Source organism: Melospiza melodia, chromosome 14 (genome assembly GCF_035770615.1).
Source record: "Melospiza melodia melodia isolate bMelMel2 chromosome 14, bMelMel2.pri, whole genome shotgun sequence".
In the NCBI taxonomy this organism is placed as follows: Eukaryota; Metazoa; Chordata; class Aves; order Passeriformes; family Passerellidae; genus Melospiza; species Melospiza melodia.
The window spans coordinates 13,220,565-13,342,460 of NC_086207.1; the positions used below are offsets into that span (position 1 = coordinate 13,220,565).

At 44.8% G+C, this 121,896-nt stretch overlaps 2 protein-coding genes across 9 annotated transcripts; both read right to left on the bottom strand.

Moving 5' to 3' along the window:
• Positions 1-34,382: 34,382 nt before the first annotated feature.
• CLK4 (CDC like kinase 4) lies at positions 34,383-44,890 on the bottom strand. 4 transcript variants are annotated; one of them, XM_063168761.1, is made up of 14 exons: positions 44,759-44,890; positions 42,844-42,903; positions 42,069-42,226; positions 40,801-41,026; positions 39,538-39,628; positions 39,081-39,147; positions 37,723-37,839; positions 37,461-37,627; positions 37,262-37,356; positions 36,779-36,908; positions 36,395-36,477; positions 35,836-35,915; positions 34,818-34,905; positions 34,383-34,737 (listed from the first exon to the last, which is right to left on the bottom strand). In XM_063168761.1, exons 2-14 carry the CDS (start codon positions 42,895-42,897, stop codon positions 34,600-34,602), a joined length of 1,494 nt encoding a protein of 497 aa, XP_063024831.1. In that variant the 5' UTR covers positions 42,898-42,903; positions 44,759-44,890; the 3' UTR covers positions 34,383-34,599. The 4 variants fall into 4 exon arrangements, with proteins under 4 accessions (XP_063024831.1, XP_063024830.1, XP_063024834.1 ...); XM_063168760.1 differs by having other exon boundaries at positions 44,766-44,883; XM_063168764.1 differs by lacking the exon at positions 42,844-42,903 and having other exon boundaries at positions 44,766-44,883.
• Positions 44,891-50,029: 5,139 nt separating this feature from the next.
• On the bottom strand, positions 50,030-121,655 carry RASGEF1C (RasGEF domain family member 1C). Of its 5 annotated transcripts, none has more exons than XM_063168766.1 (15): positions 121,533-121,655; positions 119,502-119,643; positions 81,799-81,981; positions 80,063-80,185; positions 77,461-77,598; positions 72,967-73,179; positions 70,756-70,830; positions 67,378-67,473; positions 66,246-66,348; positions 66,066-66,145; positions 65,330-65,425; positions 60,392-60,487; positions 60,119-60,242; positions 58,052-58,124; positions 50,030-57,652 (listed from the first exon to the last, which is right to left on the bottom strand). In XM_063168766.1, the coding sequence occupies exons 3-15, from the start codon at positions 81,973-81,975 to the stop codon at positions 57,628-57,630; spliced, it is 1,419 nt and encodes a 472-aa protein (XP_063024836.1). In that variant the 5' UTR covers positions 81,976-81,981; positions 119,502-119,643; positions 121,533-121,655; the 3' UTR covers positions 50,030-57,627. The 5 variants fall into 5 exon arrangements, with proteins under 5 accessions (XP_063024836.1, XP_063024837.1, XP_063024838.1 ...); XM_063168767.1 differs by lacking the exon at positions 121,533-121,655 and adding an exon at positions 121,204-121,219; XM_063168768.1 differs by lacking the exon at positions 119,502-119,643.
• Between the last annotated feature and the right edge of the window lie 241 nt (positions 121,656-121,896).

A 121,896-nucleotide genomic window follows, 5' to 3' on the forward strand; every position in this document is an offset into this window, starting at 1 on the left:
AAAAACCTACTGAGTTGTTCATATCAGCAAGGCTTTAGAAGTGCATGAAGAGGAAATACTTAAAGCTTATCTGGGGGTTTGACTCAATTTCAGAGTTATAGATATCAAGAAAAAAGTGGTTCAGGTCCCAATCCTCCAGGATCACCCCAAGGCTGAGAAGCCAAGTTAGGTCCTTCCTACAGGCTAGAAAAACCCTGCTAATGGTACACGACCCCAAGAAAAATGAAATTTTAAAAAATCTGTCTTGCACTTAACACAGTTCACCTATTGTACTCGAGGAGACCATTATGTCAACCAATTCTTAAAAAATATTTATTTAAAAAATTCATATTACTCAAATATATCTGCTTTCACCTTAAATTATGTGAGGTAGGGTAGGGTTCAGCAAGACACCCCAAGCACATGTGAAAATCATACTGTTATATTTTCTCAAAGAAAAATGTGAGGCAAAAAAAATTTTTTTTCCAAAATACATATAAAATAGGATATAAAAGTGTAAGAGACAGAGCTAAAAGCATGCATTTTGTGCATTTCATTGATTTCTATATCTTGCAATCACCACAGCACAATTTCCTGCATGGTTCACAACTTTTCACAACTAGAGTGGAGAAGTACTGAGACTGAAGAAACATCAGAATTCACTGTGCTTTAAAAATCCATTTTTTTACTTAATCCCGTGTGTAGCATCCTTATTTCTTTCTAGACATTGGGCTAAAGCTGAGCTTTTGGAAATGGATTTTAACTTTACAAATTTGATAGACATAGTGAGAAACAAAGGAGAAGGAGCCAGGGCAGCAGGAGGTGCAGCCCAGCCCTGCAGCACACACCTTCTAAATGAGACCCAGATGGATTTCCCTCCCTGCCCTCCACCCAGGCCAGACTGTCAGAGAACAAGAAGAGCTAAACATCTTGTTCTTCCACACAAGGAGACTGAACTAAAATGTGCATGCTCAGAACAGACAGGATTGAAACACCCACACGTGTGCCTGACAGATCTCATTATCCTCTTCCACCCTTTATGGCAGAAATGAATTTGTCAAGTGCTTTCTGTATTGCTGTGTCACACAACCAAAAATGTCAGGAAGTATTACTCACAAAAATTTTTTTTTACCTGCCTCAGTAACAGCCAGGTGAGTTACAAGCCCTCAGGGCACTTCATTTCCAGGCTGTGGATAATGATGGTCCTTAATTGAGGTTTCTGGGTGCTGTATACATATCACTACATGTGCAAGAACTGCTAGCGAAGAAATAACAATGCATACCTTGCCTCTCCCCAAACACACACCCACACTACAGAAAAATGCCAGGGCTTCAGGATAATTCACTCCAATTACTGATCTCACAGAAAGCTTCAGCAACAGTTAAAATTACTCCGTTGTCTTTTTCTTCAGGTTCAGAAGCATCCCAGTGAGCTGTGAGTGCTTCTGCATTTCTGCATTCAGCCACAGCAGCCCAGCCCATCAAACCAAGGCCAGGAGGTTGGCAGAGAAATCATTCTATGCGACTTGTTTCTATTTTCCCTTTATTCCTTCCCACTACCCCTCCAGAGCTGAGGTTTAAGTGCCTCATGAGCGATCTTGGGACATCCCTCGAGCTCTCTAACCTCCAATCCCATGGGCAGGTTTTGCTGAGCACTCCCATGTTAATGTATCACACAGCCAAGCTAAAAATGTGTCTGGAAAGTTTCTCACTGGAAGTGAAGCAGGCAGAGGCATGGATGTGCTCTGCAAATGGGAGCCAGTTGGTACCATGCTGCAAAAATGTTCTGTGCTCATCAGAAAAGAGGGTCATGCCAGAGGAAATGGACCTGTGATCTCATCCATGTTTTACAGTTGACCTGGATATTTTCCTACCAGGAAAATGGTACTAGTTAGGAAACATCTTCCCCTGCTAAAGATTATTAATGTTTTTTGTTCAGCAACATTAGAGACGGGAGGGGAAAAAGCCATAAACAAAGATACAACCAAAATTTTTATATTGCTCAAAAGAAGATAATAATAGTTACCTGGAACTGGTAGTAAATCTTGCCATCAAGTCAAAACAAAAAATACGTAAAAATATACAGAAAAATCACTATCTATTTGAAAATACAATATCTTCTCTGGTTTGAAATAGAGCTCCAGGGGAGGATGAAGGAGGGACACACAGATAAAAGTCATTGCAACCTGCCAGAAACTCAGGTAACTGCTGATTGGGTGCAGCATACCAACAGGCCTCACCCCTAAATGAAGATTTCAGTGTGGTATCTGCTGCTTGCAAAGTGCTTTGTCTTACCCCAGTCCCCAAGGCTCAAGGTGTTCCCACACCGAACGGAAGAATTTCGAGATGTGCATTCACTGATTATCCACGTTCAAACCTGTGTTTGCAAGGCAAACTAACCCAACTTGAGCATCACATTTCTGGTGCAGATGATGATGATGCTGGGTTTCAGAGCAGCCAAATCGACATCACTTGTCAAGCCATCAAAAAAAACTTGAAGAATAACCACACAAATCAAAGTCAAATACTTTTGACTGAGAACAGATTTTTAGATGTTAATCTATATAAAGATCTGATCTTTCCATTCACATGGATGCCTGCTAATTGCACTGCTAAAAAAGCTATAAACCTGTTAATGAGCAGCCAGACTACACATATTAGAAATAAAGTCCTCCTATTTTCTAAATTGACAGCTTCTAAAAGGAACCACAGAGATAACTGCATTAAAAAAATAATATCAAAACCAAAACCTGGCCAGAGGTTTAAAAACAAAAAAAGCTGATTTTTTAATCATGTTGGTTTTTCCATGTATAACTCAATTAGGATGGAAACCTGTAAGAAAACCACATCCTGATGTTTGTTGGCTGCAAGAGCATAAAATCACTTATGCAGATTCCAAGGTGCTCTGGTCGGCAGAGCTGTCTGTCATTTATTTCCTAAGTGCATGGCATTCTGGCACAGCACAGGGCAAGGGGTTTTAAGACATCTGATTTACTTCAAGGGTACCTTGAAGAGTCAACTTAGCATGAAAACACATCCACATTTCATAAAGGTCATTCTAAAGTAACATCTGCTATTGATTCAGCCTGAAAACTCACAACTAATCACCATAAACAGTTACTTAAACAATCTGCTCTTCAGTAAAAATTATTCAAAAGGAGTAGTCCCTTTTCATGCATTAAATAATTGCGTTATTCATTTTTTAATTACAGAAATACAGGGAGAAAAGGGACTCTGGTTGGAGAATTACACTGGTGTCATCAATACAATCAGGGCAAGCAGAGCCCTCACTTCACGCTTGGAAAATTTCAGTTCAGGTGGACAAATTCAAGGCAAACGTGTGATGGTGACACTTCCCAGCTCCTTTTCCAATCCTCCCAGGGAGGAGGAGAAGGAGGGTTTTGGAGTCCAGATAAGTCTCCTGCTTTCCAAATTTACAGTGACCACTGTGGGACCGAGGAACATTTACGGCAGTGAATTCCCGGTGATCAAAGGCGCTTTGTGCATTTGAAACATCTCCTGCTCTGCAGCTGGGTGTGTGAGAGCTCCCCAAGGGGCTCTGGGAGCGAGATGTTAACCCCTGGCAGGAGCTGAGCTCAGCTGTTTCCAGCCCAGCCTGGAGGCCCCAGCAGCACCGAGCTCTGCCACTGCTCCAGGTGTGCTGCTGGGACACAGGGATGCTCCTCTGACCACACCATCATGCCTTCCAGCAAGAAATTCAGGGATGTCTTTTGTTCCAATAGGTAAAAGCCTGAATTTTAATTTCCATTTAATGCCCAAAGTGCCTCTCTAGCTCTGCACTTCCTAAGGAAAAAGAGCAAGGGGCTGGGGAAAGAGCTGTGATAATGTGAACAGAGTTGTTTTCAGGCTGAAACTATTCAGGCCATTTAGAGCTTTCCAAATAACCCCAAACCTTTTTCGACCTGATTTTCCTCATGGCTAAGCAACAGACACACACATTAATTAAAGCACTCATTTAACCCGGGTCAGAATTAGTTGAAGGCCTTGTGGTTGCTCAGAGGAAAGAGAAAACTGGAAACCATCCTAAGCAGAGGAATTATTCAGTCACTGGATTTCCCACTGCCTGTTGCTTCCTGGGGATAACTGCTCATAAACAGTCTGAGGCTCACACATCTTGGCTGGGTTCTGCTCTCCCCATAACAGGCCAGGTCACTGCTTTTTCCTCCAGTGAGATTGCCACATGCCCAGAGATCCCAACACAGCAAACTCCTCCTGCCCACAGACCTTCAGTGCCCTCCCAAACCCAGCATGCACACAGCTCACCCTGGGCTTGGGACTTGATATTCACACAGATATTTGAGATCATTTGGTCTCTTCCCCTCAGTTACAAATACCAATATATACCAGCTCCTAAAGCAGTCCAGTCTGAAATATTTGGGAGTATTTCATATTAAGACACAGCACACCTGGATGCTTACACGTTGCATTTCCAGGGTATTGCATAAAAGAGAAAATAAGGCAGTACAGAAGCAGGATCCTCCTGCTGAGTTTATCTCACTATTAAAACACACTCCTCATGCACCTACCCAGGTATGGGCTCTCCCATTTTTGAAATAGCCTGACTCAAGCAGCACCCTCTCAAGAGGGAAAAGCATGTATTTCTTATTTTTTCATATGGCTACACACACATATATTCTCACACATGTGCAGTACACATCATACATACCCCATTCAAAGGCAATTCTATGCAAAGAGTTGTGAGGAGAAGAAGAAACTGCATTTTAAAGGCAGAGAAATCAGTCCAGGCTAAAAAGCACTGTAACAGAGAAGGTATTTACAGCAGAAATGCTCATGGTGTCTACAAACATCAGTGAGAAAGTCAGTCTGGCACAACTGTTTATGCTCAAAAGCACAATAAACAATTGGTTTTACAAATTTTAGGTATGTGAAAGCACATTAATATGTCTGCCAGAAAGATCCCAGGGACAGCCATAAACACTGCTGGCATGATAAACTCAATTAGTTCAGTAAACAAATCACTGATATATTCACTTAGAAGACCTTCAGTGGCACATTATCAGGTTTTGAGTCACATATCCTACATTAACAAACAAAGATGTTTTTGCATGTAACGATTCACACCCTCCTCCTTAACCCCACAGCTATCCAGAATTCCTCTGCAGCAAATCCCATGCTCTTGGGACAACTTAATAATTAAGCCTGTGGAGCAGAGAGAGCCCAGAGCCTGCTCAGCAAGCAGAACTTCACAGGAACATTCATTTCAATGGTTATTTCCAATCCCTGCTCCCAGCGGGGCCCTGCCTTTGGCTCTCATGGAGCTGCCCCTGGGGGCTGCTGGCTGTGTGTGAGCAGCCACAGCCCCACCGGCCAGGGCTCTGGGCCTTTATTCAGCTTTATTCAACTCCACTGAGCTTGCTGGAGTGGGGAAACACCCCATCGTGCCCAGCTCTGCTCTCTGGTTTTTCCAAGAGTTGCACTGCTGCCACATGGAAGGTGCACCACAGTTTGCTATTGCTGCTTTCAGTAATCAAAATAAACCTCTGGGAGCATAAAACTTCAATAAACACACCCTAATTTTGTCAAATTCTCACTGACCTCAGTGATTTTTTTTTTTTTTTTAAATTTTAAATACCAGCAGTGCTGGTGAATTTCTCAGCAGAGCATCCTCTCTGCAGACCAGAGCAGGAGCTGCACAAGAGGCTTTGAGAGGTTTCTGTGCTGGTGGTGAAGGAGGTTGGGCATCCCTGAAACATAACCCACACGATCAGAGCCAAAGCACACACTCCCCAAGCCGCAGTTCAGTGCCAACACAAAAATCTCCTTTTTGTGAAATCCAGAATGGAATTTTATTAGGCCTAAACTACCTGTGTGAAATGCAGCCATCAGGAAGCAGAATTTAATCCTCTCCTCCCAGCAAGTGTAATAGCTGATGTTTTCCTTGGCAAGTCAGGTCTATTTCAGAAACACATTAGGAAAACCACAGTGGGATAGAGGTGAAAAGGTGCATTTTCAGTGCAGATCCTCTGCAGTAAGGACGAAGTTTGTTTTATTGAAATGGAAAAACTCGTGCCATCTTCCACTTTTCAAGAAATTAAAAGCTTGATACAACAACAATTTTAGATTTAGTCATCCAGGAATTGTTATATTGATTGAAAATAGCCTTGGAAATTCAGACCTGGGAAGGCAAATGTTCTCCTGCTCCCAAAACACAATTTCCCTCTTGCAGGAGCCACCACACACTGACACCCAGAGCATCTCAAATCCTGATTTACCAGAGCATGACTCACCAAGTTAACTAATTTCAACTAAAGCAAGCATGCACCTTCACAGCTGAAGTCAACACTAAATTCATCTCAAAGTGTCCCAGCACATCCCCACTCAAGGTGCTGCTCCCTGAGGACATTTGTGCCCCTTCCTACAGCCTCTCACTTCATGGAAAAAGGGAAATTGTGTCCTCTGGGGGAAATGTATCCAAACTGGCAAAGAAACCACCCCTTCCCTGAGAAAATGAGCCCAGACAATGCAGCCCAGGCAGACACGAAGCTGTGCGAGTTTCTCAGCAAGGGGATGGGTTTGTGCACACACAGCCAGGGCCTGATGTCACCCAGGGCAGTTTCAGAGCCGTTTCTTTTTTTTGGCCTTTCTCAAGGCATACAATGAATATAACAACAATTAAAAAAAAAAAAAAAAAAAGAACAGAAATATTTTTACTCCCTGGTTTAGACGCTGGCTGCTAAAATGAATACTTGTCTCAGTTCAGGGCATGGAAAGTTTGATTTTAACAGGAATTAATCTGTTTACCACAGACTGTATTAATTAGAGTTTATTGCAGAACTGTATTCTGTGCTAGAAAAACACCACCACACATTTATCAAATTTTAACCATGATTATTGTGTTTTATTGTTTCATAAACTTTCAAAATGTCATGTCATGATCTATTTAATCTCAGACTTTCCTTTCCATCTAGAAACCATTACATATGCTCCAAGGAGAAGCCAACCCAGCTGCACATGTATGTACTGCATGGTCTTGTTTGCAATGAAAATTATCTGCAATTGATTCTCATGGAGACCAATCTTCACAGGCATTCTGTGAAGCCAGAGCTAAATAACAAACAGTGTTTGTAAAAACCATACATTTTCCTGCAGGCAAAAAGAAAAATAATAAAGGCTGGGGGGAAATACAATTAGTGCACTAACAGCAATTCCAAGCTAATGAAATTCTGAGACATCAGCAAAGCTCCAGAGACAGCCTTGCTGTAATTTCAGATGTTGGACCTTTGTGGAAGAGCCCAGCAGCCACAAAAAACCCACCAAAATTTAGAAAAATTCTTTACTGGCATCAAAGGCAAACCACATGGTATAGAGCAGAGACAGACAAGCCAAAGGGCACTGCTGGTGCTTCTGCCTCCATAAATAGTGCTGCTGGCCCAAGGGACGTGATGAGCTCCAGAGTGACCGTGGAGAGCCAGCATGAGGGGCTGCCATGGAGATCTGACAACCCCAACTCATCCCTGCTCTCTCTCCCTGCTGCAGAGCTCTGAACTCCCAGAAATGTTTCCTTGCTTCAGTAATTGAGCCCTCACAAGCTCCAGACCCCCTCACCTACAGCAGTGGCCATGTGTGCACCAAGCCTCCCTGCCAGCTTATCCCAGGACTCACATTCCCACATGGGAATTTAATTTACAGCCCCTCTGTGCTCACCCATCCCTCCCCTGCAGGCTCAATTAATTACTCAATTAATTCATCAGTTCAGGCTCTGTGTGATAAGGGGGAGATGTCTGGGTGAGGCTGGGATCCTCTCTGAGCCCAGCTGCAAGGGTTCCACGCTCTCTGTGATGGTTTCCATGGCACAGGGGAGACACTTGGGCAACAGAGGCTCAGCCTGTGGACGCCCAGGATTCCCCCAGGAGCTGCTGAACTGATCTGACCCAGCACTCAAAGGCCTCACGCTGCAGGCAGAGCCTTGCTTGGCTCAGCCCAGCACAAGGTCCCCCTCCAGAGACAGGGAAGGCCATCCCCAGGCTCCTGTAATCACGACTGAGCCCCTAATTAATGAGCCCTTTGGGGATGGAGGCAGGCTCTGGAGCAGGGGCTGCTCTCATCCAGCACCCAGGGGTGGCTGCAGGAGCTGCCAAGGGACAGGGCTGGGCCCCAGGAGCAGAGGGAGGTGGGAGATGCAGCTATGGATGCTGGACTGACCCTCAGGAGCAGAGGAAGGCTGGAGATGCAGGCTATGGATGCTGTGGGAGATGCAGGTTATGGATGCTGGGCTGAGCCCCAGGAGCAGAGGAAGGTGAGAAATTCAGGCTATGGATGCAGGGCTGACCCTCAGGAGCAGAGGGAGGTGGGAGATGCAGGCTATGGATGCTGTGGGAGATGCAGGCTATGGATGCTGTGGGAGATGCAGGCTATGGATGCTGGGCTGGCAGAGCCACCTCCTCCAGCACCACAGTCCTGCCCTGCCCACCCAGTGACCCCAAAGGTGCACAGATCAGCCCCTGCTCACTGCCAGATGGAACCTCTGCCCCTCCATCCCACCAGGGACAGCAGCCCCTGCCTCAAAGCCTTCAGTGCCAAAAGCATCCAGCCCAGAAACTGGCAAAACCCATCCATGAAATGCATTAAAAGTCCATTTTCATCTCCCAGATCAGAGGCCTCTGGCGAGGGAAGGGCTCCCCATGCACACACAGGGTCAGGACTCTGCTTTAAGGGAAGAAGAAGCTGCAGGAGCTGCCTCCACCTCCCCAGACATGCCCCAGACACAAGGAGGAGAGCTCTGGGGCTGTCCTGGCCCCTCTCAAGGAGCTCGTTCATTACAGCAGACAGACTCAAAAGAATCCCCAAACCCTACATAATTGATTTTATGCATATTCTGTAGATTTTATGCATATTTCCTATCTTTCCTGGCAGCAGAGTGGATACAAAAGGAATCAGGTCCAGGATTACTTGCTGAACAGATGGGAAAAGTCTGTCCCCTGCAAGAAAGTACCACTGAATAAAATTCAAAGCAGCAGTGCTAAACCCATAACATCTAGGCCAGTATTGAGCACCAAGGACTGGATCCCTGCCTCCCTCTGATCTTACAAAAACCAAACAAATGTCAAAAGCTTCCCAGCTCCTCAGCACCAAATACACCACTCCATGCTCACCAAGTGCTTCCATCACATCTCCTTCACACCATCACTTGCAATATTTTTATCCTGATTTTTATAAAGCCTGGAGAGGTCAATATTACCTCATAAATTCTGAAACAATAGGGTTTACAAGTGCAAGAAACAATTTTTCCCCCCCTTTTTAACTTTTCTGGTTGAAGAAGTTTGCTGGGATTCCTGCCAGGACCTGGTGGAAAGTTTTCACATCTGTGCTGTACAATTAAAATGTCAAAGCTGGAGATTATTTAGGGTATTAAGAGTAAATCTAAAGAAAAGACACACATTTTTAAGAGTCATTTTTTGTCTGAATTATGCCAAGACTATCTCCTCATTCAGCATGAGCTGATATTTCATGTACTGTTACAACCATTACCAGGATCCAGCCAGTTTTTAAACCCTTTTAGCCACTTTGGCCCCTTCCCACCTCAGATTTCTTCCTCTACCTCTAGAATCCCCTAGCATGACACACAGTGCGACAAGAACACACCTTTGGCTTTGCTGGGCGAGAAATTTGGGTTCAGGAGGCGAATCCCTGCGGGAAGTCTGGTGTCTGAGGTCTGACATCAGCTGGAGAAGTGCTCTTTGTCACTCACACTCGGGTCACAGAGACTGTGTTTCTTGAGCTCTCAGGAACAATTTTAGATCAGAGTTACTGCCACAAAACCAAGTTCAGCTGTTGAGTGCAGCAGCTTCCCACCCTCATTTTGCAGCTCTGCACTGCAGCCTTGCAGCAGGATGCTGGCAGCATCAGGATAATGCATGCAGAGCCAAAGAAAGTGAATGCTCAAGCTGGGACGGGGGGAGAGGGCTGTTTTGTGCATAGTATAATTGGGTTTTTTTAAATATATCAATCAGCCACAGGGACTCCGTGACAGTGATCACAGGGGTTCTTGAATGAGGGGAGAGACGAGAATGTTGACTCTATGTTCAGAAGGTTTGGTTTATTATTTCATGATATATATATTACCTTATAACTAACTAAAAAGAAATAGAAGGAAAGATTTCCTCAGAAGGCTAGCTAAGCTAAGAATAGGAAAGAATGAATAATAAAGGTTTGTGGCTCAGACAGAGAGTCTAAGCTATCAGGTCTGTGGTTGGCCATTAATTGTAAACATTCAAGATGGCCCAAACACAGACACACCTGATGCATTCTACAGCAGCAGATAACAATTGTTTACATTTTGTTTGTGAGGCTTCAAGTCCTCAGAAGAAGAAAAAATCCTAAGAAAGGATTTTTAGTGAAAAGATGTCTGTGACATGGCACCTTAGATCCCAGCAGCTCCTGGCTCCCCAGGCTCTCCTATGAGCTCCAGAGGAGGTGCACTCTCAGGTCACAGCAGCAGCATCTCTGCTCCAGGGCTGGGACTCAGTGACCTGCAAGGCCAGGAGAGCCCAGAGCAGGCTGGGATCCTGCAGGACCACTGCTCATTTTGGCTGTGTTTGTATGAAGCAAGAATAGGGGAGTGATGAACTCAAGCTCAAGAAATTGAAAATGTCGATGTTTGAAAAACTTCTACATTTTCAATTAGAATTTTTATCCAGTTTGGGAAAACCCAAAAGAAACATTTATTTCACACACCTCGATTTCTACCAAATGCAATCAATTTATTTCCTCCCGAAAAGCAATGATTTGGTTTTCAGGAGGAAATAAATGTCCCACACTGGACAGGGACACAGCAGATGCTCTCCAGCCCCCCAGAAGGACAAGCAGTGACAGCCAGCACCATTGCAGCTCCTTAGAGAGGATTCACAGGCTGCCCTGGCTTTGTCTCTGTGGGCATTATATCCCAAGCTCTCCAGCACACGTTGCTGTAGTTCAAATAAAATCAAAATAATTTTAAAACTACACTAATTTCTAACTGATGGGACTTGTTCAATCCCATCATGTGTCTCATTTTGCCAGTACTTTGCCCCAGGCTGAGTAAATAATCACGAGTTTCACTCAGCCTTAGTGAGGGCCAGATTTGGACAGCAGCATCCTTACCAAGAACTGGAACTAACGGCTCTGCAATTCGATAATGTGAACCAGAGTAAGGAGGAAATCATTTTGGCAGAATTGAGCAGAACTGAAACTGAAAGGTCAATCTATTTCAGGACTGGTACCACAACACTACAGAATCTACAGTTGTTGAACCACCTGCAGGAAATATGATCATCTTCTGGATGATCTGTTTGGAACATTGGGCAAATCAATGCGTACACGAGCCTAATAAAAATCTCTATGTCCTAATAAAAACCTTTCAATCATAATAAAGAGAAAAGAAATCTGTTAACATTAACCAAAATAATACTGACCAGCAAAAACTAGAACTGTGACTGACTGCAACCCAAGGATTTAAAGTTATATTCCCTTTAAGAGCTAATTTAAAATTACAACTGTCTTTTTGCATACAGCAGAGAGACCAGAGATTCACTCAGCAGTGTGGGGTAAGGGCTCAGCAGGCAGGGGCTGCACTGGGGGCTGTGGGAGGAGGATGGGCTTGATGACTAAATTAATGTCCTCGAGAAACCTGCTGCAAAAATATGTATTCCTGTCTAATTTAATCATTATGGTTCCCTCCTGCTCTTTTGAGAGAGGATTCAAGGAAGGGCAGCAGAGCATTGAGCAAGAGAGGGTGAGATGGAAGCAAGGCAGGAGCTGAGAGGAGCAAGTTCCCTTTCATGCACAGGTATGTCATTTGTGATGTTTCAATTACAGGCTACAGCAGTCATCTGTCCCCAAAAATCGTGTCTAACCCAATGTGAAAGACATTTATGATGGGAATTTGCCTCCTTTTGTTTTTAATTATTCATATGCAAATCATTTTGGGAGTGGGGGGGAAGACCACGAAGGAAATGACATGTCAAGATACATAAACTGGTAAGGAAGACAAGTAAACCAAGGAGGGCTTCTCCAAGAATATCTGCAAACAAATAAAGCCATTTTGCTATTCTGAATATCAGATGAATTATTCACAGATGAGAGCTGAAGAGTTGCATGTGAAGAGAAATTAGAGACTTAAATGATAACACATTAGTGATGTTGATATTCTAGGCAGGTCCCTAAGAAAGATGCAGATGGAGATCATGTTCATCACTGATGTGTTTTCACCTGGCTGAGCTGAGAGGAGCAAGCTGTGGCTGCAGCTGTCCAGCTGATCAGAGCTGTGTGGGATGCTTGGCACTGGAAAGCTTCAGCTCAGTCCCTTTTTGTACCACTCAGACTCTAAACAGCAATTCAGTGTTGCTTAAAAAAACTTTTTAAGATGGAAAACAAAACGAAACAAACAAAAAAAACGACAGCTTCCTCAAACATCAAGTGAAGTTTAGCTCTTTAAGCTGCCAGGCAGGACCCTTTCCCTGCTGCAGTCCCACAGAGGTGTTCCAAACACAGAGCTCCCATTTTCCCCCCTCTGGAAATGACAGCCTCGATTAGGACTTGGCTGCACAAACCCGATGAAGTGAAACAAAAACATTTCACAGCCCACAGCATTCCTGGCTCCCCATCAAAATGCTGCCACTTGGGAGAGGCAAATCGAACCCTCTGGTCCCGGGCTGAGCCTCTGTCCCTTCATCTTCCTCCTTGCAGCTTTCCCACCTCAGGCCATCAGATAAGAACAAATTGCCTGTAACAGGCGTTGTTATTCAGCATCCCAGGTGCTATCAGGGATGTCCTAAGAGAGAAACCAGCTGCAGTCAGGGGCCTTGATGAGAGGGATTCTTCTCCCCCCACCCAAATGAAGCTGTAACTCAGCTGCCCCCTCTCCCCAGGTTGTTGGTGGCTCCTTGGCCAGGGCACAGCCCCAAGCAGGGGAGATGAATGGCTCCAACCCAGGGCCCCACTCCACACTGAGCCAGGCTATTGCTAAATTCTACCAAGCACTGAGATCTAAAAGCAGAATGTGGCAACAACCCCACAAAAGCTGGGGCCCATCAGCCTCCCCCAGCTCCACCAAGAGCCACCAGCTCAGCTTCTGAGTGTGCCTGAGCAGCAGAACCATCAGCAGCACTGGCCAGATCAGAGTGAGATCCCTCTTCAAATCAGGGCTTGCTTGGAGGAATCTTGGGGTTCCTCTCATTTTGCATTCTGCAACTTCTACCCAAGAAAATGTTTCCTTCACGCATGAAGGTCTGCCTCCACCCTCCTCCAACAGAGGCATTCCCCAAAAATAAACAAAACAAACACACCGCAGGGAAAAAAGCACTAAAACAATAGTGCAGTCACAGAACTGAGCTGGGAAGACTCCTACAGACAGAAGCCAATTGGTGTCATTACTGATCTTACCTCCACTGCCTGATTAATCTTTTCACCTCTAGGAGTCACCTTTTTGGGGTTATATCCCAGAATGTCACCTGCCATTGCCCCACAACCCCACACTGGTGTCTCACCAGGGCCAGCAACCAGGCTCAGCCCCTGCTGCCCTTCAATTGCACTGGGATAGCTGCACAGTCTGTGTGTAAAAGCAGTACTTTATGCAAGAAAAGCACTAAAAATAACAGCCAGAAAGGTGAGGACCCCTCAAAGCACCCTGTGATTTAACATCTTGAAGCTGGGCCACTTCACCCTTCTGCACAGGATTTCTCCTTGAGGTGCACATTTCCCACCTTCACCAGTCACAGCATGGCCAAGCAGACATCCAGTTCCAGGGCAGGTGAGTTAAAAACCAATTTCAAAATCACACACTTGTGCCCCTGGTCAGAGCAGAAGGCCCCCTGCACCTCCTGCAACAAAGACTGCACAGAGAGTTCTGCTACAGCCCCACATCTCCAACAACAAAATCATAAAGGAATTCTCAATAGGGCACCCACAGCCAGGCAGACCTGGCACAAGCTCCCACACACACACGTGTGCATAAATACACACACACCTCTGCCTGTCTGCTTCACTCCAGTGCCCCTCAATTCAAAAGGGGAATTTTGATGTTTTCAGGCCACCTGCACATAGCTCTGATCACCAGGCTGACCAGCAATCCCAGCTCCCAGCAGAATAAACATGCTCCCAAATTGTCTCTTTGCTGCACCTTGCAGAGAATTGAGAAAGAGGGAAGAGCACAAGACTTACCCCAGCCACAGAGAGAGCACAGAGCTGCATCCCCCAGCCTGGAGCCCCACGCGTGCTGCCAAGGCTCAGTGAGAGCCTCAGAGCAGCCCCTGAGCAGGCTGATTGGGAGGGAGGAGCCCCCAGAGGCACAGCTGTGCTGAGCGGGGCAGCAGGAGCAGAGCTGCGCCCACTCACCTGCAAGGGCACCTGTACAGACAGAGAGCCTGACCAAGCAAGGCTCCCCTCTGCAAAATGAGGGAACAGCCCCACTGCCTTTTCTGCTCCCCTCCCTGGGATATTCAGAACAGGGAGAGATGTTCCTCATATCCTTCCTGGCTCCTCCTTGCAGTTTGGGGGTCACTGCTGGGGGCACAGGGGATGTGGTTGAGGGTGGAATCTGCCTCCCCAGGTTCATTGTTATGGTTTCAGCCTCTCGAGGCTGCAGTGCCATGAACAACCTCCCTGAGGAGCCCAGCAGAGAAGAGTTTCTGTAGAATCACAGAATGGTTTGGGTTGGAAGACAACCTAAAACTCATCTTGCTTCAACCCTCTGCCATGGGCAGGGACATTTTCCACTGTCCCAGGTTGCTCCAAGCCCTGTCCAGCCTGGCCTCGGCCACTCCCAGGGATGGGGCAGCTGCTCTGGGCACCCTGTGCCGGGGCCTCTCAGACGAGCTGTCACATCTTAAGTGACACAGCTTCAGTGTGTGTGCTCCCTCTGCCTTCGCTGCACAGTTTTATAGCCAGGAGAAAGGAGACATTTTCAGCATTTGGTGGCAAAGGCCAGTCTCCTCAGGGCATCAGTGCAAGGTTTGGCATCACCAGTTCTGCACAGGGGAATTCCTGCCAGCAGTGAATTCACTCTGTGGAGGGGCTGGAATTCAGGGTAGTAATGGAATATAGACACGCATCAGTGGAACAGCTGTAAGGAACCCCCAACTACAGCAAGGAAATCTTCCAAATTGAGGCATTAAATAAATTTAAAAGCAAAACAGTTCAACAAACGGCTGGGTTCAAGCAACACATAATTACCATGTTAAACCAAACCAGGATGAAGCCACCTAATTTCACCCATTCCCACCAGTGGAATCCCCTGGGATGAGCTCTCAGCACTGAGCTGGCAGTCAGGGCCAGTCTGGAGCAAAGAGGAGCTAAAACCTGCAATCAGCAAAGCCCAGAATAAACCCCAGCGAGAGAGGGTGGGCATTCAGTTACCAAGGAGAAGGAATGTTGCATTTTGCTTTGCCACTTAACAAGCATTAAATATAAATATTTATGGGATTCTATATGGGAAGGGATATATTTATATGTATATATATATAGAGGGGAGGGAGATGTATTTCTATAAAACTCCTTCTTCCTTATAAACACCACCATGGGGCTGAAGAGGAAGAATGTTCCCAGCGAGGGGTCTGGAAATGTCCACTGACCTGACAGGGTGGGAGAGATGGAGAAGGGTGCAACTTCAGACTCCCTTGTTAATCCAGAAAGAAGTGGAGGTTTGGGTTTTCTTTTCTTGCTAAATCCCAAGTCCCCACTTTTAACAAAACCCAGCCACCTCTCCTCTGCTGTTTTTCTGGGTTTTTTTGTTTGTGTTTGCAAAAAGCAGCCAAGCCTGGCTTTTATCAAATGTGTCTTTGTGCCACCACAAGCAAAGGGAAGCAGACAGGGGGTGGCTGTGCTGCTGCTGCTCACAGAGCAGAGCTCACGGGTCTGATCATCCCCAGCACAGCCCAGGGATGCTGCCAGGCACCAACGCACTCTGACCTCACCTCTCTGTGAAGGAATGGTTTAAAGACTGGGAACCTTGTCACTCTGAAAATGAAGCAGAGCTCCTTGAAGTCTGGCTTAATTGACATTAAAGCAACCCTCGAGGAGCTCAAATACAGAGCTTTTATCCTTGGAGTCAACTGGTCTGCGTAAGCTCCCAAGTGGAGTTGAACAGGACTTCTTGGAGAATTTAACCATATCTTTGGAATTTAAAAAAAAACACTTTTATACAGTCCTGATCTACAAAATAGATGGATCCAAAAAAATAAAACAAAAAAATAGAAAATGCAGGAGCTCAAATACAGAGCTTTTATCCTTAAAGTCAACTGGTCTGGGTAAGCTCCCAAGTGGAGTTGAACAGGACTTCTTGGAGAATTTAACTGTATTTTTGGGATTTATAAAAACCACTTTTATTCAGTCCTGATCTACCAAATGGATAGATTCAAAAAAATAAAACAAAAAAAAAAAAAAAAAGAGAAAATCCAGCAGAAAAGTATGTGCAACTTCTGGCCCGGTTCAGGGCATCAGTGATGAGGGATGGGGCAGACCCACATGCAGTGATCACCCCAGAAATGAGGCAGAGAAGCTCGGGTTGAGGATGCAAAGTTTAGGAGAAAATAGAAGAAAGAATCAAATGAACACAAGGAGTCCCTGCTCCCATGGCACAGATGAGCAGTACTGCCCACACCAGCAGCACCCCATCCTCCAGCAACAGCTGTCAGCAGCCAAAAAGCCAGGATTTCTTTTAAGAAATGGGAACATACATTCCCAATTCCCTATCAAGGCCCATTTTTGCCATCAGCCATGCCCTGGAGTCCCTCTGGGATGGCGTATTGGTCTCTTGACAGGGCTTCTGCGCAACACGGTTGAATATATTTAAATGTTTGCACAATAGGGCCCCAGAAGCATCATTAGTTGGTAGTAGTTACTGCCAAGACTTCCCAAAATATGAAGCAGATCATATCAATACCAACTGTTCTCATCCTCCAGACAGATCTGCTGGGGGAAAAGAAAAAAAAAGAAAAAGAAAAAGAAAAATCTGTTTGACATCTCCTCCAAGTTCTCCAATGGCTCTGAGCAGTGAAGCAGCACAAACCTGCTCGAGCCTCCTGCACCAAGTGGGCTGGAATAGCACAAATGGGGACAGCCCAGAGACAGCACAGAATGGGGAGAAGACCCAGACAAACTAGAGCAGAAAGAAACATTTCCAGATGCACTGCACTGACAGATCTCATCTCCACCAGTATTTTTTAGAAGTCTGACAACAAGCACACAGATGGTTGGCAACATCATGGAACCTATTTAATGTTTTTTTCTTTGTGAATTTTTCTCTTTCCACCATGTCACCCTTGCTGGGAAGCCACCCAGGAGCCTGGGACATGAAGGATAAAATTTTTATGTGGTGCACAGGATTTAATAGGTGCACCCAGGGACACATGGCCTCTCTCTGCTGCTTGTACAGCCAATATCCACAGCTGTGCCACTGAGAGCCAGAAACAAAAGGAGAAATGTGGGATTTCTTGCAATGTACAGGGAACATCACACATGGGCTGGAGCCAAGTCCCTCACTGGAGCTGTCTTGGCATAAATGTCCCAGCAAACCTGCACTGAAGGACCTTCAGGTGAAGAAAGTCCCAAAGTCAGTGGCTCTTGCCATAGGGTTGCTCAAGTGGGTTAAAAAGTAACTTCTGTCACACAGCCAGCCTCAGGTAAAGACTGGCTTTTCTTGGCCTTCATGCCTTGCCACGATTGCAATCATGGTGAAAAAATAAACCATCAAGGGCAGCCTCCACTCAGCAGAAGCCAAGTTCTTTTAATGCCTTCAATATGTAATTACATAAATGGCCCAAATTTAAAAGTGAGCCAGAAACATGAACAACAGCTTCAACTGCAACCAACACAGCCCCACATCCCTACCCCAACCAAGATTCTGTATGGGGTACAAGATGAACGGGAGGTCTTTCACAAACACATCCCCAGCTCAAATCTGTAGAAAAAAGTGAATTCCTGCCCCCAAATCAGCATTCAAGGCAGTGGTGGGCTCTCCACAGCCCTGTTCTGTCAGTCCTCTGGCTACACTCTATTCCTCCAGCACATGCAGCTTTTTCTCCTTCTTGCCACACATGGTCACATTTTAAAAAGCGAACAAGCACAAGCTGGGGGGCACTGGGGATCTGTCATTCCTGCATTTCCAGCAGCTCTGTGCCTCACTCCTACACAAGGCCACGAGCTCTCTCCATCTGCTGCAGGGATGAAACCCAAGAAGCACATTGTGCTGCACAGGCTGCCAAAGCCACGTGTTCGGGGCATCCTGGCACCAGAACCTCTTCTGCCACACGATAAAACTGACTGATGGTGACAACAAAGAGCAGGTGGAGGCTTAATTAGGTCATTAACCACGTGAGTGTGTCCTGTGTAGCTGCATTAACCCCAGTGCTCATACCCATCAGTCCAAGCTGGGTGGGCAGGCTCGGCCTGCAGAGCCATTGCTGCCCCCAGGCTGGCTGCTGGCTGGGATTACCCTGGGCTCATGCTGGGAAGTGATGAGAATTGCTGCCTGCTGGGTCTGAGGCAGAAAGAAATCCAGCCTTTTCAGGGTCTAGTTTATCATGGTGGGACAGGTGCAGCGCAAAAAAGATCAGCAACTGGCTGTGTCTCCTCAAGCTGCTTCTCCTTGCAGTGTCACCACGAGGACCTGCCACTCACACTGGTGTACCTTGGGTTCATTACATGGTTCCTGCACATCCAGCACATCCCCAGCCAGGTACAGCCACCAGGTGCATCCCTGCCACCCCACCCAGCACCCCCAGGCCAAGGGAGCCAGCACAGCAGGGCAGCAGTGCTGCTTCCAGACCCCTCACAACCATGCATGCACAAACCTGCGGCCAAATTCCTCACTCTGGCTGCTTTTAAAGTAGCTCAGTAAAGGAGCTATTTTCTACAGCCAGCTTGGCTTCATGAAAAACGAGGTGCAGGAGTACCCCATCACAGTGTCAGAACTGCCTGTCCCTTAGCACATGTGGGGACAAACCTGCTGGTGTCACAGCACCTTCACCTGGAACAAGGTGCTCTCTGTGTCAGACTTGATAAATAATTTTACTGCTGATCTGAACAGACAGCTACTGCAATAAAGGAGAATAACAGACAAAAGTTTCCTGCTCTCTCTCTGTTTTCTGTCTGAAATGACACCTGGAGTCCTAAGTGTGCTCACAGCTGGTGTGATCAGTGCTTGGCTTGTGCTGTTTGGGTGGCAGTGGAAGGGTGAGTGATCCACGCTTGTGGCTGCTGTTTGGATTCACACCCTGCCCTCTGTAATCCAGGCAAGCCACACTCCTCAGTGAGCAACTGCTACAGCATAATTACTGCTTAAAATCCTGTTAGGACTCCCAGCTGCAGCCAGCTATGGGTGTCACTCCCCTGTTCCCCTTCCACCCTCCCATGACAATGTGGTGGTCAAAGCATGAGCACATTTGCAGTGCAAACACAGCACTGCTCAGGGGCCGGAGCTCACAACACCTTCCTTTAAGAAAACTCTATTTAACAAGTGCTGAAAGGGACTGTCTAACCCAGAAGTTTGTAAAATAACCCAAAAAAGGTACTGATAGATTTGCTCATGTTTTGGCCCCAGCTGGCAGCTAAGCACCACTCAGCCCTTTGCTGCTCCAGCCTTTATTGGAGTGTCAGGAGTGATGGAGTTATATTTGGATCCTTTAAAGGACACCACACCTACTGCCCCTGCAGCCCACAAAGTCACACAAATGAAATGTCCATGTCTGGGAGCAACAAAACAGAAGCAAACCAACAGCACCAGGGAAAGAAGTGTTTCTGGTCATGGAAATCAGGAGACACCAGTTGTGTAGAGAGTCTAGGATTTCTCAAGTGGGAAGCCAAGGGAAGAAGCTGCTGAGGCAGATGGGGCTATTTGTCCAGCCTCTGTCTGGGCTGGCCAGAGGGAAGGGTAATTAATGGAACCTGTTGGTGAATGATGTGGCACCTACCCAGTGCAGCAAGAGCAGAATAAAAACTTTTATACAGCCCCTCTGCTCAAGTTTGGTTTTGGTCGCTGTCACCTACCTGCCCACAGCCATAGGTGATGCTGATTCCTGTGCAATGTGAGTCATGAAATGTCATTCTGGAGCTTCTTCTACCAGAGAAATAAGTTGGCTCTTGCTTCAGGAGTACACCACTGGTAGCTCACTGTCCCAGAAGATTTCTGTGCTAAAACCTGCTTCTATCAACACTGCATGACTGAAAAACTCAAGCTAAAGCATGCTAGGGTGAGACACATTCCCACCCTGTTCCACCCAGGGTGGGCAGGAGATGACAGCGCTGCTGATTGATGAGAGGGATGGAGGTACAGCAGGTTCCCTGCCAGCACTGTCTATTTTCAATAATCAGCCCTGCACAGCCCAGTCACTGCTCACTTGCATGACATTGATCCATCATTTGAACAAGAAAGAGGAGGAAAACAACTTGAAACTAACAGGAGCTTCCCAGGTGAGTCAGTCCATGAACAATGAACCAACCTGCTCCAGAGTGTCTCCCTGGAAAGGCAGCACTGAAGGGGTTGGCAGCAAAAAATATCTGTGCCTGGGTAAATGACTTCATATGTCGAGACAAAGATAAAGTTACACAGAGCCTCTTGTGGAGGACATGGTCATCAGATTTATTTTTGTAGTTTTCATTACACTCAAAATAACTTTGGCAGACTCAGAAAAAATAAATTTTCAAAGCCTTCTCCTATTGATGTCACCAGTTTTAATTATTTTTTGCCGAAGTGGTCTAAAGGCAAATGTTGCTGGGGGCTGCTGCAGGCCTTGGTGTTCAAATGCAGCACCAGGAGGAATCCTGCCCCAGCCTCCCTGAAGATGCCTCCAGCCCATTTCCCTGCCTCAGTGGTTTTGAGGCCAGACTGCCTCCAGCTCGTGCTCTGCCTGTGTGTCAGAGGCGCCGTCAGCTCTGGGAATAGCCCTGATCCTGTGCTATTTCCTGCCTCAGAGAGCCCTGGCCACATGCAGCACTTAGAGCCACCTCGGCAGGACGTGAAATGTCACTGCTGGCTGCCACAGCAGCTCATGAGGGGTGGTGCTGTTTGGGTGGCTGTGGGACAGAGGACGTGCCCTCCCTCACACGCCAGCACACGGGGGGAACCCAGTTTGAGAGCAGTGCCCAAACTCCCGGAGCCAAACCTGCCCTTTGCTGGGTCAGTTTGGGAGCAGTCCCCAAATTCCCAAACCTGCCCTTTGCTGGGTCAGTTTGAGAGCAGGACCCAAATTCCTGGAGTCAAACCTCCCCTTTGCTGGGTCAGTTTGAGAGCAGGACCCAAATTCCCAAACCTCCCCTTTGCTGGGTCAGTTTGAGAGCAGGACCCAAATTCCCAAACGTCCCCTTTGCTGGGTCAGTTTGGGAGCAGTGCCCAAATTCCTCCCCTTTGCTGCACACCTGGCTGTCACCTCCTGCTCCCACCACCACGAGCTCCTCAGCAGGGCTATGGAACAGTGCCAAAACTGTGAGCAGAGCCCCCCATGACACACCTGGCTGCTGTCACCACTCCAGCAGCCCCCTCGGAGCACTCAGCCACCCACAGGACCACCAGAGAGCTGTTCCTCTTGCCAGGGGGACTTTGGGCTCCTTTCCCTGCTGCTGGCTGGCACCCACATGGCTGGGAGGAGATGCCAAACCAAGCAAAACTCCTTCTCCTTAATTTATATCCATCTATTGCAACCACTCGAGAAAACAACCCCTGACCTCAAGGTTTTCATGAATCCTGATGCCAAAGCTTTGAGGTCCCAGGGATGAGGTGGGGACCCATCACTCCGTGGCAGCTGCTCTCCAGCAGTGAGATGATGGAAGGGGGCAGTGCCCATCCCAGGTAGCTCCTGGGACAAGGAACTGGCAGCCCCTGCACATGTGGCGTGCAGACACAGCTCCAGATGTCCCTGGGGCCTTCCACAAATATCCAAAAGGGACTGGGGAATGGTCGCCAGGAAGGAGCTGATGGAAGGTAGCCAGCAGTCATTTCTGTGCACAAAGAGCATTTTTTCCAAAAGTTGCTAAGGTCTGCAGATTGGATTTTTGAAGGAGTAAGATTTGAAAGCACGTGAAACAGAAAGAAATTGCCTGCATTTAAATGGCACCATTTGCCACAAGTCCTTCCCAGCCAGTTGTTCTTTGTTATTTAGATGCTTTAACACTTGGCTTCTGGCTCATTTTTTGAAATCCTGGCACAGCCTTTTCTGTGCAGGAGAGAATTCTGATTGCATTTGTAAGTTTAGTACAAAAAAAAATCCTGTTTACACTAATCCATAATTCCAATGTCCCAGCCTCCTGTGGGCAAAGGCAGATGGAGAAAGCAAACCCTGCTGAAGTGAAGAGACTGGCAGGGTACAGAAAACCGAGGCAAAGGGGGATTCAGAAGACATTTTAAAACTGGAATATTTTGTAAAGCTCTTTGTCTCACTCTATATAATAGAAATTACAGAAAAATACTGAGTTTTCATGACTTCAGTAAGCAGAAAAGGGTATCTTAGGTAAGTGTAAGGAATACCTCAGAGGTTTAAGGTCAGTAGAAGCAAAGCAACCCAGAAAAGCAGAGATCACCGCTAATTTAAGAAAAAATAATTAATACTTGTTTATAATTGATATTTTTCAGTATCTGTTGAACTACCTTGAAGGGCTCAGAAATGTGGCACTACAGGCCCAGACCCTGAAGATGCAATAACAGAGCTGCTATCATGGAGAGAACAAAACAAAGAGCCAGAATTAGCAGGGCTGGGTGCATCCCATTTGGCCTCCTGGAAAACATCTGCCATTTGTCAGGACTACAAAGGCAGGAGAGCCCTCTCCCCCTTGATCTGCAGCAATTAGGGAAATTCTGTTGTGCTAATTACCTGGGGAGACAACACTGGGAGAAGGCTGATAGTGAGTGACACTTGAAGGCAACATTTACACCAGCAAAAATCAGATATTTCAAGTCACTGGAAATCACAAAAAATGCCACACCAGCCTCCCAGGACAACCTGGAGAACGCTGATCTCTGGGTATAAAGTCAGGGTAAATATTAAAAAATTAATAATAAAAAATGTTTAAATTCTATAAACAATCTAAGCAAGAGAGCCTGCGGAGCTGCTGAGTCTGCAGAGGTGGAGAGGGTTTGAAATGCTCGGCTCCCCCAGTACAGATGGTTTGAATTGCAGAGAAATGGAGCAATCCACGTCCTGCCGGCTGCAGCACCACTGCACTCCTGCTGCTGCCAAGCCATTATTGGGAAATATTTGTCACATATTAGCTGGAACATCAGATTACTACACTGAACATTTAACGCTGTTTTGTAATAAATCCATACGTTCAAAAGCATACGACACCGTCCCAGCGGGAACTCGAGATGAAAACAGGGAAATGCATCAGGAGATTTGGAGTTAAGGCTCCAGAGGTGCTGTTAAACAAAAAGGCACATGGAAACACAATGCATACGTAGAAATACACAGTGCAAGAGCCAACCAGCAGAGCTGGAGCTCTTTACACCCTCAGTCCACAATTCAGCAAGGACCAGCTGCTGGGTAAGGCATGCACTGTGGGCTGGGGCTGGTTTAAGCCCTTTTTTGCTGGATTTAAGGAAAAATTTGCTCTCAGGCTCTAGCATGATGCATCCAGCACCTTGAGCTCTCGAGGGACCTGTTGCCACAGAGCTCGAAGACTTTTAGCACAGCAAATACCACCTTTAACAAGAGTCTTTGGCACTTGATGTTTTAAAGGACTGTCAAAATCACAAGGTGGGAAAAATAAAAAATAATCCTTAAAAAAAAATATATGAGAAGGCAGCCAGAGCCCACACAACTGATAAACAAATTGCTTACCAGTGTGAAGCTTCAGTCCTGCCTTCAACCCACCTCCCATCAGCAGGGCTGTCCCAAATGCCATCTACACCAGTGCTCCTGCACCTGCTGCGTTTCATCCTGCAGCAAAGGCTTTGTGAGGATCCCACCAGAGAAAGAGCTGAACACAAGGGGACAAGGGGCCTCTCTGCAAAGCATTACGGGCCTGGCTTAGGGAATGACAATAACACAATATTAAGCTGCTGTTTCCCTGCAGGACAACATATGGGGACAGGCTGTCCTGGCCCTGCCCAGTGCCCGCAGCATCCAACCGCTGCCACCCCGTCCCGAATAGCTGAGGGGACTCAAGGGCCATGTCTGGCCCCGGAGTGGGGTCACCAGGCTGTCACAGCCTTCCCGAGCCTGACCCACACTCGGTCCAGCTGCCTCAACCCCCTCAAGGATGCTCTCCTCTCCCTCAGTCACAAAAATGCCCAAACCACAAAGGGCTCAAAGTGACACCAAGTTGTTGTCATCCTCCCCCGCATCGCCTTGCTCGAATGAATAATGCAAAACAAGTCAACTCAGAGCAGTGCACAGATGCTCAGAGCAACTGCAGAGGCAACTTTTTACAGCATGCTCAGCGCTGGAGACAGAATTTTTTTTTTTAAAGCTTAAAAAATATATTCTTTTAATTATTTTTTTTCCCCCAAATTGTTATTACTCCCAAGTTCAGGCTGGATAGGGATCCAAGAAACCTGATCTAGCTGGAGATGTCCCTGCTCACTGCAGGGCAGTTGGGCTGGATGGTTTTTAGTCTTTCTATGGTTTCTTTCGCCGATCGCGATCTCTCCGAGGCCCTGGTGAAACAGCCGGGCCCCCTCTGCCGGCCAGCGGCCCCCGCAGCCGCGGAAAGCCCCAGGGTCCCGTCCCAAAGCCAACCCAGATGCGCCCTACAGCCAAACAGGGGACCTCCAACAGGAGCACAAAGCACACAACGGGTCCGTTTGGGTCGCGGGTTCTTCCAGGAGGGAACGGTGTTTGTCTTTAGTCTTGGTTTTACAAGCAGCGATTTAGGATTTTGCTGTAGTTAGAATAACTTGACCCTCATTTAACTTTTAAGTGGGTCGTTGTCATCTCGCTCCAAAACTGCTCTGAATGTGTAGCGAGTCAATTGTATCAAAACAGTGCCCTAAAAACAACCGCCACCCCCTCAAGTGCAAACAAACCCCAAATTGACTCGTTTCTAGGAAATTTCAGGGCTTGTTTAAAGCGAGCCCAGCTGGCACGGCCAGCCCTGAGCCTGTGCTGGCTCCTGCGCTGCCCACGGTGGCACAGCCGGTGCTGTGGTTTTTATAAAGAGATACTGAAGGAGGGGACACGCCTGCGTGGCAATCACAGAGCATCCTCCTGACGCTCTCCCTCCCCAGCTGGCTCTAAACCCAGCCCTGATGAGGAATTCCCAAGCCTAGCAGGGTTATTGGCAGAGGAGAGCCGCCCAGCCCAGGTATTCAGGGTACCCACCAGCTGCCCATGGGAAGCAGGAGTGGGGCTGGCAGCATCTCCCCATCCCCTCCACAAGGAAATTTTCCTTTCACCTGGGGCTGCTTTTTCAGTGCAGAGGCAAATTGAAGCTCAGCTGTTGGTTTGCAGCCTGGTGTAGCTCAGCAGTGAACGCCAGTGAGGGCCACAGGCTCTCAGGTGTTTCCAGGCCAAGCTCTTTAACTACAGAGCAGAAGGCAATTCAGCCTTTGTCAGGAGAAAAAGAACGAAACACGGCTGAAGATGTCTTTGATTTGCTCAAAACCAGCCAAAAGTCTTCAGGACCGTCCGGCAGCACATCCCCAGCCAGCTCCCTGCAGTGGTGGCCAGGAGCAGCCACCGATGGGACCTTTCCTACCCACCAGGAACCACCGCTCCTTCCCTCGGCTCACAAATCGCTTTGTCTCGTTCCTAATGACTGTAACGAGCATCTCAGCAGCACGTGGGAAATCCTTCCCCTTCCTCTCTCCCCCCATCTCCCAAACACAGCAACCAGCAGCTCAGTGACCCGGAACAGAACTGGGACTTTCCTGGACAAAAGGAGCCTCTTCAATCCCAATTGCTTTCCGAGGAGCAAAGGAAAAGCCTCTTGACCACTTAAGCACACCAGCAGCGCCCTGTTTGTCCAGACCACAGAAAGACACAGCCACAGAGCCCCATGAGGCTGGTGGACTTGTTGGGTCTGTGCACCACAAGAGAGAAACCTGATTTGACCACTTTGCAAAGAGCTGAAAATAAGCAGGATTTGTTTCTCAGCTGGTGGGTTTTGTTACCAGGCAGTGAGGCACACAGGGAGCCTTCCACCAGAAAAGCAGCGAGTACATTTAAGAGCATCGTTAGTGAAATGTTTCTGAGATTAAACATAATCTCACAGGAAAAAAAAAAAAAAAAAAAAAAAAAAGGTTTTTTTTTTTTTTTTTTGGTTTTTTTTTTTTTTTTTTTTTTTTTTTTTTTTGTCCTGCGAGTATGGACTAACACTGTGTCTTTTGGTAGGACTTGTACCCAGGGTGGCAGGGAAAATTGACCCTGCCCCTTTGCCTATTCTGCCATCCCCGTGTAGCATTTACTGTTTATTTTATTTAAAACTAGAATGGAACTCTCTGCTGCTTGCAAGTCCTTGTAACACTGTGAATTCTCCCGCATCAAAGCACCGCACATCTTTCACCCATCTTTCATTACTTTTGTGAAAAGAAAAAAGAAAATAAAGGCTCGAAGCGCCCCAGCTCAGAGCCACTCGCACCCTTCAGTGTGACAGCAGAGCACTTCACAGAACATTTCTGTAAATGAAGTTCCTTTACAAACTAATCTAAGCTGTTTATTGTTTCCAAGGAGCATGCACTTCCACAGCAGAACAGGAAGTTTTGACGGTTTTAGAAGTTCATTAAACTCTGGGAGGAAATTTAAACAATCGGTGACAGCTTTCCTACAGCACAAGAAATCCTGCCCTCCGAAAAGGCAGAGAGGCTGCAGCTTTTAATTATCACACTTGCATTAAGTCCCAGCGATTTTGTTACTACTTCTAAATTGTTTTGGCCCAACACCCAGGGCTCACAACCCAGTCAAGTTCTTCCCTCTTTTATTCTTATAGCCAAACATCGTTTTTGTCCAAACCTCAAACTCCTTGATCTGTAAACAGGCCAAAGCAAGGCACTGGGAGACGCTGGAGCGCTTTGGCTGGGGAAAAACACTTATTAACACATTTCCCTCCGTGGAAGGAGTGTGTAAAACAGGAGAGAGGGGCTCAGGGAGAGGGTGGCCCCGGGCCGGGCTGTACCTGCACCTACCTGGGGGGCACACGCAGTCCGGGGGCGCCTCCCGCGCCGTGCGCAGCTTCGCCAGGCCCTCGCCGAGTTTCTGTTTGGAGGGGATGAAAAGAGCCCTTTAGAGAGAGCATCACACCTGAGCGCTGTGCATGCATGCCAACACCCAAACCAGCCAGGGAGGGCAAGGGTTTAATGTCCCATGCCACAGTAGCACGGAAATATGAAATGTTTCTGAGCAGCCTACAGCTCCACAGAAAGCAGGCAGACACTCCCCCTGCACATCCCAAAGTCCCTTGAGCAAAGCTCCATTGGGAGGATTCATCCCGAGCTCCTCTACAAGTCCTATGTTCAAACTTGACCTGATTTGGTTGATTTTGCACTCAAAATTCATGCTCTGTGGAGTGTTAGAGGTTTCTTTAGCAGAGGGATGAGGTAAAGGATAGTCAAGACTGGAGTGCTCACCCACCTTCAGGCCTAACCAAAGCCCAGTGTTTCCATCCCCAAAGTGAAAATCTCATCAATGGGGTAACTAGAACACATAAAAATTCATGAAACTAGAGCAGCGTCTACGTGGCATATTGCAGGCAGATGTGTGCTCACTCTGGCTGCTCCCTAAGCCAGCCAGACTGTTCGTGCCTGCATTTAGCCCACTGCCAAGCCCAAGTTAATGAGCCTGATGACAGGTACACTGCATTAGCTCAGGCATACTCCCTGCCTGGGACGGCCCAGCAAGGGTGGGAACAGCTCATCTTCACCCACAATCTTCACTCTCTCAGTCCTCCAGGAATGCCCTGTCCTACCTAAAGTACTTGCCAAAAGATAAACCAATAATCTGATAACTGGAGTCCCTACATTTCAAAGACAGAAAATTTAAAGTACTTATTCAGTTCAGGGTGTTAAGACTTGATATTGTACAACTGATGACCCAGTCTCTTTTCAAATATTTGAACACTGTGGACTATTCAGGTATTAGGCTACCTGTGAATTAGATTATTTTCTTTTTATTCTGAGGATTAAATAGTTTTATCTGTTGTTGAAATCCTATGCTTCCTCTATCTGCTTGGATGTGACACTAAGAGGTCCTAAAAGTATCAACACGGTTTCATAGCACCTGACAGAGAAGTTGTCCTAAGGGAAGTATAAATACCAGAACAATCCAGCTGCCTTCTGCAAAACACTTTCCTTGAGAAAATGTGGCAAAAAAAAAACATCGAAGGAGATTTTTCTGACAGCCACCTGCAGTCTAAATGTTACAGAGTTGCTCAAGTTCTATCTGATTACTTTCAAAGTAATTTGGATGATGAAGATGCTCGAGGAAATGAAAACAAGCTCTCCCACATTTTTGGTTCAGCAGGCATCACTGGGAGCAGCAGAGATCTGAATCCTGGAGCGAGTCCTCTGTTCTCCCATTGAATTGTTGTTGTCATGAAACTGATTAATCTGGACACTGCGGACAATAAATCTTTTGTGAACAAAATGGTTCAGCTTTGTTTACAACAACTGGATGTTTCCATAATCCTCCTGTTAATATTTTCCCTCCAGTGTGAAAACGACACACTTGGAGCTGGGGCTTTTGACACAGAGCAAGTGGAGATGCTGCCACGCCTGGACCGTGCTGTTGGCAATGTTTCAGAGGGCATCAAAGCAGGAGCCTGCAGCACATCCCACTAACGGGACGAGCCAAGGGCAGGGCAAGGTCCTGCCACAGCCAAATCAGCAATTTCTCCAGAGTTACATGGATGCCTGTTACAGAGCCAGAAACTAAATCCTTCTTGTCCAAATTGGCTTACGTTACCTTAACTACACACCTACCCTTCCTATATTATTTCCTATTCTCTTCTACTTGCCAAACATTTAAACAGCACTGAAAGGAGCAGAGCCAGTGTGTTGGTGTTCTATTTGCTGCTCTCTCTACACAGCTCTGCCATAAATTATGCCAGCAAACCCCTCCTGTGGTACATGGATGAAGCTTTTTGGGTTGTGGCAGAGAACAAAGGATGCTGGGTCATGCACAGAGAGTGTATGGAGCTTTGGTTTCACTTCTGAAATACTGTGGTAAACTTCAAAGGAGGACCAACACAGAATTTAACAAAAAACTGACCCCAGGCATCAGTTGATGTTCATGATGATGGAAATACTCTCTCATTCTCCAGAAACTCTCAAGCACAGAAAGGGCAGCAGTTGCTTGACAAGTGAGTGGTCTTATGTAGCAGAGTTTGGGCAAGAAACACTTTCTGAAACTTTACCATAAATTAAGAGGTCCATTTAAAATGACCATTAATAGATAGTGCAATTACTACTATGGATGCTTCAAATTTGTTGCTTGATTCAAAATTTGCTTTAGCATTGACAAGAGTTTGGTCATACTAAATGTTTCAACAAGCTCACTCTTCCATTAGAAACCCAATTATGTGGTTTTGCTTTATTTTCCCCTGTACAAACTCCATCTGAGTATTCCCAGTACAAAACAAGCTTTCCACACTTAACTAAATCTCAGCAAGAGGTTGCACATGATCTTAGGCAGTGCCACAGAAACCATTCCCATTGCTAAGCACATTTATTGGGGTAATTGGAACAGAACCACTGCCACAACCGGCAGGCTAATTCCTGCCTGGAGAACAGACATTAACTAGAGGCTGTGACTACGCCTCACAGGCACCCCCCCCTGCTCTGGTATTCAGGGTTTTCACAAAAATATTTTAACATTTCACTTTTATCGAGGCACATCAATGCAACCAAGTTTCCAGGCAAAAGAACATGCTGTGGTGGTGCCAGCAATAGCCTCACCCTAGCTCCAACAGCAACACACAGCATGAGGAATTGTCTCCCCATGCCCCCAGCACTGCCTCCATCCCTGCTCACAGCCCCAGAGCTTTCACAGAGCTCCACATACAAACACATTTTTGCGTGATTGAGGCTTCATGGCTGTCATGATTTTAACGCATGTTTTGCACCGCAGTCAGGCCATTAATAAAATCCCAGTGTAAAACCTTCCCCAGATGTCAGAACTGATCACTCAGGGGTGCCCTTCAGCAGCCCCACAAGCCGTGTTGAATCTTGCTGAACTTTACGAACTACTGTTTATACAAATCCAGCAAACCAACAGCGGGATCTTCAAGCACATTCTATGAGTGATGGAGCCCTTCACGTCCCCCTTGCCTGTAAAAAGCCCCAAACCTAAACATCAGAATCGGGAAAAAGATAACCCTGGGATAAAGTGTAACTTCTCCCAGAGATTTGGTTCAGTTAGGCACTGAGAAGGGCATCAATGTGGACAATATTTCTCCGTGTAGGCGGATTTGTCCAGCACAGAAATATTTATTGAATAATTTCAGAAAACCCCAGGACTGAAAGTGAAGTAACAAGTGGCGGGTCTCCTCTGCCCGCCATAAATCAGTTCTGCACTGCCAGACCACAATAGTCTGTGACAGAGAGTCCAGATAGTGGGGATCATGTTCATAATTTCTAACAAGGAAATTATGGTCCGTTAAATCCCAAGACAAATAGTTAAAGCACTCGGGTTACCTGTGTCAGTGAATAGAATAAGGGGGAAAGTCACATGTCCTCTAACCTTCGACTGCCGGCCCTTCACCTGGGGCTAATCAACGTGGGATCTGCCACGCCTCGCCCTACGCCTGATTCATAGGAACGGCAGCAAAAAGCGGAAAGTTTGGTAGAAGGGAGTAAGTTTTCTCATAGAGTATGAGGAGCCGGTGACGCAGGGAGCGAACCCCGCGGCGGAGCGGGACCGGAGCGCCTTCCCCGACCCTCACACGGAGCGAACCCCGCGGCGGAGCGGAGCCGCCCCTCACTCACCTCGCGGAACAGCTGCTCCACGCGGGGCTGCAGCGCGTCCAGCAGCGGCCCGTGCCCGGCGGCGCCCCGCTCCTCCAGCGCGGCCAGCCGGCCCTGCAGCTCGGCCGTCTTGGCGCCCAGCAGCAGGCACACGGCCACGGCGGTGAGCGAGAGCAGCAGGCACAGCGCGGAGGTGGCGGTGCCCGCCGCGCCGGCGGCGCCGCTGCCGCTGCCCGCGCTCATCGCGCCGCGCTCCGCGCCGCTGCGCGGGGTCCCGCTCGGCTGCCGCCCGCCTCCCGCCGCCGGCGCATCCAGCGCCGCCCCGTGCGCGCCGCGGGCGTGGGGCCGGAGCTGCGGAGCGGCCGCTCTCCTGCGCTCGCCCCGCCAGCCCGGGTCTTAAACGGAGGAAGCGGGGGGTGGCGGCTCCCCCGCCGCCTCCCCCCGCGCTGGGGAAGGGGGGATGCTCCGAGCGCGGCCCGCCGCCCCCCGTGGGGCATTACGCGGAGCAGATCCCACCCCCGCTGCCCGGCCCCCCGCGGGGACCGCTCCCCCGGCCCCATCCCCGCGCCCCTCGGGGTCCCGGCCGCGCTGCACGGGCGGGGCGGGGCGCTGCGAGAGCCGCTCCGGAGCGCAGGCTGCCGGCGGGCCGGCCCCGCTCCGCTCCGCTCCCCGCTCCGGGGCCGGTAGCGGCGCTGCCCGCGGCGGGGGCGGCGGGCGCGGGCCGGGCGCCCTCCAGCGGGTTCTCCCCGCCGGGAGAGCGGGCGGGCGGCGGCTGCGCCCGGCCCCGGCTGCCCTGGAGCGTGCGACTGGCGAGAGGTGTCACCCGGCCGGGAGCTTTGTGCCTTCTGCCCTACAGCCCGTCTGCACCGCGATCTGCTCTAGAGGAACACACTATGCACTGTAACTCACTGTTATCTCAGTGGAGTGTTCCATGCTTTTGAACTAGAGAAAACTTCTCACACATAAGCTCCGAGCATCCACATTGTCATCCCTCCTCCTTGCTCTTACACAGAGCATCACAACCCACCTATAAAACATCCTTCTGCAACTTAATGCTTGCCCATATTCTAAGCACATGGTATAAAAACTCCAGTGTACCCTCTGGACACAGACATCGGCCCTTCGAGGAGTAATTCTTAATTCTAGAATAGATAATTGAAACCTAGGACAGAGTTAGGAAATGCTACAACGTCAGTAACATTACCAACGTCAGATTCTAATTAAGTTTGTTAATAAAACACACACAGAGAAGGATACAGGCTTCTTGTAGCTATTTCCAAAGCTGTTAAAGCAGGTAAATCCATAGCATGTGCTGACAACCAGTTCCTGCTTTCTTACAGGTCCTGAAGATAAAGGAAAACTCCATGTTTCTGTGAGACCCTCTTTCTTACCTCCTTTTCCCCCTCTCCTTTGTATGAGCATGCCAAGACTTTCCTTACAAGCTCCATGAGAGCAGTAGAACACACACAGTGCCATCATTTTGGGGAGATGCTCGGGTGCAAAGCATCTTGTCCTGTGTGAGCTGAGCCCTCAAGGCAGCCCTGATAGCCGCTGAAGGAACAGGCAGGGCTGATCACTCCTGCAGCAGATGAGCTCCTGCCCCAGGAATCCACTCCTTTCCCATGCAGTTTAGCCCTGAGCTCAACTCTTCCCTCAGCTTCTGGGGCCCTAGATTCCACACTCTGCACTTCAGTGATGAAGCCTGGGCTGTCCACTTAAAATTTTACTCTTTCTTGTCCTCTTTGTTTAGTGCACTATGGAAATGCACACTGTTAATCTGGTCTGCCTGGCTGACCCAGTCACAGAACATATTTTGAAGGTACAATACCTGGAAATCTGAAGTGCAGAAATAGATGGGAATGCTCTTCTATTTATTTAACAGCTATAGCTGATCCAAATATGCAAAGATTGCCAACTTCAAGTATGAAGATGACAAAGGGGTGTGGTGGTGTGTGCATATAAAAATCCATCCCCTACTAAAGACAGAAGTACCGAGGGCAGCCCTGCAGCACCAGACCCTGCCCCGGGTGCTGCCCAGAGCCCCACACAGCTTCCCTGGGGAGCCCAGGTGCTGTGGCTCGTGTGTGTGCCTGCAAAGTAACACTTGTGTACATGCTGCAAGGTCTGCAAAAGCCCTTGGCACCTTGCTGCAGGTGTCACATTAATCCTGACAGTGCTTTTAAATTTACTGGAAGAAGAAAAGTCAATTTAAAGATGGCTTTATGATAGAGCTAAGCTGTATCTCCTTTACCAAGCACAACAAATTTCAGTACCTACATCAACAGCTAGAAGCACTCTGTAAGCAAGAGCACACCATCTTTCCCTAATTTCCATAGAACTGTTTTATGGTTACAGTTTTATTGTTATAGCAGCATATAAACTTTTCTCCCCCCATCTGCCTTTGATTTGCATTGCTCAGCTGATACACTCAGCCAAGTCCTTGCTTTGCCTCTGTGGCTGTGGGATGGAAAGTACTGTGGGAAGAAGAGAAGGAATTTACTCTTGTCCTGCTCAGCCCTACCGAGCTGACCTGCATGGCACAGACTGTTAAATTTTCTGTCATGCCAAGCAGAAACAATGTCATCAACACCAACATCCAAGGAAAGGAGGTGGCTGTGATGAGCTGTAATCAAGCCCAGGAGGTGGCACTAGTAACAGAAGATAAGCTTTCAAAGCCTGGCCTAGCTCTATTCTACTCCCAGCTCAGATATGCACGTCTGGAGCCTCTTGCAAATGAAGCTTCCTCGACATCAGTTGAAAACCTGACTGTGTATTAGGGCTAACTCAGCAAGCACAAAACCTGGAGTCGGGCTCCTGTGGAGCCAAAACAATTTAGCTTCCTTCCTTTGAAGAAAGGCTTGTGCATAAAGTCAAGATTAAAATAAATAGCCAAAACTTGCTTATTACAGTCAGAATGAACTTTTCCACAGAAGGCTCCCTTCCTACTACTCAGCAAGCCACCCACAGAGTGTCAAATGGATTAAGGGAGTCGGAGTAAAAACCATCATCTCATAGATGTGGAAACTGCAAAACTACCAGAGTATATTAATGGCTCTTGGAAAGTTGCACCATTTTCCTCTCAACTCAGTACCAGAGTTCAGGAACCACAACTGAGAACCCGGCCACCTCCATCCTGTACAGCCTCAATATACAGTCTAAAAACTTATGAAGATGTTCATCTTTAATCACTAGGAACAATATTGAAAATAGGAAATTTTCAATATCACTTTACAGATCTTAACTAAAAGGATTAGCCACGAATACTTGAAACTGAAGGCATCAGACAAGTTTCCAAGAGTTAATTAGCTGGCACACCATGTAACAGAAAATCTGGGAAAAAGGTGACCCACAAAAGCCACCTACTTAGGATATACACTGTTTCCAAGCATGTTTCAACATGCCATTGATCTGTTACATACAGAATAACTAGGTGGATCTTTCCTTCAAGACTAACAAAAGGAGGTTTTAGGGAATGTTTCCAGAACTCTTTCAGCTAGCTCAGACTCCTCACCTACGGTCAGAGGGTGCACTAGCATAATCTGTAAAAGGAGAGGTGCAGGCCTTCAAAAATGAAAATTACTTTTATTTTTCACTTTGATACTCATAAGACTACAACTGCTCAACAAGGTAAACATAACAGTTATACAAAACATATGTAATTATTTACAGACTTAACTGTACAAAATAATTTAAAGCTTACAAAAGTTTCATGCAACCTCTGCTGACTGACTGACACAGTCTAGGAAATCTCCTTGAAGAAGCATAGAAGATCTTTGAATTTATTTATTTAATGGATCAAAAAAAGGATGCTGCAAGGCTTCATCAAGAGTAATTCTTTTGGCTGGGTCATATTCCAGCATTCTGCGAACAAGGTCAAACAGACTTTGATGATCTGTGTCTTGGCAATGCATGAATTCCTGAAAGAAAAAGCAGGAGGTATTTTAGAGAGAGCTTTCCCAACTGCAGTCTAGCAGAGCAATAAAAATGCTGCTCCTACCTTCAGAGGCTTACAGCGTCTCCTGACGTACCGGCCCGCAGAGCTGTGCTCATCCCAGTCCAACTGGTCATGGTGAAAGTAATGTTTTCTGCAGGACAAGGGGAGTAACAGCAAGTTGGTGTCACTGCACACAGCAAGCAGATGCTTTTACAAGAAGCTTTAAAACACCATTAAGTGCTCCTGCATGTATCTCTGCATCTGGGAGCTAACATTTTTTATAGAGTGCATTTACTCACAGAGATCTGCTGGGTTTTTTATTACTGCTGCCACAATAATTAGAACACAGTAACTATTTTTTTAATTACTTGAATCTATTGCAAGTGCTGCTTTCCAAGCTGTTTCCTGGTTTTCAAAATGCACTATAATCAACTGGACAATCTTAACAAACACATACATTATCCAACCCAGAATTATTGGAATTCTACTCCAACATGAGTTACAGAATTATCTACATGAGCTGGCAAGAGGACAGCTTATGTAAGAAAGAAAATGAACCATCAAATCCCAGGACCTCTAAACTTTGGACATAGAGGGGTCAGGGGAGAACCCTGTGCTGGCTCCTTCTCTTTGCCCTGGAAGTGAGAAACTCCTGCTACAAGGAGTTATCTCTGAGGAAGAGAGAAAGATCACTGCAGCACATGTCTGAGGATGTGGAGGGGCAGTAAAAGAGAATGACAGCTATATGGGCAAGCAAGGACCCTCTTCTTCCTCGCAATAATTATTGTGACAACAACATGTTCTTCATTCTGAGAGTTTAAAGAAAAAATTTATGTCTAATACTGTTGTGGTGACCATGCCAAACTTAGCTTTTAAGAGTTAGAAACATCCATACCCAAGTTATAGTTCAAGAGGCTGACAATTCATACCAAAATGAGAAAAGAGGACTACTGTCAAATAATTAAGGTTGCCTATGCATCTCTGTTGATCTGCAAGAACTCACAGCTTACAACAGCAACTTCGCAATTTCTCTTGTAAGAAAAAAATATCAGGCAACTCAGCACTTGTACAATGAACATACCTGGATTTCTTGATCATGTGAGTGGGCAGAGGCCCCAGTATTCTTTCCATCATTGCCAGGTGTTCTTTACTATCATGAGTCTGTGTGGAAAAAGCAATGAAAGCACTTAGCACATTTTTCTCCTCTGAGCCACTTAGTAACAACAAACTGCAATTGAGTTTTTGCCAGAGCACTGTCACAATATCTTTAAACTTTGCCACTTTCAATTATTAAAAACAGATTATGCAATGTAGATTATATAACACTTTCCACAGTGAGGATGACCCTTGAACAAAGGTTCATCAACCAAGTATTGTACAAGTGTTTTCTTTACTCTTAATTCCAGCAGTACCATGACAGTCTTCTTCACTCAAAATGCCAGGAAAGATCATCTTAGATACTCTGAAGGAGATACCAAAGATGTAACATTTTCCTGTATGGATGCTGGTTTTCCAATCTCACCTATATAATCCTTAAAAGCCCACGGGGTTCTGCCTTCTACACAGTTAAGTGCATGTCATTAAAAGATTAAAATCAGTAGACTGTAACAAACACGTTCTATTTAAGCTCACATACACACCTGAAACACTGTAAATCCCAGGTAATACTCAATCAGAATACAACCAATACTCCACACATCACACGGCTGAGACCATCCCAGTGCTGCAAAAAAGGCAAAGTTTGTTTTACTTTTTAGTATATTCTCAAAATGTGTAACCCACAAAGCACATGTCCATTTCCACACATTTACTGATGTCCAACTCACTCCCCATGCCCTCCTCAAACCTGCTGCTCGTTTCTGGTTTTAGACTATTTCTTTTACTGTTTACTCTCAGTAATTTTACCCCCACCACCTGAGAGGTGACTGATTACCAGAACCACGGACAACTACTCCAGTTTATAAAGTAAAGACATCTGAATGAACTGCAATCAACTTTCAGAAGGTTCAAGAGTTTTTACTGACCTAAAATAACCTCAGGAGCTCTATAATGTCTTGTAGACACCAATGTGCTGTGATGCTCATCATCAAAAGTCGCACTTCCAAAATCAACAACTTTGATGTCGGTGTTTTTTAAAGTGCGCTCATCTCGTTTCTGCAAGAAACCAAAGTGCTGTTAATACTTTTCAAAAGCATGCTTAGGCAAAAGGCATTATCACATTATCCTCAAAGTACCAGCCAGCATAGAATGTGTAACAAAACACTTCCTCCAAATACTTTAATTCCTGTGCAGCTCAATGCTCCAAGAAAGAAGAGTGGGTAACAAAGTGATTTAATCTCAATACCCAAAACAGTTGAGCAAAGACCATTCACAGTAACAAGAATTCTTTTCCTCTTTTGTTAACCTTAAGTTAACTTCAGTCACTTGTTATTTCTTTTTTTAAGAGAAGTTTCAATGAAGACAGAAGTAGTGCAACTCAAATTGGGTGAAACAAAGAACAAACTTACCATTTTGGCATTGTACTTCACTATGTAATCAGACTCCACAAACAAGATATTTTCAGGCTTTAAATCTGTGTGAGTTAGTTTATTATGGTGTAGAACTACAAGAAAAAAAAGAGAACCATATTCCATAATTTACACATTAAATTCAAGGAGAAACCAAAACACACCCATATATTTGAAAGGAGTATTGAAATTTACTTACAGTTTATAGACTGGCAAATCTGATAGGCCATGTTTCTGATGTCATTAATATGAAATGGCAGAAAGCTGTTTTCCTTAATAAAGTCATAAGTACTGAGCCCCAGTAGCTCAAAAACAATACAGACATGGCCATGGTGATCAAACCACTCCAGCATCTGGACACAGCGGCTTAAAAGAGAAAAAAAGAAAACAAATGAAAATCTATTAAATAAATCACCTTCCTCAAACCCTTGGTATGCTGACTACTCAAATTTCATACTTACAAATTGCTGCTTGGATCCATGTTGTTCAAGTGTTCCAACACCTGTATTTCTGAACGGGCTGCCTCCCGGTACCGACCAACATTTTTCACTATTTTAACTGCTACATGCATTCCTCTCCTTGGAAAGAAAGTAAAGCATAGCAAGCTGAATCACTTGTTGTTAAATACCCACAACCCCAAAGCAGCTTGATTTTAATAAAAGGAACACAGGAAGATTAAAGGTCATGGAGAATTATGAGCTGGATTAGGGGAATTTGATTTAAGCATGCTGCACTCAACCAGAACAGGTTTTATAAAAAAAAAAAAAAAAAAAAGTAATCCTGATCTTTCCTTTCTCAAATACTTATAGTACATGTTTTATTAATGACTTCTCAGTGTTATCATCTCATCTGAAGAATAAACATTAGGTATCTGCCAGCAGAATGATTAAAAAATTAACAAAGTTTTCATTTGAACAAAAATTTGATGGCTTTTTTTTCCCTGCAACTTGCTCAACTTGTGCTGGCTCTTTTCCAGTGTTCTTATGGAATCAGGGGAATTGAGTAATTCTGAAGTTTGGATTATGAGCAGTTTATACCAGTGAAAACTGCCCTGCACTGAATGCCTGCATGCATTCAGACTGTAGGGCTGTTACTTGAATGGAACACAGACACAGCTCCTTCTGTCCCATTCACTCTTAGACAACTTTTGTCTCTGCAGAGCTCTTTCAATTCTAACTCCAGAACACTCTCTGCCCTCACAACACGACCTCAAACTCCAGAGCAGACTTCACTTATGAAATGACAGAACGAACAAATCAAAGGTTGAGAAAAAAGTATTAAAACTATGTCATAAAACTGATGATATAAAACATACATTTAAAATAGTCTGAGTTCTACAACTGCTAGAACATCCAGAATTAATGGAAATACAGTTAAGTTTCTTCTCCTTCACCAGACATGCCACTTACATGGAGGCAATAATTTAATTTAAAAAGTACTCCATACTAGGTTACTGTTGAGTCAAAAAAACTTTAAAGGATAATTTTGATTATGAAAACTGATAATAGCAATTTAGAGCTCAAGCAACTCCAAGCAACTGCTTTCCAGAAACTGCTTCCACTAAGAGCCAGAACTACTTTCTCAATATGTCACCTTTGTAAGTCTCCCAAACTAGTTCTGCACTCCTCAGCTGCTCTCACATTCTCCAGTTACAGCAGCAGTACTTAATTGAAACATAAAAATGAAACAAAATAGAGTTCTCAATCATTAAAAAGTGCATTTGGGCTGCAACCTTCTCTTAAAACACCCTCGAGCTTTAATTTCTGATCTAAGTATCTTTTATCATGAGATCCACTGATAAAGATAACCCAACACTTACATATCATGATCAATGCACTCCACTACTTTTCCAAAAGCTCCTTCTCCTAAAGTCGCAACAATTTCATCTAAAAAGAACAAACATAAGTTAGAATTATACAACTACTTGAAGGAGAATGAACATATTAATGTAGATTTTAAAATGTGCCATTACAAAAGCATAATTACTTTAAATTTCAGCATCAGAATGCATTATTTTATTGGACAGGAGTCATGAAAACAGTTAGCCAAAAAAAACTATCTCTTGTTCTAATCTCAAGTTCATTTACTAATTGGAACTTTTTGAACACAGTATTTAAATTCTACAGAAAAGAAGATATGCAAAAAAACAAAAAAGCACAAAAAAAAACAGAACAAAAAGAGCAATGAGATTTCTTTAGCCCCCCTCCTCTGACATACTATTCTAAACAGATTTTTTTCTGAAAAGTTTTTTAAAAGTGTTGAAAAATGTTCTATACATCTTGCTCTTAGAACGTCTCCACTTTCACAGATCAGGTGACCCTCCTCATCATCCTCTACACTCCTGGATCTTTTCCTTCGGTGACTCTTCTGGGAACGGCACCAAGATCGTCCAGCCAATCAATATATCAGAGTGAATTCAGGGCAGAATACGCAATTCATTCAGCGGGGAGATATTCAGGCATTCAGTTACACACCAGGCCACGAACAGTTGGCAGGAGCAATTTCAAATTCAGTCCCCAGAAATTCACAGGGCACAGTTTATGTTACAGAAGAAAAACATGGCAAGGAACAGATTTTCAGATAAATACTTAAAGTGATACAAGCAACAGAAAAAAAAAACAACACAATTTTGTCTCTCAAACAGTGGCTTAATTGAAGACAGATTAAGACTGCAACACTGCTATTTCTAATTCTTTGCTAGCAAATAGCAGAAACCAGTATTTATGTACATACCTAAGCATTCAGTCAGGTGAAATGTTTCTATTCCTAAAACATCCACTCATGTAAACAATTTAACTTCCCCCATGTTTAGAGAGGGGAGAAAAATTTCTCTGAAGTCCTTAATTTGCAGTATATAATTTAATACAGCTTGCAGTTCTACTGCAGAAAAGTGGTATAAAACACCTGGAACTGTAGATGCATCAGTGGGCATCATGGCAATCATGAGAAATTCTGAGAGCACCTTCAAAGAAGGCAAGCAGCAAACTTATCCCATCCCCTAAGACATTAGGTGCCATTAGCTGGGCACAGGGCTTATCAAAGCTTTCTGGAATTAGGTGTAAAATTGTTCACATCCATTTACCAGACATGCACATTCATACTTTCAATTCATGTTAAAAAGGCATGTCATCTCATTCATTTTTAGCAATAGGGTGGATAGCATCTCAGAATCTACCTGAAAAAACAGAGTTCACTATGCTGCAAAGCTAAGTGACAACTGTACTTTAAAAGAGGACAGCTGCCTGTCTTCAATTTCAAGGTAACATTTTTCAGATCAACCCCAGTGATTGTGACTACCAACCACCTACATTCCCAGTGTACAGCTAGTACTGATGGTCCCACCCCCCTCCCAACAACGATCCAAGAACCTCAACTAACAACATATTCACATGCTCCACAAACAGACTCAAATAAATACAAATCCTTTTTTAATAATGTCTTTCTTAAAGTACCGTGGATCAGGAATTGCAGCTCTAGCACTCATTTAAGAAGTCTATTACCACTAATTCATGAATAATAAAGTTAAAAGTTACTCATACCGAATGCGATTGGTGACTGGAGCAATGATGTCTCTTATGCTTCCTTTTATGACTACTTTTCCTGCTCCGACCAGAGGATTTGCTATAGTGATGATGGTGACTCTTTTCATAGTCTCTGTGATAATGCCTGTGGTCATACACTTCACAGAAGTCATTTCTGTATTCCTCAACATATCTCCGGTCATGATGGTCTCTTTCATTTATGGCTCTATCGTCCAAATAATGACTGAAAATATATTTTAAGTGAATGTTCTCCACTTCAAAAACTTGAGGTTCCAACAAGATAAGTGACCTGAGCTGAGTTACACAGTATCTGTCTTTACAGCATAAATCTTTTTTAATTGACTCCCTCCCCAAAAATAGTGGAGCTTTTGATGTTACTTTATTGGGAATTTAACAACATTGTCAGTCTCAAATACATGGCAGCCATCCACATGAACAATGTATGATCTGACCACAGTTTGCATAGTAAGAAACTCAGACTTAAAAAGGAGAAACACTTCCTAAAATATACTGAGCAACTTCATTACAACCTTAGAAGTCACATGACAAACCACCTTCAATACAAAAATCATCCCTTCTATGCTTTCAAAGCTCCAGGTTTAAATAAAACCTGGAGACTGAGAGAAGCAGCATCATTCTAAGTGCTCTGCAACCAACATTAAAACCTCAGAGGATCTGGAACAAGGATCTTTTGCACAGAAAACAGACCATTAAGAAAGCTGCTGAGGCACAGAGTTCCCTGACTACTGTACGCCTACTCCTTCCAGCATTTTAATAAGCATGGGTATGAGCTTTTAAAAGAATTACATTGGATCTTTTCAAGGGAAAAAAAAAAACCAAGACAAAACAGAAAATACATCTTTCCAGTGAAAGCAGTGTGGGAGAAAACACAAATCACTTGCAAATTAGTAAGAGAGATTCATACTTACCACTGTATTAAATGATTAAACAAACCTTCTCCTCCTCCTTTTGTTCACATTAAATTAAAAGACATCCTTTTCACTTGAAATTTAATACTGATTGTATTCAATATCAATGTTTAACTGACATCACTGAGACAAACTAGTGACATTTACTTGATTTTATCCAACAATTTCTATTTAATGGTTCAGGTGCTGTGTTAACAACTACCTATCAGGCTTGTCTTAAGTGAGCCAAGCCAAAAGGAACTGACAACTCTGGGCATTCAGAAACTCCTACCCTGAAAACATATTTATTTAGACATGGTAAGAAACATTTGCACTACTCAGTTCAGAGTGTTATACCTTTCTGAAACCCGACTGGGTTTATAGTGCTTGCTCTCCTGGCCACTGCTGTGGGACCTCTTCCTGCGCTTGCGGCTGCTGCTGTGCTTCCTCTGGTCCCAGCTCCTCCTGTCGTCCCACTCAGGACAATGGGACTGCTTTGAATGCCTCATCTCCCACTGCAAAATACAATAACAATAATAATAATAATTTAAAAAATCAACAAGCACCCATGTAGGTACAAGTTAACAATGGTGGTTTGATCAAGTATGACAGAACTAAAAAGGGCCATTTGTCCTCAGCTCCCTCCCCCCATTATCTGGGTTTGGCGAGCAGACCCAGCTCCCTCATCCCAACACTAACGCTGTTATGAAACACAAATCAAGACTAAATAGGCCAACTCATCCTCATTTAATAGCTTCAAACATGTCATTAAAGCCTGTTTGAAATAAACTCTCAAGTGACTAAGCACAACAGTATCCTTAAAGAGCCTCCTGTTGGAAGAAACCTTCCTCTCCAAACATCCTCTAACAAGAAAACCTGGATTTAGGTCTTCCTACTGAATTGTAAAGTTACTACAGAAAATCAAGAATGCACAATCAGTTTAAAAACTTCTCTCACTAAGCTATTTACACAACACCAGGACACAGTCACTTTTAGCATCCACCACTGTGAACTGTGATGGATTAACACAACTTTGGAGCACCCGGAGCCAAGTCACAACTTCTGCACCCTATCAGCATGCAGGACTGTGGGTGTGCTACAGTTCAGGTGACGTGCCAAAGACAAAACCCACCAGCTTCTCTTGCTGGATGTTAGGTGCAGGAATTCTTTGTTCAAACAGGTACATGCACAACTGGAAAAAAAAAAAAAAGGCAAAGTAAATCACGGCTGTAGAATTAAAGAATGTAACAAAACCGACTGTTATTTTTTAATCCATCTGCAGCAGGAGTTTTTTGAAAGTAAGAATAACTTTCTATATCTATTCCAGTATAGTCCAAAGAATGAATTAATATAAGATAATAAAAAGTTTCTGCAGTAAGCAGTGACAGTGAGAACAGCAGTTTAGGGACAATGACAGCAATCGAGTAGAAAAAATCATGACTGTAAATCATGCGTAAATTGTGCAAATCTGTGTAAATTTACAGAGAACGATGTCTCTGTACAAACAGAAGGCATTAAGTAGGAAACTCCCAGAACATGCAAATAACAGGCCTATTCTGAAAAAAAGGGGCTTTTTTGGTATTTTCAGAAGATCAGTGAGAGACTGGTAATTGAAAAAAACCTCATAAAACGACAGACATCTGCAACAATGTTTTAAAAATCAAAAACATATTAATAAACTATACAAAATAAGTGCCTTGTACACATTTTGGGTGAGGCATGATTCACAAAAATCTTATTCACTTGCGAGATTCTAAAAAAACCAAAAAATACTAATGTAGCAAATGACTAACAAAACCACCTGAAAAATTTAAACCGACTTGGTGTTTCATTCACGTGCTTTAATTTCCCCTGTTCTTGCACAGCTCCAAAGCTATTTTCCTGTATTTTCATCTTACATAACTCAGGTTCTGAAGCACACTCAGGTTGCAGTTACTCTTGAGGTGCAGAGCTCTGAGCAGATATACTCAGTTACAGGTGAACTGAAAATTCTGCTTTTGGTTGCTGGAGAATTTTTTCCCCCTACTTGGAGGAAGGCAGGCTGCACTAAAGCTCTGTAATTAACATCCAAATAAAATCACCATTAAATCGTCCTGCAGAGCAGGGCTTGGGGCAGGGATGGATATTTGACACGGGAAGCTGGAGAAAATGCTTGAAGACTAACTGCTGCTTAACTACAATCAAATGCACATAGCTTTAGTGAAATTAAAACAAAAATTACAAATTTTGTCCCTAAAGGAGCTAAGTACATTTAAATGAGGAGGAAATTGCCAGAATCGGTCTGAGTCCATTTTACGCTAGAAGCCACCTTAAAATTTTCTAACTACGGTGCTCTATCTGATTTTATGCGCCGAAGAACTTCACTTATGTAATACTGACAGCTGCCACGAACATATGCATTCTGTAGCATGTGGAACTAATCCATATCGCAGGCAGTTTTCACTCCCACATTTTGCCATACGGCTGCTCAGGCAGGAGCCATTCCCCTCTGGAACAGACCCATGCACACGAGGGCCACGAAAGCCCCGCCGTAAGGTAAGCTGCCTACACAGCACTTTCCAAATGCCTCTCCTCAAAATCTTGGCAGGCGGAAGAGGTCAAAGACTTAATTCCTTCGGGATGGCCAAAGTCCGATAGTGCAGATCCTGGAGGGGACACCCGCCACCCCAAGCCAGGGCACCGAGCCCGTTTCCAGGCCGCCTTTCCCCGGAGGTCCCCGGGGCCGGCGGGGGAGGAAGGGCCGGGCCCCGCCGCCACCTGGGCGGGCGCCAGGCACGGCCAGGCCGGGAGAGCCCAGCTCCGCCCGCCCCAGCCCTCCGCACCGACCCCGGCAGAGCTGCTGTGCCGAGAATCCTCCTCCCCCCTCAACCCTCCTGAAGCAGCGCCCGATGCGCCCCGCGCCGCGGAGACAACGCAAGCAGCTCTCCCACCCCACCCCCCACTCCGCCTCCCCTCCGTTTTCCCCGCTGCTTCGCCCCACCCTGGAAACAGAAAGGACAGAGGAAAAAAGCGAAGGTGAAAAGAGAACGAAGAAGGGCGGCCCTCACCACTTACAACTGGAACAGAATGCGAGCGAGCTCCGTGTCCGCCCTGCGCGCACAGACAAAATGGCGGCTGCGATCGCGGAGAGGCAGCTTCCTCCTTCTCCCTCGTTCTCGCGGCGTCTGTGCGCTCTGACGTCAGACGCACGGCGTAAGGGCTGGCAGGGCGGGAGACCCAGGAGCGGCTCCGCCCCCGCGCCTCGCCCCTGAGGCGGTGCCGCCGCCATGGCGGCAGCCGTGAGGGGAGCGGGGCGGTGTTCGTGTTGCCTTGTGCCGCCCCATCCCACACTGGGCATCTTTGCCCAAATCTTCACGGCTTTGTAAGCCAACCTCATGGAGGAGTTCAAGCATGGAGGTCGAGTTCACAGGCAACTCCAGATCTCCTCTCCTCAGCAAACGCGTGTAGTAGTGCAGAAATAACCAGTTAGCCCCAACCGCCAATTAATTCCTTCTAATGAACTCCCCAAACGGCTTAAACTCCCCAAAGCGGCGTTTAAGCAGTTTGGTGATCCCGGAGTTAGGCCTGGCTTCAAGCTCACAGTCCTCTGTGTGAGCCGTTTGTGTGTAAAACTAGTAAAAAAACAGTAAAATATTTTATGTGCTGGAGCCTGCAGGCCGGCAGTGCCCCCTCGGCCGTGACTCAGTGTGGGATGTGGGATGGCGGATCCGGCTGACTCATGGCCGGGCAGGGCAAACCCCGCGTCCCGGGCCTGAGGGAGCGCGGGGATAGCGCTGGACTGCTCCGGGAAACTCGGCATCACCAGCCCCTCCTGCCCTCATCCTGCGGAACTCAATAAACCCAAAGAGATTGTTGCAAAGTAAAGAAAAGCACACCCCAAAACAGGGAAAAGTCGAACTGAAACGCAAGCTTCAGATTTAGGAGCTCACCATGGGGGAAAGTAGCAATTTTGCAGTGAACTGAAAATTCTACTTATGGCTGCTTGGGATTTTTTTTTCTTTTCCTACTTGGAGGAAAATAGCAGTCTGGGGAAAATAGCAATCTCTGAAGGTGAATGGGTAAATTGAAAAATTCCTGGATTTATTGGCACTTCCCCAGAATAATTTTAGCTAGTGTTACCTCTAATACAGCAAGGTTTTGCAGCTGAAGCAAAATCAAGAATAGCTAAGGTATAATGTACTTAGAATTTAAGGAGTGCCATTGTCCTTTTAATGTTAGTCCCAAATAACATTAGTAAATTGTTCTAAAATTAGAGAATTTGTGGTTTTAAAATTGTCATTAAAATTCATTTGCCAACAAGAGTAAGATAACCCTTTAAACCTGGTTTGCACTAGAGTGGAAACCTGCTCCTCTTCTTGGGTTTTTTTTCTTGTTTCTTTCTTTTTTTTGAAGAAGAGAAACTAAGATACAGAGCATTGACACCTGTTTGTTGCCCTCTGTATTTTTAAAACTCTTTTAACCTCATAATTCATGTTGTATACCAAATCTGTTATTGCCAAGTATGGCTTTGGTGCCATTGCTTCACTGTTTCTCATTTAGCACCTAAATGATTGGTTATTATTTATAAAAAAACTAGTAATATCTGCCAAGCATTAAGAATTTACCTAACATCCACTGATACTGTCTGAGGAATTCTCTCAGACTGCAAGCAGCAGAAAAAAAACAAGTATGAAGTTAAATTTACAGAGAGTGAACCAGCATCTGTGAAGAGGCAGAAACTATCCATGTACCTGATATTAACCAACTGTACCACATAATTACAATCTTTCTCTAATTTCTTAATCCAAGAGGTGTGTCTAGGAAGAACATCTGGATTTTATGGAAAGTTTCTTGCTGGAAGGCTGATGACAAACCTGTGGCTGGTATTCTTGGCAGGCAGAGAAGATGGCATGTGACAGGATCTGCTTTTCTTGCCTTGCTGCCTCTTCTAAGTTTTTACTGGGTTTTACCTTAGCTAATTTCCTCTCCCCTTATAAATGAATGACAGGGCCTCTAACACAGTACAGCAGTTCAGGGACAATTTTGGGAAATCACATTTAGTGGGAAAAAAGGAAATTAATGCAGAAGAGACTCTCAGAACTGACTACCTTTGGAAGGAGGAAAATTTTGGTTCTAGGATAGTTTGGTTCTCTCCTGTTAGGAATAAGGATCTTCAGCTGGGAATAGAAAATGCAGAAATAACTATTGTGCATTGTGAAAACAGAATGAATGGGAGCTGTAAAAATTTACTGGTTTCAGTCAGAGGCTTTCAGCTGACAGTTGAAAGAGGAATAAACCCATCAGAAGTGAATAATTGGATCTTTTTGAAGAAGAAAAGCAGTGTATAAACATTAAACCACCTTCATATCAGATATACATAAAGAAATTTCCCTCTGAAGTAAAAGCCTTACAATGGATTTATAGAATGTAGCCTCCCTAGACAGATTGCAAAGCAGTTTCAGCTCCTGCTCTGTGTGCTGAACAAAGCACTTTCAAAACCACCTCTGCAGACATTCAAAAGAAAAGCAGGATTGCAAGAAGTTAATTTTCCTTCCTGTTCAGGAGGTGGCAGTGGAGACACAGCACTGGAGGAATGTCAGCTGGAGTTTAGGTGGTGTCTCAGAGAAGCATAAAGCCAGGAGAAATTTGCTGCCCATGACCAGGCTAGGTAGCACAAAGTGACAGTCCCTCTAGAAATGGCCATTTTTAAGTCAGGGATGAGGTGAAGAACAATGAAGAATCAAACTAGAGAAATTCAGTCTTTACAAAACTCAGGAAATTCATCTGAGTGCCGTTACAGCCACTTGTGCTGTCAGCCCTTATGGTATTTACTTTTGTTTATGTGAGAGATATCCTTCTTTAATTAGACTTGCAATGCCAAATGTGTGCACAGCTTGTGGAGTGAGCAACACACAATGCAGCTATGTTGTAGATTGCTCTGTACAGCAGAGTGCATTACAATTCAGTGTTACTGTGCTGCTGGGACACATTTGTGGGTGTATGAAAAGATACATTCAAACCATTTGCTTCAAAATGCAATTTTGTAAGGTTCCTCTTTCAAATGTCTTGCCACAGGAGGTGATCCATCCTCACAGCAGCTCTTCAGGAGATATAGATCTTATTGAGTTTTCTCATTGTTTGGGTACAAAATGTAAAGCAAGGGTTGTCTCTGCCTTCCCCAAAGCCTCAGAAAAACTCAGAGGCAGAGCCAAAAATTCCTGACTTTCAGTACTTCCAGTGCTGTGCTTGCTTTCTTTTAATTAGAGATGTATTTGTTTTGTTTTTCCTCCCTCTGGTGTCAGAGGGTGGCTGATTACCATTTGTGCTTTTTTTTTAGTTGTTTATGGATTTCTGCAGTTCCGTGTTTGTTTTTTACACTGACAGAGAGATTTTCTTAGGTTCCCCCAATTGTGTGGGAGTAGCTGTGTCTTTGCTTGGGAGCTCAGGGACATAGTAATGACAATACTGTCTCTTTGTAAGGGACTGAACTGAATGGGGATAGAAAAACCACTACAAGAATTTCGAAGATACATCAGGCAAAAATATATTATTCATTTCACAAATCACTGTAACTACTGATCAAGGGAGCCAGTGTCCCAGATTGTTGTGGCATATGTAAATTCAAAGAGATAATAGGAGCTTGGATGTGTGGATCAGCAGAAAGGCAAAGTGAGAACCCACTGACAGTTGCATTTCCGTTCCATGAGAGTTTATTTTTATAAAGGAAAATTTTAAAATAGATTTCTTTTTTTTAGATTACTCAGTAGAACAGAAAAAATGCAAATATACTCAGCCAGGTAAAAAAAGAACAAGGTATGGTTATGGCTTAAGGACACATTTTCCCTCTTTAGGAGTTACTAGAATTTTTCTTAGAAAGGCAGTGACCCAGAAACTTTGTGTAAGCCTGGGCACTTGTGTTCATTCCCTGGTGGGGAGAAGCTGTGGCCAGGTAATACCTGAGCTGTGGCTGGTGGCAGACTGGAACAGGCTGTGCTGCCCTGAGAGTGTCGTGAGCTGAGGACAATGGGGACACCGAGCCCTGGCAGCTCACCCCGAGCAGGGAGGGTTCCCTGCACTGGGCAGACTGGGTTTCTCTGAGCAGGGAGGGTTTCACTGAGCAGGGAGGGTTCCCTGCACGGGGCAGGTTGGGATTCACTGAGCAGGGAGGGTTCCCTGCACTGGGCAGGCTGGGTTTCTCTGAGCAGGGAGGGTTCCCTGCACTGGGCAGGCTGGGTTTCTCTGAGCAGGGAGGGTTCCCTGCACTGGGCAGGCTGGGTTTCACTGAGCAGGGAAGGTTTCACTGAGCAGGGAGCATTCCCTGCACTGGGCAGGCCGGGTTTCACTTTGGTGACACAGGAACCAGCTGGGCTTACCTTAGGCTGAGCTGAGCTGATCACTCCCTTTAACTGAAAAGCTCCCAGGGGTGGGTGAAACTTGCACTTCTCTCACTCTCTGTGGCACAGCTGGGCCTCCTGAGGATTGAAATGTTTTAGCCTAATAGAGAATCGGGGGCTTCACATGGGGAAGGCTGGATAAGCCACAGTTTACAGGAAATTCAGCCAGATGACTCAACAGTTCCTTTTGGCAGGAGGAGCTCTAGCACTGTGAGTAGGAACACTGCTGAGGAAGGAGGTTGCACATCCACTTCTGCAGCTTTGGAGCCAGTGCCACCACTCTTATCCAGCCATTCTCCCTTGGTGACAGCAGGCAGGACAGCTGTGCTGAACAGCAGTTACTCACAGAACCATCATGGTGCAGGTGCCAAATGTGACATCAAGGGAACTCCACCACTTCTGTCTACACAAGTTTTACCTCTAAGCCTCTTTCTTCTTTATTTAAAAGAATTTTAAGCAATGTAGAGCAAGATGTCTCTTGCTCTACATTGTTACCGAAATGGGCCCCTCATTTCAGTAGCACCTCTCAGTTTATTATTTGTATTACCATCAGCAAAACAAATATTAAAAAGAATACATTTAAACATCAGTTTTACCACAGAGTTTTATAGAAACAAACTAAAACACTCAGACCCAGTCTCAGCTTTTTTCTCCTATTATTATGAAGTTTCTATTCTACAATTCCTGTTTGGGAAAATACTTTGTTATGGGAACTGTGAATCTGTCTCCTTTCCTTGCAGTGCACATGCTTGAATTTCATGTGTGAGGACAGAGAGAGAAGCAGTAAAGTGGAAATGAGAAAGAGCAGAAACTACACGTTTCTTCCTACACACATATTCATTAATTGTTGTGCAGAGTCAGGGACATCTCCTTCAAAGCAATGTGAGTTCCTTCACAGCCTATCCTGTAGAAATCCTTACTGTGTATAAAACCAAAGAAAAAAAATCCACACAGACAAACCTTTTTTTTTAATTATTATTCTTATTTGACACTCACATTACAAAATTTAGAAACCATAGACAGTTCAGGCAAACTGTTAAAACACAGTATAAATTAGGGGGGTTTAATATATAAATTCTATACATAGGTAAGTTAGCTGGAACATGACTGACAAAAGGATTTCATAACAATCTTACCACAACTGTATAAAAAGGCATGGGAGTAGGATGGGCACTATCAGCATGAATGCAGGTTAAGACATTTTCCACAACAGCTATAAAGCGTAACAATGACCATGCTATTCTCGCAGTGTTTATGTGGGCTACAGGATGCATATTACCAATAACATTTTGCAAGATCTATGTACAGTCACAAAATCATAACAGCCACTTTCAAGTAACTTTACTGTTTCCTGCCTGTGCAATTAATAAAGTGTTGGTACTCTGGGAATTTCTAACAAAGCTACATGGTTTGAGTATTATGGATGGGTTAAAAGTTGGACTCGGTGATCTTAAAGGTCCTTTCCTTTAAGGTAAATTAGAACCTAAATGATTCTAATTTTGTGATTCTATGGTAGAGAGATTTAAATTTGACCTGAAAATGCTGATCACAACATGAATTTTAATTTAATGAAAAAGATACAGGAAAAGCACAGTTCCTCGTTGCTATCACTCACATGATTAATACATACCACTCTTTTAAGTCATATTTATTTCTTAGCTTGATAATTTTTAAAACCTAAAGTGATAATTTAGTTCCCATTTATCTAAGCACAGCTGTAAAAAAGATTAACACCAGAAGAAATGTAAAACTAAAATTTTGGTATCTTTTTGGGTAGGACATGCTTCCCAGGTAGCCCTGGGCCTGTCCTGCAACCTTTGAATTTCTCAGTCTGAAAATAAAGATAGTTCTGCTTACCCATTTTTACTCTGTGCTTTTAGGTCTGTGACTAAATAGTATCATTCTAATAGTTTAAAAATACTATGTTCTTGGAGTTTAGTTTAAATAGTTGATAGTCACTCTTAAAATCCGATCTTTCACCTTCATAAGCTGATGAATGCTAAGAGTTCTGGAAGCCAGAGGATAATTTGTTTTCTATCTATGTTGTCTACTAGTAATGATGTTTTTACAGACAAACCCCCAAGGGAAGCACTTGTACCTTTGTAAGAATCAGACTTTGAAACACTTGAATTTAATAGCTCTGCATGTGCATCTTTCACTGAGTTTTAATAATTTGGACAATTATATTGGAACAACTCCTAGTTCAAGGCAAGGACAGACAGTAAGTGATAACCCAGCTTGGGCTGCTAAAGAAACACAGATGATGTCAACAGCCTAAACTACAGCCCCCATTTTCTCTATTCTGTTTGCCCACAGACCAATCATCAAAAACCCATCATATATTCATTTCAAAAAGACTGGAATTTTAGAAGCATAATTCAATAATGAAAGTGGTGATATAGTACTGACCAGTAATAGCTTACTGAGGAAGTTATGTTGCTCTGAAAGGTAGCTGGACTATTTTCTGTTCAAAATTCCATCAGATGGAGCTTTGCACCTTTTAGAAGGAAGGTTCCTTTACAAACATTTAACATTTAACTTGTAGGACTCCTGAGCTCTGAACTCCTAAATATTCTGCATTCTAGGAGGCCTGGGAACATTGCTACACTGCAATATTAATCTGGGTTGGCAGTTTTAAGGCCATGGGGATGAAAAGAGAGAAGGATTCTTATTCTGTTATGACAGATGTGGAGTATGAATACAGAGCCTTTGTATGGCAGAGAGCTAGAAAAATGTTCCTTTGGCATTTTGCAAGAGCTGTTTATGGAGCAAAATACCACTTCTGTGGAGGGAAAGGCATCAAGGGAGGAGTGAGCAGTGCAAGCCACTCTGAATTTACAGCACTCCAGCCTGTGCTGGCCACGGAGCAGGGCAGGGAGCTCGGCACAGTGACTCTTTCTCAGCTTCTTTCTGCAGCTGAGGCTGCTGCCTGACTTTCAGTGTCTTGCACCCGTGCAGAGTGTATGAAATACCAGCCATACGAGCTATCTGCTCCCTAGCTACACTGGCATAATGTAACAATGCAGGATGTGATGCCTGGTATGGGCATTAGGTTTAGTGTACTTAGTATTTTTTGCTTGTCTGAAAATATGCAGAAAGAATTGTAAAAGAAATTAATACAAGCCAGATTAAACTTCAGATCTGTTCCATCTAACAAGGTAACTAGTTCAGCTGTTTCACAGAGCAGGGGGCAGTGGTTTCAGGGGAAGGGACACACTCTAGCCAATATTAAACCAAAATTATTAGTAACATTTTCTGCACCAGTATTTCACTATTCTCTCCTGCCTTTGCCTGCCTAGCTGCCATTGGTATTAATAGAAGATATTTAGTTCCACTTTGCCACCATGCAGTGAAATATGAAAGTTAATAACCATCTAAGTATTTATCATAATTTTTAAATAGTTATTTTCTTAGACCTTAAAATCTCTGTCAACTAAGTAACAAACTCTTCACTGTTTTAAGTCCACTACAGAAAACTTCTTTTAGTTCAAAGAATTTTCTTGTAATCATTCTGTTGGGTGGGTAAGGAAGGCTTTGCCTCAGGTGAACTTCCAAGAACTTTCTCTCCTTCAAAAGGGCTGTGTCCCAGAAAAGCAGAGTGCAGGCTCAGCTGTGGATGTGCACTGAGCTTTGAGATCATCCCCTGGTGGTGCCCGTGCTGCCATGCCAAGCTGGGTGCCCACACTTCAGGAATGCCCTGCACCACCTACAGAGGGAATTCCACTCCACAGGTGGTGTTACAAAGGACAAAAGAAAGGACAGCTTTGGCCCACAGTAACAAAGGGGCTCTTCCTTGTTTCCTTGTCACTCCCTAACCCCATTCTGCAACTACAACAATGGAGATAATCAGTTCACAATCAAAGAGGGTTTAATTTCCAGCGAGAGAGTAATTTGAGACATTATGGCTAATTTCTACCAGTATAAAAAGAGAAAAAGGTTCTTAAAGCCAGAAAGTGAAATTTTGCACTCAGACATGAATTAATTCATTGGATCAGATTTAGTCCTTGAATTTGCTGTTGAAAGTTCAACAATGTCAAAGAAAACTTTTGCTAAGGCTGGACTTTGACTATTAAGTGCATCTCCCCTCTGAGAGTTGCACCTGGCACAGAGACTACACCAGCTGGTAATACAGTTTAATACCTATGAATAACTAAAAACTCCAGTTAATAATTGCAGGACTGCTCCAAAGCCCATCAAAATTAATTGGAGTTTTTCCTCTGGCACATTGCTGTGCTTGGAATCAGTCTCATTCCATGGAACACAGTCATTGCTAGGCCAGAGACTGTTAACTCTGTAACATTTTTACATTGATATACATAACTATTTTTTCTACTAACATTTCTTTTCAGTTGATAATTCCAATTACATATTCAGTGATCTGAGCTCTGTTCTAAACTGGATTTAAAGTCATGTGCAAACCAGTGCTCATGTGCTTAAAAAAAAGGTGCATTATACTATTGCAATAAAACATGATGAAATAACCAAGATATCAGCAAGGGACAGCTTAATTTTAAATGAGTGATTATCTTATCACCACTGACCACATCATAAATGTTCTTGAGCTCAGAAAAATATCTCTACATTTAATTTGTTTCTTATTTGAAGTGCTTTAGCAGCTGTCCACACTTTTTTAAAGTGACATCTTAGCAGAAGCTGAGATCACAGTTTGCTCTATCCACATGGGGAGCTTCCAGAGATGTACAACAGGATTGTGTTCATTGCCTGAGGGGGAACAATGAAGTCTAATTGGGGTACTCTGGGCACAGGATGCTTGATGCTTGACTCATTTTGAGTTTCTGCCCTGAAAATTTAGTTGTGCCCAGCTGCCCTATATCCATGCACCTTTGATTTGGTAATGTGATCAATGTGGATGTGAAATTGAGGGCAACACTGTATACAATTAAGTGTCTTTCAAAAGGCATTGAGCAAGTTCATCTACTGACTTCACAGAAGCTCAAGGCACACAATTCCCTCCTTGCTTTACACTGAGCTTTACACCTATCCCTGCATTGCAGGATGGCACACTCAAGACATGGAAAAATGGGACTTTTGCTACCATTCTGATTACACTGGAAGAGATGCAGAAGTGATTTCATGTATTTGGGTCTTTTAAAATACTGCAGTATACCAGAAACTAGGTTAATGCTTCTGCAGGACTGTGCCATATTCACATCTTACCAGCTTAGGGTTTGATACCAACACTGCAGACCTACAGGTCTAGCTTTGTTCTGCTCTCTGTGTAGCATTAGTTCAAGCAACTGCCAGGGAGTGAATCCACCCAAAGAAACAGAATTAGAAAGCCACAACATTACTACAAGTAACTTGTCTAGATGTTGGTCTAATGACTGCACACCTTAGAGTGGTTTAGTACCTAGTGGGAAGTGATCCTTTCCTTTCAACATGGCAGGAGTTCTTTATGCCTTTATAGCCAGAAAAATAGATACTAGACACGTACATGTTCTCATTTTCATGTAATATTAATACATTTTTAGGAGAAATTTATTGCCCAAGTTGTCATTCTTTGTTTTCAGCTGTACTGGTGCTTGTTGGTGAAGCAAGGCTCTAACCCCACTCCTGCCAGGAGCTGTTCACCCTGGGTAGGCCACAGATCGATTAGAAATGCCACTGACAGCTGCAACTTAAGGCTTACATTGTTTCTGTTTAAAAAGGATTCAGCTACAAAATTCTGTGAAGACAAGCTATGTCTCCTGAAGTCCGTTTTTTAAACTCATTTTGTTTTGTACTCTCATCTCCAAAACATTTTGCAAAGAGCAGTGAATGTCTCTGGAGATCAAACACTACAGATTAATGTGCCATGCACATCTATAAAGCAATAATTGCTTCAGTACACCCCAAGAGATGAGGATGTTTAGCACCTCTGAAAAAAGACCTTTCAAATGTGTGACTACATAAAGGCTTAAGAATAATTTAGTGCTTCTGACACTCCCACTAAGCCCTTAATACCCACCTAGATCTGACCTTTATGCTTCCATTTTAAGCACTGAGGTCTGAAAGTTTTGGACTACAAAAGTGGTTTAGTTTGCAACATTGATAAACTTTAGGAGATCTACTTTAACTTGTACTTGCAAAATTGCCCAAATTCATGGAAGGTGCCCCAAAATATAAGGAATTATATTGAGAAATCATATTTTAATTAATTGTCACAGGTTTTAATCTCATCTGTACCAACCTCTAGTGGCTCATTAGAAAAGAAGTGAGGATTTGAATTTTAAAAAGCAGGTTTTAAGAAAGGGCCCATCCACCTGCACTGGGTTTCAGATAAGCAAAAACCCCATATTTCCACTGTGAAGTCACACTGTGCCTGTTAAAAATATGCAGATTGGAAGAAAAAATTATCATTTAGGAAACACATTTAAACATTAAGCATTGTTGTAGATACGTTTATGGTTATTGCTCTGGATTCATCTGAAATTTAACAGGCTTTTAATGGCTTCATTTTGGAAATGGTTCTGCCTGAAGGAAGAGCTATATATGTATAGTTCCTCTGTACAGCTCTCAGCTCATGTACAAAAATTAACAAACAGCAGATTCACAGTATCAGCAGAGCAGTCATCATTCCATGGCTGCAATGATGCTGTACCATCCTTACATCCTCAGTTCTTCCATACAAAGCTGGAATAAACACATTAGAGTTTTATGTCCCCCCATCAGAATTCATGTGCAGATCTACAGGAAAAGGAGACCTGAAGTTCTGCCTCAAGCCCTGTTTGCAAATCCAGAAGAATCCATCCTGCTCAGGTCAGCAAGCACAAGAGGATTCAGTGAGCCAGACTGGGCTCCCATAACCCAGCACAGAACTGCTCTGCAGACACATCCAACCTGGAGTGCACCACACAGGGCATTCCCAGGCTGCTGCCCTCAAACACCAGCCTGCCCATGCCCCCGGGTCAACAGCTCACTCAGGCATGGACAGCTTTGAGGCCTGGCAGAGGGCAGGAGCAGTTCCAGTTTTCTGGCTGAATAGGCCAACACAGCCAGGTTTTGTGATTACCCTAATTTTTCAAAACACCACAGTCACTTGGAATCACTCTGTGCTGAAATAAAATTATTACTGATTTCAAAAAAAGGGTTACACCTTTCTGTTGTAGGGAGAGAAGGACTGGAATATCTGCAAAGGTAGCACCAAGTCAGTAATAAAAATGCAAAGTTCAGTATGATGTGGCATTGAGGTTTCATTTAAGCTTTTTGAGATATTTTTTTTTCCTGGGGCAGTTAGGAACATTCCTTCCACACACAAACAATAAGTCTACTGTTAGGGCTTAGTTTTGAATCTAATATAGTTCATTATCATTTAATATATCTATTACAGTAGCACCTTGATTATTGTACAGCTTTAAACACAAGACATTGTCCCTATTTCATGTTATCTGTAAGGAAACTGTGAATTTTACATCCTAAAATTAAAAAAGACAAAAATGGTTATCTGTTCATGAATGACAAATTCTTTAGTGCATTCATTCCAGTCTGAAACCCTTTGTCTCCTTAAAGCATACCATGTAGTTCCCAAGTTCAGAGCAATTAACCCCCATCCTCCTAAGTATCATGTTACAAAATAAACAGTACTGTGTTAATTGGAACCCCATAGAAATGGTAATGCAGTACCTTTTTTCTTTGAGTGTGATAAAACCCCTTAAAAGATGCAACTCAGCATCAATAACTTTAGGGAATACACTACATACATTAAATAGAGGTAAGTTGAGTCCAGAGTCATTTGCTTCTTCATTCAACCTCAGGAGTGGTGGGGGTTTCTTCAAGCAGCACCATCAACCCTCTGTGCCCTCCTTAGACCGGCCCAGATTCACAGTAAGGAAAGCAACAACAGCGGTGGGAAGATGAACTAAGCAAGAGTCACACTCCAGGCTGTTCTGTAAAAATCCATGGGGTCAGGACAATGTTCCCATGCTGATGTGGCCTATGTGTGACAGACGGGTGTGTGAGCAGTGTCAGTCCTCATCCCTGCACGCTCCAACCTGCAGCAGTCAGTGCTTTGTTCAACAAGGCTGGGGGACTGCTGATGCAAGGTTAAGTTCTTTTTTTCTTCATTCAGCAATTAACCAGATTGCTGTTGTCTGTCTTTGATTTAATTTTACAATCCTCAAAGGTTTAAAGAACTGCTGTCTGAAGCGCCTGCTTCTGAAATACTCTTGTGTATTTTTGCTTTCCTTTTTTATGCTTTTCCATTCTCTGTTGCAGTACCATGATTCTCCCTGCTCTGGTTTTCTTGCATTTTCCTTCAGAGGCAAAATTACAGTGATCCTGATGCAGTTTGGGCACAGCCACAAATAGTCTGTTTGTCCTTCCTCTCTCTGTCTCATAGTTAGAAAAGCATCATTGTGCACACAGTTCTGTTGATTTCAGTGGATGAATCCAGTTCATCCATCATGTTAGGCAGTCAAAAAAACCCAACAAAAAAACTCAAACAAAAGAAATTGTCTAAATCCCAAACAGGCATCTTTGGAATCAGTAGTGCAAAATGTTTGCGGATTTCTTTTCCTTGACCTACTGCAATAATCTCTCAATCTTCAAGTCTTTCCTAAAATGGTGGATCTGTAAAAGTAAAACATAAGGATAGTTTTTTAAATAAGCAAATTTAAAGGTTTGGGTTGTTTTAATCACTCTCCTCATGTTCTCATTTATATCAAACCATTTCACATCTCTTAGAAAAGTTGTAAACTCTTGGAAGATCCAGTTGACCTGGAGCATTCTTCATCTGTATCAGGCTTGGGCATGGGTACAGGAAGCTGAGGGTATTCTTTACAGGGAGGATAATTTGAGATTAAAATGAGCTTTTATCAGTGCAGCCTTAGCTCTGCAAATTAGTTTTAAATGGAAGAGACCTCACTCAGGGGTTACAGCTTAAACATCTGCGCTTCACAAGATTTAACGAAGTATCAGAGCAGCTGTTTGGAGGTATTTTATAAATGAGCTGATAAAATGTGAGTTTACCTTAAGGATTTCCACCTGTCCTTTTCTGTCTGGTTCTCCGGACTTTCACTTTCATAGGAAGCCAGATACAAACCTGGAATCAGTAAATATGTGTTATTTCCAATAGCATCAGGAACCCCCATCCCTCTGCATTCTTGTACATCCTTTTGTACCACATAGAAAGAGAAACTGTAAAACTTCATGGTCCCTCGGGTAGCTGGTGATCAGTGGGACACTGATGTTTATTAGCTCACAGGTCTACCTTGCAAAGCTGTTAGTTAATTTTGATGGAACAGTAAAGGAGCCCAGATATGTTAGCATCACCTTCTCACTACAATATTAAGCAGCTGAGTGGTCTCTGGTTTTGCATACAGAGATCTGGGCCAATTTCCTCCATCACAGCACTGCTACTCAAGAGTTATATGAACTTTAAAAAAGACACAGTGAGAGCTGACACCTAAACACATAAGCTTTCAAAAACTAAGGATATTCTCATCACATAACACAACTTTATGTTCCTCAATCTATTTAAAGCTTATGGGAACATGGTATCTTAAATGCATACACAAAACTGTCAAGGTAAAAGTGAGTTACAGAAACCAGAGAAGGAATGCAGTGAAAGAAAATGATCTGTTCCTTTGTTCCCTCTGCAAATCCTTATACTGTAGAATGTATTTTATGACAGAAAAATAAGTCTAGATTGTAGAGTCTCCTCTGCAAAAGCTGACAGTGCAATAATATCTCACTGTCTTCATAGAATCACAGGCTGTAATTTGTGTTCACACACATTTCCTCATTTGACTGTTTCATGATGCCTTTTTTCTTTCCTGCTGGAACCATCTCACCATTCAAGTCTGTGCTACAAATGCATTGTCTTTTAATATTCAAGTGTTGACCATTCCTCCACATCATGACAAGCACAGTACAGCTGCATTTCACTGCTGAATCTCCCTCAGATCTCTTCCCACCTTTCATTCAGGGCAGTTCTTTCTACTCTGCACTGCCCCTGGGTAAGGGGGGAGGTTTCCTGTGGCTTCTGCAAAGGGCATTTCACAAAAGCAGCATGAATATAGGGAGGACATGAGGGAGAAAATCTACATACAATTAGTGGGTTGAGGTCACTCTTTTTTAGTCCAGTAGTCTGAGAACTATACTTTTACCCTGACTTTCATTTTCTGTCCCTTTAGAGCCTAAATCAAGAAGAAATGCCTTCATTCTATCTCCTTTTGATACATATTAATCATATTAATTATTCTATTTTGGCAGACATTCTTAAGATTTAGGCAGGATTTTAGAAGCAGTACTTTGCTTTCTGAAGTATTCTATGAAATAAAAGCTGTCTGGTCTGATTACCTTGGATTAGTACAGAAAATTGCCTATGGAATGAAGAAGAAATAAACCCATCACCAGAATAGCTTCTGGGAAGGTTGCTACAGACAATTCTGTGCGTGACAATGTATAGAGAGGCAGCTGACGCAAACCAGTATGAAGTGACACACACTGACATGCTGATACCAAACTGATGAGGACAGAAATGCATAAAAGGACAAGAGAAATAATTTCAGAACAGCTTTCATAGCTACAGCTGAAATGAATAGAAAAGATTTTCTTAAAAATTCTTTTCTCTATATAACATGTCATTGCTGTAGAGGAGGAGGTCAGCTGGGCTCCATGGCCCTGAGCAGTGTTTGCTGAAGAGATGACAGCATTGGTTTGTGAGAGGGATTAGCTCTGGTTCCATCAATCACACAATGAGTGGCTAAGGGACAGCTGACATTCACGGGAGCCCATGACAGGCCTGTGTGGCCTCAATTCATGATTAAAAAAATAAGGCCACAATGGCAGCTTCCTAGATAGTGCCTTATAGAAAAGCTAGAGACAAGAGAAAAGCCATCAGGCAGCAACTTCATGTGCTGGAAGGCTGTGTTTGCAAAAACATTGATAGCCTGGGCATAAACAAGCTGTTTGGCAGGAAAGCCAGGAAACAGCTGGGACAGTGAGAGAGATCACCAAAGCATGGATCAGGGCGTTAATTAGCAGTGATGAAGAGAGACCTTTTCAGTGATGTGTGATTGTACAGAGTCTTACCATCTTCAGTAAAAATGGGAGCAGTGTGCAAGTAGTGGATGATGTTAGGGTCTTGCTCAAATGGACACTCCACTTGTTTCCATGTTATAAATTCTCCTACTTGCTTAGCCAGTTCCAGGAATTTCTGTAAACATAAAATCATTCCACTCAGATATAGTAATATTACCTCATATTCAGTGTTTGATGGTCTGCACTGAAAATTGCAGGCTAATAGTCTCAGATAGTCCCTCAGCTATCAGAATGGGATAGGTAAAAACATTTTTCAGATCTTACTTCAAAGTTGACATGTCCATTTGGAAGGCGATTAGCACATCCCTCATTCAAAAAATAAATGTCTTTGATCAATAGGCTGAAGAAGGGGATCACAATCTGTGGAGAGAAATGACAATGCCATTATCTTTTCAGTTCAGTATTTTCTCTGCATGAAAGAACAACTCAATTGGGAGAGAGAAGAATAAAGTATTAACTTTTCAGTGTGCTGTGCACTTGAAAAGCAGTACAGCTACAGGCCAGCAAAAGGGCAGCAGTGTCTAGAGAGACCTTCAGCCACCAGGAGAGTGTATGCTGAGATGAAAGTGAACTGAACACAATGTTCACTGAGCACAATAACATGACTAAGAAAGTGCTAAAAGCCCCGTTTATTATCAACAACATCACTGTCTGATGACAACATCAAACAGCAAAGAGCAAAATAACACTGCAGAACTCTTCCCTTTCCTGTTGTGTCCTTATAAGCAGAGATGTTGAACACAAAAATTGCTCTATTTAAACACAGGTGGGAACCCAAGAACCAAGGACAAGGAAAGACAGCCTAAAATTTGGTGAGAAGGACTTGTCTACAAACAGTTAATCAGGAGCTCCTTCATTTTCAACACCTCCATGCACAGCTACCTCTTGAGGCATGTAATTTCCTTCCTGGTGCCTGATTAGTACAACCTGCTTCTCCAAATTAACCTGCAGACAACAGGATTGAAAATATTAAGCTGGTTGACAGGAAACTGCTAACAGTAGCCAGAGAGACCACTGTAGTTCCCAAAACTAGCCCTGACCATCATCCAGGGCAGAGTGGCATTTAGCAGTGACCCAAGCCTTCCCCCATACCCATCAGAGTTGGGTCATAATTTGCTATAAAAGAAGTCTGGGTAGGACTCTTGAAATTGATGGAATTACAAGCAGGGATAATAAATTTTATGCCAGATGTTCTACAGCAGGAAGCAGTAGCAGTGCTCCTGAAGTGCATCCTCAACGTCAGCACAGATCTAGAGTGAAGCAGACTCTCTCAGGGTCCTTTGTCTCACAGCTCAAAGGGAAGAGGAAGATAACACAAAGGACCAGTCCATGAAAGCTGACAGTCAAACCTGAGACTGCCCCCCTCTCCAGCAGTGACACTGGGACAGCAAAAGGCTGCCTGGGGGGTTTGAGCTGAAGGTCAGCAGCTGCCCCTGTGAGCATTTCCCCTGTGGCAGCAATGTCTGTCTTTTAAACCACCAAGTACAAACTTAACCAGCATGAACACAAATGCAAACACACTGCATGGCAGTGCCCAAATATTTCCGCTGCTCTGTTTGTATATTAACTGAGCTGGAGCTTGTTAAGCAGCACCAAAGCTAAAGAGCCCTCATTATAAGCAAAAACAGCCAAGAGAGCAATCCTTAGTTAAGTATTTAATGTTATTCCATCTCATTAATGTTATTCCACCTCATGCTGTACATCAGCTGTAACAGGATATGAAATGGACCCAGAACAGGATTGGCAGCTGTTATTTTCCAGTCTACATGGATGCTACAGTGCTGTGATGCTCCAGTGAGGGTGAACAAGCCATAGAAGTGAAAACACTGAGGCAAGGAGTCCACAAGCTACTGCCATTGTGTGTTGTGAAAATGGAAGCCAATTTCTGTTCTAGCTAAATTACCACATTCAGTAAACTTTTAAAGATCCGCATTCTGCTGGCTTTCTCATGGGACAGCCACAGATAAACTCTGTAATGTCACTGCAAACAGCCATAAAAAAGCCTGGACTGATGCCCCAAGAGCCACTGGATACTTATCCTGATACTTTCCACTGATAAAACTCAGGAATGAAAACAAAGCACAGCCTTATCCTCCCAAAATGCTGAGCCCTCCTATTCCAATTAGAATAATTTCTAGTCAAACTGAACTAAATGTATTTCAGGATTTATTTTCATATTACCCAAACTAGATCATCAACCTGGAGTAAAGAATACAACTCACTCTGTGTTGTTTGTTTTCTACCAAAAATGATGATGACTCTGTAACCAGTGTGGTCTCAAAAGGTATATACAAAGGGAAGATACAGAAAGCTGGAGCCAGACACTGATCCCCAGCTAGAAATCACTGCCAGGTTCTGTCTACATATTTTTTTTGCAGGCAGATGTGAGCTTGTTCTGTCTGCTCCACTGCCTGGGAGAAAGGTCAGCACCATTAGTGGTACTAAACATGAAGGAAAAGCCTTGCTGAGAGGAAAGGTACACAAATGTGGGCTGGATGCCAGGGTAATGCAGCTGCAGAGCCCCCAGTCAGCTCAGAATATGGCAGAGCTTGTTCTCATCCCATCCAAAAGGTGCTAAAAGACATACCCAAGGATACGAATTCTCTACACATTTCCATGGAATTGCTGTATTTTGGTCACCATTTATTTTCCTAATAAAAATATATTACCCTGTATGTTTTGCTTTCCAAATTTCTGTAGGAAAAGCAACAAAAGTGGTTGCAATTATAGTCTAACACTGGCTTCACTCCAGGCACTTTGCTAGCATAAAACCTGGGTTGGTGCCAGAAACTCATATTTCTCTCCATTTTTATCCCCCTTCCATGCCATCCAACCCACCCACATGCTGAAGGACAATTGCCTCCTGCAGAAAGAAGACAGTTAATGAGATCTGACTTGTTCTTGCTCCACGGTATCAGACAGCAGCAACACACAGTGCTGTGCTGTACACACTCCCAACATTTCAAAGCCAGAGCTATGCCATGAGTACAAGGCAGAGTTTCCCAGTGGGATGACTTCATTTTGGAGCTGTCATAGGTCATTTGACTGCACAGACAAAACCAGACTTGCTTACTAACCAGTACACCCCTCTGCAAGCACAACTCAGTTTGAAGATAAAAATTTTCTTCAGAGTGAGCTTTGCTATGAGTTTGCCAAGAAACAATATAACATCTATCAAAAAGAAGTCATCATGTTTTTCTTGGATGTGTTCAGGTTCATTAAAACAAATAAATTATGGTCTTGCTTATAAAAAGAAACAAAATTCCTTAATCCTACAGAAAGCATTACATGATCTGCTGTAATCTGACACTGTAAAATACCCAGTGCGAGCAGCTACCAAATCATATCCTGGAGCATTTTCCTCAACTAAGGTTGTCTACACAAGGAAAACAGAATATGGGCTTTTTATGATGTAAAATAGATTCCTTTCAGTCTAATAACCTCTCTGCCATCAGTATTACCCAGCTGGGGGTAGAGATATGACAGAGATTGCTAACTTCACAGGAAATTAAGTCAAACAATAAAGCAACTGGTTTGAATATCTATGATGGCTGCAGAAGAGCTGAACTGCAAAAGCATCTCAGACTGACAGGTCCTTACTGCAGTGTGTAAGAGTTGAAAGAATTGCTTTTCCAGTCACACACATCCAAATGATCCCTCCTTTGCATAGAGAAGTGCTTTTCAGTGCACTCCCATTGCAGCTGAGTCAGCCTGCCACCAGATGCTGATCTCATTTCACTGTAAATGCTGTGAGATTCCATTAGCTTCAGCAGATTTACATCAAATTTACAGGGGTGTGAGATTAGCATCTGGCTGGGCTCCTCTAGTGAATGAATACTAAATTCCATATTGTGCTTGTTCATGCAGTATTTACTTTAGCTCTGCCATGCTTAGTGCAGAGATTACCCATTTATGACTATGGGCAATTGCAGTGTAAAACACAAACCTTTTTTCACATACCAAAAAATAAAGAATTGAATGCAGGAATAAGAAAATTAACAAGAAACATACTGGGGCACAAACCAGGAGGGTCCTATACTCTAACACCTTGTCAATCTGATTTTTGCAGCATCAGTGACATGTCAGAAAGCTCCACATCTGCCACGAACACTTGATAAAACACTTCAGTTCTTGCTCACTGAGATGGCAGCAACAGCCACATGAAATGAAAATTCACAAGGACAGAATATCACCCCAAATTTGCTGCAATGGATTTAGACTAGACTCCCTTGCAGGACTTGTGATAAATCATCTTTCCCCAATGTAAATGGAGACCCACCTCGCCTCCACTGCTGTGCCCTTTGCTCTCCATCTCACCTCACACATCACACAATGGGTGCTTCTGTGCCAGAGCCTGGGGCACAGTTTAACAAAGCACAGCTCCACCTGCCTCTGCCAGGCTCCTGCTCCATCACCATCACCAAAATAAAAGTCGTTTCAGTCTGGAATACCCGTTCCATCAGGTTTATCAATCTAGACATTGTGAATTTTCCAGGAATGTGGAGACATTTGCAACAAACTTCTCCATGGTGTGTGTCCTGCCCTCGCTAATCCTCCCAATGTCTGACAGCAAGTCCACAAAGATTTGCTTTGATCCTATCCAGACTCTTTCAATCACTTCCCCCCCCCCCACATTTTACATTTCTTGAAGCACACAGGCCTTGCAGTGGTGACCCATGGAAGGGAGGAGAGCATCTGCATCAAGTGTTGGAGCCACTGACTCCCAGCAGAAATGCACCCCACCGAAACCACATTTCTCAGAGAAAAGCAAGACACAATTCTTCCCAAGAATATTTCTGAGTTTCACATTCTCAGAGAAAGAAAAAACAATTCTTATCTCATTTACAGCACCTATGTTTGTGCACAAATGGAATGCATTGTAGAAGATTGTTTACCTGAAGGGAATTGGTAATTGGATTCTGGTGTGTTTTGATTCACTGACCACGTGAATCCAGGTGTGTGTGTGTCAGGACTGTTGGTTGACAGTCACGAGATGCTGTGCAGTGGAGTGCTTGGCAGATTCAGTTTAGATGTAAAGAAATATAATGTAATATAGTATAGAATAATATAGTATAATAAAGTAATTAATTAGACTTCTAATAAGATGTCTTCTCCTCATCATTTCCCCCTTCATTGGGGTTTCACTGCAAACCCTATACCCAGCCCTGTGGGGAGGGATGGATGGGCTGTGCTCACACCCACCTTCTCCCTGTTGCTGTGAGCAGTGAGGGACCTGTGGGCAGCCCCCCGCAGCGCTGTCCTGTAGTTGTAGAAGTTTCCAGTGGGGTCCATCTGGTGCTACATGCACAAAACAACACAGAAAAATAGCCTGGGTTAGAAAATAGCCTGGGCCCTCTAAAGACAATTTTACACTCAGTTGTAGCAAACCATGAGCAGAGCAGAGCCTCCATCTTCAAAATGTACATTTCAAAATCCACATGCCTGCAGAGCCCCAAGGATGCAAGGAGAGGTCTACAGCCCATGGCTGTTTATACCTTTGATATTTCTACTGACAGCTTACTGAGCTTTTATGTGAAGAATGAGCACTGCACATTCTGTGTGCGCCAAATCCTGCAATTCTCAATGAAAAATATTGTGGGGTCTTCACTCAACCTCCAAGGTATAGATTGGGAGCTTTACATTCAGCATTGTGCCCATGGCCAAACAAAACATGCATCAGTAGAAGCACTGTGGTGTGCATATAGGTTCATACTTTGGGGTTATTTTAATTCCTTTTATTTATTTGAGTACTCTGAATTCCCTTTACATATCATCAGCTTTACACCCTCCTCACTACCCCTAGCATATTTCAGCTTAGAATCAGGCTCTCTGCCTGTGAAATGCATCTCTCACCTGGATAACAACGTAAAATTCCCAAACAAAAATATCCTGACTATAATTAAAGCAGTGCATCAGGAATTTAATTGGTTTTTTTTACCTCCAGAATGAAAAATTTGGCTGTTTTCACTTTTGACCAAGTCTTCTTTAGCCTGGAAACTGGACTCATATTCATTCCAGCTATGAGTGAGAGAGAAAAAAACAGAGCTATTGATAAGAGCTGGGTTTGCTTTTTCAGCTGTGACAGCTGATGGAGGATCTGGTTAGAAGCTGTACTTACAAATGATTGCCATCAGTGAATTAAAATTCCCTATGTTAAAGCACTCTCGGGCAACGTCGATGAAGAATTCGATGACTTGTGCTCGCTGTTTCTTTTTTGCAGGCTGTAAATTAAAATAAATGAGTCTCTGTAATGAGCATATGCAGAATTGGAGGTCATCCTAAGCATTTGTTCCATGCATAGTGTGGCTTCATGCACAGCCTGGGCCATCTGCTTTCAGTCACTGGCCCTAATTCTGTTCCAGCAATCCAGGGGATGCTGGTGACTGGCAGCCTCTGAAATCAAAGCTTTCACTGCAGTGACACAGAAGAAATTCACAGCAATTCCCAGCCCCAGTGACTGTCTCAGTGCATGGGTTCATCAGCACAGACTTCCCCAAGGGCAGGATTTCACACCCCTGTACCAGCAGCATCTTTGTCTCAGAAAAACCTTGTTTCATTGCATTAATCCCTTTCCCCTCTCCTGTCCCTTTAGCAATAGGCCACACCAAATGAAAGCATTTTAAATACACATTTTAATTGGACTGGAATCACCCTAACTTGTGATTCCAAAGATGATCTTCAAATGGCAATTCTTATGTGTCACAGGCTATCTAGGCTCTTTCAACTATTCGTATTCCTCCCTTTCATTCCCTTTCCAAAGAGAAAAACATGAATTTGATTTTGATGGGACCAAGTTAAGCAAACTAAAACCACTACAAGTTAAGAAACAGCAGCCACAGCCACACTAATGGGCAGCAGGACAGAGAGCTGTGCAGTGGGAATTCACACACACAGCAGATCTTTAGGATGACAGATAACAAATAGGGCTCTGCTAGAATCTTTGCTGGCAGAAATCTCACAGGATAACTCAAGGCATTTTTTCCCTCTCTTTTTCCCTGCAGGGTTCATTATTCCACACTGTGCTCCTACTACATCAAGAGAACAGTGCATTCCCCTGTGTGCCACCACCTCTGTTTTGCAATATGTTTGTCATTTATCAGGTCTCTTCTGCAAGTGCAACACTACTAAAACTTACCATCAGATGCTTAGCTGGGTCACAAGAAATAAATCCCCAGGATTGCTTATTAATATAAAATCTCAGAGTGGTACTTCAGGTATGTGGTAAAACGTGGCACATACTTGTAACTTACCATGCAAATTTCTGTTGCTACCAGGTAGCAGAGTCTATTGAACCATTTCACATAGGCCTCAAGGTTACTTGTCTTCTTCTGCTCACTGAAACAAGTCTGGGGGGAAAAAAGCACAGAAAATATAACTGTGTTCCAGTCAGTGACCTGATCACTAAGATAAATACTGCACAAAGGTAATTAGTGGCCACATCTCTCTCTTGTTCATGGTAGACGGTGCATTTAAGGGTCCCTTTTAAAAATCCTGTGTGTGTCACACTGTACAATTCACTCTGGTGTCCACAAAACAGCCCCATTTTGCCTGCAGCAAGTGTTCACTGAGAGCCTGCACTGGCCCTTGTTCACTGGGATACAAACAGCTGAGGCATTGCAGGATTCTGACATCAACAAGGACGTGCAGACAAAATAAGACAGGCACAGTCTTCCACAGCAAGCTCTGTTTGTGACTTTGATTCCAGGATTTCCTCCACCTCAGTAAATAAAATCCCCCACAGCCCTTTTCTGCAGGGGAGGGATCAGAATTTAGTGAAGTGTACAACAGATAAACAAGAGAAAACACAGTTCTCGTTGATTTTTTATGAAAAAAACCCACTATTTTCCTTAGTGAGTTTTCAGAGAAACAGGTTCTTAGCAACCAGCTCTGCCTGGATGGCTGTGTTTGAACAGGTCACTCCCATGCCAGAGGCACTTCACTGATAACAGCCATTACAAGAAGCATATTTTTCGCTTATTTATATAAAACTTAACATAAATTCCCATAACTGATACAGGCTATGTGAGCAGATACTTGGCTGAATTTTTCCAGTTCCTTTGTCATCAACAGAAAATTTGACTTCAGAGGAGTGATAGGGCAGTTCACACAGTATGAAAATGTTGCTTGGGATTGTAATAATTCAAGTGCTTTGCCCAGCTTTAAACTCTTAGACAAGCCATGTAGGACACTCAGCTCTCTTAAGTTCAAGAGATTTGCCTGAACATTCAGGAACATCCACTAGAGGGTACCAGAGAATACTGATTTTGTTTTATTAGGACCATCATTTCCCAGAGGTACCATAAACACATGCCACTAAGAGGAAAATCATAGTGCATAAGCAAAGATCCAATAATGCCAATGGGATCACCCGTATTATGTAAGGTAAATCAGTGACTAAGAACCCCTTTGGAAATGTGGTTTAATATGATTCCCAAGGTAACTCAAAGAAAATATTCACCCGTGTTTCTGTATACAGATGTGTTTAGGAACAGAATCACAGTACCATGCTATGGAGGAGCAAAGCCTACCAGGACTGAAATTCTGAGCCACTTTATGAATAGACTACAAACACAATAAAAGTGTATTTTTAAAGCATCTCAAAAGTAAATGTTAGCAAGCAGCATGTAAATATCAAAAACCCAAAGGAAACCCACATCAGCCCCAGTCTAACCATAACAGCTGCTTTTCATGTGCTCTGTTTCTTGTTTCCTATTACAGCAAAAAGTACACAAAGCCCAGGTTTTGTTCTGAAAATAGTATTTCCATCTCAGAACTGCTGTCCTGTGCTAGGGCGTAAGAGCCACAGCTAATAATGCAAAACTTGTGAAAAATGTGCAACAGTGAAGTGGAGACAGACTGCTTTTTAAAGGTTAAGCTTTATAAATGGCAGCAATATTTAGCACCTCCCAAGCATCTTCCATCTGCAGCTCAGAATGCTTGATAAACATTCATAAGTGAAGCCTTTTGAAGCCCTCACGCAAGAAAGATGTTTAATATGATCTCCAGCTGGAGGGAATTCAGACCTGAGCCAACTCCCTGTGTCTGACAGGGATGTTCTCCATGGGTCAGGGAATATGACTCCACATAAGGTTTGTGCTACTTTGTCTCAAGATGTGTCCAGAGAAGGGCAGAGGAGCTGGGGAAGGGTATGGGGCACAAATCTCAGCAGCTGAGGGAGCTCAGCTTGGAGACAAAGAGGGGGAACCTTCTTGCTCTCCACAGCTCCATGGAAGGAGGTTGTAGGGCTGGTCTCTCCTCCCAAGTAACAAGCAGCAGGACTAAAGGAAATGCCCTCAAGTTGTGCCAGAAGAGGTTTAGATTAGATATTAGAAGAAATTTCTTCATTGAAAGGGTAGGTGGGCATTGGAAGAGGCTGCCCAGGAAAGTGGTGGAATCACCATCCCTGGAGGTGGTCAAAAAATGTATGGATGTGGCACCTGGGGACATGGTATGGCGGTGGCCTTGGCAGTGCTGGGTTAAGGGTTGGAGTCAATGATCTTGGAGGTCTTTTTCAATCTAAACTATTTTGTGATTCTGTGTGCAATGCTCACAGAAGCTTTGCTAAATCAACCACATAAAGCATGTAGAAAAGCTCCAGACTGCCCCCACTGTGATCAGCCTTGCTGACCTGAAGCCCAGGTGGCTGGTTTGGTACTTGTGTTTCTGACACACATTTGCTGCCTTTGAGCTCCTTTCTAAGGAATGTGATCAATGCCCAGAATGCCTGGAACTCCATCTCTGCCTATTTCCCTCATGCTGAAACAAACTGCAGAATCTCCACAAGTCCAAGACAAGAAGGAAAGGGCCCAATGTTGCACGTTTCATCCATCCATCCATCCATCCATCCATCCATCCATCCATCCATCCATCCATCCATCCATCCATCCATCCATCCATCCATCCATCTTTACACCATTACAAGCTATTTTGGTGCTCTTTGTGCAGCATTACAAACACTACAGGTCTTCCTGATACCTTTGAGGATCCAATGAGGAAATTCAGCCATTGATGATCTCAGTGGGAATTTTCAGGGCAAGAATTTTCCACCCTTTCTTTTCAGACAGCATGTGAAATCTCTGACTCTCCCTCTCCAGCTCGGAAGCCTCTTTCCTTATTGAGGCACTCACTGAAATGTTACTTCAAACCTCAGTGGAATCAGTGAAAAGACTCCAAGTGGCTTTCACAGCCTTTGGATGAAGCCCTGATCAGGCACTCTGTTCCCTGCGGTGCTTTGGGTTATTGTGTAGAGAGAGAAGAGTTGATTCATGACTCAGTGACTCATGGCTGTGGTGTCTGGGCACACACTGAGGCCATTACATCACACCCAGATCCTTCAGCCCTCCACCAGAGCAGCAGACATTCCCTGGCTGTGCACAGCCACAAGCATCTGTCCCACTCAAAGAGCCTGGCAGGAACAAGCCTGAAAGCACAGCAGGGTGGTGGCCAGTGTGTCAGCAGTGACCTGCCAGTGTCAGCTCTGCCAGCAGGTTCCCATCCTGGCCACGGCAACACAGGCCACCAGTGGCCTGGCCCACGTCAGACTGTGTCCCTGCTCTTGGGGACCTTGTCACAACTGCACAGACTGTGGTCACAGCAGACACTTTGTGTGTGGAGAAACCAAACCATACCTTGGTGCCATCCAGAGGGTCCTTATGGACAAATGCCTGCACAAACTCCTCAGGTCCAATGTGACTCAGTCTTTCCTGTTGAGGGTAGGGGAGTGGGAAGAGAGAGGGAAAAATAAGAAAGAACCCCAGAATATCTTCTGTTTCTCTTGATAAAACAGCATCATTTTCTGTCAGCTCTGAGTGATGTCACTGAGCTGGTACACAGCCAACTAACTGGACATTAAAATTCATAACAACAATTAGAACTATGTCAGCAGAAAGATGAAAATCAGAATAAATACTGACAAGCCACAGTAAGAGTCCCCTCTACTGTGCTGGATGCACAGGGTAGACATCAGTTCTGTTTGGTGCTCCCTCAGACCTGCTGTTGTCCAGCATCACTCTAAAGCCAAATTGTTCCCCAGCTGTTCCAATGGCAGAAAATGCTGTTATCTGGAGTCCACAGCATCCCACAGCATCCCACAGCATCCCACAGCATCCCACAGCATCCCACTGCTCAGAGCCCACCCAGGCCTCTGCCCTGGCTCCTGGCACTGACCCTCAGGTGATGGCTCTGGGTCACTGGGGAAGGAAGGCACTGAGGATGATATTAAAGGCTTTGCTTACACTGGAGAGTGTCTCCCAGGCACTAAGCAAAAGAATAAATAAAGTATCCAAATCTCTCTCAGTAAAAGAGAGGCCACCTCCAGCAGCTCCTGAAAAAATGTGGCAGCTCCAACAACACAATAACCTTCCTGCTAAGCTTTCCACTCTCCTTAAATGTGTTTATTAGAAAAATAAATATTCTCAGTAGGTTGTAGGCAACAAAAGTGTTTCAGAGGAGTTATTTTGGAATTCTTACTTATTTTGGAATCCAAACGTAGAATACTCAAGGAACAATAAAATTAATGGTAATTCTGGTCAAGGGAAAATTTTATGTCTAGCCCTATGCTTTATCTCTGGGCCTCTCACCCAAATACTGATAACTGTATAGGGCTCTTCCTAATCAATAACTGTTTTAAATAAGTATCAAATAATTCTTACTAACAAATAAGCATCAGACAGTTTCAGTGCAGAACACTTGATATATCAGACATAGCAATGAAAAAGAAAGTAGAGAGAATTGATTACAGTACAGTGGAATTAAAATATCTAGCTGCATCTGTTTTAAAAAGGCAGTGATGCCTCAGTTACAGGGAATTTTCCCTTGGAAGACAGCTGCACTGTGGAAGAGGAAAAAACAAAAAGCAAGGAAAAACTCCATGCAAAAGGACTTCTGCTTTCTGGTTTAAGTTATATAAAGGAAAGAGAGCCAAAGCTGCATGTTCTGAAAAATATCCATTCCACTTCTTGACAAACAGAATACAAACTATCTTCAGAAATCTGAATTTCTGATTTCCTACTACTCACTCCAATCCTCGGTGCATTTCATGTTTTGTTTTTCCACCCTTGCCCTGCAGGATGAGCAGAGGGAAGGAGGATGAGCAGCAGGGCACCAGAGCAAGGAGAGGGCTGCAGATGGCAGCAATGTTTTATGTTCTCTGTGCACATCCAGGAGCTCTGCGGGGAGCACCTGACCCTGGCAGAAGGGTGTGCAGCACAACCAAGGCTCCAGCACTGCAATTTTTCTCACAAGAGCCTGTTTGGGAGCAGACTGCAGCACAGGGGGAACAGCAGGAATTTGTGGGAGTGGTGTCTGCACACCCTTGCATGTCCATGCACAAAATCCCAAAGGGAAGAATGAAAGGCGCATCAGACGACACACAGCTTTGTGTATCTGCAGAAATAGATGTGAACTGCTAAAATTTCTTCCAAATTTATAAAAGGCTTAATGACCAGCCTTTTATAAAGGTCATTTATAAATGACCAGCCATTTATAAATGGTCATTTATAAATTACCATTTCAATAGCACCTGCAGAGTTTGTGAGGCTCTGAGCACCTTATAAAAGTGACATTCCTGGGACTTGACTTTGCTAGGATAGGATTCTCATTTCACAAATAAACAAGCTGAAGCACAGTGACCTGCTCCAAGCTGCAGAGGGACACTGATATATAATTTTCTTCCCAAGCATCTCTTAACCTGTCAAACCCTGCCTCCTGCTGCAGTGCTGATACAGCATGGGATATGCTGCAGCAGTGCAGACATTTTTTGGTTATGTCTGGAATACTTAGCAGCTGATGGCTTAAAATAACAGCTCTGGCTGCAGAAGTTGGGAACCATTCCCACTTACCAGCTCCACATGTGTCAGCTGCTGAGCCAGGGTGTAAGGGTCACTGCAGACACTCAGGATTTCTCTCTGAATTGATGGAGGTTTAGTTTTAAAGGCAACCAGCTTATCAGAGACAGCAGTACTGATCTTGACAATCCCTTCTTGCCCATGGCTGAGGGTTGCAAGCTTCTGATTCAGGGCTTGCAAAAGCTGATTCATCTTTTTCCAGTAAGCCTGGAGAGACAGGGAGAGAAACATAAGCCACCCAGAAAACTTGACATAGGAGTGGGTTTTGGTGCTGAATTTTCCTTTCTGCAAAATACTCCTAAGGCAGCAACAGGTTACCATTTTATTTCCAACAAGCCTATTTCAGAATAACCAGTTGGCTTAATTACAATTCTATGCTCTGGACACAGAGACTGCAGTCAAGAGGAGAGGCAGGCAGGACTGGTGGGTTGGGCTGGCACTGAAGCTCCAGATTGCTGCCAACATCAGGCTCAAAGGAGAGGCAAAGCTACCACATGAGTTACTGCAGCTTTCTGGAGCACAGCAGCTTTTGGTGCCTGTCTTTTATGTCAGCTGCATTTTGGCTGAGAACTCTACCTGTTAATGCTGCTTTGTCACCTCTTATTTATTAGGAATAAGAAATGTTTCTAATGCTATTTTCTGCATCCTTTTGACCTGAATGCAGAAGAAGCTTGCAGCTGCTTGCTACCCAGCTGGAGTGGCTGGAGCATTGTGTAGCTTTGAGTATTTAATATCCAAATGTTAATTGCTACTGAAGGAAGCTCATATTGTATTCCAAGCACAGCCATGTGCTCAGCAGGCTCATCATTACCAACCTGCCCAGGTTGTTCTCAGAGCTGGAGCAACTCTTTACAGACAATGAGTGGAGTCTCTGGCCATGGAGGATGGGCAGAAGGAAATTACTTCAACTGCTCATGACTGACAGATGCAGACATCACAAAACTGAGATAACAGAACTGTTGGGTGGGTTTAAGGGTAAGGTTAACTGGAAATGTCCTTGGCTAGACTGTGCCTCACCACAAAGAACAGCACACACCTGTGTCCCAAGCTGGATGCAGCTCAAGTGAGCCTTTGGGAAGTCATCCCATGGTTAGATCCAGCCCTTGTGTTCAGTTTTGTAGGCTGTAGATAGTGTTCAGTGTCAGGCATTGACAGCATTCACATTTTAAGGGATTCACATTTCAAGGAACCAGAAACCAGAGTCAGTGCTCTTCTCAGCTGCACAGAATCCAATCTGCACCTTGGAGATAGCACCTCCTCCTACTTCACAGTGAAGAATAACTTCTCACATCTACTCTGTCTTCATGACAGGGTAGGAAAGGCTGGAGACCTTTAGAACATCCAAAGTGCTTCAACTTCTGCCAGACTTCATAACTTTGGTGCAGCTTTTTAACAAAAGGTTTCACACTGCTCTCTTGGACTCACATTGCTCTCCTTTCACTTAAGGAAGATGCTCCCTTGAGCTGGGCTAGAACATGCACCAGATGAGCAGAATAAGTCAGGCTCTCTTTTGTAAAACAGCTGCTAAGTCTGAAATAAAGCAAGTAACCAGAAGGCAGGAGGGACAATGACAACACACAATGTGTTTGGAATCAAATCTCAAAGGTGAAGTAAAAATTGACTGAGGAAAACCCCACTCCTTCAGCTTTTATCTGTGACTGATGTATATTAGCTCCAAGAAAGGCCTTCTTCATGTAAATCCTCATGTCAACAGATGGTCACACTTTTGATTAACAAAGACTGTTCTGGACCCAAACTACTGACCACCACCTAAATATTTCTCTGTTTCACATCCAGGTGTGTTTGCAAATCTCTACACAGCTTTTTAAGCTCTGTGAACACAGTGGGATTTTTTACTGAAAACTCAAATATCTGACATTTCTAGCATTTTGTGAACTTATTTTGTAAATGGGAAACTCAGTTTTTTGGGAGTGGGGGACAGCACTGAAAGCCAAACCTTCTAATGAATAAAAAACATCTGGCTAAAAGACTTGGCTGGAAACACAGCTCCTCTTTCTAAAAGGAGTTTGGATGAAAAATCTTGGACCAGCCATGTCTAAGCAGTATCAAATTCTTCATAGTTTGGACAAAAAGCTGCATAAAATTGCTTGAAAGACATGCATATTAGCAAGTCTTTCAATAAATCTTTATCAAGAGATCTAGTTTCACCTCATTTTGTAGGGAATATGGCACAAAAAAATAGATACAGACAACAGTAAAGAAAGACTCAGGTAAGCCAACCACATAATAAAGAATGAAAAAAATGAGACACATTGAAAAGGCACAAACAATTACACAGAAATCAGAGCTCTTGAAGAGACTCACTGGAAATCAGTTGGGCGCACCCTTGCTTAGAAAGCTTTTCTGTGCATAGTGAGAGAGAAATTTAAATAATTTTTAAAAAAATCCTGCTTTTGCCTTTCTAAAAGCCTTTCCTGCCTTCTTTAAACCACATCCACTAACTGAAAACAACATTGTTCATTACCTTCAACGTGCTGGTAATTATCTTGCCACAAAGTGACCCCCCACTGTCCAGGGGCTGCATGCTGGACTTATCAACCAATTTCACTTCCCTGCCACATTAACAGTCAAAAGAAGCACACAACTGTTTAATATTTAAAGAAAATGTTTCGTTCTTAACTAGGAAAGTTCCTCTGAAGACAGCAGGCCTCAGCAGGTGGCTTAGGAGCTCAAATTTTAATTAAAATTTCTAACTCTAAATGCAAATCACAGCACTTACTAAGAAATGCTTCTCAGCATGGACACCTTTATAAGCACATCACAGCCTTCAGAAAGTGGACTCTACAAAGAACAGGAGCAGACACTGCAGGGGAAAATCCTGCACTGACCTACATGGACTGGATGACATCACAAATCTTTCAGTCTTTAACTTCTGTGGTTCACAATAGGAGCAAGTTCCTTCCAAAAAAAACTAATGGTCACCATCACTGTTCTGTGCTGTCCCTTAAAGGAAATTTGCATTTGGAGGATATGAGCTGTTTCTTAAATTAATTATTGATCTTGCTCAGGCATAATCACTTGCAATTACAGTGCCTAGTAATATCTGAAAAACAGTGATTTGAAACTAATGTAGTCTGAGGCCCCCCAGGGCACCCACAAGGATTTGTACACAGCTGTGCACGCTCCAGAGCAAAGGTGGGCACTGCCTGCTCAGGTTAGGCAAATAAACCCCTGCTTTGCTTGCAGAAAGTTCATTTATAGCATTTGTGATTCTTCACCAGGGCAACTACTGCTGTTAAAGAGCACATGCTAAGTCCCTGCTCTCCACCCTTTGGTGGACACAAACTGTGGACACAGTTCTGGAGGGTCTGCACGGGTTTCCCTCACTCCCGATGCTGAAGGGCTGCAAGGCATCTTTTGCTGTGGCTGGCCAGGAGCAAGTCCATTGCCTCTTTTCCTTGAGGGAATTCTACCACTCTGGTTATGCTGCCAGCCCAGTCCAAGAGCAGCTGTTTCCATTCATATTTCATGTGCATGGGAGAGCCCAATTTCATTTCTGCTGTGCTGCAGCCCTGCTAATTCCTTCTGTCCTTTCTCCCCTCTTCTCTCTCTCATCTTCATGGGTAAGTTCTTGTTGTTCTGCTGGACTGCACCCCTCTGTGGCCTGAAGCCAGGCCTTCATGTAGCCAGTGGAACTGAATTTTTCCACATCCCACAGTTAACCTAGCAGTAATTAGAGACTCTCAGTGTACTATTTGCTTATTATTTTCATGAACTTTGCGGTCTTTTTAATGTTTCTGAATTAATTTATGGGGTTCACCCACCTGAATTTGCCTCTCCCAGAGGCTTCATTCACTGTGGCCCACTGTGCCACACACAGAGCTCACATATTGAACCCAGGACCATACAGACCTCTAGCCTGAGTCTGTGCTCAGCAGGCCACACACTGCTGTCTGCTGCCACCTCCATGCTCCCAGACAAGCTACGTGTCACTAATATTAGTATTTTCTTGAAATATAAGAACTTGGATGCAGAGAAGCTGTGGCTGCTCCACTCTTGGTAGTGTTCAAGGCCAGGTTGAACAGGCTTGAAGCAACCTGGTCTAGAGGAAGGTGTCCCTGCCCATGGCAGGGATGTGGAGCAAGATGGTCTTTAAGGTCCCTTCCAACCCAAAGCAGTCTGTGATTCTATGATTGGACCTTGGGAGATCACAGCTCTGCTGCTGTTTGAATTGTCACCAGCACATTCAGTCTATGCTGTGCTTTTACATATTCCTCCTATAAAATGGGAATGCTGCTATCCTACAATTCCATGTGCAGGAGATAAATTCCAATGCTCACTGCTCCAGGAGCACCTAAAGAGAGGTGTGGATTTCAGGGAAGATACTACAGATTATTGCAGAATAAAACTCTGGGAGTATCCAGGAAGAGGCATGGAACAGATTGCAGAAAAAAGAGGAAAAGAAGGAACCAAGTGGGAAAATGAACTCAGTGTTTCAGCAGAAGATCCCAAGTCAGGCATCCTCACCTCATCACATGGGGCTATCCTGTGAATCATGTCCTTGAGATGGCCAATCATCCGCTCCTCCTGAAAGTCATACGGGAATGTCTCTGTCCACTCTGTCAGCAACTGCAAGATTTTGGGTCCAAATTTCCTGATTCGAGCCTGAAATGCAAACCATTGAATGATGGACTGAAACATGTTTACTCATTAAAGCCTCTCACTGTGTGTGCCACTGAACGTGGGGCCAGGTTTTCAAAGAAGGCATTTGTGTTGCACCTGCAAAACTTGCACACATGCATTCAGAGTGTGGTGCAAAAATATTACATTTTGGCATGCAAAATGTACCAGAACTCAGGTGCATGCACAACTGCCTGTTTTACATGCAGATTAAAGTATTCTGCACATGCAATTGGCCTGTTTATGGTTGGATGGACATTTTGTTGGTGCAACCTTGATACCTTTTTTAAAAACATCTGGCCTTCTTGCTGAGTTGAACCATTTGTTCTTCTCTTTTGTACTTACAACCCTTCTATATTTTCGTCCTTCTCTGAAAAACTGCATTGAATTTCTTGACCATCAAAGAGGTTTTTTGCTCCTTTGCTTTCTGGCCTTATGAAAAAACTGCTTCATGACCAGTGGCAGATGCACAATGACTAAAAAGATGAACAGAACAGCAGCACTTTTGTAACTTTACCTGGGCCGCTGGTAATGTTGCTGTCTTCCCACATGAGCTCAAGGTCATGATGGGACAAGGACACTCACACAGCATACAGCTGATGCCCAGTTCTGGTGGAGAATTATCTGAGGATTGGGATGGGGCAAGGAGGGAAATGCAGGGAATGGCACAACTGGTGCATCAGTGTTGTCTCAAAAGACAGCCAGTGTGGCTGCTCCCAAAGCTTTCATCCTCCGTTATGTGAAAAGGAAATGGTGTTAAAAAACAAACTGCATTTTTATTTACAGAAAACACAGACTGAAACAAACAGCCTTCTTCTGCATCCCCACGTACTGCAGCTGAAGTGTACCCTGTAATCAGGAAAAATTATACTCTTAAGCTCCCTGGCTCTTTGTTTTTCAACCAAGGTGGTCAAAATGCATATTTCAGCTTTCCACCAACAACAGGTTTCAATGAACCACATCTCTAAAAATAACTGCTGTCAGCTAGCATTAAGCTCAGGCTCAAAGACCAGCAGGTGGCTGCTGAAGGGAAAGCTTTATTGGAAACTACAAAGGTCTGGGGAGACATTTGCTTCAGCTGTGTAAACTGCATTATGAATTGATGGAGAGGACTTTGTGTAAGTCGCAGGACATAGGATGGGAAGTTGTGTGTGTACAAAGTTTCAAAATCAGCCCCACTTTCAGGAGCACAAAATCAGCTGTGTCCTACCAGCCCTATATTGCTACAACACCCAGATGAACTTCAGGCAGATAAGTGTTCATAATAAGACATTGTTTTTAATTTCTTATAAGTTTAATGAGCAGCAAAACTTTACAATGCTCACATTTAATCTTCCTAAACTTGTATCTGTCATAGAATTGGAGAACAGAACCTCACACCTTAGAAAACTTGTATTGCATGGTTCACCCCATACAGATATTTCTATTAACTCTGACTGTATGGGTAACCCAAGTCTGGGATTGCTGAGCATTCTGGAGAATGGCTCTGCACAGTGAAGGCAGAGCTCCTGTTGCCCATGGAACCAGCTGCCTATGCAAAACCAAGCACAGATGTTGGTGACTCAGTATTTGATGCCAAACTCACAGTTTCAAAGCTGGAAAGCCTGATCCTGAAAACCATTTCAGAATTTCTGGAAATTTCCAACAAATGCATGTTCTGTCCCTCTCTGAAGGTGCATCTCCTGCTCCAGACAACACACCAACCAAGTGTTCACCAATGCAGCAAGGAGAGATTGGGCAGAACCCAGCATTGAGCAGCATCCAGTGGTACCCAACACCTCTGCACTGTCTGTGGCACTGCCAGAGGATGCACATGTGCTCCCATACACTGCACCAGGCTGCACAGTCCCTGGGGCAAAGTGGGGAGAGTGCTGAGGCAGGACCAGCTTGGATTTTCTCATTCTGTTCCCCTGTGGGGGCCCCAGAGCTGCTCCTGCCCATTCCTGGTGCCCCATTGGTGCTCTGAGGGCACAGGGCAGGAGGGTGGTGGGCACCTGTCCCCTGTTACATGGTGCTCAAAGTGACAGGGAAGGCCAAGGGGAAATATCACTGTACCAGGAGCAAGAAAGAAAAGGGGCAGAGACAGTAAGTAAAAATGGGAGAGAGTGGTGTGTGGACATCTGCACTGGACAGTGTGTGAGGGTTATGTCCTACCTCCTTGCATCCTGCAGGCTTCCCCAGAGCCTTAAAGGAGTTAAGAAGGAAAGTCACCTGGGAAGACTGAGACAGGGGGAAAGGGAAAATTAGAAGATGATTTGAAGTGACTACTGCCTGAAGCATTGCTCTCAGCCATGGATACCAGGATGCCTCAGTGGCAGGATCTCAGTGCAAATCCTTTATGAGAAAGATTCATTCAATCTAAAGAGAGGCAAGGGACACAGGGCAGAGCCCCAGAATCCTCTCCCCATTGACAACACCTCACATTTTTCCTGTGTAAGCATAAACTAACCTTGTCCAGCACGGGGTCATCCAGCCGCTGCTGCTCGATGCACTTGTGACAAACCCGGGACAAAAGCTCATGGGGTTCAATGAAGAGTCTGGAACTCAGCAGGAATGTAAAGATGTAGGCTTTCTGCAGGAGAAGGACAAGTAGATCTACTGTAAGCAGCCACACAGTGGGTGATATTGACTGTAAAAGCCCTGAACTTCACAGCTTTTTCATTTTTACTTGGCAAGACCTTTATGAACTAAAAGACAACAATTCCTGTCCCTGGAACTGGTTACACTGGGCACAGGAGCAGCAGCATCTCCTTCCTCCACAGCATCCACTTCCAGCCCTTGGTTGCCTAAACCCTGGGCAAACATCCAGTGAAGAGAACAAGCAGGAGCAAGCCCAGGCACAGGAGACAGCCCAGCCAGGATGCTGGAGACAGTACAGCTAAATGGGCAGGAATCTCTGTGCTGTACTGGGTTGGGAGCTGCAGACACCCCCACATCAACCACGTCTTGCTATTGCCCTGCAGATATCACCCAGCCTATTTTCAGCAATATTTCATTTATTCTATTAACTCCCCAAATTTCATTTTTATCAGCCAAGTCATATCATATGCAGTTCCACATCTGTGAAGCTGTGGGAAGCAGGTCTGCTGGATGAATACTTGGATTATTCAAATTATTCCAGCAGTGAATTTAAAAGACATGCATGAAGTCTCAGTTGTTGCATCCTGACCCCTCTTTGCATCCTTGCACCCGAATTATCTCCTTTCCCCCAGCCTCAGCCATGCTCCCAAGCAGCAGGTATAATATTACATATCATGCATTGCCTAATGAAAATCTCACAGCCTGATCTGCCCATTACCTATTTTTATTGCCTTTCTGTTCCTTTTTTTTTTTTAATTGAGATGCTTCTTTATTACTTATTTTTAGCTGATCAGAAACTGAGCTCCGGGTAATTTAAAACATGCTGCCTGCTCTGCATTGATAACTTTCCCAGTCTCCTCAAGTACCCAGAAGTCAATGTTCCTCTGTGCTTTGAAATACAAGCCATGGAGATATATTAGCACTTAAAAGTCTTCCAGTCAAACTCTGTCTGAATTCCACTGAGGATGTCTGAATTCCACTGAAAATCCAGTGAAGTCAATAGCTTGCAGGACCATAAACCTGCTTCCAGTTTAGATCCTCACACTCTTGGTGAGGAAACACTTAATTTCTACTGATGGAGCAATGATTAGGATCTGGATTATGCTGTCCAGTGACTGCAAAGCTGTGAATACAATACAGGTAAATTACAAACCCACCAGAAGAAGCATCTCTGTCATCACCAAGGGAATGCTCTGTACATACAGGCAAACCTGGTGACTTCAGCAGCACTGAAACTCAGCTAATTTAATGCCAGTTCAGGCTTGGGAGCTTTTTGCTTCAGTTTTTCTCTAAACCTCTCTGGGAAGCGCTGCTATTTTTGAAAAGCTCCAACTGCTACATCACTAATTCATCACCACGACAGCTCCCCCCAACCCTGTTCTCTTATTTAAAGGCAGTATCATCTTTGGGATCTGCTTCTTCATGGGAACAATTAAAGAGCAGTGAAACAGCATTTAAAGCAATGCATCAATTTACCAAGCTTTAATTGTATGCTGCTTTTAAATGAGCCCTCTTAATTCAAAATTTAACACATTTGCACTTTTGCATAAAGTGCTGCCCCAATTCATCAAAATTAAACCATTTATTATACTGTGAATTTCTTACTTCAGGGTAGTAATCAGTGGTAGGTATCAGATGCTGGATTAGAGCATCCAGAGATGCTGAGGTAAGGTTTCCATCCTGGAAGATCAGTCCTCCTTGTTCACCTTCTTTTGAAGTATGTAGATGAGGGCTGAAGCCACATGGGGTAAACATACTGGTAGAACTCAGTGTTTGGGGCATGCCTTCCTGCAAGAGAGACAGGGACAAAATCCATCAGATCCACAGCCACATCTGTCTTCTGGCTGATTTGAACAGCACAGCCACCAATGAGAGCTCCCTGTGCACAAAATTAACACGATCCCTTCTTGATAACCTCCACGTCTCTCTCATTGCTGGCACTGGCTGATGCGTGGGCAGAACACAGAAAATGGAACATTTTGATTTATGATTTTGGGCCAGAAAGTGGTGGCAGCTACTCTGGGCTCCCCCCAGTCAAGGGTGGCTGTGAGGATTCCCTTTTCACTGATCTCTGGGCAGGCCCACACAGGAGAGGGGAGATACTTGGGACAGACCTCAGCAGTTCCTGAACAGGATGAAGCAGTTTGTTTGAACCTCTGCCCCCCTGAGAACAAGGCAGGGAGAATTTAGGGTGTGAGGGAGAGAAAAGGGGTGCCACACAGAGCTTGCTTGGGATTGCAGCCCTGTGGCTCCCATGGGACAGCAGAGGTGTCAGAGTGAGTGAGGAGACGGGAGCAGGAGTCAGCTGGGGGAGGATGGAACAGTGAAGGGAGTTGGAGCAAACAGAGAATGTGGGAGCTGATGAGGAGATTAAATAGCAGGGAAAAGAGAAATGAGGAAGAGTGAGAAGGCAGACACCTGAGCTATATTTGGAGCCCAAAGTTAGTCAGTCCTAGATCTATACTTAGGTACTAAATAAATGTTTCAAAGAAGTCCTGAGCACTCATCGCTTTCACTGGAGCTGCTCAGTCCTCAGCACTTCTGAAAAGGAGGCCAGGCAGACTCTGAGCACACAGCCCACATTCAAATCCCTATATTTCAGTTATCTGGGTTTTTCAGGTTGCATTCTAGGTTTCATCTTGATTTTGTGGTTTACAATCAGCTTTGAATGTTCCTCTTGTTGAGCAAAGTTGTTTTGTTTTTGAATTGCTGCAGAGGGATGAGAGATTTTGCCCTGAGAGCTTTAAAGCATCCCCAGCTGCCTCTGAAATCCCTCCTGGAAGCTGCTCCTCTCTCAGCTAGAGGCAGCATGATAGGACATGGATGGGAAAGAACAATGTATGCTCCCTTCCAGGTCTGCAAATGGATCACCCAGAACAAGGGACCCCTCTGTGACATGACTAGTTGTTTTCATGTTTGATTTTACCTCATAAAAGGGAGGATAGGAAAGAGATAAGAGAGGAGCAGCAGAGTCAAGCAAGATCTGAGCCCTGCTGGGCCAGCAGTGACCTGCCATGGCAGAAGGGCCAGGTGACAGCACTGCCAGGGCTCAGCACACACAGCCAGCACACTCACCTTGGGCTTTAACACATTCCTCTGCCCTTTTCTGTATTCTGCTCCCTCTGCTTTTCTGCCTCTTTACCATCCCATACCATTTGTCAAAAGCTGACCCATGGATTTGGCTTAGAATTTGGAGTTTGCCTTTCTCCCCCATGGATATCAGCAGCTGTGCTGTGACCCAGGCAGCTCAGCCTCAGCTCCAGGCACAGCTTGGTGAGGTCTCTCCTGCAAAAACCCTTCCCTGCCTGGCACAGCCCATCTGCTCCCCCAGCTCAGGGCCACCAAGGAGCAGGGAATCATTGCTGTGAGCCTGGGAGAGGCTGGGAGCCGAGCCCCAGCTCCGTGGGAGATCAGGCTCTACAAGCAGAACTTGGGTGACTTCATCCTTCAAAGGAGGGAGCGTCCCCTGGAGCCAGCAGCTCCATCCCTTATCTCCTCCTGGGAGCCTCACACAGGCTGCCTCTGGGATTTGCAACCAACAAAAAGGAACCAAAATGTCAAACCTGACCAATTCCCGCCCTGACTGGAAAATAAACTAGATGTTGGATTTCAGTTTAAGGACCAGAACATGTAAATGCCATCCCAGGCAGGATGGAAGTTGAAGCATCCAGTTCTAATGAATGTGCAGATGTGCCTGTTAATAAAGCTGTGAGAGCAAGTAATTGCTGCTTTTTGTGGCACATAGCTCAGACTCTGTGCAGTAAATGGGAAGGACTGCCAAATCCCATTTGTTACTTCTAACACTCTCTATGTTATGGCTTGTTTCTATGGCAATAATCCCAAGAAGGATTTCATGTCCACATAGATCAAGAAATAAATCTCATGGACATACAGCTGTCTAGATGAGGAAAAGAAAAAGTTAGAACAGCTGTGAACTTACAGGACACATCCTGGCTGCAGCATAAAACAGAACTCACAACTAATGATTTATTCAGTGCAATCTCTCACTGTCAATGCCATTTTTATTATCAGATAGAAACCATCTAAACAGGATATTGCCTGAACTTCTGCATATTATTAAATGAGAAATCTTGCTGAAATACATGGTAATGCTTTTTAAGAAAAAGTACATTTTTAAAAAGGAAATAAAACAGCTGTACAACTGTCACTGAGACATCTGTCTTGGGTATTGTCAAGAAATTAAATTTGACTTATTTATTATGAAGTTCTTGAGTAACCTGAAGTTTTCAGGCAAGGCCTGTGTCATACCTGAGCTGGTGCATGATTGCCACCTTACTTGCCACCAAAGAAGACTTGAAGGTTTTAACAGATGCCTTTTGCTCCCTTTTATGTTACATTCACAGCAGGATGAGGCCAGCTGTACAAAGGATAAAAGCCTCTTGCACCACTAAGCTCAAAAATAACTAACATTAGCATTTGGTAGACATGAATTCAGGACAGGGACTTCACTGCCTAATTCCTTTTTCTGTTCATACATTTCCAGAGTTCTCTTTTCAAGAGTGCTAAATAGAAACAAGATCTTTCTTTGAAAGAGCGCAAATACACAGACAAGGCTCTGCTGTCAGTCACTCACAGAACACAGAAACAAGGGAAGCACTGGGAGGAACACAAACAAGCAAACAACCAAGGAGATTTGTCTTATTGAGCTCTTTGGATGATGGAAAAGGCAGCACAGGCAGAGGCAGCCCCTGCCCTGAAGGGCATGGACAGGGTGAGAGGCAGCACTGCCAGGCTGCAGCAGAGAAATTCCAGCTGAAGAGAAAAAGCAAATCATCCCCTGAGCACTGTGGAAGAGGGGCCTGGAAAGGATGTTCAATTTCCACCCTGGGAGGTCTTCGAAACCCAACTAGACAAGACTCTGAGCAAAATTCAAGCCCTGCTTCAAGTGGGAGCTTGGACTGACGAGTGCAAGAGGTTGACATTTCCATTCAACTATTGCCCCATTTCTGAGATTTTTAATATAAACCCTGGCAAAATTGAGTCCAGAATATTAGATATTTGTAAAGAAGTCTAACTTGCCTAAAAAAAGGTTTTTCTGCTTTTCCTAGAAACAACAGCTCAAATGTGGTAAAAATGACTCAAAACCTCACTTGAAAACCTCTTGGACTTAACCTGAGGTCAATGAGATTTAAGGCTGTGATTCAGCAGGTGCTTCCATGAACTTTCATCCAATTCAACACACAATGTTTTGCTGTTCCTCTCATTTCAGAAGCAAATCTGATGCCAATTTCAGTTGATAAATGGTGCTCTGGAGGAAGTGAGATGGCGAGATGTTAGTGAAGGGCAAACTTCCACCCCCAACACGCAAAATGACTGATGATACATGTGGCTGCACACACACAGCATTTAAACTACCTCTGTGCTCTGAAGGGCTGACACCAGGAGATAGGAAAGTGTTTCTGCACTGGCTAGCAAAGCAAAAAGAAAATCCAGGGCAGACTGTTTCTGGGACTGTCTCTGTTACACAGAACCTCCCTTGGGGCAGAAGGCAGGGCATGGGCCGCCTTCCTTGCCTACAGGAAAACAAGGTGATAAATTGGAAGCAAAGGCAGATTGGACTCAGCACTACCTGGAAAAGGAACACCAAATGCTGCTGGGCTGGGCTGGTAACATTTTGTGTTAATTTTACCAAAATGTTATATCCACCAGCAGTGGCCAGAGCAACCACACCACCATTTAAAAAATAATGGCAACATACACCTTTTTATCTTCCTCCACTGGCCAGCACCACTGTATTTCAACACAGTGATAAAAAAAAGCATAAACACTTCTCACTACCAATGATGCTGCTTACATAAAATATTTCAGGACTTGATTCACTGAGCTAAAGCATGGAACCAAAGGATCACCAGCGCTTGGGACAAAAATTACCCACAAATTCTGCACCTATCTACATCTCCAAGTGCCTTGAAATCTGTGGAAAACCTGATGGAAACTGTGGAGAAGTGCCCAGACCTGGAAGAATGAGGAGAGTTAAAGGAGCCCTAAGCATGCACTGGTCTGCAGCAGGAGAGGTCCAAGGTGCCAGAGGATGGCTGCAGGCTGCAGCTCTGCCTCCCTGGGCCAGGCAGGTGACCTGCAGCACAGCCACGAGGGCAAGTACCCCCCAGCATCCCCCAGCTCCACCACTGGCTGATACAGGTGTCCCCATGGCAAGTGCAGTTAATGCTAACGGGGACACGAAATGTTCAGGAAACATTTAATGTGGCTTTCAGCGCCTTTGATGTGATAAGTGTTTTATCCTTTATCAAAAACCTAATCGCACTGTTTACTTTTGATCTTCATTTCATCTCTGCCTTCCATCTGCTCTGCCTCTCTCAAGGGGAAACAAGAGCTGGTGCCATGTGACGAAGGGAACGGGGCTGCCGACTTATCTTCCTTCCCACCCACTTAACTTCTGGATTAACCAAATAAATAAAAGCCTTCCCACTCCAGGGATGAAAGGCACAGGGTTCTGACAATCTCCCAGCAGAACTACAGGAGCTAGAGAGGGTGGCGAGGGGAGGTGTGGAGAATGGGGTACCCATCTGTGCCATGAGGAGGCTCCAGTGTCACTCCAGCAAGTGTCACTCCAGTGTCACTCGAGCACGTCAGCATTCAGGGGGCAGGGGACACACCAAGGGTATGGGAGACCCAAGTGAAGCATTCATTTGGCAATGTACAGACTTTAACAAACATACCTAATTCAGAGTGAGTTGGGAATCAAGATAGAAGACATCTTCCATCCCATCTGAATCCTGCAAAAGTCTTTTCTGATCAAGCAATCACCAAAACCATAACTAAAGGAAGATGGCAATAAAACATTTTGGAAAAACATCTTGATCAGTTTTAGTAACCAGGTCTACTACCCAGCCATCACCAACCACATGGGGAACAACCCCTGTCCCCAGTCCCTGTCAGAACAGCACAAGCCACACTGAGGTCTCATCAGCCTCAGTACCTGCCCACTGCTGTCACACAAGCCCCAAACACCACTGAGCTCAGCAGAAACTGCAGTAGCAGATGCTCATTTTTCTTTACATTACTTTCAGTAATTTTCCAGCTATTCATCTTTGCTGACAAAAAAAAAATATGCGGGAGATAATCATAACAAGTTAAAATTCAGATTTTTCTCTGCTTCTTTTGTAGGGAGGGAAGCAGAAGAAAGAAGAGAAAAGAATTCTGGTGTTTCAGAATACAAAAGGAAAACCACTGCAATGTAATTGCTTCCAGTTGCCAAGGCTATGGTTAGAAAGGTATTTCAGCAAGAGTACCTGGCACTAACAAACTCAATGTATTTGATGATGATGTAATTAGGAAAGTGGGAGCAGATGTAACTTTCTTATCACCTTTTCACCAGGCCCTAAAACATTCAATTTACAGCCCATGAAGTTGTGAGATTGCTGAAAACTCAACCTGTCAATCCCAGTACTGCTGGAAGTGGTTAAGTGAGCAATATAATGAAGTCTCTACATGAGTTAGAAACACAAAGGAAGCACAAGGGATAAGAACAGTGGAGAAAAACATTTAACTGCAATATTCTCCAATCTCAATAATGATGATTACATCTCAATGCAGGTTCCCTCCCCTTTCCTACCCACTCCGTGCTGCAGCTGAGGAGTTCACTGAGATTCCCATGAATGAGGCTGCAAGAGCAGCAAGTGAATGTATGGCTTTGGATATCTAATCAGAATTAGATGACAACTTTGTTTCCTTTGATCCCACCTGGTTCTCACCTCTTACTCATCCACCCACACATATCACTTCCCTAAAGAGTTCACCCAGTGAAGCCTTCTCAGAGAGGAGGGGAAGGAAAACTCCTCACAAATCTAAAGCAGCTGTCACAGAGAGCAGCCTTGGGTAAAGGAAGGGGAGCTGAGCAGCAGAGAGGACAGGACAGGACAGGACAGCTCATTGATGTGTTGTGGTAAACAACACTCAGAGCAGGGCATGTGGGCCAGGAGCCTCAGGGGGCCTGGAAAACTTTTCTTCTTTTTCTTCTGCAAAATTGAACTCCACAGAAATTACTGGGCTCTCCAACTCCACAGATTTACTCCAGGCTAGAACAAGATCTTCTGTAATTCCCCAAGAAATGCACATAGGTGCACTCAAAGCTGCAGCAGAGCCAGTGTATGTCTGCCTGCTGAATCCATTCCATCATGTCAGAAAAATGATCTTGTACTAGAGGTTCATGAGAAATATCTTGCAGTCAGAAAAACAACCATGCTAACCAATTACCTCGAAACCTGACGGACATGCCTCGGAAAGAGGCCCAATTTACAGGTAAGGAGGCATTAAATCAATTACCAGCACGGTGCAAGCAAGAACAAGGTCACCTTGCTGAAGGAACATTTCTGTTTGTGCTCATGTCAGAGTATTTTGCTCAATGGAGAAAAATGAAAACCTGATTATCATGAATTTGGTAGACTGGGCTGAAGTAGAATGTAAATCAGAAAAGGGAAGATTTATGGCCAATTAAATTGAACTCCAATCAAAATCCCATTCAGGCAACAGTTCCCCGGGGGCTTCAATTTGTTAGTGCCACATTTTTTTAATAACTTTCTTTTTCATGTAACATCAGCAATAATAAAATCCCTTCAATAACAAGCAGAGCCATGAACACTTTATTTATCTTAAAATGCCATCATTGCCTGGAATCATGAGGCATTGAAAGGATGAGCTGTAATCGCTCAAGAACAACCCCCCACAGCACTGCAATGGGTGTAAAGCTTTTTTTCTTAGTTTCAGAGCAATTTCTCTTTTCATTAATCTGGTTCAAGTCTGAAGTATTTCTCCTGAGTAACAGGGAGCTGGTGCTGACCCTGCCAGGAGAGCAGCACAGCCTCTGATGCCTCAGACCCTTCCCAGTGCTGGGTGTGCACGGCAGACACAGCCCATGGCAAATCTGTGCCTCATCATTAGCAGATTTTTAGAGTTATTAGAAGGAGAAGGCTATCAACATATTCCAGATGCCCTTGACAATATTTAAATGCATGCCAAAGGCAGCAGTCTGGATTTCTCTCTTTAGGCTAGGAAATCTATTTTCTGCTCTCTCTCCCCTTACACCTCCCTTTCCTCCAGAGTTCCTGGTATCTTGGTGAAGCCCTCAGACAATAAAAAACTATTCTGGTGCATAGACTTTTTTTTAAAGTAAAAGTTATCCTTTCTTTATCAGCCCAGAAATTATCCATTATAATTTTCCTCCCTTTTTTAAGGTAAGAAAGAGGCTAAATAGAAGATAAATGGGGAAAGGAAAATGAGAGTGCTTAGGGTGGAAATGAATTACTGTACCTTTTGTTAAACACTAAATTGCAAACTTTCCCCAGAGTGGAGTCAGAGCTCAACCAGGCATGGACAGAGAGGGAAATCCCGGAACAAAACCACCCAGGCAGCATTCCCAGAAACCACTGACATCAACAGGAGCCTTTTGGCTCAGCTCAGCCATCACGGACAGGCCGCCACCAGGACTGCCTGGAAATCAGTCAATGCTTGGATCTTCTTCCTTCAGCAGTGCAAGTGGTGAGGAGAGGAAGTTATTTAAGGATAACTAACACTTGTCGGCTGCAGGGCTGTGTGGTTTTGTTGGGCAGCCTGGGCTGTGGCATCATCAAACTCACACCTAAAATCAAGACAGCCACTGTGGAAATTGTATTTAAATCCAAATACCCGAGCATGACATCCTGACTGCCTTCAGACCTCAGCAGCCACCTCCTCCCAGGAGCAGCTTCTGCCAGAATCTGAGGAATCAGAGAGGATGAAAAGCAGCATGGCAGAGTCTGGCCCTGCAACACCAACAGCTTTGCAGGAGCAAGGCTGCCTCTCCCCAGCTAAATGAATGCTGTCTCCAGTGCATGCTGTCAGAATTACAATGGAAAGCCCGTAAATAAAACAAAAATGCAGATCTCAGTCCTCCTCTCATGACATGTTGGTGAGAACAAGCCCTGACAGGAATAAAAATCCTCCCACACTAAGCAAAGCAATTCTGCTATTTATGCAGAAGGAAGAAGGAAAGCTGTATATCAAACAAATAATTACAAGAGCAGCTTTATCAGTCCCTGCTGATTACTCTCAGCTCGGTTTGATGATTCTGCCAGAGCTCTGCAGGTTGTTCAGAGAGGTGGATGTCACAACATTTTACTTGCAGTTCTTTCCTTTATTAGCACCTACTGCTACCTGTCTCAGTCAAAAATCTTGGCATACATTTAGAAATTGGTCTCCTGGAATCTGTCAGGGAGGTTTAAAAACCTAGAAATCATATTTTTATACATACACAGACATCCTCAGATAGACACCACGTGAATATGAATGCATAATGATGTGTTTTGGGTGTTACATACGTAAATGCAGTTATATAGAGACATTCATGAAAGTGCACCCCTCCTCCTCAATATGTAAATACAGAAATTCAAGTAACTTCCTTACCACTGCTCCAGTTTGAGTGGGACATTTCTGTTGACCTACTTTCTTCCCCAAATTTGCTAAAATATTAAATGGAAGAGGGTCTCATTTTTATCTCAGAAAACATCAACACACTCTGAAGAGCAGCACAAGCTCTGACTGTCAGCAATGTCATTTTATCACCACTGTTCATTACAGTGTGTCCAAGCAATGCTCAGTTACCAGATTAGGAGCAGAAATTTAAGTGACATTTGTGCCAATTACCCAGGTCTGGAGGCATCCCTGAGATTTATGTCCAGCTGCAAGGCATCCTTTGTGTGGAGCATCTCTGTGCCCCAGTGTGCAGTGCCTGGCTGAGAGAGGGGAACAGACAACCAAGCTCCTGATTTATGGTGCTCACATCCCCGAGCCTCAGCTCACCTGCAGGAGCTGTGGGCAGGAAAGCTGAGAGGTCAGGGCTGAGCCTGCCTGTCAGTGATGGATCCAGCCACGCAGGCTCCCTAGCACAGCCCCCCTCAGCCCTGGGCAGAGAGGCACTGAACACTCAGATATTGAGGCAGGGAGGGTGGCACAGCACAGGGGCTCCATCAGCACGGCCAGCTCAGACACAGACTCAGGTTATTCCATCCCAGCAGCCTCAGAGTGCTCCAGACTGATGAGCAGGCTCTCATCCTCCATGGGTGACATATGGACACGTCTCCCTAAAAGAAATGAGCTCGTGAGCTTCTGGATTTCCCCTTCTGCAGCACCATCTGTGCCTCTCCCATCCCACACCCGCTGCTGCAGCCTGACCCGAGGCAGCCCAGGCAGCAGCACAGCATCCCTGGCTGCCCCAAATTCAAACACATCCACACTGGAATGTGCTCAAACCCATACAAGCTCAGCCTGCAGTTGGGCAGGCAAGGAGTCTTCAGCAGACAGATTTTCTCTGGCTGCATTAAGTATTTAAAAAAGAAAAAAAAAAAAAAGAAAGAAGAGACTGCTGACATTTAGGATAACACTGCAAGTCTGTGGCTGGAAAATAAATCCCTCTGCTTCAGGAGGAGGAAATCTGAGCTGCAGCACAAGCAGCAGCGCAGGTGAGGGTGCTGGGCCCATGCTGGGGCTCCCAACAGCCCAGGGAAGCACCAAGCTGAGCCCTGGGCACCCCTTCCCCAGGGGCCACGGGCAAGGGAGAGTCACTGCTGAGCTGGCTAATTGCTCATTAGCCGAAATTACCTCTGCAAGACAATTCTGTGATCACTGCTAGAAGTCTGTCATTATAAAGGACTGCAGACATCAGTTCTTAGCCTCCCATCAAAGCACCAGCAATGTGATGCCCTGGCTTTGGGACCAACAATCTGCTCTCAGAGAAACATGGGGATTGCCCGTGGTCCATCCAGCCCTCCCACCTGCCTCTCACACTGGCCACCACCACTGGGGGCATCTCAGACAGGCAGGAGCACTGCAGGGGCAGAAATGGAACATTTTACCCACTACAGCTGCCTCTTCCCGCTCCTGAGTTTGGACAACAGTTCATAACCTGAAGCATGAGATTTAATATCCATCCAAAACCTGCTCTTGTTAGTGATTCTCAGTGCCCAAGCAGAAATTATAACTCTCGGGAACCAGCACCAGAACTCTCAGAGCTATGGCAGGGAGCTCAGTGAAATACACTCCTGTCAAAGGAGCTGATTCTAAATATTAGGAGATGAATTTTTTTTCTTGGCATCATTCCACTGATTTTTGTGCTATAAAACCCAGGGGTGAACATGGTCCAAGACATACACAAAACTAGCTAAATTCTGAAGTGCACTTGCTGACCTCATAACTCTTCAGCAGTTGAAATGTGGGCTGCAAAGCCAATTTCCACAAGGGACATGTCCAGTTAACAGTGGGAGACTGTGCTGACTCGGGCTGTGTGAGCACACTACTGAGATATTTCCCACATAATCTACATTCATTCCATACTTTTTGGAAGTGCTCCTCAAAAGATGGTGTCAAGGGTGCAAATCCTGTAGATCAAAAAGATACGTGACCCATCAGAAGGCACAGAGCTTTAATCACTCATTATTTTGGTGCTCTGAGCAGCCCCAAACAACACATATGGGTTTTCTTCCCCTCAGCCTCAAGACTGCAGGTCAGCAGCTTGCCTAAGGTTTAGGCAGCCCAGATGGGGACACAGACACCCCTCTGGATGCTTGGAAAAGGATATGCTGCACAAGGACAGTGAAAATCCCAATTTGTGTCTGTAGATAGCACCCAACATAGAAAAACTACATTCCTTCATTTTGCATCTTGTTTGAGCAACAGTGATGTTTTAATAGCAGCAACTCTCACTGTTATGAAATTGCACTATTTTAATAATATAACAAACTGGCTGATACAAAATTTGAATGCACACCAGAGTTGTTACCCTGTGGCTAAATGTCTCACCCTTACTTAATCTTCTCAGGCTCCAGACCTGCACAGACAGACACAGGACTTTAAATTCCACAGGGGAATTTCTGGTAAACTATGCATCTACAGATATGCAAACATGGAGTATTTGCAAAAGGAAGAGTCTAATGTTACCTGTAATCTCTCAAGCCTGTAGATTTATACCTGCAATTGAAGAAAAACCTTGACTTTCCACTCTGCGTGGAAAATTGGATGAATCACAAGCTCAAATTAGGCTTGGCATCAGCTCATGGCTGGGGCCATATTCTTGCCATCTTAATTCTGTTCTGTGGCCTCAAAAAGCTCTTGAAATCAGTGTGAGTATTCCACAAGATTTTTCTGTTCATGTAGGTAAGGGGAGTCACCTTTGCTCCCCAAATACAACTGAAGGCTCACATCAATATTTACAGCAATAAGGTTAGAGATCACATTTAAAAACCCAGTCTCTGGTATTTGCAAACTTTCTAAGAGTGCTAATACCAAAAGCAGAAATGTGCAACTTGTCTTGAAATGTTTATTCAACGAAACAATTATTTCAATTTGAATAACTCTAAAGAAGCTGAGCCAGCATCCTGCTGCAAACAAAGAATATTGACAAGAATCCTGCTTTATGCTCAGTTTAAGGCAGTAAATAGAAAATATACACAGCCCTTTGTCAACAGGAATAACCCAAGCAGGAATATGGGATAGCACAGAGTGGCCCCAAGGACTGTTTTAAGAACACTCAGAACTTAAATAATCATAGAGATTAGGGGTCAAGCCAGCAGCATGTGCCAAAACCTGCATGGGGGGTTCCAGTACAACACACCCTCCATAGACCCATCTTTGGGAACTGGAGTCAGGCTGCACTCACACAATGAGTTTGCAGGAGGATGGACAAGCACAAGTGAAGATTTCATTGCTGGATGCTTTGCCGGGATGTCCCAGCTGCAGCTATGATGGACACAGGGTATGGGAACCTGATTAAAAACCCATGTGAACTCCATAAAGAGAAAATCATGGAAGGGAGAAATGTTGTGAAGTGCGCAGTGCTGAGTGAAACCAGGGGGCTGAATGTTTGTAAATGACACTAATTAGACCAGAAAATGTAAGAATGACAGAGCCTCACACAAACCTCCATTAAAGTTTCCAGCAGTACAGCTGAGGAGCTGAAACACCACAACAAACAGCAAAGCTCCTGCTCCAGGCTTCACAACTCTGCATTTAGACAGAGTGATGGTTATTCTGTTCTTTGGGAGGGCACTTTCAGATCTAGTAAAATTCCAAATTTTCAAATTCCCATTTCAGCAGTCCCTGCTGTACTTCTAGATGGCACTGAAATTTCACAGACTGTACTTCCCTACTGAAAGAATCTATTTAGGAGGGAAGCAGGAAGGTAACCAGCTGGAAATCCATGATGGAGGAAAGACTACTTGTTACCTCCCCAAGGGAGACAGAGGAGAGTAAAAGTTAATGGAAGGATAATCAGGAACTCTTCAGGGATATCAGTTTATATGCCAGGAGCATATATAACTGAGACTTGTTTGCATATCAAGAAATTACAGGAGAAGGTGTGACAGCCAAATGCAGCTTATGAAAATATGGCTATCAGTAAAGCTGATAGCTGCCTCGCATGTGAAAACCCAATCCTAACACTCAGCCTGGCAAGGGAAGCTAAATAACATCAATATGTCTGCTCTGGGCAGCCGTGCAGGGAAATCGCTTCTTATGGCATTTACAATGTTTTCAGAAGACGTGCCTGGGACTCAGAGGAACAGGCTGGTTGCTTGGGGAGTTCAAGGATGCCAGCTTAAAATATCCACAAAATTGAAATACTCAAGCTTTAAAACAACATGGTAGAAGCGGGTGCCTTTTAATAGTCAGTGGAAAAAAAAACCCAACCCAGCAACTCAGAGATTGCTTGAAAACACCACACTGTACTACATGAACAGGACAAGACATAACTCAGTTTTTGACAGAGCTCTGTATATTTAAGTTCTTCAAAGATTTTTAGAAGCTTAAACTCCAAAGAAGCTGCACTGTCCAAAAGCAGAGATGTATTGCTATTTATCTGCTCAGCAGTGCACACCTGCAGTCACCTCTCCTCACCTGGAGAGCTCCATGTATCTCAGTGGGGCCAAGAGTCAACATCAGTCCTGGCATGGGAGGACTATTTCCCTTTGGGAAACAGAAGGAATTCACCCACATCTGAACACCCTCCATACTGTTACAAGCCTTTTTCCAAGAACTATCTTCTGAAGGGAAGTGTCTGTGAAGATCCTCCCTTCACACCAATGCTCCCATTCACTTCCATCCCACACATTTAATAAAGCTCCCAGCTGGTCCCTGCAAATGCCACTGCACTCTGGCCAGATCTGTGCCCTGACCTTCCTGCCAAGGCCAGCACAAAGCTCTCCTTCCTTCCCTCCCTGCTCCAGGCTGGTTGGCAGCGCTGCTACAGCCTATTAAACACTGTGAAAAGGAAGGACCACGAAAAGCCTTTCACTGGGATAAGTGATCAAATGCAGGATATTATTATTAGAATCTGTTTTGTCAAAAAGGAGGATATTGGCCAAGATTATCTCAGTCCATTTTGTGATCGTTTCAGTGAAACCTTTCCCACTGGCCAAATCCGGAAATGTGTGGGAAATTAAGTGATTTAGCCTATTATCCATCTTTTACCACACTAATGACCAACATTCTTCTTGACTGTCCAGGGCATTTTTTAGTGTGTGCCTGCCATTCATAAATGCATAATTGCCTTCTTGTTTAAAATCTGTATTAACATAGTGAGCAGCTACATGGCTACCACAATTACCTGGGGCACAAAAAATCCATCTCACATATGGTACAATCCACCACCATTTTTCAGGGCTGTAGTCCATTTTGCCAGCTTAGTGACTTCTCTGTGAGAACTCAGTTTCAAAATCCCCCAGTCCTCTGCTTTTAAAGCTTTCATGTTACACCAGCTCTTCATTGTGCTTCACTGCCACACCACACACCATGAGAAGCCAGAGTCAAGAGGTTATTGTGGAGCTCAGTCCGTCATTATTCAACATTCATTTCTACAAAAACCTCCAGGAGCTTCCAAGTTCCAAGCGACCCTTCACAAAGAAAGAGTTTGGTCCAGCACCACGTCTCCATCCTCTGTAGAATCCTCATATTTTTTTCCTTCTCTCTCACATCTCCAAATTTTTGATAATGTTCACCTTCTCTAGGCAGTTCAATGACACTTTTGATTTGCAAGTGAGTTCAGGCATGCATCTTACCGGATGAGTAGTTTCACTACCTGCATTTCAGTATCACATCAGTATTGGCCTTCTTCCAACCAGGAGACCTAGAAGAACCCTGAAGAGGTCTTTGTATTCAGACCAAGCCTTCTGCTGAGCTGCAGGCACCATCTGTAAAGTGCAAATGACATCACGGCATGGCCGGCGTGTTCTTCCGACAGTAAATTTGTTTGGCACACCAAATCAAAACCGAGCTTTTTCAAATTGTCAGCATCTTGAGCTCAGCCTTGCAGCTAAACACCACGTTGTGTTCCTTCTACTCCACCACGTCTCACACTTCAGCAACAATGCAATCTCAGCAATCAAACCTGAGCTGGCACTTTTTGTGATGACTCACAGAGGTGATGAAAATAAGATTGCTCTCCCAGACTTGGGCCGGCTCAAAGTGGCACCAAACCTATCACAGAGGTGTCTCTTCATTCCCCACCCTTTGTTCAAAGAATTAAACACTCACACAGAGAAGAGACAGATGCAGCAATGAAATGGCCATTTCACCCTCATTTGTCACCAGTCTGACTCTTAACTAATGGGGCTTGATGTAGTTGTACATTATGGTTTCGGATGGGTGTCTTTACTCACACTGAGTTATGCACTTCATGAGGAGCAGCAGCAAAACCACACGCTCACCAAGCAAAGCACTGAGAAATAAGGCTGGAGTGAGACTCTGTAAGTTAAAGTGACATTTAGTGGCATAACAGCCACATAACCTCCAGATGGAGGCTCTTAACCCACAGCAGACTTATTTCTAAAGCTGCGTTTGTCACAGGTGACGTGCAGCTACACGCTCCCCAGACACAGTGACACACAATAGAGAAACCTTCATCCTCTCTGAAGGCAGAAATGTTTGTCCTTGTCACCCAGTGAAAGATGGCAACTCCAGCCTGGTGTGTGCTGCAATCACACCAGCACAGGGAACCTGGCAGGAGGAAAATTAAAGCAGCCAAGAGGCAGTGCCTACCTTTTGAATCAATTTATCTCAGGGCACGCCTGCAGCCCTCCTCTGTGAGACATCACTGCTGTGCACTGGCAGCATCACTGAAATAGTCAACAAATATCGACCTTTGAAACACCAGCCAGGCTGTTCTGCAGGAACCCTGCATGTGACTCAGCGTGGGAATACATCTTCAAAAGCAAGAGTTTCAGGCACCATTCTCTTAGAAAAAGCCAAAACAAAACCCCAGCTCCCAAACAAACAGTTCATTTCAAACCACTCTTTCTCCTTCTTTTCATTTTTAATTGCACCAGGAATGAGCTTTTCTGGAGTACTATTTTGAAAGTCTTGGAAAAGTTCTGCCAAGTCCTAGAAAAACACAATGTAATTTTAAAATTACAGTCTGACAAACTGCTGCTTTGAGAGAACAACCATCTTCTAAATGACTGAGCAGGAGGCCTCAATCTTTGCTTTACACAGGCTAGAGAAGAGACTGCAGGAGCATATAGTGGTCACTGCTCCACTCCATGCAGGCCACAGACTTCAACAGTATCTGAACATCACCACACTGGCAAAGAAAATCTCAAGGAATTGCCCTGTACCATCTTTGCTTGGCCTGAATTTGGTCACTGTCCTGAAAACATCAGGATGGTACCACAGCATGTCTGTATCTTGTTACAATGTCAGATTGATACCACACAGCTCCATCAAATAATAACTAAATCCATTTGTGTTATTTCAGCCTGAGCTGGACTGTGCACTAGAGAATACTACACAGAGACAGGGCACATGGATGCAGCTATGATCACCTGAATGAGCTCATGGTCCACACAACAACCTGGACTGAAGCTGGAGGTGGGACACCAAAAGCAGTGACAGATGATCTCTGCCTCTTACCACAGATGGGAAAGTAATTTATTTTCATTTCTACAAATCCTCTGCAGCTTTCAGACCTGTCAGTAATAAAGCACTTTGCAGCAGGAGCAAAGTGGTGCAGGATAATCCTGTAACATAACTCATCCTAATGAACTGCAGTGATGGGCAATGGCACCTTTGCTTGCTAGCCCTGCTTTGGAATCCCCCTCAGCAGGAAGGATTTGGGGAGCTGTCAGAGGAGACCCAGTGCCACCAACCCCTTCCCTGCACAGCCACACTGCAGGTGCCACAAAGATGTCCCACACAGGACAGGGTGACAAAGAGCAGAAGCTGCTGGCTGAAAGCCAGACCCAAGATGCAGAACGTGATGCTATCTGCAAAGAAAAGTGGTTTGGACAAAGTTCCAGCCACAATTCTGTCTTTTATCCCCAAATGAGCCCATGCCCTGCAGTCATCCACCCTGGGTCCAAGCAGAGTGACAGTGTGTGACATGTGTGACATGCAGCCCCACTGCTGACAGCCTTGCTGGCAGGAGATTAAGAAGAGCTTTGTGTTGCTGGACATGAACCCATGTCCTTCAGCTGACCCAGAGGCCATCAGACTTTGAACCTGAGTATCACCATGTCCCTATGGCCAAGGCCAGCACAGAGCCAACACCAGCAGCAACTGCACCACCTGCACCTCCAAGGAAGCTGCAGGAGAGGGTCAAAGCAAAGGAAAATCCACTTGTCTGGTGAACATTTAATTGTGGCACAAGACAATTTATCCAGGGCGGAATTCACCCCTGAATTTGCCCCATGGGGGAAGGGCAAATTCACTTTTAAGTTTTAAAGACGGACTTCAAAAAAATTCCAGCAGCTGGACACACCACATCCCACAGCAGGAGTGAGTCCCTTCCAGCTTTAGTGATCCACCAAGCTCTGCTTGCTGCTGGCTGTAACCTAGGGTATTAACAGTACAAGATTTATGTCTAAAGCATATTAGTAACACTTTTAAATGGTGAAGGAGGCATTTTAGCAAACACTAAATTCTGCAGAAGCTCTGTTTGGCAGAGTTATCGATAATCCTATTAATGACAAGGTGCAATTTACAGCAGACTGGCAGTGGAAAGGAGATACAGGACTTATGTGAAACAAAAAGATAATGCAATATTATTCCATTGACTGTGTTTTCTCTTAATTGCCTTGTTATGTATGCTCAGGGCTCACAATCTATCACGGATGAAGTTGTTTGTTCATAAAGCAGCACACAAGAGGTTTTTAATCCAAGATCCCTCTAGCTGCATTTCAGGATTCATTTCAAAGTTGTCTTTAATTTTTCTATTTTGTGTAGGTTTATCCTAATATTAGCAAGCACTCCTCTGAAAAGAAATTGCTGCGCTCAGTTGTGCTGCTTGTCCTGGATTATTTGACTGCTTACTAAGGCTTTACTCAGTAAGACTGCACAAAGAGACATAACTTGCAAAGCAGACTGCAGGGCTCAAGTCACTCATCCCAGGTTTGCAGAAGGGCTGCTGGCCCTCAGGACTGAATCCAGCTCATTTGTGCATTTGCACAGACCTTTTGCACAATTATGAAACAACTCTATCGAACCGAATGCATAATTCTAATGTAACAAGCAAACTTAAACCTCTAAGAATATATCTCTCCTATTAACACATTAAAAATACATTGGAAATTTTAAAGGTTGCAGAAAGATGCATTTAAAGCTTTAAAATTACTTAAATTATTTGTTTTCTTTTCAACATTATCTCATCTTCAGGTGTCTGTGTGGGAGGGCAGACAGATGGTTACTCAGCCGAGGAACTTGAGGCTGCTCTGCCTTTGTACAATGGCAACAACCATCAGTCTGGAAGGAAGATGGGCTTCAGCCCGGGCCAAAGTCCAAATTCTGGAGAAGAGACAGTGGAAACATCCTTTATGGGAACTGCTCAGATCCAGCTTTTGTGTGGTTTTGCTTCAGCTTCAATTCCCAAGATGCTCACAGATGGATTTGGTCATTACACCATGAACAGCTAAAAAACCCAAGGTGCACATTTTTATACCATATATAGAGGTAAGAATGTCAGCTATGCCGGGAATGAAGATGATGAATGAATTTACTTTATTTCTAGTTTTAATTATTGGGTAAATTCCATTTAGCACCTAGAATGTGAATGTGTTTTATTACAATAATTTGCTTCCGGCATGAAGCCAAGGCAGAGCTTCCAAGCAAGGGGGAGGGGGCATTAAACTGTGTGTTGAAAGCACTTGACATTTCTCCATTTCATTTCCTAGGTGCCACATCATAAATAAGCTCAATAAACTGTTACTTACAGCCCTGGCCAATTTGAAATCCTACGTGATAGATTTATTTCAAGTATACCCTGTCCTCCAAAGCTGCTGGGAAACAACAACTTGACACTGCCAACCTGTTATTTCTAGATCTGACATTGTCTGGACATCAGCAAAGCCACTTCCAGTGCTTGTTTGCAGAGATGCTGAAAGTCACAGGAAGCTGATGGCTGCCTGCATTCACTGCTTAAGACACAACAGGAAAGCCAGGTGACATTCAGCTGTCCTACATCACAGACACTGCCCAGAAATGCAGACCACAAAAATGAAGACATAGATTTGGGTTTTTTTTCAATTTGTATTCCACAGTTTAGGAGAACTAGAAAATTATCCCTTGCTTAGGATCAACAACATTGGCCAATCTTTATCTCTACTCACATTGCAACTAAGTTGATTTGTACCAGAATAACTCGAGTTTCTCAGAACTTTCCCTTTTAAAAGCTATCAGCTGGCATTACCTGCCTCTGGCAAATGCAGAGCAAAAACCCCCAGGTGTTTCTCTAGGTGTGCTCCTGTTAAAATACACACTTGGCTGGTGTCCTCCATGCAGATGATTGATGTGAAGAGGACTGGGACTGGACTTTCCAATTTGCGACAGCCTTACCTCAAAACAAGCTGCAAATGAGTGTGTCACAGTCTGCTGTATTAATTCAGGTACATGGTGAAATTAGTGAAAACAATCAGTCTTGGGTCTGACACAGGCTGTGCAACTGTTTGATACAGCTGCTGTAAGTTGGGGGCTCACACCACAAGGACTATCTGCAGGCACATCTTTGGGCTTCTCAACTTGAGCTGTTTCAATTGAGCTGCTCTGGCTGAAATTTCAGCCTCAAGTCAAACCCTATCCTGTCCATCCCTTGACAAGGCTGTTCACCACCAGCACCCTCTGCATGCCCAGAGTCCTCCAGCAGCATTTGCTTCTCACACCCTCAGTGCAGCAGCCCGGCCTGTGAGCCCAGCTGGAGCAGCTGGCACAAGGAGACAGCCCAGGAGATTTCCACGTTATCATGGCTCTCCATGAATGACTTTGAAGGGATACACAGATCCTATCTTCAGGAGACTGGCTGGAAGGGCACTGCCTGTGCAGGCAAGCTTGTTCCATCCAGTCCTTTATCCTTTAACTCTCAGGATCTCCACACAGCAGAGACAATCCAGAACCACCCTTGCCAAAACCTCCTACACAAGGCCTGCAGGAAGGTCATTTCCAGCTGCCAGGACTATAAACGAGGATGGGACAACACAGCCTTTCCTATTGGATAAAGATGTTTATTCCAACCTACACATCAACCACCATTGTTTTCATTAATAAGTATTCAAATCTCGTCCTGTTATGAGCTCCAGAATTACTTTTACTGGTTAGTTTACACAACATACATAATTACATTTCCATGAATACAAGCCCCATTTCCTGTCGTGCCTTTCCACCCAGAGAGCCAGCTCAGCACTACATTAATGCATGGCTGGAGGCTGCCAAGGCCCTGGGAGCCTCCCGACAGGGAGAAGCTTTGCCTGCACAGCGGGGAGCAGGAGCTGCACCTGCCATGAGCAGTGAAACTGTCGTGCAAGGGTGCTGAGGGTTCCTGTGCACAACTGTGGGGCCCAGGGGAAGCTCCATATGCTCTGAGATATCTGGGTGGTGCTGTCAGACAGAGGCTGCTTGGCTCTGCACAAGTGCTGGGGATGGGATGGGGCAGTCCCTGCTGCCAGCCCTGCAGGAACACACGTGCTGTCCCACAAGGCAAGGTTCCAGAAGCAGCTGCCAGGCACTCAGTGGAGCCACTCACACCAGCGCTTCTGGGTGCACTTGGGAATTTGCACAAGTGTCTCAATGCTTGGCAGGCTCCCTGGATTCCCTACCACCGGGGAACCAGGCACAGAAGAAAGGACACTCTCCACACATTTCAGCCACTGCAGGAGTTCTCAGAGAGGCTTCAGTGAAGGAAACAAGAGCTGAGCTTCACCTCCACGTTCTGCTCATGCCAGCTGGAAAAGGGAGGATTGGGCAGAGAGGGAACAAATCACAAGGCTGTGGTTTCCTTCCAGCAAACAGAGCTCAGTGCAGTGGCTGCTCTGGAGCCAAACCCTCTCCACTCCTCCCAGCCCGTGCCCTCTCAGGGCTCCCAGCAGGGCCAGCCTGCAGGATGTTTCTGTTCCCTCATCTCCACTGAGATCTGAGGATCTTCCAAGTTACAGGGGGGCAAAGATCAACCTGGTGCAAGTTTCCCTCTCCTGGATGAGACATCAGCCCATGCCAACCACTGCTGCATTATGCGCATCTCAAACTGCTCACATCTCAAACTGCTCCAGCTCTGCATTAGCATTCTGAAGCACAGCTTCATCCTCCTGCTTCAGAGACCAGCCCCTGCTTTACATAAATCTTTAATGAAACGCTCTGCCTCAAGCACCGTGCCTAGGAACAAAAGGCAGAGTTGAAGGAAAACAGTTTTACCTCCAAAAAACCAAAGCAGTTCTCCAAATAGCACACAGAAATTACATTTGCTGCACCAATCTGGAGTCCCTGGAGCCCCACTATAAAGAAGGCAGAGCACTGAGAAATGTGAGAAGCTGGGACAAGTGTAAGTGCTTTGCAGAAAGAGAGGCAGGAGAGCCATCCAGCTGAGCTTCATGCTAGAAACACAGCAGGACAGACCCAATGTCCCAGTGCTCGTGTCTGGCTGATGCCCACGTGGGAGGTTGTGAAGCTGCAGGTGCCAGGCTGGCACCAAATGCTGCCCCAGCAATGCAACAGGTCAGCAGACTGATGTTAAAGCCTCGAGATTTAAAAACATGCACAAGTCTATCAAATTCCTATTCCCTAACCATAAGAGTGCTTATGGTTAATGCTGTCAAGTGTTTCAAGTGCTTCCCTCAGGAATTTAAAGGCTGTAAATGTTCATCACCCCCCTGCAACACATGCTAAGTAGAAATAGGACCAGAAATTGAAACTGTTCAGGATGAGGAATTGTTATTTTAGGATAAAACTAACAAAGTACCATGAAGCTAAAGATAAAATTGCAGGGGCTGACAACACAGTGTGACAAGGACAGTGAGAGTCCTGATGCAAAACAGTGACCAGGAGATGCTACAAGATCCTCAGAGCTGGGAACCTGCAGTGCAAAGACATCCAGCATTTAGGGCTTCACACTGCAACACTTTTCAAACTGCTTCTCAAAGCAGTCTATAGGAGTTAAGGCATGTATCTTCCATTAAAATTAATGGGAAATGTTTGCTTAAATCCTCAAGACTGCCTTGAAAACATGTATTTCAGATTCACAATCTGGACAGGATGCTTTAATTTTAATTTTTAATATTCACATCTGCATGTAGGCCCCAGGTCAGTAAATCATTTAAATGTGTGCTTCAAAATGCAACAGCCAACAAAGCTACTCATGTGCTCAAAATTTAGTAAACATATAAACGTCCCATCCAGCAGAGATGGAGCTGCTCAGATGGTTCTGGGGTTTGCTGAACTGATGCCTGAAGCCTGCAGAGGCTGCCATGAGAAGTTCCATTTTGCCAACACATATCCCAATGTTACCATGCTTAAAACTATAAATCAAGGGAAACAGCAATGCCAGAGACGTGCTCAGAGACAGCCTGGTGTCTTGGAGACATTGGTGCACTTTGGCTTTCTCATCCACATTTTGTGTTCCCTAATCAGGAATCTGAACTGAGTTGAAAAACTGGATCCAATTGGATGATTTTCAATTATGCTTTTATTTTCACTGAGCAGCAGGAATCCTAAGCTAGGTTTTCGGTATCACATAAACATCTGTGGAGAAGATTACAAATAAAGCATGAAAACTGTCCAAACACCCAAATCAGTACCATAAAATAACAGGAATGTAGTGTAGAACAAACCCTCCTCCCCAGTTAGATTTCAAAAACACAAGATACAAATGGCTCTGGCAATTCAAAATGCCTTCAGACTTGTCTCCCCCTTAGCTCTGCAGGGATGGGATGACCAGGGACAGGAACTGAGCTCAAGAACTTGAGCTGAAGGCCCAGTGATGGGCAGGGAGTGTTATGGCCCTTGGGAGGAGGTATTTTGGGAAGGATCACCATGAATATTTGGGCTTAAACTCCAACTTTTGGGAACTGAGGTGTCTGAAAGCGTAGAAGTATTTGGATCTCACCATCAGCTTCTCACTCACCCCAGCCAGATTAAGAGTCTGACAATAAACAATCACTACATGTACCCAACATTTTAGCTTTATAGAACCAAACTGCTATTTGTGGCTGCATTTTTATACTCATAACTCAAAATTAATCATATAAAAGCTCAGCAGTTTCCACTTGCAGTCACATCCAAGGTAAGAAGTAGGCAAGACAGCATTTGGATGTTAAACATGATGTGGTGTGACTGTGCAGAGGGTGCAGCAGAGATCCTGCTCTCCCTCTGCTGCCTGTTGCTTTCCTTGCAGCTGGCAGAAAGTGGGATGGGGCTGTTCAATCTGCTGATCTAGCAGAGAATGAAAACACTGAGAGCTGAAAACCCCTCCAAGGACTGGCCTGCCCCTTAGCAAATCGAACACTGCCCACAGAGTGAGCCCAGGGAGCCTGGTGCTGTCAGTGCCACAGCTGCAAACATGAGCCAAGGGGAGGGAGGAGATTCACAGCTCCAGAATAAGGAGGAGATTCCCTTTGGGCATCAGTTCATGGGCAGGGCAAAGCCTTCAAGCTACGCTCTCAGTGAGCAAGTGGCATCCAGCACATGTGGGGGAGGAGACAGCACTGTTGGATTTTGGCTCTAGCCAGCAGACACAGGCAGGCTTGCAGGGGAACACACAGCACCAGGGCAGGCAGAGATGTGCCCATAAAAATCCCAGCACGGGGCTCACAATCTGTGGGATTGCTCCCACAGCTGAGCCCAGGCACGCTCACACAGGGGGGCACATTTGGCCTCCCCTTCTGCAGCTGGGCCTGGACAAACCCTGCCAAGCACAGAGCAGTGCCAGCTTCACACCAAATCCTCCCCACTCCCCGAAATCCTCCTGGTACCCTTGTCATGTGGAAGGACGAGCACATGTGAGAGAGGCAGGAGCTGCCCACATGCAGAGTGCTCAGTGCCTGGTGCTGCAGGAATAAGGAACATTTATTTGCATGGGGACAGACAGCAGGCTCATGCCAGCAGGTGCCAGCCACAGCAGCTCACAGCTGGACAGCTGCACAGACTCCCACCTCAGGTGTGATCACAGCCTGGGCTGTGCCACACTGTCCTCGAGACACTCAGCTGGGCCCCACTGAAACCATCCCTTATCCACTGCCCTGGTGCTGCTGGCAGGCAGCCCTGAATTCCCATTCTCTTGTAAGGTTATCACCCTGGCCCTTCTGCTTTGGAATTCCCATCCTCCCACACATGCACAGACCCCTACTCCTACATTACATCAAGGCAAACACTCCCATGAACAGGTACTCTGAGCATGCCCTGCATAAAGAACAGGGCTCCCTTGAACTCATTTCTGTGTGAAAGACAGCTTCATTTTCAGAAAGAGCAGCTCATCTTGATCCTTCTGAGTAATTCCACTGATTGGAGCCACCAGTAGATTGCTCCGTGGCTCATTGATTAAGCTCAATGTGAATAATTGCATTACTGAAATAGATTGGCTCAGGCACCACTGAAGAAAAGTCAGAGCAGCCAGGGGTGGCAGGAGCAGTGTGCCCACCTGCACAAGGGCCACCCTGGCACCCTGATTCTGGGATGACAGGACAAGGGGCCAGTGTGGCTGCCCAGGGCTGACCTCCAGAGGGTCAGCAGCTTGCCTGCTCTTGCCCATGGCTGTGTTTCACTCCCAAGTGGAGGGGCCACTCCACACCGTGGCCCCAGACGTGGATTTGGTATGCATGACAGTGCTCCTGGGGGCAGTGCCTACACGGAGCAAGGCTAAACATGCTGACAAAGGCAAGGGAAGTGACCTGGAAATGACAAAGTGAAGCAAGGGAAGGAGCAAAGACGAGGTGGCTGAGGAGAAGCATCTGCACAGTTATTTCTACAGAGCCCACTGAGGCAACACAGCGAGGTTTGTCTGACACAGTTGGTGCAGTGCAGGCACTGCTGGGTGTCTCTGCTGTGGGCAAAGCTCTGTGGATTGGCAGCCAGAAGATTAATCCTGTACCTTTCACAAGTGGTGGGGCTACACACAGAATAAAAAAACAGCTACTTTAGTTTTTCATCACGTAGAAGATGATGTGGAACGGCAGAGACGCAGTGTCCTGAGCACAGTCCCAGATTCTGGCAGCAAGCACAGGGCTGCCACACAACTCTGAGCAGCTTAAACTGTAATTCTCAAGGCTGAGGTCCCTTCTTCATAACAAGAAACAGCAGAAAAATTACTTTTAATATGCAGAAGGAATAATTTATAAAATTGAAGATGAAATCAAAAAATCTAAAGAGCTACTTTTATGGTAGATGAGGTTTTAAACACCGCATGAGAGAAGAGACTTCCCTTAAATAGGTGCCAGTTAATTAAAGAGATTTGGTAAATGAGTGCATTTCCTGCACAACAAACTACAGGCTTCCACTTCCAGAGTACATTATGTTAAATTGGACAAAGGCCCATTATTCTGGAATAAAAGATTGCCCACTGGAGGGTTCACACTGAAGTATTCCAAGAATATCTTCATCCAGGAATACAAGCTGTGTATTTGCAAGCGGAAACCAAGCAATCCTTAAAAATACCAATACCTCCAACAGTAGCTGGTACATTCAAAGATTTAGCACTTAGTAGTAAAAAAACCCAGAGTAGCTCAGCCTGTTGGCATTATAAAAGCTCAGGAGACAGGGATGAGCTGCCTCCTGTGAGCAGAAGGCTCTTGGGGCAGGTTTATGCTCAGCAGTATAAAGCAGTGAAGTGGTCCCATCACTGCACACAGATATCACATCTCACACTCTCAGCACCTGAGGGCCACAGTGTGAGCTGGTTTGGATGGGGTTAACAGCATTTGTACTCCCACAGCAGGGTATGGACAGCACAGGCTCAGCATCATCCCCAGCATGGGGCAGAAATCCTCAGTGGCCTTGGGCACCAACAGCAAGGGTTGAGTGCACGGCTTGAGCAAACAGAGCCCACCAATGGATACCTGCTCCCACTTCACTCTGGAGCACACAGCAGGGCAGCTTTCCATCAGAGCCCCCCAGACACCCTAAACCTGGTGGGAGAGGGCAGGGGCTTCACTAACAAGGTGAACAGCAGACAGACCAGTCACAAGTGCAGAGTGGGTTATCAGGTCTGCCCAGCTCAACCTGTAACACTCCCAAAGCCACTTCCCCCAAATTCTTCCCCAAAAAGCTTTACACCCACAGGGTGCTCAGCCCAGATGAGGGGACACTCAGAGGGCTCCAAGGCATTTGGGACAGACAGCACCCTGACCACACAACTCCAGGTGTTCACTCCCCAGGCCAGCTGATCATAACCCTCAGCAGACTCTGTGCTACTGATAAAAGACTATTTGAGTTGTTCTATGGAATAATAAGCACCAATCTGGCCACCTCAGGAACAACTCTGAGCACTCTCACTACAAAAAATCAAAGTCAACTCACCAGGATGCCCAGCTCTTGACTTTCATTATGGAAAATTATTCACAGCAGAAGTGTCACTTCAGCAGTGTACAATTTCTTGTCACCATAAATATTTTCATATCATTACTTTCTTTCTCTTACACCTGTGGAGTCTTAGACCACACCGATTTCTTCACATGTGCAAAGCTTTTCCCAGACAGAGGACAATCTTCAACTTCCTGGAACACACAGCAAAACTCACAGGCACCCTCTCCAAACTTTTACAAAGATGTATTAAGAGCATCTCACAGCACTTTCAGTGATTTTTCTCATTTCCTAAAATTCATTTTCCTTTCCTACCAGAAGACCCATCTCTGCACACACTCCACCTTCAGTACAATCAATAAATTGATAAAGATGAGAATGCCTTGCCATACATCTTTTTACTGCTGACTTCTCCCTATGGCTGTTTGAACTAAGTCCATTCTAAACCCTTAACTGTATTTCTGTACCAATGATTTCCAATTCAAAGGCTTTGCTTTGTCAATTACACACATGCATGCACACACCTACATGCGCATCTTCTGTTAATGCTTTAAGCAATACTTGAATCCTTTAATATTCTCTTCAAGGCCTTTTACAATTTTCCCCACAATGCTATTTAGACTAGCAATTAACCCCCCTGAAACACCACTGCTACCTAATGCTCTTCCAGCAGCACTCAGAGACAGGACATTGTGACAGAAAAACACATTCACGTCCTCACACATGCTTGTCCACAACCATGTTTTTGTTAACTTATCTAGGGATGAAAATCACAGCTCTGCTTACCCTGCTCTGGTTTGGTAGCTCAGAGCAGGAGAACAGAGTCATGCTGGCACAATCATCACTCTTTCTCCAGGGACGTTTGGCACGGCCAGTGCCATCAGTTAATGGGGAAGCTGCCACAGACAGGACACAGCTGAGGTCTCCAAAGGGCTTTTCCTGCCTGCAGCTCCTGCCCAGACAGCTGGGGAAACTCCACAAGTGGAGACTCAGGCACACAGACATTGCTCAGAGCCTCAGTTCGCAGTCAGCCTTCCAGGGAACTACTTGTGTATCTATGGAGTCTCCAGGAACAAATGGGTTCTCACCTGTAGGAAACCAAGAGTAGAAAGTGTCCCTCCCATAAGCCATGGCTGCCCAGGTGCTCCTGCTGCTCCAGGTGGATTTTAAATTGAAGTTCACCTGCAGTGACCTGGATGGAAAAGTATTCCCTAATGTGTCTATGGGGATAAATACAGATTTCTGCTTAAAAACTGAGACTTTTCTGATCAAAGGAACTGAACTTCTATACTACATAAAAAACAACAAATCAAAACACACTTTTTCTGATTATGAGCATGACAAAAAAAGAGAAATCTTCCTACATAAACATGATAGAACAGACACTCAAGTCACATACTAAGCATTTTTCAGTGGTTTGGGAAAGAAAAGAAATAAAAAACGTGAAGTTAATATTCCTACTGGAATGAGATGAAAGATATCATTTTACGCCCTACTTGAACCATCATAGTTATTTTCATCTGCACTAATAAAAATAAATCAGCAGCTGATCTTCCATGCATTACAATTACCATTTCATGCAACAGTCACAATGCTTCTGAGATGCATTTGCCCTTTGGAACTCCTGCCACAAACAGAGATGAATTTGGGGACTGCCAAGTGCACAAATTTATAACATCAATTCTTTGAGGACATTGTCATGTAGAAAATGCAATGTGGGCAGCTAGAGAGAAGCATCCAGAGAAAAGCATCCAGAGAAAAGCATCCAACCCTGAGTAAAGATTTTTGAGAGGAAAATAATTAGAACCGAACAACTGAGAAAAGAAAAAGTCATCTTGCATGGCACCAGCTGTTGGGTGGCCAGCAGAGCCCTGTTTGTTGCAGACTCCTCACCCAGACAGGAATTAATGAATTCCCGAGCAGCCCCCCCTGCCTGCAGCTCAGCCTCTTGCAGAGATGCTCATTTGCAGAGCACGACACAACGTGCTGTTAGACAGGAGAGGTTCAATATTCATTAACCAAAAGAGCCCCCACCTTGTGCTGCTGCTGCCTGCAGTACAAATCACCCATCCTTGGGTTTTATCAATGCTGTCACTCACTGTCCCAGGAACCTGAGCCTCGAATGCAGCAGCACCCCCAGCCCTCAGCTGGGGCATTGGCACAGCCAGAGCCCAAAGCTGGGAACCTGCAACCACTCTTTGAGCAACTCACACAGAAATGCTGGAAACACAAGAGGTTTAATCTCAAATTTGCATATAGCAACTTATCCTTGCAATAGTTCACTGCTAAAAAAGGAGCTACATGAAAAGGGAGAATTGAAGCAGGCAGCTGCATGTTGGGAGATTTACTCCAAAGCCTCCCAGGAAGCCAATGGAAGCTTGCAGCACACGCTTTTCTTTTACAGCCCAGGACAGCAATACATTCAACTGTGCTAAAACAGAAGTGTCAGGCACAGAGATTTAAGGAGATAATACAGTGAAGGCTCAGGGACTAGATAAAATCATAAAAAGATGCAGGCAAAAGCTGCTTCTTGCTTGCTCTTTGCTATCAGTTGTCCCTTTTTATTGTATGGGGAAGGCAGAGCACAACAGCTTCAGCAGGAGGGGTGGCTGGGGTAACATTGTCCTTGGCTGCCCAAATCCAAACCCAGCTTATCCCTGAGCACCCCTGCTCTTCTGGCTCAAAAAACCAACTCTGGTCACCAATGCAAACATCTGCCCCCACAGTACAGGGCACCAAATGTACAGGGCTGCAACCTGCTCCAGTCAGGTGGAAATCTACACTGCTTTAGAGGCTGAGCACAGCCTTGGATTCTGCTGTGTCTGCTGAGCTCTGCAGCACATCCTGGCAACACACAGATTATCCAAGAAGCTCAGTAAAACATGGCTAAGGTAGAGACCCAACAGCACATAAACTGTCAAAATAAAAAAAAAAAACCCAAAACAATCACTCTGCTTTCAGATATCTGGAAGTTATGCAGAAAAGATCTTCATGGCCATCTGCTTGGTGCCTGTAAGCACTTGGTCCCACAGGTCACACTGGGACAACTCAGCAAACTGGAAAGCCCCACAGCCACCCATCCTCCAGCATCCAGCAGCACTTGGGCTGAAACTGCCCCAGTGCTGGGGACACCTGGTCACACTCTGCCTCTGCTGGGAGCCTGGAAATGCTCCCTTCAGGACCCTGGAAATGCTCCCTTCAGGACCCTGCTTGCCCAAACAGGTTTGTCACTGTCTCCCAAATAACTCACAGGAATGTCTTTCATTTTTCAAGCGGTGCCATCAAACATGGGGCTGCACACATCACAAACACTGACATATTTCACTAAAACAATCCAGCAGCAGCATATGGGGGGTATTTATACAGGCCTTTATTATTATTTATGGAAGGTATACCACCCTCTCCAAGTGGTGACTTGTGGTGACAGCACCTTTGTTTTTAGGAAAAATATACCAATAGGGGAGGGTTGGAGGCTTTGCAAGTCTAACCCATGGGTACAAATTCCACCAGCTCCTGTCCAGGAAAAAACCCAAGCATTCTGTTCTTACCCTGTTTTTATTGTCATTCATCTTACAAACTGGTCTTATTAAACTTGTTACTCAACACAGTAGTTAGTCGAAATAAAATATATATATATAAATAAAATTCAGGCATTTGCTATAATTAAGTCTTCTTAAGTGTTATTTTACTAGTTGGGGTGGAGCAATTTTGTCACGATTCACCTGTTGAGGAACAATTAAGTAGAATGCAGCTTTAATTCCTTCCTGATCTCCTGACAAAAGCCAACACACGTGTGAGAGAAACCAACACCAATTAGAGCAATGTGGCATTGCACATTGTCTCACCAGGTGAGAAGCCATGCTGGGATGGTACCGAAGCACTGGAGCTTTAATGGGTGCCAGCAGCAATGCCCTGGGCAGGGGCAGTGCCAGGTCTGTGCCAGGGATTTGTTTGCTCCCTAGGAAGGACAAAGGCACTGTGTGGCCCAAGGATGAGCCATGCACAACTCGTGGGACCAGTCTGGATTTTAGGGTGCCAGCACTTCACTCTTGAGCTCTAACACATCACCCATCAGCCACTGGATGAGTCCCAGAATCTCCCTGTCCCTGTTTCTATCACAAGTGGAAACCAACCCATCTCCAGCATGGAAGGACACTTTGATAAATGCAGTAATTACCACCAGACACCCCACCCAGCCAGCAAGAAAATCAAGGCCATTTATTTGCGCACCTAGTTATAAAACTACCACCAGAAAACTCTGCAAATGAAGCCCCTGGAATCTGATTTAATTAAATCAATGAGAATTATATCATTAATTCATCAGAAAGCTCAAAGCTAATAGGAAATTGTTTCTATCGACTACAAACTCCTTCCATGGAGCTGCCTGTCGGTGCCCCTGCTGTGGAACTGCCCAGCTGCACCTCTGCTGCTCCATTTGTCATCTCAATGCACCATTTGTTCCTCCCAACACAGATCAGCTTTCACAAAGCAGTTGTCATGCTTCTCCCAGCCCCTGCCATCCCAAGCACTTTGCACATTCCCCTCCACACGTGCTCATAAAAATCACTCGCGGTAAGAGCTTTTAAATGGGGCTTGTCAAAACACCAGGATGGAAGGTATGCAGGAGAGAACCTCCAGTTTCCTTTGCTGGAACACCCAAACACACAGCCTGCTACCAACAGGCTTTTCTTTCCTCAGCATACCCCTGGGATGTGGCTGTAAAGAAGAATTCTGACAGGAGAGAAGGGAGACACAACAATCTTAAAAGGAAACTTCACACACGTAAAAGCCTACAAAAGGTAAAACATGTCAAAGAAACTATCAGGAAGTGTTTTAAGGCAATTTGGAAATACAGTTTCAGTGGCTGGTTGAACACCTTTAGAATACAAATATTCAGCAGGCTGTTTACAGTACAAGGGGAAAAGTTTCCACTTTTCCCAACCCATAGCAAGCAGAGCAGAGTCTATTCTCAGTGAGGAACATAAATTTTGAGCAACTCCAAGAGACACGAAGAAGCCATTGGCTTTATCTCAATTTAACTGATTTCAGGAAACTTAAGCAATACTCAAGACGAGGGCTCTCCATCTCAAAGACACTCAAACCCTGCTAGACCTGCTATTGTGTAGACAGCAATTGCTGATTTATTGACTGCATAGGGCTGTGGATCAAGCCTCAGTATTTGCTAATATCTCTCCTGGAATTGGCCTTTAATGGCCCGATTCAACTGCTATTAGTGAGAAAGGAACAATGCCCCTTTCCTTCAACAGAGTTGGACCAAGTTGTATCACTTAGCAGCTGAACTGGAAAAATAAAACATTTGGACCAATTAAGCTACTGATAGGAGATTTAGCACACATTTCATCTGATATGAAAACCTCAAATCTAGGGCTAAACCAAAGAAATTATAGTACGGTTTCCAGATGAAAAAGAAAGGTGTTGAGCAGTGGAAATTCCCTCTCGTTCCCTTGGGTGCAATTCAGAAGTTACCCTGGCGAGCCCAGGGCAGCTCCAGGAACATAAATACGAAGTGACAGGGAAATCCAGCCTACTATTCACATCACATATTCCATGGTTCTTTCTATTTCACAGTAATACACCAAGTTAAGCTGCTTATTAGATGGGCACATTCTCCTAACCTCAGCCTGGCTTGTATGTTATGTTGGGCTTGCCATCAGTACTGACCACCCTTTAATCCTAATTCTGCTGTCATTTGTGGTTCCACTTCAGAAGATCCTTGCTTTAATTCACAAATGGGATCGCTGTTAGCACTGCTGCAGCCCACAAGAGAGGCATGTGAGAAATGCCATCCCTGTAACCATCCCTATTTATACAATCCGCCTGCACATTTGCCTAACAATCTATACTTTCAAATACTTCTGTCGGCCTACAGGATGTTGTGGCATATGCTTCTAAGCCCCACAGCACACCCATTAGCAAATAACGACCTTCCTAAAATGACCTGGTAACAGCTAATAACTGCCATAAAGCATAAAAAGGCTGTGGTAGAGAAGGTCTCTTATGGAATGAAAAAAAAACCCCAAATTTTTATTAGCAGAATCGCTAATGGACAGAGTTCTCATGTGATCCATTTACTTTTAGGAAATGCCTGGTATCAGATAATGAAATTATCTCACAAAACAAAAACAACCCCCAAACCAGCACTTTCAAAAAGCACGCTGCAGTCTGGCAGCTCATGAATGAAACACTCCGTAGGTGTTTGTGTACATTTATAATTTACTACACCACATTAAGAAGTAAGACAACTGCAAACGACAAGCTGCTGCTCTCCCAGCTGTGTATACTGTGCAATGATACCTTCCACCAGGGCTCAGCCCTGCTACCAACCTTCCAGTTGGGAGAAAGATAGAAGGATCCAAGGATCCAAATCAGCTCCAGCAACTGAGTAACAAATGGCAGTAATTCTGCCTTCATAAAGTTCTGAATCAATACACACTGAAATGCTGATTAGTGTGTGCACATGCCAGGAGCAGAAGCACAAATCCCACCCCTGACACAGAGCAGCACACCTGCTCCAGACCTTGCTTTCATCCTGCACCCCAAACTTGTATAAAATCACTGCTAATCTCACACAGAGGAGATATCCATATCTGGCAGCTCACGTAGCACCAGGTTCAGCCCTTCTGGAACAAAGCACCAAACTCAGCCAGGCACACACCTAGCTTTACACATGTTCCCAGCTCAGAGAGAAATCTCCAGGTGCAGTTTTCAGCACGTAATTAATCCTACAAAACACAGCAAGACAAGCTTTCCTTTATGGCCTCAGCAGGAGAAGACTCAATGCAGCTGCATGGAAGTGCCTCACAAGATATTTCCTACAACACTTTCCCCTGCTCTTGATCTTCCTACCTCAATTTCTCCATTGGACCCACTGTTTGCAGTTACCTCTGTAACCCTGGTGAATTATTCTATGCTGGCTCATCCCAATGGCTGAACCATAAGTGACCCACACAAATATAACCCCACACTCTTTCTGCACCCAGATAAGGAGGCTCTGCAGAGTTTCAGTTCCATGAACAAACGGACAGATTTGAACAAAGTGATGGAAAACACTGCAGATCTCCACCACAGTCATCTTTTCTATCTGCAGATCACTGACTGCACTCAGCATCTAGTCTGTGTTCCAGTTTCAGTGCAGCTGAAGTCTCCTGGCAGCACTCCAGGGACAGCCATGCATCCCTGATGCTTCCAGGGACCTTCTCCAGCCCACAGGGCACAGCAGGGACTGTCTGAAGACATTCCTTGCCCATTCCATATCCCTGCATGATCCCATTCCTACACCCTGTCCTGAGCTCCAGCCCTGCAGAAAGCATCAGGGCCTTTCGACAGCACCCATGTGGAACATCCCAACTTCCTGCACTTGTGGCTTTCCCTTCTGTTTGTTTTTAAGCTGAGGAACGTGATCCCTGAGCCAGGTGACCAGGCTGAACATGGTGTAGGATGTTTATACACATGCATTGGAACAGCCTACACCACGTTCAAAAGTGCTGTAATCAGGAAATGAGCCATGAAATGTGTAAGCGGCTGCACATTAATAATCTGGTTTATAGCTTAAATTAGAATCTTTGGAATTTCACAGCCAGACACTTTTAAATAGGTCAAAAAATGCTGTAATCACACTTAATGATCACACTGTGATGTGCACGGCATCAGAGCTGGGAGTGAGGAAACCTGAGCAGAATGGATGTGAACTACTGGCACACTCAAAAAAGCATTTACCAAACCTCAAGAACAAAACACATAGCTCAGGCACCAAGTTTTTTATCTTTTGATCCTGCTCTTCAGAAATGAGGTGTGAGATTTCATGTGACCACAGACAACAAATGCTGTTCTCTGCATTTCCATTTTAGTTAGCACTGCAGATTAGCAGAGGATTTGACTACTTGCAAGTGGTGAGAATTCAGTGATGTTAACAAAGCCTTCCCCATCTGAGAAAACACAATTTTCTATCGTCCCTGCCCACGCACGTGTCACCCCCAGTGCACAGACTTGAAACACATTCCTGGGTATCAGCATTTGGGTTTCTTTTAAAGGAAAGAACAAGAATCCACAGATCAATCTCAGTAATCTTTTAGTCTCCAAACCAGGGAAACCCTTCGCAATTTTGCTAAATTTAGACACATGCTTACTTTCTCTCTACACCAACTTGATTTCAGATATAATAAACCTGATGTTAAAATTGAATAAAGAATGAGAGTTTCAGCAAAAGACGCAAACATTGACTAATTAATCCAGTCCTGTCAAGCTACTGAGACATAACCAAAAAGGCAAACTAGAAAAAAAAAATCTGCTATATTCTGTGAAAACAAAGTCAATGTTTGTCTACTGCAAAAGTACAAAGTCAGCAGGGGAGACTGCTTGGAAGCTTGTAAGAAAGCAGTAGAGAAATGTTTTTTTGGTTTCTTTTTTCCTCCAGTCAAACTGGGCTTCTCCTAAAAAACAAAGCAAGGCAAAAGATGAAAGGCCTTCTCTTCTGAAGCCAAAGATGAAGAATACAAAGAATATTAATGACTAACAAGTCTGTCTGCAAATGCCATGAGCTTAGCTGTAGAAGGGACTAAAAGGAAGAACAGCACTGCTATTAACTAATAAGTTTCTGATCTAACAAGCAGTGATGAAGGCTGATTGGTCATTTATAGAAGGGAACATTAGTTCAGAAGAACACAGGTTCCCTACAGAGGATGAAAGGAAAGAAGAAAAGATGCCATTATATACATGAAAAGCTCAGGATGGCTCATTTACCCAACACATAAAGGTAGTAAATTCCCAATTAGGGCTTGTCTGTCCCTCACATGTTTGTGTGTGCAGGTACAGCAGATGGCTGTCTTGTGGAAAACTTGAGAATTGGTGCAAGTTTGTCACCAGTCCTATATTACAGAACACTGGATTTTGATGAATTGCATTTCCTAAAGGAAAAATTCAACAAACACAGAACCTTGCTTTTGTCACAGCAAAGCCTTATTTCCCAGTTCCACATTTTCTCAGTGTCCTGGAATCCTGCAGGGGTCCAGGAGGGTCTCATGGACCAGGGCCAAGGGAGGGAGGCGCTGGCCTCACCCCTGCACAAGCACAGCGAGACCAGTGCAAAGCATGTCCTTCCATGTTTGAAGTTTGCCCATTCTCTTTCAAGAAATTATTCTAATTTGGGCAAGTGAAACACAATAAAACCAGGAAGATGAAAAACAACCGGCTTGGAGCCAAAAGTGACACCACGCCAAGTTCAGATTTGGAAACTGATTCATGTGCCAGCTCACAGGCACACACACCTAGAGTGTCTATATTTATACACATGGACTCAGGCTCCCTGCTTGGTACAGGCACTATGAATATTTTTAAATCAGCAAGAAATCAAGAATCACAGTACTTAGAGAAGATGGAAAAATTCCCTTTTCTCTAAGCTCAGATTAGAGGAGTCTTGACGCATCAGCTCTGCCTGGAGCACCCAGCAAGGCTGAGAGCCAGCACGGACACAATTCACTCTGAGATTCCTTCCCTTAACAGGCCACTGCTCACTCTGCAGACAGGCAGTGTTCTGCACTGCAGCCTCATCCAGCAGATGACATGAGAAGCTTCTGTGTCAGGGTGGAAATCTGGGGAGCATTCTGGCAGTGTGAGAGATGGCAATGCTGGACCCAGCACTGCCAGAGAGCCCCAGGGCTGCTGCCCCTTCCAGGCTGGCAATTCACAGCCCCACATTCCATGCCCAGCTTTGTCCAGAACCCACAGTGGTCTCAGGAGATCACCAAACTCTGTCAGCATCGCCTCATGGAAAAGGGGGATAACAAAATGTCTCAGCAGCACCACCATAAAGGTTTGTTAATGCTTGTAAGCACTTTGTAGATAAGCAACATCAAGACAGCAGTCAGCAGAGGGATTTGGGGCACAGACAGACATAAATCCAAAGCACTCATATCATATATTCCTTTCAGACAAGCATAGCAGCAGATCAGCTCCCTGCATTTAGTGGTTGTGGGCTCCATCCTCTCAACAGACTGAGCACTCTGCCTTTGATCCAAAAAATGAGTCCGTAGAGAATATTCACATGTTTAATGTTAATCATATGCTTAAATTCTCTGAATCTATAAAGAGAGTAAAAGAGAAAAGTGCTCCCCAGCTCCAAAACAAACATAAATTCCCAGAAGTTATATTTAGGACATGAGCAAACATTTGGCCAGCAAAGGAAAAGCCTTCAGTATACACCTGCTAAGCTTTTGCATCCCTCAGGAAACCTGCAGGTGGGAAAAGTGTCCAGAGTGAGTTTGCTTAGACAAAATCTTTCTAAAATAACCAGCATGGTGATATTTGAAAGAAGCATCCCAGAGCATGGTGACCTACTATTCTTACACACACAAGCAGTCCTTGAGCAAGGAAATCAGAAAACAGAATAAATGAAATTAATTAAGAAATTCACCACACAGATTTGAACTTCTGACTAGGAATTTATAGTTGCAAAAGAATGCATGCATTTATTAACTGTCTGCTGTAAGAGAAGAGGCTTTCCTCAGAGGACAGGCACTGCCACCCAGCCCTCACAAGTTCCTTATGCCTTCAGCAGCACCTAGAAAGCATCTTCTCATAACTGTATCAGAAAGGAACAACACTGAGCAAACGGAATGGAACCCCCTTAAAGCCTTGTTCATTTTCAGCACATGCCACTCTCACATCCTCACTATCTGAGACATCTAACTCAATTTACATCCTGCTAAACTCCTGGGCTAGCTGATGGCTTGGGGCTACCAGTGTGCTAAATCAGCTGGCCAGAGTGCCCAGGAGTCTGTGCCCCTGCTCCAGCCCCGCCCTGACCATCCTGATGGTGGCTCAGGTCCTGTGGTGCAGGAGAGCTGGGCAGAGCGAGCAGGGAGCTGCAGAGCTGGGGTGCAGTGAGCTCCAGGCAGTCAGACACTCCTGCAGAGCAGAGCACTCCCAGCTGCAGCCTGGACACAGCCCTGGCCAGACGAGCAGGAGCAGCACAAACACAGGGCTGGCTCCCAGAGATGATTTTCAAACCCTGCTAGACAAGCATGTATAGCAAGAAAAGCCTCAGGCAACCAGAGGGCCACTATGCAGAGCTTCATTGCTGTAGCAGAGCCATAAACATCATCCAGCTTACTCACAGCAACATCACCTTTTGCCAGCCATGTGAAACACTGGACAAATCACTCTCTCACCAGCATAAATTGTCCAAGAAGTTAAATAAGGGTGTTAATTATTTCTAAGGATTTTAAAAGAATCTTTCAAGATTTCTGCCCTCAAATTTGATTAAAAAATGTTGTAAATATTTTCAACCAAATATCATCAGATGAAATTGACTTGATGGTATAAAAGAACCATTTTCTTAAGTAAAAGCTTTTTGAGAAGTGTGTTGTATTCTAACAGTAGACAGCACTTTTACCTTAATAAACCAGAGGGAGCTGTATTAGTCACACCTTACAAATGGTTAACAAGGTGTTTATCTTCCTCGTTTGGCTGAATTAGAACCACACAAAACGCCCTGATTCAAAGGAGGCAGAACAAATCCCTACCTTCACCTGCCGCGAGGGATGGAATTAGAATGCTGGGTGAGGCTCTAAGGAGTCCAAGGGAGGTTAAGACATCACAAGGAATCCTGGTTATACTTCTCCACCTCCTTTGCACGACACTTTGCTGTCCCAAGGTTTGCAGACACTACAAAGCAACACAAAGTTCACTGCTGTTGCAGTTATCAGCATGACCTGGCAGGCCCCACCTCTGGAGAGGGCTGAAAGCCCCAGACTACACATCCATGACTTTCTTTCACCAGTTTCCTGGAGGAGGAAGCACTGTCTCCTATGACGGGGTAAGCTCCAAGCCTGTGCAGTGTAGGACGTCTCTCACAATAAGCTCAGACCTCTCAGACATCTCTGGTGCCTTTGCTTTGTTCAGAGCCTCCATTAACATCACCCAGGACTTCATTAGCAGGCACTTTCCCCTGGCTAGAGCCTTGACTCTTCCTTTGCTCCACCACTTCTTCCTTGAAGTGCACAAAGAGCCAGAGTGTAACAAAGAAATGCACTCCCCATCCTCACTCCTGCACCAAGCCATCCTTCTATCCCTCAAAGGCAGCTGCTCCCATCCCTAACAAAACAGGGAGATTCAGAGTCCTGGGAAACAGAGCAGCAGCAAGGGGCATCTTCCAGTGCTCAGAAGGGCAGAAACACCTCCAGGCACCAGGTGCCACTGGCTGCAGCACAGAGCACTGGTGTCCCACAGCAAGAGCTGAACCTGGGCAAGGACTGCTGGATACACCTTTTCAGCTACACTGGCTTGAGAGCAATAATTATATTCCAGTCTCATTTCCTCCTGATCCACAGCTCTAACTCCTTAGTGACTCCTGTGAAGCCAGTTCCCAACTGTGGTACCACTCTGGGTGTTTGCCTTAAATAAAGAGCCCAGGAAGCCACTAAAACGATAACTATCTTTTTTATCTGGAAAATACATGCCCAGGAAATTTTTTCTGTGGAATACAAATGCCAGTATTTCAGGTGTCAGGAACATCATATGACGTTGGATCCAAGGTTCCAACAATGTTCCATCGCCACCCTACTCAACACATGGGCAGAGACCAAGCCTAGAGAATACAATCAAAGCCTAAATGGTTCCTCCTCTGCACTTCTCTCTTTCCTCGCCATCTCCCAGTGTTTAATGCTGTGCCAGAGGGAGCAGTGCCCAGTGTGGGTCCTCAGACAGCCACCAGAACGCCCGGGGCTGTGCGATGTCACCCAGGAGCACGGCGGGCATTAAAGGCACAGGAGTGTGTGCAGCTGCTCCCCTGCCCTGCTAATTGGGTACCGCGGACACGCTCACGCCGTGAGCGCATCTTTGACATAACACAGCATGACAATTCTTCCAGAGTCACAGAAATGCAGAGCATACAAATAAACCTGAATGCTGAGACCATTTCATTGTTCATAAGAATATGCACGCTGCACCTGTTACGACCAAGGGCACTGTCTGCGCCTTGGAGCTGATTATTCCAGCCTCTAACAAGCCTGTCTGTCTTGGAGGGCTGTCAAACTCCAGGAGTTAATAAAGCACAGCAAAATTATTTTGCAAAAAGAAATCATTACGGAATATACAGCGGGAGAGATCTTTAAAGGTGAGGTAAAGAAAACAATCCTCAAACTGACATTCTCCTCTCAGCTTCCCACAGCCGCTGGGTCAATTTAAATCAAATTCACTGAAACAAAATAACTCTAAAATTGATACCGGTAAAGTCCTGCCCGGAGACAAATGTTCGGGAGCCCAAGCGCAGCTCCAGCCCGGGAGTCCCGATAGAGGAGGGCAGGAGCGGGGAGCGCTCCCCCAGCCCCGTCCGGCGGGAGGGAGCAGCGCTCCCGCAGCCCCGAGAGGAGCCGGAGCCGGGAGGCAGGTGGCAGAGCCGGTGCCCGCAGCCCAGCCCCGCCAGCAGGTGAGGAGCACCGGGCCGGGGCTGATTTTCGGTGGAGAGAAGGAGCCGGAGCAGCGCAGCCGAGGAGCGGCGGCTGCGGCAGCGCGGTGCGGGCAGGGCGCGGCGGAGGGACGGGAGCGGCACTCACCGAGCTACGCGCGGCTGCTGCTGCTGCTGCTGCTGCCCCCGCTGCCGTCCATGGGGCCGGCGGGGGGACGGGAGCCCGCTGCGGGCCACAGCCGCCCCGCGATCCGCCGCATCTGCCCGGCGCCGCCGCCGCGGAGGAGGAGGAGGATGAGGAGGAGGAGGAAGAGAGGAGCGCGCCGCCCCGGAGCCCCGCACAGCCCGGCCGCAGAGCGCCGCCTGCCTGCCCGCCGGGATGGATGGGATGGGATGGGATGGGATGGGATGGGATGGGATGGGATGGGATGGGATGGGAGCGGGGGGGCCCGGCCGCGGGGGCAGGTGCAGCCGCCCGGGGCGGGGGGCGGCGCGGAGCCGCAGCCGCAGCC

Coding starts and splice junctions, on each gene's coding strand:
- CLK4 (XM_063168761.1), bottom strand. CDS start 42,897: ATGTACCTGTTTGAACAAAGAATTCCTGCACCTAACATCCAGCAAGAG. Junction 42,227..42,843: donor ACATCCAGCAAGAGAAGCTG/GTGGGTTTTGTC, acceptor TGTATTTTGCAG/TGGGAGATGAGGCATTCAAA. Junction 37,840..39,080: donor GAGTGCATTGATCATGATAT/GTAAGTGTTGGG, acceptor TTTCTTTCCAAG/GAGAGGAATGCATGTAGCAG.
- RASGEF1C (XM_063168768.1), bottom strand. CDS start 81,975: ATGCCCCAAACACTGAGTTCTACCAGTATGTTTACCCCATGTGGCTTC. Junction 66,349..67,377: donor TAGCAACAGAAATTTGCATG/GTAAGTTACAAG, acceptor TTTAATTTACAG/CCTGCAAAAAAGAAACAGCG. Junction 66,146..66,245: donor TTCACTGATGGCAATCATTT/GTAAGTACAGCT, acceptor TCTCACTCATAG/CTGGAATGAATATGAGTCCA.